General features: G+C 33.8%; 16 protein-coding genes, 1 long non-coding RNA gene and 4 other non-coding genes across 29 annotated transcripts; 11 read left to right on the forward strand and 10 right to left on the reverse strand.

The window, feature by feature from the left end:
• The first annotated feature begins 2,686 nt into the window (after positions 1–2,686).
• LOC126687119 (uncharacterized) lies at positions 2,687–11,090 on the forward strand. Of its 3 annotated transcripts, none has more exons than XM_050381506.2 (11): positions 2,687–2,861; positions 4,040–4,678; positions 5,217–5,394; positions 5,505–5,733; positions 6,128–6,267; positions 6,625–6,911; positions 7,073–7,288; positions 7,376–7,867; positions 8,633–9,298; positions 9,393–9,932; positions 10,712–11,090. In XM_050381506.2, the coding sequence occupies exons 2-11, from the start codon at positions 4,403–4,405 to the stop codon at positions 10,925–10,927; spliced, it is 3,240 nt and encodes a 1,079-aa protein (XP_050237463.1). In that variant the 5' UTR covers positions 2,687–2,861; positions 4,040–4,402; the 3' UTR covers positions 10,928–11,090. The 3 variants fall into 3 exon arrangements, with proteins under 3 accessions (XP_050237463.1, XP_050237471.1, XP_050237483.1); XM_050381514.2 differs by having other exon boundaries at positions 7,076–7,288; XM_050381526.2 differs by lacking the exon at positions 2,687–2,861 and having other exon boundaries at positions 4,472–4,562.
• A 13,496-nt stretch (positions 11,091–24,586) lies between these two features.
• On the forward strand, positions 24,587–27,074 carry LOC126681159 (zinc finger BED domain-containing protein RICESLEEPER 2-like). The gene is made up of 4 exons (XM_050376628.1): positions 24,587–26,174; positions 26,262–26,298; positions 26,368–26,418; positions 26,960–27,074. The coding sequence occupies exons 1-4, from the start codon at positions 24,587–24,589 to the stop codon at positions 27,072–27,074; spliced, it is 1,791 nt and encodes a 596-aa protein (XP_050232585.1).
• Positions 27,075–28,629: 1,555 nt separating this feature from the next.
• On the forward strand, positions 28,630–29,841 carry LOC126687174 (uncharacterized). Of its 2 annotated transcripts, none has more exons than XR_007644071.1 (2): positions 28,630–29,109; positions 29,445–29,841. It is a non-coding gene; the product is annotated as an uncharacterized LOC126687174 (long non-coding RNA). The 2 variants fall into 2 exon arrangements; XR_007644070.1 differs by having other exon boundaries at positions 29,523–29,787.
• Positions 29,842–38,988: 9,147 nt separating this feature from the next.
• LOC126664379 (FT-interacting protein 7) lies at positions 38,989–42,621 on the forward strand. The gene has a single exon (XM_050356748.2). It carries the CDS (start codon positions 39,310–39,312, stop codon positions 42,511–42,513), a length of 3,204 nt encoding a protein of 1,067 aa, XP_050212705.1. The 5' UTR covers positions 38,989–39,309; the 3' UTR covers positions 42,514–42,621.
• A 3,174-nt stretch (positions 42,622–45,795) lies between these two features.
• Positions 45,796–52,885, forward strand: LOC126665489 (uncharacterized). The gene is made up of 10 exons (XM_050358305.2): positions 45,796–45,912; positions 46,038–46,263; positions 46,360–46,564; positions 46,880–46,970; positions 47,059–47,204; positions 51,195–51,438; positions 51,526–51,630; positions 51,717–51,899; positions 51,993–52,197; positions 52,333–52,885. The coding sequence occupies exons 2-10, from the start codon at positions 46,044–46,046 to the stop codon at positions 52,815–52,817; spliced, it is 1,884 nt and encodes a 627-aa protein (XP_050214262.1). The 5' UTR covers positions 45,796–45,912; positions 46,038–46,043; the 3' UTR covers positions 52,818–52,885.
• A 1,163-nt stretch (positions 52,886–54,048) lies between these two features.
• LOC126665490 (uncharacterized) lies at positions 54,049–56,279 on the reverse strand. Its single transcript, XM_050358306.2, has 2 exons — positions 56,121–56,279; positions 54,049–55,684 (listed from the first exon to the last, which is right to left on the reverse strand). The coding sequence occupies exon 2, from the start codon at positions 55,619–55,621 to the stop codon at positions 54,242–54,244; it is 1,380 nt and encodes a 459-aa protein (XP_050214263.1). The 5' UTR covers positions 55,622–55,684; positions 56,121–56,279; the 3' UTR covers positions 54,049–54,241.
• Positions 56,280–62,058: 5,779 nt separating this feature from the next.
• LOC126665444 (syntaxin-132-like) lies at positions 62,059–68,792 on the forward strand. Its single transcript, XM_050358270.2, has 13 exons — positions 62,059–62,286; positions 63,001–63,099; positions 63,257–63,313; positions 63,660–63,708; positions 64,449–64,537; positions 64,615–64,688; positions 66,037–66,079; positions 66,176–66,236; positions 66,337–66,362; positions 66,590–66,667; positions 67,356–67,436; positions 68,203–68,268; positions 68,431–68,792. Exons 1-13 carry the CDS (start codon positions 62,269–62,271, stop codon positions 68,602–68,604), a joined length of 915 nt encoding a protein of 304 aa, XP_050214227.1. The 5' UTR covers positions 62,059–62,268; the 3' UTR covers positions 68,605–68,792.
• A 229-nt stretch (positions 68,793–69,021) lies between these two features.
• LOC126664900 (protein EMBRYO SAC DEVELOPMENT ARREST 30) lies at positions 69,022–74,670 on the reverse strand. The gene is made up of 11 exons (XM_050357516.2): positions 74,253–74,670; positions 73,962–74,161; positions 73,786–73,879; positions 73,123–73,193; positions 72,954–73,042; positions 72,610–72,853; positions 71,945–72,057; positions 71,611–71,701; positions 71,251–71,379; positions 70,110–70,663; positions 69,022–69,875 (listed from the first exon to the last, which is right to left on the reverse strand). Exons 2-11 carry the CDS (start codon positions 74,127–74,129, stop codon positions 69,428–69,430), a joined length of 2,001 nt encoding a protein of 666 aa, XP_050213473.1. The 5' UTR covers positions 74,130–74,161; positions 74,253–74,670; the 3' UTR covers positions 69,022–69,427.
• A 708-nt stretch (positions 74,671–75,378) lies between these two features.
• LOC126665430 (probable glycosyltransferase At5g03795) lies at positions 75,379–78,701 on the reverse strand. The gene is made up of 3 exons (XM_050358246.2): positions 78,221–78,701; positions 76,697–77,261; positions 75,379–76,173 (listed from the first exon to the last, which is right to left on the reverse strand). Exons 1-3 carry the CDS (start codon positions 78,534–78,536, stop codon positions 75,666–75,668), a joined length of 1,389 nt encoding a protein of 462 aa, XP_050214203.1. The 5' UTR covers positions 78,537–78,701; the 3' UTR covers positions 75,379–75,665.
• A 1,033-nt stretch (positions 78,702–79,734) lies between these two features.
• LOC126682090 (uncharacterized) lies at positions 79,735–88,298 on the forward strand. Its single transcript, XM_050377642.2, has 20 exons — positions 79,735–81,080; positions 81,370–81,573; positions 82,232–82,336; positions 82,470–82,535; positions 82,714–82,878; positions 83,337–83,411; positions 83,561–83,712; positions 84,233–84,368; positions 84,443–84,512; positions 84,611–84,738; positions 84,873–84,929; positions 85,925–86,110; positions 86,194–86,286; positions 86,411–86,496; positions 86,570–86,642; positions 86,726–86,792; positions 86,892–87,028; positions 87,253–87,344; positions 87,463–87,529; positions 87,637–88,298. Exons 1-20 carry the CDS (start codon positions 79,824–79,826, stop codon positions 87,799–87,801), a joined length of 3,381 nt encoding a protein of 1,126 aa, XP_050233599.1. The 5' UTR covers positions 79,735–79,823; the 3' UTR covers positions 87,802–88,298.
• Positions 88,299–90,822: 2,524 nt separating this feature from the next.
• LOC126664687 (ethylene-responsive transcription factor ERN1-like) lies at positions 90,823–91,991 on the forward strand. The gene has a single exon (XM_050357197.2). The coding sequence runs from the start codon at positions 90,984–90,986 to the stop codon at positions 91,821–91,823; it is 840 nt and encodes a 279-aa protein (XP_050213154.1). The 5' UTR covers positions 90,823–90,983; the 3' UTR covers positions 91,824–91,991.
• A 1,219-nt stretch (positions 91,992–93,210) lies between these two features.
• LOC126685854 (tubulin alpha-5 chain-like) lies at positions 93,211–95,690 on the reverse strand. Its single transcript, XM_050379834.2, has 5 exons — positions 95,422–95,690; positions 94,931–95,145; positions 94,632–94,831; positions 93,825–94,333; positions 93,211–93,731 (listed from the first exon to the last, which is right to left on the reverse strand). Exons 1-5 carry the CDS (start codon positions 95,532–95,534, stop codon positions 93,419–93,421), a joined length of 1,350 nt encoding a protein of 449 aa, XP_050235791.1. The 5' UTR covers positions 95,535–95,690; the 3' UTR covers positions 93,211–93,418.
• A 3,733-nt stretch (positions 95,691–99,423) lies between these two features.
• On the forward strand, positions 99,424–103,183 carry LOC126665675 (superoxide dismutase [Cu-Zn] 2). 6 transcript variants are annotated; one of them, XM_050358539.2, is made up of 7 exons: positions 99,424–99,584; positions 99,692–99,763; positions 100,093–100,188; positions 100,284–100,315; positions 100,553–100,628; positions 101,505–101,558; positions 102,973–103,183. In XM_050358539.2, exons 1-7 carry the CDS (start codon positions 99,497–99,499, stop codon positions 103,050–103,052), a joined length of 498 nt encoding a protein of 165 aa, XP_050214496.1. In that variant the 5' UTR covers positions 99,424–99,496; the 3' UTR covers positions 103,053–103,183. The 6 variants fall into 6 exon arrangements, with proteins under 6 accessions (XP_050214496.1, XP_050214495.1, XP_050214498.1 ...); XM_050358538.2 differs by having other exon boundaries at positions 99,425–99,584; positions 99,662–99,763; XM_050358544.2 differs by lacking the exon at positions 102,973–103,183 and adding an exon at positions 101,712–101,942 and having other exon boundaries at positions 99,426–99,584; positions 99,662–99,763; positions 101,495–101,558.
• A 1,511-nt stretch (positions 103,184–104,694) lies between these two features.
• On the reverse strand, positions 104,695–107,357 carry LOC126665959 (eukaryotic translation initiation factor NCBP). Its single transcript, XM_050358906.2, has 6 exons — positions 107,073–107,357; positions 106,069–106,164; positions 105,855–105,959; positions 105,654–105,731; positions 105,116–105,235; positions 104,695–105,029 (listed from the first exon to the last, which is right to left on the reverse strand). The coding sequence occupies exons 1-6, from the start codon at positions 107,223–107,225 to the stop codon at positions 104,898–104,900; spliced, it is 684 nt and encodes a 227-aa protein (XP_050214863.1). The 5' UTR covers positions 107,226–107,357; the 3' UTR covers positions 104,695–104,897.
• A 1,527-nt stretch (positions 107,358–108,884) lies between these two features.
• Positions 108,885–114,060, forward strand: LOC126664451 (5'-adenylylsulfate reductase-like 7). Its single transcript, XM_050356843.2, has 4 exons — positions 108,885–109,326; positions 111,677–111,858; positions 112,455–112,579; positions 113,316–114,060. The coding sequence occupies exons 1-4, from the start codon at positions 109,165–109,167 to the stop codon at positions 113,732–113,734; spliced, it is 888 nt and encodes a 295-aa protein (XP_050212800.1). The 5' UTR covers positions 108,885–109,164; the 3' UTR covers positions 113,735–114,060.
• Positions 114,061–115,090: 1,030 nt separating this feature from the next.
• Positions 115,091–116,669, forward strand: LOC126664889 (uncharacterized). Its single transcript, XM_050357504.2, has 2 exons — positions 115,091–115,998; positions 116,298–116,669. The coding sequence occupies exons 1-2, from the start codon at positions 115,252–115,254 to the stop codon at positions 116,412–116,414; spliced, it is 864 nt and encodes a 287-aa protein (XP_050213461.1). The 5' UTR covers positions 115,091–115,251; the 3' UTR covers positions 116,415–116,669.
• A 3,788-nt stretch (positions 116,670–120,457) lies between these two features.
• Positions 120,458–120,546, reverse strand: LOC126666426 (small nucleolar RNA SNOR75). The gene has a single exon (XR_007637927.1). It is a non-coding gene; the product is annotated as a small nucleolar RNA SNOR75 (small nucleolar RNA).
• A 49-nt stretch (positions 120,547–120,595) lies between these two features.
• LOC126666433 (small nucleolar RNA SNORD96 family) lies at positions 120,596–120,688 on the reverse strand. The gene has a single exon (XR_007637933.1). It is a non-coding gene; the product is annotated as a small nucleolar RNA SNORD96 family (small nucleolar RNA).
• Positions 120,689–120,722: 34 nt separating this feature from the next.
• On the reverse strand, positions 120,723–120,879 carry LOC126666425 (small nucleolar RNA snoR138). Its single transcript, XR_007637926.1, has one exon. It is a non-coding gene; the product is annotated as a small nucleolar RNA snoR138 (small nucleolar RNA).
• Positions 120,880–120,917: 38 nt separating this feature from the next.
• Positions 120,918–121,031, reverse strand: LOC126666414 (small nucleolar RNA U19). The gene has a single exon (XR_007637915.1). It is a non-coding gene; the product is annotated as a small nucleolar RNA U19 (small nucleolar RNA).
• Positions 121,032–124,578: 3,547 nt separating this feature from the next.
• On the reverse strand, positions 124,579–125,114 carry LOC126669373 (arabinogalactan protein 12-like). Its single transcript, XM_050362832.2, has one exon. It carries the CDS (start codon positions 125,019–125,021, stop codon positions 124,848–124,850), a length of 174 nt encoding a protein of 57 aa, XP_050218789.1. The 5' UTR covers positions 125,022–125,114; the 3' UTR covers positions 124,579–124,847.
• Positions 125,115–141,160: the final 16,046 nt, after the last annotated feature.

Consider the following 141,160-nt stretch of genomic DNA (forward strand, 5'->3'; position numbering starts at 1 on the left):
AATTTAAATTGAAAAAACAAAATTTATGTTTCAAATTAAACAAATTAACTATTTAAATTAAAATTCCAAAATACAATATAATTTTTTTGATAATTAAATACAACGTAATCTGTAATTTTATTGTTATTTAAGTCTAAATATTTCACTAAAATCATGTTTAAAATATTATAGCTTTTGTATACAACAAGGTGATGCAATGTAATACTCCCTCCGTTTCACTCTAATTGACAAAATAACTATATTTCAATAACCAAGACAAGTTAATAAATGACATAGAAAATTATTTATATATCCTTCTATTGATAATGGAGCTAATTAATGCTATTAGTATATATTAGTTAAATTTTCATTAAATACTCACCATTTTCTATAAAAGACATGGTTTTAAATGAGGGTAAAGATGGAAAATTAAAGAATAAAATTATAGTTATGTTAGTTTTGTCAATTAGAATAGGACACCAAAAACTCCATATTTTGTCAATTAGAGTGGGACGGAGGGAGTATTAGTTAAAGTTTTTAGATGCTAAAAAAATAGATACTATTTATATCAACATTATCATTTCTTGGCTTAAACTTATCTACTCAATGTCAATGAATTGGACATTTAATTGTTCTACACTTTTTCATTCGAATAAAATATCATATATAACACAATTTTTTTTAATGAATTTTAATTTTATCTGTTCAAACCATATTTTAAACGAACACAACAAATCTTTTGAGCTTATGCAAATATTATTTTCCTTTGACTTTCAATTGGAAAAAGGACAATTTAGTATTTTCCTAACTTTATATATTTCTCTAAAAAAAAACTTTATATGTAGATAACATGTTTCACGTTAATTTATATTCAATTCCAAACACATTTTGCACGACTTTTTTTTTCTTTAAAAAAAAAGAATCCACCCGTTCATTAATTTTATTTCTCAACCAAAAAAATTCTCAAATGTACAATTTTAACTTAAATGTTAGGTCGTTTTAAATCAAACTTTAATAATTATTTTATTTTAAAATAAGATTCGATGTTATTAAAAATGACAAATGGATCATTTTTACATAGATTTTTTTCTCGCCATTATCTCCACGTACATGCCACACATGTCCACATCATCACAAGTAACGGTAAAAAATTAAAAAAAATATTTTATCATTTTTAATAGTGTCAGGTACATTTTAAAAAAATTATTAAAATCTAAATTAAAAATCAAAGACACGAGGGTACATAGTATACATTTAGCCAATAAAAATACATTATCACCCTTAACAAAATTCCTAAATTTGTATATCTTTGTAATAAAAAACAGTTTAAATTTTATTTGGAACTATTGACTACCGATTCATCTCAAATTTACAAATTCAGACTTCATAACAGTAGAATACATATGAGAGATATTTCAAAAAAAAAATAAAAAAAAAATTAGTCTGATTCTAGAAAAGAAATTTCGAAATATCTTATCCCAATCTTTACAATACACACAAATTATTCTAAAATAATGAATTGTGGAATTAATTGTTAACCATTTTTAAAATTAATCAAGCTAACTATTTTATTTCATTTTCAAAATGAATTTCTTCTATTAATATGTGATAGATTATAGAAGTATTTCTCTATTTTTTAATTATATCAATTGACTTAATCAAGTAATAATATTTTTTAATTTTTTATTTAAGTAGTACGTAGTGTTTTCAGAGGCACTACAAGTTTATATTAAAAAAAAAACCTTTAGACTTTAGTGGAAGAATTGATAGTAACAAACAACACTATTATCATTTAATTGTTAAAGAAGATTGACAAATCCTTACAATTACAATAAATTTATTTTAATAATGATATAAATGTTGAAATTAGAATTATAATATATTTAATTTTTAATATAAAAAAGATGAAATATCCATTTATATTATTGTAATTGGATGTCTTATTAATAGCAAAAATGCCATCAAGTGATTGTTTTTGCGATTAACATTAAATTTCCACAATATTTGATGAAAATGTTAAAAATTTGATTGTATAATTTATAATATTTATATAAAATTGTGCATTAATTTTCTATGTAAGTTTAATAATGATTAATTTAATGAACAAATAATGAACATTTGGAATAATAAATAATCTAATCTTTTTTTTATTTTAGTACTACATTTTAAACTTTTCTATATAATTATTTGAGAAAAATAATTGTATTAAGAATTAAACTAAATTTAATTTTTAAACTGATTTAATTAATAAAATTTTAAAATAATGTAATTACTAATAAAAAAGTTAAGTTTAAAACAAAATATCAAATTATTAGTTTAGACAAAGATGACACCCGTTGGTAGCAAGTTTATGATTCACAAAATTTAAATAATTAAATGAAAAATAGTAAAAGTGATGGGCAAATTAGACATTGCCCTCTAACGTGAGATACTAGAAAGCAAACTATCCGAGAAAACGACCCAAACCAGCAACCAATTTTCTCTGTTCCTTCCGGCCCGTTTTCCGTCAGCCTATCATTTTTCCACGTGTCGCTCAGACATGCACACATGCCGTGGCCGAGGACAATCACCTAAGTACTTCAGGCCCAACTCTCGTGCACGTCAAACCTTAATATCTCCAAGGCTTTTTTCGTAATTTAAAAGTTCCCGAAATTACTTTAATACCCTTGTTTATAGAATTTTGATTTTGATTCTTTTCTCTCTTAAAATTGATGCCTCTGGTGTGTTTAAGTTTTGGGCATATTCTGAAGTTCGATTCTCTTTTGTAACAGAAAATTCAATCTCTGTCTCTTTAATAAGTCATTCAATTGTCTCTCTACCTCACTTGTGTTTATTGCCAGTTTTTATTTTTCTCTCTCAAGCTCTGTGGTTCATTTTCAGAGGTAATGTATCTGATTTTTTTTAATTTCAGTCAGTTTTTGTTTTGAACAAAGAACCGAACTTTTGATTTTATCTTTGTGAAATAAATTGTGGGTTTGATTAAGTTTCTATTTGGTTTATCATTTCTCTTGGTTTATGGAATTTAGAAATGTGCATTTTTTTCATATGTTGAGTAAGGTCTTATATGGTTAATTTGTTTCTTTAGATTTGTTGTTTTGTATATAATGTTTGTAACTTTTCTTTGTGGGTTTGATGTGAATTGTTAAATGCAGTTCTGATTGGATCTAGCTGTTGAGTATTACTTTGAGTAATGTGTTTGATTGTGATAGTGTTGGGTTGATTGATAGTTACTAGAGTGGGAATTGGCTTGTATTTTATGTGGTTTTTCAAATTCTGTATCAGTTTCATGAAATGGTTTTGGAAGAAGAAAAGTATGGAATTGGTTACTGATGTGTGCTTTTGGACATGTGGGTGTGATCAATCATTTCTATGATATTACTGGGAATTTTACTCTTTTCAATTGCACAACTAGGCCATGTTGTAAGCTTTTATAATTGTATCCTTTTATATCTGTTAAAAGGATTAAATGGACATATTTATATTGATTGCAGGAACTTTTTTTCTTTGAGATGATTTGAAACCAGAAATGTCATTAGCTATATAACGTTCCTTTGCTGATATGAAGTCCAATTAAATAAATAAATAAATAAATAAATAAGGTGCTCACTGTACTTTTATACAATGGCAAAAGCTTTTGTTGATGCATTTAACTGGGTTATCTTTAAAATTACTTTTATGCTGTTTTGTACTTGAGCAGTTTGCTGATTATGTTAGTCATGATATCCTGTCATTTAACGAACAGCTAATATTGTTTTTTTTTCCGTACTGATGAGTCTTCATACTAATGTTTAGTGTCACAAATACTATATACTCTGAGACTTCATTGAAGGGTTTTTCTTTTTGTTCTCTAATCTAGATTTTCTTAGCTGTTAACCTAAGGGTCTTCCCTCCTATTATTAATTGCATAAGAAAAGAACTGTTTATAGTATGCTTTATTGCTTTTTGGATTTGTTTCTCATAAATGTAGTAGCGGCTAATGTGACATCTATGTTTATTTCATTGCAATCATCACTTTTTCCTCAATTATTTTATTTTATTGACAGAATAGTTTCTGATGTAGGGTGTTGCTATGCTTGGTTACTGAAGAAATCTCCGTTATTGAACAAACTTTTATGGGTGCTTGTGAATGGCTTTTGGAGCTAGTTTGTGTTTGTGATGTAGGCGCTGATGATGATGGCAGTGTAGCAGTGTTTGTTATTAGTTGATGGAATTTTTATAATCTCTTCTTCGACAGATTCCATTTACAATCAATTTTAACATGAATTTACATCTCTGATATTTAGTTGAGATTCTTTGGTGGATTTCACCAATTTTTTACAAAGACCTTATGTCAGGCTTGTTATTGTGTTAAACTATATCTGGCAGTTAGAGACATAAGGAACTAGTGTGTCAAACTTAAAAATATTAGTTTATAACATTTAAAATGGAGGTGGCAATTTTACCGCAAGAACAGAAGCAAAATATTCAGACTCACACTCGAAAGGCTTTATCTGGGGGTTCTCAGAAAGATTTGTGGCGTGTTGTGCGTGAAGGATCCTTGGCTGATGTAGATTTGGCTCTGGCACTACTTAAGAAGAATGGAGGTAATATTAATTCAAGAAACATGTTTGGCTTGACTCCACTTCATATCGCAACTTGGAGGAACCACATTCCCATTGTTAGGAGGCTTCTCATAGCTGGAGCTGACCCTGATGCTAGGGTGTGCTACTTTCTCATTTCACTGTTACTATTTTCCAGTAACACAGTTACATGCTTGCACACAATGTTTGTTAGATATCCTGTTTTCCTGAACTTGATGCCCAGGTGTTGTTTGGATTAGTAATGTAGTTCTCCTCTGGACTTACCAGAAGGACTCTGATCTAATCAGTTATCCGAAGTTGAGACAAAATCGTGTCAATTGAAAGAGAAGTGAACAGTGGGTTTAATCATCTTCCTTCAAGTTGCCTCCTTTTTGCTCTCTTTAGATTTATTTAAACACAAGCATAGTGGATGTGGAGATATCTTGTAATTAGTGCTGTTCTTATGTAATGAGTTCTTCAGAATATATGTATCTTGGTAATAATTAATTATTAGGACACTAGCTGAATTTGTCATTAAGTATTTCCCATGAACATATGCCTTGTTTTCAAGCGGCTGTGTGCATCTGCTTTTTAACACTTCCGACATTCTTCCAAAATACTTTCATGCCTTCTATTTTTATCTCTTGTTGTAATCCTTAGTAATGTTTTTTTGTTCAGGATGGAGAATCTGGATGGAGTAGCCTTCACAGGGCATTTCATTTTGGTCATCTTGCAGTAGCAAGTGTCCTTCTTCAGTCTAGTGCTTCAATTACATTGGAGGACTCTAAATCTCGCACTCCTGTTGATCTCCTGTCTGGGCCTGTATTACAGGCTATTGGAGGTGGATGTGATTCAGGTTCCTTCCTACATCTATGATTTGGCATAATTGACAAGGATCCTTTTGTCCTTCAAAATGTAATGTCAATTCTTTGATGGATAACCTTAAATTTTTATTTCTGTCCTTAGTGGCCACTGAGGTATTTAGCTGGGGAAGTGGAACCAATTATCAATTGGGAACTGGAAATGCTCATTTACAAAAGCTACCTTGCAAAGTTGATGCACTTCATGGTTCTTTAATTAAACTGGTCTCTGCTGCAAAGTTCCATAGTGTAGCAATTAGTGCTCATGGGGAGGTTTACACCTGGGGTTTTGGAAGGGGGGGCCGTCTTGGCCATCCGGATTTTGATATCCACAGGTATAGTGTATTATTTTTTTAACTTTATAAATTTACTTCAACAGAATTTGTAAAATGCAACCTCACTTATGTATCTAAGTCAGTTTGAACTAGGACATTGAATGTGATCATTTGCATAATCAGCCACATCTATTGTTCTTTTGGATGCAGTACTGAAAATTCTGGACTCTTCTCTTTCTGTTTTTATCACCTTCAATTCTATGATCACAAAATATTGAGATACAGATGGAATAGATTCCAATTTTTCTTCAAGTTTTAGTGCTCAAAAAGTATAATCTCTGTATGTTCCACTGTGCTGGCGGCATTGTCACTCCATACTTTTGATCTTTTAGCTCTTTTGCTTTATAAAAATACGTGAATAAAGAATCTGGTGCATTTTTTTTGTTCTTTTCAGCGGTCAAGCTGCAGTTATCACTCCCCGTCAGTTGACATCTGGTTTAGGGTCCCGGCGGGTGAAGGCAATTGCAGCTGCTAAACACCATACTGTTCTTGCTACTGAGAGTGGGGAAGTCTTTACTTGGGGATCTAATAGAGGTAAACTAATGATTTCTTTTGGGGAATGTATGACAAGATTCTTTCCATAATTTCCATCTGATTTGAAGTACAGATTAATGCTTTCTATTCGTTCTTCACCATGTTATCTGTTCTTTGTGGATTTTAAACTGAATGTACATGTTAACTGCTAGCAGCATGGGTTAGTAGTTATTGCTTAAGTATAAAATTGTAGAGTCAGTATAAAACGATTAATGTTAATTGTATGTGCCATGGATTTATGTCCTTTAAGTATAAGATTGAAGAGGTAACAAGCGATGTTTCCTGTTCTGTTGAAATTTTCCTATCATTTACTTATGATGTGTGAAGGATTTACCTATATGATATGATGGTATGTAGAGGGTCAACTTGGCTATACTGTGGATACTCAACCCACACCTCGAAGAGTGAGTTCTCTGAGGTCAAGGATTGTTGCTGTTGCGGCAGCAAATAAACACACAGCTGCAGTTTCTGATTCTGGTGAAGTTTTCACATGGGGCTGTAATCGGGAGGGTCAACTTGGTTATGGCACTTCTAACTCCGCATCCAACTATACTCCAAGAGTTGTCGAATACTTGAAAGGCAAGACTTTTACAGGAGTTGCAGCAGCTAAATATCACACAATTGTATTAGGAGCTGATGGAGAGGTGATCTTGTCTACATTATGTATCTAATTGCTAGATTACTTCATCTTTCTTAATTTATATGTTGATTTTATGGTTATTATATATCTGGCTGAAATCAACATGATCTAGTTTCCATTAAGCTGTTAATGAGTGAAATCGTATGTATACTTTGTGAATTGTAGCAGGTATATACATGGGGTCATCGGCTTGTTACACCAAGACGTGTTATAATTGCAAGGAACCTGAAGAAAAGTGGTAGTGTGCCTTTGAAGTTTCATCGCATGGAGCGGCTTCATGTGTCATCTATAGCTGCAGGAATGGTTCACAGCTTGGCTCTAACAGACGATGGCACATTATTTTATTGGGCGTCTTCAGACCCTGACCTTAAATGCCAACAGGTTTTACCCAAAAGAACTTGGTATCTTTGTTTTGTACTCTCTTCGCAATTTAAAACTTAATCCGGTTTCCGTTTCCCCCTTCTGTAGCTATTTTCATTCGGTGGGAAAAAAGTAGTAAGCATTTCTGCGGGGAAGTACTGGAATGCTGTGGTTACGGCTGTGGGTGATGTTTATATGTGGGACGGAAAAGAAGGTAAAGATAAACGGCCAGCTGTCACAAGGTTACATGGTGTAAAAAAGGGCACTGCAATATCAGTTGGTGAAACACATCTCTTGATTCTTGGTTCTCTCTATCATCCTGTCTATCCTTCCGGCATGTCTGATTGTCCTCAGAAGCAAAACTTACAAGTTGATGATGAAGTAGAAGAGTTCAACGAAGATTTTATGTTTGATGATCCAGAATCTAATTGCATGCCTTCCACCATTCGGAAGGATGATTCTGAGCAAAGGTCTGCACCAAGCTTATTATCTCTCTGCGAAAAAGTGGCCGCAGATAGTTTAGTTGAGCCACGAAATGCCATACAGATGCTTGAAATTGCTGATACACTCGAGGCAGACAATCTGAAGAAGCATTGCGAGGTATTTTCTGTGATAAATATCATTTTGTAAGAATATGTGAGAATTTCTTATCATATTTATTGAATGATACAAATAATGATTCTGCCTAAATTGTTAGTTTAAAAATCTATCCAAATTTTTAATCCCTTAGGTTATTGCTATCATTTTTTATACCTTTCAGTTTCTTTCTCTTCTTTAAACGATTTTAGAATTTCTTACCTTTTCCCTTTCAGTCACTAGACATCATATTTCTGTATTCTGTTTTATATAATAAAGCTATGGAAGAGGGAGAATCTATGATACAAGGTTTTGTTAGGTTTATCACATAATACTCACTATTTAGCTCAGTCTTATATACATTGGATTTGTTACATAAAAAATAAAAATTTATGCCTATTTTATTGCTTATGATGTTTTCGAACCACATTAGCTATTGATCTACATAGTGCATGTACATAGATAACTCATGATTAGGTCATTACATGGCCTATGGGATTTCTCAGTTTTTGTTAATGTAAGTGAGAGATTGAGATGTTTGCAATAAATTAATCATCAAGTTACAAGAGTATGTTACATGCAGTATATTTCTTGTTGTCAATATGTTGTGAAAATTGCCTTAATGATATTTAGTTTATCATATTATATGCCATACACATTGTATTTCCACAATTGTCTCCGTCATTATGGAAAGGAACGGTGCAGGAGAACAGTGTTTTGTGGAATCTTCTATTTGATGTCCCATGCTAAGATATTTAGAACTTATTTCTCTTGAATCATTTTCTGCAGGACATTGCTATTCACAACCTTGACTACATTTTAACAGTTTCTTCCAATGCTTTTGCAAGTGCTTCACCTGAAATTCTAGCTAATCTTGAAAATCTACTAGATGTAAGGTCATCTGAACCTTGGAGTCATCGTAGGCTCCCAACTCCAACCGCTACTTTTCCTGTAATTATTAATAGTGAAGAGGAAGATAGTGAACTTGACATTCCAAGGACACGAGACAACCACAGCAAGAAGTCCACCTTCAGGGCTGGAGAACAAAGATCAGACGTGTTTCTAGAAACTGAAGATGGTATTAATATCGTCATCTCTCAAAGAGTTCGTGCATTAAGAAAGAAATTGCAGCAAATTGAGATGCTCGAAACCAAGAAGTCAAAGGGGCATATTCTCGATGACCAACAACTTGCAAAGCTTGAAACAAGGTTCGCTCTTGAAAGTTCATTGGTTGAGCTGGGTGTCCCGGTTGAGGCGGTGCAGTTAAAAACGCCAGTTGTAGTTTCATCAGATGCCAAAGGAAATAAGAAGGCGGAGGTTTCTAGAAAACAAAGGAGAAAGAGCAAACTAAAGGTAGAAGTGGAAACAGTGTCTGGGTTTACTCGAACTGAAGTTGAACCGAGCCTTGTAAAGGATTCATTAGATGTTGAGATCTCTGAGAATTCCATGAATAAGGTAATGATGATGAACTGTTAATTTGATAAACCCTTTCTATGAACTCATTTCCTTACCGATAATTGTTAAATGAAAAGTTGTTGAATTTTGATAGGGGAAAGAAACCACTATATTTGAAGAAAGTGTAGGAAACCAATCCTCGGAAGAACTTGCTATGCTTGTTCGAAAGAAAGAAAATTCCGACTCAACCAAAAGTAAAATTTCATCTCCAGCAGTATCTAAGAAGAAAAATCGCAAGGGTGGGCTTTCAATGTTTTTGAGTGGTGCTCTGGATGACTCCCCGAAAGACACTGCTCCACCTCCTCCACAAACACCTAAAAATGAGGGCCCTGCTTGGGGTGGGCGTGGGGCTAAGACCTCTAAAGAATACGCGTCACTTCGTACAATCCTGGATGAGCAGAGCAAGATTAAGCCGAGCCAACCAACAAGGAATAAAGACGATGCGGTTGATCTCTCTGATGGTAGAAGTGATGGGAAAGTTATGCTGAGTTCCTTCTTGTCTTCAAAACCAATACCTGTAGTTGCAGCACGGACTTTGGAGGCATCTGAAGCAGAAAGAAGCCCACCTCCCTGGGCTTCTGGAACTCCTCCGCTTCCTTCGCGGCCATCACTCAGAGACATCCAATTGCAGCAGGTATGACAAGTGACACTTTACTTCGATGATTCCGACTTGCAATTTTCTTTATTTTATAGTTGAATGATCAAGTGTCGGGTTCAATTAAAAAAAGATAAACCTTGGCTGCCCTAGAGTAAATGATGGGGGTAATTGACCATCACAGTTACTAAACTATCGCTTTATTTTATTTTGGTGATCAAACTTGATTTTCTTTCATTTTGTTTATGAAACTTTAATTTCATTTCAATGGAGGTTTTTAGGCCCAAAAATGCATACATACCAACCTTTTTTTGTATATTTTTGTCATGTGGCAATCGGATTTTACTTATTGTTAGCCAAAAAAACTTTAGCCAAAATGAAAATTTGCCACGTGGCAATCAGATTCTTGTTTTTTTTTCTTCCCTAAAACTTGCCAAGTGCATAATTTAGCCAAAAAACTTTCAGCTAAAATGAAAATTTGTCACGTGGCGATCACCTTTTGCTTTTTTCTTGCCCAAGAAAACTTGCTATATATGCCTAATTTGGCTTGAAAATCTCCCGTTTAAACTAAATTGAAATTTAGTAAAGAAAATTGAACAACTCAAAGTTTGGTAACCAAACTAAAATAAGGCGATAGTTGAGTAATTTTGAAAATTAATCACCTGCAAAATGATGAGTGTTACTTAATTTGATATTTTATAACACAAATAAGTTGTTTCTTTATCTTGATTCAAAAGATATTGCTCTGTATCATCAAATTCTCTTTCGTTTTGCGCAAGTGTTGCATTCATTTGTTGACATAATCTGCATAAGTGCAGAATAATTCTCATAGTCCGAAGACAAGGACGGCTGGATTCTCAATTTCAACCAGTCAGACTCAGGGCTCACCGTCAGATTCTCCAGGGATGAACCGCTGGTTTAAACCTGAGAGCAAGTCGCCCTCATCGATTCGTTCAATTCAGATCGAAGAGAAGGCTATGAAGGACTTGAAGCGGTTCTACAGCAGCGTCAAGATTGTGAAGAACTCGACTTGAATAAGAAAAGCAGAATAATTTTTTTTTCTTCTTTTTCCAGTTCACTCCATCACTGTGAATTTAAATGTACAGAATGATCTCTTTGTACATTCAAGTCTTTTAATTCTTAAGAGTAGTTGCTACCTCTCATCAGCCATTAATTTATCTTAGCACTATGAATGTACATTCTGTTCTCATTTTTTAATTCTGTAATTTTCAGAAGTTGCACAAATAAAGGTAAAACTCTTTAATAAATACATTAATCAAAGTGAAACTGTTGATATTCTGAAGTGAAATTGTATCTCTTACCACTAAATACATAAAAACCTGTTTATGTTTCATCATTGATGTAATGAAACTGCAAAGCTCCTAAATTTGGGGAGGTTTCATGCGCATTCCAATGCTATTGTGTTTGTTCAAAAAGATTTTGATAAGAATTGTGCAATTTATTTGTAAATGAATATAATAATATTTAATTCATTTAGAGATTTATTTAATAATTTTATTTTTTAAGTACTAATATATAATTGAGATAGTTTAATCAGGTCATTTTCTGGTGGGTGATCTTCCGCTGTAACGTTTTAATATACATTTTGTATCTAAAAATGTATAATACCCTTTTACAACATTTCTACAGTTTGATGCCTTTTCAAGGTGAATACTTTACTAACCTATGGATCAAAATTCTCTCAAGTTGGATTGAACATAGCTTATTATATGCATTTAATTTATACTCTTCATTATTAAATGAAAGATTCAAATTAAAAAAGTTTTGTACGTTAATAAAGAGTATAGATTGACTAAATATGATAGATCATGTTCAATTAATTTACGAGAATTCTAATCCTTAATATAATATTTTGAAAAAATATATATATTAACAGAAGATACTTTATTATTATTGTTTCCCTGTTTTTTAAGAAAACGGTTGGTGCCTTTGAAGTGTGTGCGGGCGTGCCAGAGGTTGGACCTCAAATTGAAAATTAAAAATTGATCAAGCGACTGTGATTGATTTTCAAAGGACGTAAAAAATCTAAACGGTTCGTAAAGAAAAACTCTTGAAGAACTTTAAAAATAAGAACAAACTTCTGCAATTAAAATCTAAAATTCAACACTGTAAATCAAACTACTGCTGAAATAATGTTTAAAAACAAAAGATTGAAATTGCGAAAACTGTAAAGCGTTTACAGAGGATTGCATAAAATAAAAGCTTTTGGTTGTGATAATCTCCTGAAAGTATTGAGTTTTTGTTGAATTTGGCTGGGGCTTCAAATCGTCGTCTTCTTCTCCCTTTTATAGCGTCTGTAGAAACTGCCTGATGATAACTGCCTCTTTAACTGCCCACGTCTTCACAACGCTTCCCACTTCTACAAACTGCTCCTGAAACATCGTTTTACAAAAAGCACGTGACTTCCTGGACCTTGGCCAATTGAGCTTCTGGGCTTCTTCTTCTAACGGGCTTCCGGCCTTTTAATTCTGAAATTCTCTTTTCCTCCAATTCAAAGTCAAAAACAAAACCTTTGAGAAATCTCTTGGAATCAAATCTCTTGGAATTAACTTCTGACAGTCAAATCTCTTGGAATTAACTTCTGACCGTCAAATCTCTTGGAATTTAACTTCTGATCGTCAAATCTCTTGGAATTTAACTTTTACAGTCGAATCTCTTGGAAATAACTTCTGACAGTCAAATCTCTTAGAATTAACTTCTGACCGTCAAATCTCTTGGAATTAACTTTTGACCGTCAAATCTCTTGGAATTAACTTTTGACCGTCAAATCTCTTGGAATTAACTTCTGACCGTTAAATCTCTTGGAATTTAACTTTTATAGTCGAATCTCTTGGAAATCTCTTGAAAAAATCAAATCTCTTAGAAATCTCTTGGAAAAGTCAAATCTCTTGAAAATCTCTTGGAAAAGTCAAATCTCTTAAATCTCTTGAAATTAACTTCTGACCGTCAAATCTCTTGGAATTTAACTTTTACAGTCGAATCTCTTGGAAATCTCTTGAAAAGGTCAAATCTCTTGAAATTAATTCTCCACGTAGCTTTTCTATCTTTTTAATAAAATATGGGCTTTATGGCCTTCGGGCCATATTTTAAATTTTGGCGTAAACAATGCCCCCTATATAATTGGCTTTAAAATAAAGCCATTTATATATAGTTCTTTATCCAAAATTGATTAAACATTCCACCATGATGAGTCTAAATCTAAACGCTTCACCCATTCAGCTCCGGCGTCTTCAACAGCTGCTCCAAAACCTGCAAACCGGACGGCAGTTGTTGATCATGTGTTCTCAAGACGGCGGCGGCAACAACTTTCCACGCCATCAGGTCCGTGTCATCTCGCCAGCAGATCCATTGGTTTGTCCCCGCCAGCCGCTGCGTCTCCAGCGGCTAGCCCAACCGCTGACCTTCGTCCAACCGCTCCTCATCGTCCTATTCACCATCGATTCCACGCCTCCAGCCGCGCGTCTCCAGCCGGTCCTCCGCTCCTCCAGCAGCCGCTCGCCTCCACCAGCTGATCCAGCGGCTGCCTCGTCTCCTTCAACGGATGGCATCAACCCGGTGACTGCAGCGGCTCGCCTGTCTTCCCCAACTGCGTTTTTAGCGGCCAGCAGCTTCCTTGCCAGGCTGTCACCAGCAAGTTCAGCAACTCCCTCGCCAGCAGCAGCTCACCCATCCGCTGCTCTTCCTCGCCAGCAGGTCTGTGTAGTCTCGCCAGCCGCTGCCTCTCTAGCGGCCTCGCCATCAACAGATCCATGCTAGCCTCCGGCGGCTTCCTCAGCAGCGCGATCATCTTTGCCAACAGGTTCAGTAGCGCGCTTGCCTTTGCCAGCCGCTGCATCTTCAGTTGCTCGCCTAGCCGCTCACCTGCCCTTTTTGCCAACTCTCCACACTGTATGGTAAATCCTGCCACATATTCAAGAGTTGACTGACCTTCATCTCTTGAGAACCAAGAAAAATCAAGAACTCTATAACCTCTAGGATATGGGTTATCTCTGTCAATTGTTTCAGGGTATGGCTTGTGAAACTCTGGCCTTCCCACTTGTCTTAAGCCGGGGCCATAGAGTTCTTGAACCATTTCTGTCACAACATCAATATCCACCTGGTTTTGAATCACAGGAGGTTGAAACATAGGCACTGGAGTAGCATTTCCTCTTGGCATTCCACCATAATTATTTCCCATATGGTTAAAACTTGATTCTGCTACCTCCTGAACATGATTGCCAGATGCATGCCCCCCGAGTTCGACTTGTTTTAGACTCTTCTTTTCAGATTCCTCCTTCTGAGCCCAACTCCTCTGCAGTTTTTCCACAGTATCAATCATGATCCGTGCCTTGCTTTCTGTGGAGTACTCATCAATTCTCTTGGCTTGTTTCCTAGATTCTTCTTCGAATTTCTCCTGTCTTACTTCCATTCTTTTGAAATAATCCATCATGTGAGCCATGATGCTTTAAGGAGAATCCTCAACCATTTTCTCCTTTCCTTTTTCTTCTGCAGTAACAGGTCCTACTACAGGAATGACATTTTGTGGCGCCTCTTGATTTTCATTATTTGGAGGCGCAAGTGACTTCTCAAACTGTTCAACCACTGTGTGAACTTTTCCTCCTGGCCCTGCTGTTGCAGGCGCGCTTTCCTCCTCCTGAGAGTCGGATACATCTTTCCCTAAAATACTGCGAGTCCTTGGAGCCATCTTTTGATAGTCCCACTGGGCGTGCCAAATTGTTTCCCTGTTTTTTAAGAAAACGGTTGGTGCCTTTGAAGTGTGTGCGGGCGTGCCAGAGGTTGGACCTCAAATTGAAAATTAAAAATTGATCAAGCGACTGTGATTGATTTTCAAAGGACGTAAAAAATCTAAACGGTTCGTAAAGAAAAACTCTTGAAGAACTTTAAAAATAAGAACAAACTTCTGCAATTAAAATCTAAAATTCAACACTGTAAATCAAACTACTGCTGAAATAATGTTTAAAAACAAAAGATTGAAATTGCGAAAACTGTAAAGCGTTTACAGAGGATTGCATAAAATAAAAGCTTTTGGTTGTGATAATCTCCTGAGAGTATTGAGTTTTTGTTGAATTTGGCTGGGGCTTCAAATCGTCGTCTTCTTCTCCCTTTTATAGCGTCTGTAGAAACTGCCTGATGATAACTGCCTCTTTAACTGCCCACGTCTTCACAACGCTTCCCAATTCTACAAACTGCTCCTGAAACATCGTTTTACAAAAAGCACGTGACTTCCTGGACCTTGGCCAATTGAGCTTCTGGGCTTCTTCTTCTAACGGGCTTCCGGCCTTTTAATTCTGAAATTCTCTTTTCCTCCAATTCAAAGTCAAAAACAAAACCTTTGAGAAATCTCTTGGAATCAAATCTCTTGGAATTAACTTCTGACAGTCAAATCTCTTGGAATTAACTTCTGACTGTCAAATCTCTTGGAATTTAACTTCTGATCGTCAAATCTCTTGGAATTTAACTTTTACAGTCGAATCTCTTGGAAATAACTTCTGACAGTCAAATCTCTTAGAATTAACTTCTGACCGTCAAATCTCTTGGAATTAACTTTTGACCGTCAAATCTCTTGGAATTAACTTCTGACCGTCAAATCTCTTGGAATTTAATTTTTATAGTCGAATCTCTTGGAAATCTCTTGAAAAAATCAAATCTCTTAGAAATCTCTTGGAAAAGTCAAATCTCTTGAAAATCTCTTGGAAAAGTCAAATCTCTTAAATCTCTTGAAATTAACTTCTGACCGTCAAATCTCTTGGAATTTAACTTTTACAGTCGAATCTCTTGGAAATCTCTTGAAATTAATTCTCCACGTAGCTTTTCTATCTTTTTAATAAAATATGGGCTTTATGGCCTTCGAGCCATATTTTAAATTTTGGCGTAAACAATTATAAAATTATAAATCAGATATAGTATAATAACGTAATTAAATTCTTAATATCATTTTGTTGCTGACGTTTTGCGATTTGTATGAATAACCGTAACAACAAGTGTATGAAAAATTGCGTGCGTGTCAGGAAGCGGATTTCAAATTGTAACTTGACTTCTTAAAACAAGCAATTGAGACTTGGTTAACCTTACTACAAGTACTCCAACAAATAATGCTAAGAATTTGAATAGAAAATATTGAAATTCAACCGTAAATGTGTTTACTGATTGAAAAAAAATGAAAATACAGGTGTTTGTGTAGAGAATACAGTAATTCAATCGTAAAGTTTTTTACTGATTGAAGAAAATTGAAAATACAGTGTTCGAGTGTTTTACCCTTTGGGCGTGTTTTTTGGATGATTGATCGGGGGTTAAAATCTTCCTGCTCCTTTCTTATTTATAGCCTTTAGCACTTCTGGAAACTGTCGCTCATCTTCAACTGCACACGTTCTCACAACATTTCTCCACTTCTACAAACTGCTACTGAACTGTCGCTTTACAAAAAAACACGTGATTTTTTGAGCTTCTGGCTAATTGAACTTCTGACAAAAATATCGTTAGGCTTCAAGCCATTTAAACACGGTTAAATGGCTATTCTAATTAGAGGCTTATTCTTCTGAAGATGTGCTTGGACCTTCTAAATCTTATGAAGAATTACTTCTGTTTTGAACTTCGTGGCTGTAAATTTGTAATTCAAAGCTCCAATAATAATAGAAGGGGAGAGCGGGAACGACCATCTCTACCCTAAATGAGGTCGTCTGTCGAGGAGGGGCGGCCCCTCCTTGCCCCGGTTACGCCCATCTTGTGGCTTAGATCACAAATATAGATGATGGAAAAGTTGCAAAGAGTTGAAGGACCCACATAAAAAAATAACAATAATGTGTGTTTCCAATAGGAAAGAAAGTGGGGATGACCCACAAAATAAGGACAAATAGGTCACGACCTTTGGGGCTAAAGAGGGGAACAAAGTTGAGTCAAAATTCATGTGAACAATGAGATCTTCTTCCCATCTTTTGCTTTTGTTCATTTGAAGGATACTTATGTGTAAGCATCAAAATTAAGCAAATCATTTTTTTCAAAAAATAGAAAGAAAGGAAAGATGGATTAGAAATGTCGTGGGGAAGAGAAGGTTGATCGTTTGAAAGAAAATTTTAGAAAAGTGAAATGAAAAACAGAATGATGAACAATCCAATTTGATGTGACAACCCCATGAAGAAATAAGTGTTTTTTGGGAGCATATAAAAAAAGGATTTATTATAAATAAATTGTAAAATTCAATTTTTTGTTTAGTAATTATTTTTAATCTGATAATTTAAAATAAAATAAAAAGAATAGCGATGCGAACGTTGAAATATATTATTATTATTATATCATTATTCTAGTGCATCAATAATTTTTAATTTATAAAATTATTTAGTGTTTGAATTTGTACTAATGAATTGATGAAGTTAAAGCTGATATTAAAATTACAGAACACATTAAAATTTACGATTAGTTTTGTAATTATGTAACAAAATAAATGCTATATATTTTGGTGCAATGTGGTGTTCTTAGGTGGCAATTATGCGACTTGCTTATAATGGATATAAAAAATTCTTATAGGGATATGGGAGTGTTTATCCCACACAACGGATAGCCACATCATTATTATAACAAATCAATAAATATTTGCGATAGGAAATTTTTATTTATTGCTTATTTTTTTATCATTAAACATTAGCACATGGCTAATGTCTGATTGGTTTGTTGCACGAATGACATGGTGCAACCGTTGCGTTGTATAATTATTTGGGATATGTTTATAGGAGGCTGATGTTGTCATATAATTTTGGACAATTTGCATATAAAATTTTGACTTTTTACATTTATAGAGATAAAATATACTGTTTAGAATTTGACATAAAAAAATCAAAGCTTTCATTTTTTTTTAGCATTTTCAAGTCTAAAATCGTTGTCTGGTGTTGTTTTAGTCATTAAAGACTGCCAAAACGACATCGGTGCTAGAAAATGTCAAAAGATTAGGCCTTTTTATGTCAAATTTTAAAAATTATACTTAAATCGTTATATACGTAAAAGATTGAGATTTTATATGCAAATAACGCTATAATATTTTTTATATATAGATATAGCTTATAGTTATAGAGTCATCTAGATTATTTGGATATTAATTTCTCTGGATCACCCAATTCATTCGGAATTATAGAAAAGATACTATGTCAATTATTGAAAAAAGATCACCTAGTTATGGATTTATTACGACGAGAGATCATTGTGGTAAAAGAAATGCAAAATCACAATATTTTTATGGCTTAATGTTTTAAAAAATCCCGACCTTTTATCCCCTTTTCAATCCTACCCTGACACTGAAAATTTGTCAATTTTACCCCATTTTCATTTTTTCATTTCAATTGTACCCTTAAACATAAAATTGGCATTTATTTATTTGACAAAATTTCAAAAGAATTCTTCAAAAATGGTCAATTTAATATAAAAAGTTAATTTAATGCAAAAAGGATCAATTTAGATAATTTTTCCCAAATAAAAAAAGTTCAATTTTATATTTTAGGGTACAATTGAAATGAAAAAAAATACAAAATAGGGTAAACGTGACTGATTTGCAACGTCATGGTAGGATTGAAAAGGGGATGAAAGGTCAGAATTTTTTAAGACATTAGGCTTATTTTTATTTATATGGCAATGCTAGAATTGCAAAAATAAAATAAAAATGCATAACCCGATATTTTTTTTAACAATATTTTTATTTATATGGTAATCCAATATTTTTAAAGGTGTAAATTTATTTCAATTTGATCAATTCGTTTAAAGTTTAGCTAATTTTTCAAAATCAATTTAATTATTACCTATTAATTATTATTACTATTATTATTATTATTATTATTATTATTATTATTATTATTTGACATAAAATAGATCTTCCATAATTTCATTAATATCAATCAAGCAACTACAAGTTTAAGAGTTTAAAAAAGATATACAACAATTCCTAATAATCTGATATAAAACATGCATAAGCAATTAAATGCAAAACATTATTTGTATACCAACTTATAAAATAAAACAAAATTACGCAATTGCTCAAACATGACAAGATCAAATTTTCAATAGAATAACAAACCTTTCATACAAAAGGACAAATAATAAAAGGGATAAAACAAGTCTTTAAAAAAAAACTGCATATTAAAAAAACACAGATAACAAAACAAAATTGCCTTGTCCTTAAATAATTTCATCTTTATTGCTGAAAAATTTTGATCTATATTTGATTCTTAATTTACATATAAAATGGTATCTGATATATTCTTTGTCGATGAATTTTAATTAGTTAAAACAAGAACAGACAAAATTAATTTTTGCTGTTTATTATATTTAATGCGAATAAAGCAATATAAAAAAGAGATTGCTAGTGCGAATGATAAAAATAAACCATTTGAAAAAGTAAAATGAAAGAAACTCCGACGGCTAGAGTTTTTTATTTGAAAAAAAAAAGAAATATGTGCCCAATGCAGCTTTATGTTCTTTGCCCACTTAAAATTATAAATATGTATTTTTTTTAATTTACGGAGAATAGTTGTCGATTAAGATATAACATGATTCAAATAAATTATAATATATATTTTATATTTTTCAAATGACCAAAAAAAGGCCAAAGCTTTTATAAAAGTTTTACAAAAGTCCAAATTTTTTAATTTTATTCAATTTATCCTGAATTACATGATTTCGTTTCAATTTTGTCCAACTACACAATTTTGTTTATGTGGCGCTGATGTGTGGCATGCCACGTCTGCGCCACATGGGCGCCACATGAGCAAAATTATCTAATTGGACAAAATTGAAATGAAATTATACGTTTCAGAACAAATTGAATAAAATTGAAAGGTTTGGCCTTTTTTTGTTATTTGGCCTTTTATATTTTATCTCAGTTTAACATGCCACGTAAATACAATTAACCCAAAAAATTGGATAAAATTTTAGTGAATTGACCTAATTTAAATATATTTATAACTTTCAAAATTTGAATAAATTTCCAAACATTTGAATTTTTAAAATTTTATAGCGCCATTAGAAGTAAAATTAATCTCATAGTCATAGCCATGTTATTTTTCATGTACATTTTTAATTAGTAAAAGCAGCACTATAGCAAGCCAAATTAGCTGGCCATTTTCTTAGCATGCTTCTAAGAATATTCGTTCCATATAATTTAAAACTGACACAAAAACTTTAGGGTTGCAAGTATAGATATCAAAAGGTGCAATATATTCAGCATTTCAGATTATAAATGAATTTACGTGGCTGTAAATTTGTAAGAATCGTATTGATATATACTTGGCAGTTGGCAATATATTCAGCATTTCAGATTATAAATGAATTTAAGAATTAAATCTCTGAAAGAAAGTATATATTAAAGTAATATTTATAGGTAATCTGCTGGATAAATTAAAGTAATTAAAATATGTGCACGTCTATAGTGGTATATGGAAGATATTGGAATATTTATGGTCTAATAGATATTATATGAATGTGCGCTATTGGGACACCTCCAACACTATGACACTTGTTTTCATGTTTGGCGTGCTATAGTTTAGGCGTACGGAATGTTTAGTTAAACAATGATTCACTAAAAATATATTCTCTCCGTTCCGTTTTAGATGTTTTATTGGTCATTTTAAAATATTTTATTTTAAAAGTTTTATTTTAAATTTTAAAGTAATTTTATATTAAATTTCTTTTATTATTTATTCTTCATGGGAGATACTTTATTTATCATTATATTATTTATATGTAATATTGTAGACTTGTAAATTCACCGGAAATTGATATTTGTAGCAATATTAATTAATTGGTTTATTACTTTAAACAATTTATTTTTTATTTTGTTTTATTTTATTTATAAGAATCATCATAAATTTTGATGAATCAGTTTATCTATATGATTTGTCAAAAATAATTATCTATATGAAAGTTTAAATACACGATATTCTAATATGCTACATTATAGTAATATGCAATATGATAATTTGAAAAGTATAGGGGCATGAGAATAAATTGTGCCATTTTGAATTTGTTCATAATGTCAAGGAAATAAATAAAGTTTAAATTAGAAGATGCCTTCGTCCATTTCTAAATTTTTGTATTTTTCATTTTTTATTTACTTGGTTCTTGATCTATTTTATTTTTTTAGTTAATCCTTATATTTTTCACTTTTGATTTACTTGATCTCTCGACAATCAAATTTTACAATAATGTATTTCTTAAAAAGAATAGATTAGGGACAAAGTAAATAAAAAAATGAAACTCTAAAAAAGACTAAGTAAATAACAAATTTACAAAAAATTTAGACGAAAATAAAAATACAGGGGCTAAGTAAATAAAAAGTGAAAGGTATAAGAACTAATTAAAAATCAAAATGGATCGGAGACCAGATAATAAAAAGTGAAAAATACAAAGATCTGAAAATAAAATACCAAATGTTTGAGAATTTTGTCAGTTATAACCAAACCTTTCAAAATTGTCTAGTTTAGCCAATTTTGGGATATTTAGAACCTTTTTTAACCATTTGCGAAAAAATCGAAATTTTTATCATTCGTGAATGGGCTAAACTAGCCGATTTTGATTGATATGGAATATTTGAAATATTTTTTAGCATAATCAATCAAAATCAGCTAGTTTAGTCCATTAACGAATGACAATTTTTTTGACTTTGTTCGCGAATGGCTAGAAAAGATTCTAAATATCTCAAAAATGGCTAAACTAGACAATTTTGAAAGGTTTGGTTATAACTGATAAAATTCACAAACGTTTGGTATTTTATTGAGATTAACTCATAATTATAAAACGCTAAAAATTGTAGGTATTCTGTTTCTCTATCTATGAAAAGAAAAAGAGAATGTAAATTTACATCTAATTTTTTTATTAATCCATTAATTTTGACCAGAAATATTTCTAAAAACAAATAAGATTAAATCGTGCAACTATATTCAACTTTTAATATTTGTCATCATTACACAAAATCTTCTATATCATTAAAAATTCGATTTTATGCTACATATGAATTTGTCGGTTTCATCTATCATTTAATGGCCTGGGATATGCTCATATCTCCCAGTAATATACGTATTATATTCTAGTATAAAATAGAATTAAAACGGGTGATATACAAGAAATTCTGGTGTGAAACTAGTTCGCCACGTAAAATTATAAACCATCCATTGAATACATGACACGTGATGTAATTAAAAATTATATCTAATCAATAAAGAACATCTAATTCTAATTAAAATATTACTCCCTCCGTCCTAAAACAATAGTCCACTTTTCTTATTTTTTTGTCCCAAAATAATAGTCCATTTTCCTTATAAATCACAATTTATAGTGTTTATTTTCCATATTGCCCTTATTTAAAGTGTATCATTTATTGCTATTTGCCTATAGTCATAACATTTAATAAGGATATTGATAGAAAATTTAGAGTATTAATTGTATTTCTTAAACTGTGTGAAAAAAAAAGTGGACTATTGTTTTGGGACGGATGGAGTACTAATTAATATTATATTTATTAATTGGATATAACTTTTAATTATGTCACGTGTCATACATTTAATAGATAATTCACAATTCTACATGGCAAATTAAGTTGACATAAGTAGTTTTTCGTGATATACATATAGCATGGAGTTCTTACAAGTAGGAGTGAGCAAAAACCGAACCAAATCGAAAAACCGAACCAAATTGAACCGAAAAAATGAATGGAGTGGTTAAAACGGTGAAATTGGAGTGATTTGGTTTAGAGTTTTAAAAAATACCGGTTTGTGGAGATGATTTGGTTTCAGCCTGCGGTTAACCGAACCGAACCGAAAACCGATTCACAAAACGACGTCGTTTTGAATACAGGTAAAACTTCCTAAAAACCCCCCAGCATTTGTAACCCTAACATCTACCCCCTGATATAAAAACCTAAATTTCTAACCCTAACCCTCATTTCTCTCATCAGCCGCCTCTCTCTAACCTTATCCCTCTCCTCTCTCTAAAACCTAACATCTGATCTCTCCTCCTTTCTTCTCTCTCGATGGCGATTAAACCTAAAACTAATCTCTCATCTCTGCTCTCAATCCTCTCTATCGATTGATAACCTCTCATCATCTATCAATCTGTTCATTTATCCTCTTTATTATCGATTAAAACTCTCATCATCAATCAATATGAACATCAATCTGGTTCTACTCTTCTCTGTCGATTAAACCTCTCATATTGTGTTCCTGGCTCACTGGTTTTCATCTTTGTTCCTCTGGTTCTCATCTGGGTATTTCTGGTTTGCATTCGCAGAGGTTTTGGTTCTAAATTACCTTTGAATCATGGTTGTATGTCACTGTTTTGGTGCTCAGAGGTTTAATCGATAGTAGTTTAAGGTAAATTTTTCAACTTTTCCTTATTTCTCTTTTTCATTTGAAAATAGTTTATAACTTCCCTATTCTAACAGTTTTCTTCCTTTTCTTGTTTGTTTACAGGGGGATCTGGGTATTTCTCTGCTTAAGCCTTGAATTTAAGACAAGGCTTCGGTGGAAGTTGTTAACTTTGATTGTGTTTGAGGTATTTTAACATTCTGTGACCTTCGATATTCTGACTTGGGTTCTATATTTTGATTTCTGGTTATGTTATTGATTTCTGGATCCTAATGTGATTTCTATTCTGTTTTGCATGAATAAATGACTGGATTCTCAAAAGGTTAAAGCTTTGGTGGAAGCTTGTTTCTTTGATAGAGAGGTATTCTGTTTCATACTTTGATAGAGATGTATTCTGTTCCTTTGCAGTATTTATGACCTGTTTGCTAAATTGTTGTTTATGTTCTGTGTTGCATGAATATATGGCTGGATTCTTTTAGGAAAAAAGCTTTGGTGGAAGCTTGTTTAATTTGATTGAGAGGTAATCTTTTCCTATGTGCATTGGACCTTTAATGTTTCTGTAATTTCCTTGTAATTTGTTATTGGTTATGGACTTGATTTCTGATGTTTGGTTCTCTCTATCTTGCATGAATTGTTGGTTGATTTCTATAAAAAGAAAGCTTTGGTGGAAGCTTTGACTGTGTTGTATATAAAGGTAATATGTTTTTTTGCAAGTTGCATCCATATTATTGCTTTAAGTTTTAAGTCTGGAATTTGCATACAGTATTGATCCCTTTGTTCTTTTCTTGTATAGATGGACCCTGAAATGATTGATTTAGCTGCCCTAGAAGAAGTAGCAGTTGATGGCCAATCTCATGTTGGTTCAGATGCTGCTGCTTCACCTGGACAGTCTCAATTTGGCAATGTGGAAGCCAATACTGACCCTGTTGCTGATCATGTCCCTAATGTGGAGGCAAATCCTAAAAAAGGAAGGAGACTCAACAAAGATCAGTTGTTTGGGAGCATTTTGATGCAATCAAAGATGGCAAAGGTACTATTATGCAAGCAAAGTGTTGCTACTGTGCTAGGGTATATAACTGCCATGCTAAAAAAAATGGTACCTCTACTTTGAGAAGTCATTTAATTAGATGTACTAAACACCCACACAGTGTAGAAACTAGGCAAGCTTTACTCTCTTTTCAACCTATTAATATGGAAGCTAGACCTGCTGATAATCTGTTTTCTGTTGCTACTTGGAAATTTGATCAAGAAGTAGTTAGGAAAGCAATTGCATATATGATTATAGTTGATGAGTTGCCATTCAAATTTGTTGAGAAATAGTGGTTTAGAAGAGTGATGAGTCTTGCTTGTCCTATGTTTAAAATGCCTTCTAGGTGGACTGTGAATAGGGATTGCTATGCTATGTTTGTTGATGAAAAGTTGAAACTGAAACAATTTTTTAAAACTCATAGTCAAAGAGTTAGTCTAACAAGTGATTCTTGGACTTCTAATCAAAGATTGAACTACATGTGTATTACTGCTCATTTTATTGATAATGATTGGAAGTTGCATAAAAAGATTATCTCTTTTGTTACATGCTCAAGGCATAAGGGTGAATATTTGTCTAAGTCTATGGAGACCTGTTTGCAAGAGTGGGGGCTAAAAAATATATTTTCTGTTACCTTAGACAATGCTGAGAACAATACTACTGCAATGGGGTTTTTTATTAAGAAAATGTTGACTTGGGGTAGTACACATGTTAGATGCAAGTATGCTCACATGAGATGCATTGCACATATTTTGAATCTTGTAGTGTCTGATTGTTTGAAAGAGTCTGGTTCATCTTTTCAAAAGGTTAGGGGAGCTGTTAGGTATATAAAAAACTCACCTCTCAGACTTAGCAAATTTAAAGAATGCAAAAAATCACTTGATTTTGAATGTAAGCGTTCTTTGTGTCTAGATGTGCCCACTAGGTGGAATTCAACATACTTGATGTTAGACACTGCTTGTTTGTACCAACCTGTTTTTGAGGAATATGAGGATGTGGAAGCTTCTTTTAGAATTGATTTGGGAGATGAGGTGCCTGATAAACATGATTGGGATAAGGTTAGGCAATTATGTGCGTTGTTACAATGTTTTTACAAGATGACTTTGAGAATTTCTGGTTCTCTTTATGTCACCTCTAACAACCACTTGAATGAGATTTCTGATTTGTCAACTATTTTGCAAGATTGGATTAAGTCTAGTGATTACTGTCTAAGATCAACGGCAACTAAAATGAAAGATAAATTTGATAAGTACTGGGGTGATCCTAATGTGATGAACAAGTTGATTTTCTTTGCAAATATTTTAGACCCCCGTGACAGAATTGTTTACTTGGAATATACTTTGAATCAAATGTATGGTTGTCATGCTGGAAAGTTTTTGTATACTTGTGTGATGGAGGATCTGGCTGAGTTATTCAATGACTATGAAGTCATTTATAAGAAGGAAGTAGCCACTACTGCCACTGGGGGCAATGGCCAATCAGCAGAACCTGTTGCTCAATCCTCCCAAGCTAATTCTGTGCTGAAAGAACGATTCTTACAGCAAATGTTAGAGACTAGTGGTGTGAGTGGAAGCAAAAAAAATGAGTTGGAAATGTATCTAAGTGAGGCAGTAGTTGCAAATGATGCTAGTTTTGATATTCTGCGATGGTGGAAGCTAAATTCTGAGAGGTTCCCAGTCCTCTCTAGAATGGTCCGTGATATTCTTGCAGTACCAGTCTCAACAGTTGCTTCAGAATCAGCCTCCAGCACTGGAGGAAGAGTGCTTGATGACTTTAGGGGTTGCTTGACTCCTAAAATAGTGGAGGCATTGGTCTGTACTCAAGATTGGCTAAGAGATCCATCTAAGCCAGTCTCTATTGAGGAATCACTAGAAGAGTTGGAGCAACATGAAGAAGGTACTTTTTTTAAGTTATTCATTCTTTTTTTTCATGTATTTTAGTTAAATTTGTATTAACTGTAATTTGTTTGTGTTTTTTTCTCAGGTCTTCAAGATCCATCTACTGCTCTTAATGAACAATAGTTTGTCTTCTTGAAGTCCTTTTTTATTTACTGTTTGCTTGCTTCTTTACTATCCATTTACTTATCTAGTCCTTTGGTGGTGGGAGCCTTTGCTGGTTCTGTTGGTCCTATCTTTGCATTGTTTTGCTGATTATGTCTTTGATAATTGATAATGATAGATTGACATGAGATTAGAGGTTGAGTTTTGATTTCTCTGTTTTATGAGGGCTGTGATGATGCTTCCACTGTCAATGATTTTAAATACTTTAGGTTGTAACTGTTGAGGCACTGGTTTTTAATAGTTGCCACCTTTTATGACCTTAGTGTTTTACTTGATAAATTTATAAGTCTGAGCCCTGTTACATTTAGCATTGATGAGATCAAACTTCTCCTTTTGGTTTTTGATTTCTGGTTATGTTATGTTTCTGAATTTTTCTTGTGTTAATCTATCATTAGTTATTATTATGTTTGTTAAGGCTATGATGAAGCTTCCACCATTTGAAGTCTTAAATACACTTGACCATTGATTGTGCGACATAAAATGTTGCCTTTCAAAAGAGTTGAGATGTTTTGACTTAAAAATTTGAAGTCTGAGCCTTATATTGTATTTTTTCTTTATCATGTAATGTATTTTGTTGTTACTCTTTACTGGTTTCTTTTGCTGTTCTGTTTATGTTTGCAGGAAATCTGAAATTTTGCAAATTGATTTTGGTGGAGGCATTTTTTGGTGGAAGGATTTTTTGGTGGAGGCATACTCTGAGTCTCTGACTGCAGTATCAGTATGCATTGCATTTTAAATGCATACTGATACCTAACTTAAATTTTGCAATTTTTAAATTATAAACCTTCACTTTTGGTATTTTGATTCAAAGCAGTATTTTTGAATGTCCGAATCAGTTTTTTGTATAGCCTATTTGATTGTAAAGTTTAGTAATTCTGATTTGTAATTACTATTTGGTATGTAAATTTGCAAGTTAGGCTATTTTTGGGTAAATTAATTGTAATATTATCAGTTAGGTTCTTTTTTTTACAATTTATGATGAGTTGTAAACTTGTAATATTGTTAAAGTTTTTATTTAATTATTTAAGTTTTTTTTAAGTTTTTATAAAATGTGAATTCGGTCATCGACCGAACCGAACCGTTTTAACCAAAATTTGGGTTCACCGAACCGAAATAACCGTAAACCATACTAGGGAAATTTGGTTTAGGGATTTAAAAGGTGGTTTGATTTGGATCAGAGGGTCTGGACACCGAACCGAACCGAACCGAACCGTGCTCACCCCTACTTACAAGACTTTGGTTTTCTTTGATGATGGACATATCTTCACTGTTGTTACTTGTTAAGGCATTTGTTGTTTATAGAGAAATTTTTAGGTAGACTCAGTCCACCACGTCATCCGTAAACTAAGCCTATCACATAATCATACATTATTAAAATAATGGCAATTTTATAATATTATTATTCAAATGTGTAAATAAGTAATAAACGAATTTATAAGATTGCTATTATTTTAATGACGTGTCATTTTGTGATAGGTTTTAGTTCACGGATAACGTGATGAACTGAGTCTACCTAATAATTTTTCGTTGTTTATAATCAAAAATAAGGAGGCCAGTCAAATTAATTTATGAAAATATAATTTATTTTTAAAATAAATCAAACTGAATTAAACAGTTCGGTTAATACTTTTGATTTTTCTATGTATCTGGTTAGGTTTGTATTAAAATTAACATTAACGAAAGCTTTTTTATTTGTAAAATCAAATCAAAATTTTCAAATTATTTTTAAAAAATATATTAAATCAAACCTAGTTAAACTAAGATTATCGGTTTGATTCAATTATTCAATTTAGTCTACTTATTGCACACCGTAGTGGAAGCCCATGTCTCTCTTCCTCCTACTTGTGCTTCTGTTATCTGTTTTCATTATTTTCAGTGCTATAACCTTTTCTTTTTGTATTTAATAATATTGTCAAAAGGAAACATACTGTAAAAACAGCCTTCAAAGTCACTATTGTTATTCTTTTTATAAATTATATACCTATCATATAATTCTACAGATTGTAAGTGAATTAATTAATATGGTGTAAGTTTGATTTAATCGAGATTGCAGGTTCAAACTTTATTTACATACGTATTTGTTTGAAATTAACATTTACATTCCGTAGAAAGCCTAATCAGCTCGAGTAGTAACAAATTTAAATATAAAAAAATTAAAAATATCGTCTTATAATTAAAACTCGTCCAAAACATTTTATATATTTAGTATCAAAAAAAAAAATGAATCCTATATTTATATATAAATACAAAGCCTTATAGAAGAAGACAACATGATAAACCTTCCAAAAAAACCTACCACTCTTTTCATTATTTAAATTTTACCATGACCTGTCCACCATCTGCTTTTACCTCTTTATTGTCTCTCTCTCTCACACACCTTCTTTACTTTTGATTTCTATTTATAATTTAGGTTTGATTGTTGAATCATGAGATCCTTGGAACAAGTAAAAAGGTGTGTGTTTGGAATGAAGTTTGATCCTAGATCCTTTTTTCCCCTCTCCTTCTTTACTCTTTCTAGTTCTACACTAATTAGGGTTTTATAATATCCATCTTTTTTTATAGTTTTAAAATTAAATAGATCTGAAGATTGGAGAATTCTTGTTGAGATTCAAGATCCTAATTCTCTTCTTCAATCTTATATAATTTTTTGATGTTCAAAGTAATTATTTGATAAGTGTTAAAGATCTCGGACCAGGCTTCATTCCTTACACCAAGCTTTTTCAAGTTCATGAGATACACAGATACCAGTACCACCATTATGCATACTCGAGGTATTGTCTTTTTTAACACTTATATGGAGTTTAACATATACTTTTTATGGATTAATCTAACTAAAATTAGCTTATAATATTTTGTTTATAATATATTTGTCATACTCACTTTTGTTATAATTAAGCATTTGCAGAAGCTTAATTTTAGCTGTAATTTGATGAGACATGATCAACTTCTTGAGCACAAATTAAGTTTATCAGTACTGATTTAAATATAAGTATTAAAATTATTTGATAGAAATGATCATTTCATGCTATATTTTATCCCTATTTTATTTAGATTAGTTCTTAATTTAATATTTATACATATATTAAGCTTTTTATATGATTTTCAGCAAAGAAAAAAGGAGATTTTATCTGCATATATGTGAGTATAGTTCAATCTCCAAACAAGAGATGTTTTTTTCTTACAGGTAATGGTATATGAAGAGATTCCAAGACAAACAATATAAGACATAATGCCTACTGTTCCTTGCCTTTATATATATACACTTTTTCCCCCTTCATTTTCATACCTCATATTTTACCTCAATATATATTCTAGATTAATATAAAAAATAGTTTGTGTAAATTTATGCGTTACATAAGTAGATCTCTCAAATAAAAACCCTAGCTAAGCTTAATGATTCATGTAATTATTAATTTTAATAATTCTGTTATAGTTGGGTTGTCCTTTTAGGGTTTGGGTCTTCTCTAGTGCATATCTGCAATCCATAATTTATTTATCATTTAGTTGTTTTTATGCAGTTGGTAATCACATCATACAGTCATCTTTATAAGAGTTAAAAGAAGGTATAGTGATTAGATTTGCTATATATGGTTTTAATAATATGATAGATCACATGAATTGATGTGTTTGGATAATTATATCTGTTGGATGTGAATCATATGATCAGGTTTTCAGTTATAGTGAATGTCTTGTATGTATGCTCATATTAAATTAACATGAAATATTCATTTCATTTCAGGGTATTAAACTTAGAAGGATACTGAATTATGCTAAAATTTTAAAATGGATACTCAAGTTTTTTTTTTGTTACAAAATGTATACTGAACTATACGAAGCGTTACAAAATGGATACTCTCAGCCACTTTTTGCTGACGTGACCTTTTTTCTTCATCCAATTAATGGAGAACACGTGGCTGAGAGTACTCATTTTGTAATGTTTTATATAGTTCAGTACCCACTTTATAATAAAAAATAGTTTAATACCAATTTTAAAACTTTCATATAGGCTAAGAAGTACGAAAACTTCGACAAATTGTGTTTTCCATTTCGGAAACTAAAAGTTTCCGGAAACTCATATGAAATATTTTGTGCCGTTTTGGTAATAATAAAAGTTAGATAACTGTAAACAAATTTACCCACAATTGAAAAAATTTAATCATTATCCACAATTTTTATTATCATATTACCTGTAATACATCAAATCTTTTTATTTTTATCGGGTTATATTTTAATCTTATAAAATTGGGTTAATTGCAAATTAATACACAAACTTTATCCTAATTTGCAATTACAACACGAACTTTAAAACTTGGCAAATTGGTACACCGATTTTCATTTCTTGGCGAATTGATACACCGAACTGGAAAAACACTAATATGGACATTGTCATATACAGCCACGTGTTGTTGTATGATTGGTCAGTGTACTAATTTGCCAAAAAAATGAAAGTTGGTGTATTAAATTGCCAAGTTTCAAAGTTCGTGTTGTAACTGCAAATTAGGGTAAAGTTCGTGTATTAATTTGCAATTAACCCTATAAAATTTAAAAATTTTAAATTTTGAGTGTATTTAAATGATTTAGTTTATTACTAATTATCATAAATATATAAATAAATTTAAATATACATAAACTTAAATTTATAAATATATTGCATATTATTATTATTATTATTATTATTATTATTATTATTATTATTATTATACGTTTTCCCCATGTTTTATGTCTTTTATTTAAACGCTATTTTTCCGTGTCCGTTTTGTATTTTTCTGTTATTCGTTTCCGATTCCATACTATCTCGCTTATAGGTATGTTAATTTGATTAGTTAAATTTTTATTTACCGATTATATACGTCAATGGTGTTGGAATCTAACATAGACGTGTACTATATAATTCTAAATCAATTATTGCTAAGAAAATAAGATCATTGTAGTTTTATTTAAATAATTAATAAAGTTAAAACAACTATTCAAAATAAAAGTACTTTTCATAACGATTGTTGTTTAACGGAAAAACGGTCATTTATACTCTTAAAGTTTATCTACATAATCAAGTGAACCCTTAAGGTACATAAAGGTTCAAATATGCTCCTAAACTCTTAAAAAGTGAACAATCATGTTCCGATTTTGATTTATAAATGAGATATTGGAGGCTTGGTTGTCAAAATCAAAACGCCTGATTATTCATTTTTTAAAAACGTTAGGGGCATATTTGAATCTTTCCGGAAGTTCAGGGCTTATTTGATCCTCAAGTCAAATATTAGGGATATAAATGACCTTATTTCTTTGTTTAAAATGTAATTGTTTTTATTATTTTTTAAAAACTCAACGTTTTGACTGATTCGGGATTGCTAGATTAAACCTCAATTTTGTGACTTTAGTTACTAAATCAAGTGATTGTATGAATTTAAAAAGACTTAAAAGTACTCAAAATTCTTAAACTTTTTATGGATAATGGTTTACAAATATGGCTTCTGCCTTCTATAATTAAAATTGCAATTGAAATTAAAAACAAACAAACAAATTTACATCAAGAAAATAATAGTACAATGTTTGTGAAAGATGGCTTCTAGTTTTCTCTCTCGGGAGTATTTGTATTTTTGATTTCGTGATTTTTTTTTTTTCTTTTTATTGTTGATCCTCAGCTTTATTTTATCTTCTATCTTTAGAAATTATCATTTGTGCAAACTTGGTATATATTCTATTTAGACTAATTAAACTTGTTGTGGCTTCAAAGCTTATAATTCTATTACTTTTGGCATAAATAATGCTCATAAATGAATGAATTTAAGATAAAGCATTTATATATGCTATCCTTAGCCAAAATTAAACATATAAATCCATCTATGATAAGACTAAACATTCGTTTTTTCTGACTTTGATGAATATCTAGAGAGTGAAAAATTTACAAGACATGCATTTTAACCGTCAACAATTCGCAGCTATACTACCACCCTCAAAAACTCCACATTCTCCAAAAATTCCAAAACATTCAAATTTATGCTAGATCTAAAACAATAGATTCTTTAAAAAGCGTACAACACCCTTTGGACTTAAGATTTTTAAAATATATAGATTTTAAATCCATAAAATATAAAAACAATGACTAATTATTCAAAAACCATTAATCTTTGAACTTCTTTTTAATTGCTTTAACCAAAAATATTAAATTGACCGCTTTCACTTGTAAAAAATTTAAAATAGTTCTTTATTTTTAGTCTATATTCTAGTTGGACGTTAATGATATAAAAGGTATAAATAACCCTTTTTCCTCACAAATTTATTTAATATAAATTAATTATAAATATTTTTTAAATTAAAAAACCGTTTGTTATGCTTAAATATCTTCAAACGCTTTCGATTTTGGTGTCACTTTACTCCCATCTGCTGCCATCAAACCCACCGCTTTTGGGATCCGCCAAACCAAATCTGACTCGTCTTTCATGAGGAAGACGAATCAGATCTGGCTCGTCTTCTACCATGGAAGACGAGCAGGTATTTCATGGTGGAAGACGAACAGACCTGTAGCTCCTCTTTCATGGTGGAAGACGAGCAGACTTACTGCTCGTCTTTCATAGCGGAAGACTACCCTGTCTCCTCTTCCTCTATGGAAGACAAATCGGAATTTTTTGAGTCCGAAGGTAGCTGTAAGATTGGAGAAGAGTAGCATCAGAGTTCAAGATTGACGAATTTCGATTTTTAATTTATTTAATTTGTAATAAAATTAAGAGTAAATTATGTTGAGATTCCTAAGGTAGACCATAATTAGCAGTTTGATACCTCTTATTTCAAAAGTCTATTTAATGGTCTCTCAGTTTTAATTCCGTTAACTGAGAGACCCTTCCATTAATTTGAGGGATTAAATCGTTTAACGGAACTAAACCGAGGGCTTGTAAACCCTTTTTGATACCGTTTTAATATAAAATACATATTTAGTACCGTTTTAACTAATAACCCGAAGACCGTTCCTTATCATCACTAATTGTATGTTTAAATTTAGTGAAAGATTTAGTGATGCTATTTGGATAGAATTTATCCGGATAGAATATTTTTTTATTTAATTAAAATATTATTACTAATTTAACCTCTTGTAACTTTTTATTACTATCATTAACTTTTTTTAAAATTTTACTTACTTTGGTAAGTGTTTTACATTTCTCTACACTTTATCTTTTTTCTGACTAACTACATTCAGATCAAAGTTTAGTTATCTCTAAATAAAAATTTATATTATCACAAAAGAAAATTTCAGTAACAAATTAAATGAAAATCCCTACCACTACTAAAATGGAGCTTTTAGCGACGGATTTTTCCGTCGCTAAAAAGCCCATATCCGTCGGGAATTGCTTTCCCGACGGACGTAATCCGTCGGAAAATGTGGCGTCGCTAAATACATTAGCGACGCCACAAAACAATCCGTCGCCATTTGGCGACGGATTTTTCCGTCGCCAAATGGCAAAGGTCCGTCGCTAACTTGTTGTCTGACTAGCTTTTTAATGCTGTACGAATTTTTCGCTAACTTGTTGTCTTTAGGCAACAGCTGATGTACAAACTCGCTCATTTCATTCATCAGACCGTCAGACGTTTGAAATCGGCACTTGAATTCTAAAAATTTTACGGCTGCAGACAAAGCGGAGTGTCTGTCATTCCCAGGCCATATGGGTTCTTCGGCCGCACGCATCATATCATAAAACTTCTGAGCTTCTGCATTTGGAGGCTCTTCTGTCCATACTTCGGGACCACCAGCATCAGTAACCATTCTCTGGAATGAACTGCAACCCTCGTCTTCATTACTATGCTCCCACATGTTGTCCGCTTGCAGAACATTAACAGGCACCTCGACCCTCCTATTTTCCTCACCATGGTGAGTCCAGACGTGGTAATTACTCACAAACCCGTTTGTGTAGAGATGAAACTCCACTTCGTCAACAGTTCGAAAAGCAGTGTTCCGACATTTGGGTTTAGGACAAGGGCATTTAATCTGAGCTCCGCTCATACACTCGGGGTGTTGCACAACAAAGTTCAAAAACTCTCTAACGTTACTGATGTACCCTTCAGTCAACAATCCTCTAACCAGTCTACCACTATACATCCAACTGCGATCTGAATTCATTTCTGTAGCACGTACATTTATGTGGGTTTAATACTCGGTTACAGCAAAGTCAATGTAATTGACCGCTTAAAAAGGTAGGGCCCTATCCCATTCGCAAAACTGGGTCTACTTAATACGATCACGATATATGCATAAATACGGAGAAAAATATTTGGCAGCCTTCCGGCGCAGTTCTCCAAGTGCATTATCAAATATATGCTGAATAACGCGAAATACATATTCCGTTAGGAAATAGCGTTACACAGCATATACTAGATAGCCACCGGAGAACATACGACGGAAAACTACCAAATATTTTTCTACCGCATCTACACATATATTTTTTTCCGTGATCGAATTACGTAGACACCAGTTTTACGAACTGTACACACGTACAATCCCGTGTCGTTCAATCTCTTGAGGACACGGGACGGGTTTTCTAAGGCTAGGTGAGATTTTATTCGGTGTGAATAAAATCTTTTTTAGTTTGTTTTAAGTTTATTTAGTCTACTACAATTAAATAAAATAAAAAAGAATAAACAATGGTGCTTACTTGTTGTAGAGCAGAACCGCAGCAGATAGGGGAAAGGGAAACAGACGGACCACACCAACAACAAAAGCGCACAAACCTATAATAATAGTTTCAATCAGTGTTTTATAACAATACAAATTAACTATTTGAAGATATACTATAACTATTAAAATGTTTTTTACAAAAATCCGGCAGTATTTCCCCTAAAAATGGGAATCACCCATTTTTCAGGGAAAAATCTGCAAGCAAACAATGCATTTTTAAATCAATTCAACACACCAATTCACGCTCAACCCAATAAATTTATGCTAAATAACTCAATTTCATTCTATAATCATATATTAATTATCTAAATAAACTAACTAAAACACTAAAAAATAATATAACAAATTTAAAATTAAATCAACTAAAAAGTATGATTCACCTAAACAAACTTATAAGTATATAACAATCTAAATAACTAACTTAATTATGAAATGTTACTAATAAATTTTAGATAATAAATTTTATTAATTTATTAATATAAAACAAAAGTTATTGTTTATTGAAAAATTAGTTTTTTTATAATAATACTAACGTAATTTTAATAAATTTATCGAATTTAATAAATTATAACCTTATTTTAATAATTTCAATCTATTTATTATAACTAACCTAATTGTTAATAATAATATTTAATTTGATTTAATACCAATTGAAATCAACTTTAATACTAATATAAACTAATCTAACAATTTCTAATCTAATCTAAAATAAAATAAACTAACATACTAACATAAACTAATCTAACAACATCATTTGATTTCTAATCTAAGTTTAATCAATTAATTAAAATAAACTATTTAATCAAGTAAATAAAAACAAAATAAATAACACTTACCGGAGGAGGAAATGGCAGTAGACGGAAAACGGTGGGGGACTAGAAACGGCAGCAGAACGGTGGACGGCGGAAAGAGAGACCGGAGAACGGCGGAAAGGGAGACCGGAGACCGGCGGCAAACGCTGGAAAAGGGAGCAGACCGGCGGCAGGCGCGGGAAAAGGGAGAAGACCGGCAGCAGGCGCTGGAAAATGGAGAAAACCGGCGGAAAAGGCGGGGGAAGAGAGGGAATGGCGTTAGGAACTTGAAACGGCGGGGGAACGGCGGGGAACGGCGCTGGAACGGGAGCAACGGCGGGGAACGACGCTGGAAAAGGGAGCAACGGCGGGGTTTCTTTTTTGGAGAAAAAGAATTGAAAAAAACAAAATGGGAACTGAATCGGTTTCATATTTTAGGTTGTTTTTAGCGACGGATTTGTATCCGTCGCTAAAAACAACCAATCCGTCGCTAACACGTCAACGAAACAGTGCGTTTCGTTGACGGGCCATTTTGGCGACGGATGGAACAATTCGTCGCTAAATTTAGCGACGGATTATTCCATCCGTCGCCAAACGTGGTTAAGTGAAACGGTGTGTTTCACTTAACCATAGGTTTAGCGACGGACGGAGCAATCCGTCGCTAATATGGTCGCAAAAAATGGCGGGGGACTTCCCGCCATTTAAATTAGAGGATTTAGCGACGGTTAAAATTCCGTCGCTAAATCCGTCGGGGAAAAGTAATTTAGCGACGGATTTTACGTTCGTCGGTAAAATCCGTCGCTAAATCACTGCTTTTTAGTAGCGTACAAAATGAACAATTTTTGTTGCTTAGAATACAAACAAGATGATTATAAGTCCCTTAATTATTTTATGATACAGTTGTCTCGTACAAGAAAAAAAGATTAAAGCAAATTACGTTGAAATCATTGAGATATATTATAATTAACAGTTTGTATATTTTATTTTAAAAGTTTATTTAATTATCTCTCAGTATTAATTATGTTAACTGAAAGACCCTTTCGTTAATTTAAGGGACTAAATCGTTTAACGGAACTAAAACTGAAGTATCAAATCGTTTATTAAAATTAAAAGTGAGGGACCAAACCGTTCACGAAATTAAAGGTGGAGTATCAAATCGTTTTAAAGTAAATATAACGATGGTCTAATAGTTAACGGAATTAAAACTAAAAGACCATTAAATAGACTTTTAAAACAAGAGGTATCAAACTGTTAATATAGTATACCTTAAGGACCTTAAAGTAATTTACTCAAAAAATTATAACATATCAACACTTAATAGATTTAGGCCAAATTACTAAAAAAGGATAAATTTTTGAAGAACATTTCTCAAAAATTCAAACCTTATTAATTTTATCCAATTTGTCCTGAAACACAAGTTTTTGTTTAAATAATGTCCAACTACGCGATTGTCACGACACAAATTGTTGAGTCGAGACCGGTGCTAGGGAATGGGAATGGCAGCTCCGAAAGTCGTAGCAAGCCTAAAACTATTAAAACGTTTTTGCAATTAACAATCATATAAGGATTAAACAAACGGAAGCAAATACACAACATATATATATATATACACTAGTTGATCTGTCAAAAACATGAGCTCTAACTTCTGTACCACGTACGTACTGGCATCACGATACGATATACATACTAGTGTAACTAGGTCACATCACGGACAATTATCACCGTGAAATAAAATACAACTGGTAGCCTACAAAAAGATATAAACAAAGATAACAAACATAATATATACACTGCTGTCATGGTTACGATTCCGTCAACCTACTGCAGCTCTACGGAAGATAGCACAATGATTAATAATGAAATGTTGGAGTGCGAAAATCCTTGCCCAAATATTATATCTATCTTAATCTATTCAATTCAAATTTAAAATATATATTTTTACAAATTATTGTAATTGTCATTTAATGTTTACTATTAATTAAAATAATTAAAATATTTTTCATTTATTTTTAAAAATGACTAAAATAAATTTTTCTATTCAAATAGATTCTATCCGGATAACTTTCTCCTTTATTAAAACTTGTCCCTGATCGACATAATTGTAGTAGTGTGTATAGCAACAAAGATTTAATTGATATCGTTTTTGACGAATAAGTACCCGAGGATTGTTCCTTACTATCAGTAATTGTATGATTAAATAATTTTAGTGAAGGATTTACTAAAATCTGTCCCTGATGTACATAATTATAGTAAGTGGAATTACACTCAACTCCTGACTATTTTTCTCCAGGAAGGCTTAGATTCAGTAGAGCTTTAAAGCGGTTATGCAGACCCACTTGCATGGCAAGAACCAAACAATGGCTGCTTTACAAAATAGTACTATAATGTTCCAATCAAACACGTCAGTCTTCCTTGAAATGTGAGAAAAGCTAATGTTTTGCCGGTGGTGATGACTGGTTAACGTGTCATTTTCTTTGTCAAATTTTCAAAAGAAATTGTACGACAGAACCTCCATGCAGGTCGGTGACACAAAAAAGCAATCTTTCAGAAAAGCACACTCACTCATTTGCTTGGCATTGAGTCATCAAATTCAAATACATATAAAAAGAAAAGCTTCAAATTGGTATCAAGATTAGTCGGCCAAAAAGCAAATTAAAGATGAAAAAGAAGGAATCTTCTTTGTCTCTCTAATCAAAGATAACAAAGAAAATGGGGGAAACTATTAATTATTATGAAGCAAATCAACTCATACATAAATATTATTTTTAATCTAAATTGAGATTTTGAGTTCAAATTTTATATATATACAACAATGCTAGATGTGAAAGAGATTTCTATTAACTATAGTCATCGGTTCACGATTCAACCAATGAAAACTGCTTAATTTTACAATTTAATAGTTAGTACGGTTTTTCTGATTCAATCAATATTTTTGGGTTCTTTTTTGTAATTAGGGAGGGAGAAGTGAGGTTCGAACATGTTACCAAGATGCATGTGGCTATTACCACTATACTACAGGAGCACTAGCATCAAATTTTTGGGTTCTAAGATAAATTGGATCGAATCAAACATTGCGTTTGATTCATGGTCAAACAATAGAACCTATTGATTCAGTTTGATTTTCAAAATACTATATAAAATTATCATATTTGAATCTAAATTATTCGGCATCAATATTGCTAGTATGAATGAACGATTTAAAAATAAATAAATAAAGTAACTTATATAGTCATATATCAAGATCTTGGTCTAAAAATTAAAAGAAGCCCTTACTCATCAAGTTAAGCACCTTTCATTTTCTTATCACCTTCCCATCTCTTCCATCCTTCCAATGTACATTACAACCAATTCTCCACTATTTCCCCCTACTTTTACAATTTCCCTCTTCTTTATTAACTTTCATCAAACCCTAACCTCACACACCAAAAACACAACTTAACATATAATTAAAATCCACTCATTTCTTGATCTCTTCCTTCTCTTCCAAGTAATGTGCCACAGCTCCAACATTAGCAATGTCGTCCAAGAATCAGAAACTAATAGTTGAAGTAGTCGATGCTCGCAATCTCTTACCGAAAGACGGGCACGGAACTTCAAGTCCTTACGTAACAGTCGACTTCTACGGGCAGCGAAAGCGAACACAAACCGCAATACGTGATCTTAATCCGATATGGAATGAACTTCTTGAATTTAACGTTGGAAAGCCGTCGAATGTGTTCAACGACATTCTTGAGCTTGATGTCTGTCATGATAAAACTTATGGACCAACTAGAAGGCATGTTCATCTCGGAAGAATTCGGTTGAGTTCGGCTCAGTTTGTAAGAAAAGGTGAGGAGGCTTTGATTTATTATCCTTTGGAGAAGAAGTATTTGCTTAGCTGGATACAAGGTGAAATTGGGTTAAAGATTTATTATCAAGATGAAGTCATACCGCCACCTCCTCCTCCTCCTTCACCACCACCGGAACCACCAGCAGAGGAAGCAAAGGCCTCTGATGAAAGTAAAGAGACATCGCCAGCAGAGGAAAATCCGGCGAAAGCTGAGCCATCAGAGGCTGAAAACTCTGAAAAGCCGCCGATATCAGAACCCGTAAAAGAACCACCAAAAGAAGAGCCACCAGCTGAAGCAGAGTCTACGCCACCTGCAGATACTGCACCAGCTCCTATTCAAGCTGAAAAACAACCGGAATCGGACCCACAACCATCACCACCAGAAGCCAACGGAGACTCTCAAGGGGAGCCACCTGTACAAAGTGATGGTACTGATGACATTGTGTTGGAGCCCACAGCAAATGAGTGGAGCTCAAACACGTCATCACCGGAAATAAAGGCAGCGTCAGTATCTGGATCAGCGCCAGAAGTGAAGGTAGCTGAAAACAACGCACCACAGCCAATCAGAAGACACGCATCAGGCCCAACACCAACAAATTACAGGTTAGATCCTAAAGAAAGTATTTCAATCGAACGGTCATCGTTTGATCTGGTCGAAAAGATGCACTATTTATTCGTTCGAGTAGTGAAAGCTAAAGGTCTACCCACCAATGGTAATCCGGTTGTAAAGATCGTAACCTCAGGCAATCGGGTTCTCTCTAAACCGGCTAGAAAAACCGCATTTTTCGAGTGGGATCAGACTTTCGCATTTGGCCGCGACGCACCTGATTCGTCCTCCATCCTCGAAGTCTCTGTGTGGATCCCACAAACAGCATGGGACACCACCGGACAATCTGACTTGGCAGCAGGTGCCAAATTCCTAGGCGGGATTTGCTTTGATGTCACTGAAATTCCATTGCGGGACCCACCGGACAGCCCTCTGGCCCCACAGTGGTACATGCTGGAAGGAGGTGAAGGCCACCATGGCAGAGGTGACGTCATGCTTGGCAATCTCATGCTTGCCACGTGGGTCGGAACACAAGCTGACGAGTCATTCCCTGATGCTTGGAAAACAGACACAGCAGGTAATGTTAATTCAAGAGCCAAAGTTTATCTTTCTCCTAAACTATGGTATTTAAGAGCAACTATAATAGAGGCCCAAGACATAATCCCTTTGGCCCAATTAAAAGAGTCTTCGTTTCAAATAAAAGCCCAATTAGGATTCCAAGCTCAAAAAACAAAACCTACAGTGACGAGAAATGGAAACCCGTCGTGGAATGAGGATTTGATGTTCGTCGCTGCTGAGCCCTTTAGCGACCATTTGGTTTTTACTTTAGAAAACCGGCTAGCGAAAGGACCAGTCACCCTCGGGATAGCAAGAATTCCTCTAACAGCAATCGAGCGGCGGGTTGATGACCGGAAAGTGGCGGCGAGATGGTTCAGTTTTGAAGATCCAAAGAGTGAAAAGGTAGCTTATAAAGGCAGATTACAGCTGAAATTATGTTTTGACGGTGGCTATCATGTAATGGACGAGGCGGCTAATGTGTGCAGCGATTACCGGCCGACAGCTAGGCAGCTATGGAAACCACCGGTAGGGACGGTGGAGTTGGGTATTATTGGATGTAAGAATTTGTTACCGATGAAAACAATAGACGGTAAAAATTGTACCGATAGTTATTGCGTCGCTAAATATGGCTCGAAATGGGTACGCACACGGACTGTGTGTGACAGCTTAGATCCTAAATGGAATGAGCAGTACACGTGGAAGATTTTTGATCCTTGCACTGTGTTGACTATTGGAGTGTTTGATAGCTGGGCAGTGTTTGACTCGTCATCTGACGGTGAGAAATCATCCACGCGTCCTGATTTTCGAATTGGCAAAATAAGAATACGTATATCAACGTTGGAGACTGGTAAGGTGTATAAAAGTTCATATCCGTTGAATTTGTTGACTACCAGTGGAGTCAAGAAAATGGGAGAATTACAGATTGCAATCAGATTTGTACGCACAACTCCAACGTTGGATTTCTTACACGTGTACTCCCAACCTTTGATGCCGTTGATGCATCATATACAGCCATTAGGCTTGGTCCAGCAAGAAATATTGAGAAGTGCAGCTGTCAAGATCGTAGCGAGCCACCTGTCAAGATCAGAACCGCCGCTTCAACGTGAGGTTGTGCTGTACGTGCTTGATGCGAACTCGCACACTTTCAGCATGCGAAAAGTACGTGCCAATTGGTTTAGAATAATCAACGTGATTGCTGGAGTATTAGATATCGTACGGTGGATAGATGACACACGTGTGTGGAAGAATCCAACGGCTACATTGCTTGTGCATGCATTGCTAGTGATGCTTGTGTGGTTCCCTGATTTAATTGTCCCCACGTCAGCATTTTACGTGTTTGTGATTGGTGCTTGGAATTACAGATTTAGATCAAAGGACCTAGTGCCTCATTTTGATCCTAAAATCTCATTGGCTGACACCGTTGATCGTGAGGAGCTTGATGAAGAGTTCGATGTGATACCAAGTAGTAGATCACCGGATACAGTACGAGCAAGGTATGATAAGCTACGTACAATTGGGGTACGTGTACAAAATATATTGGGAGATTTCGCAACGCAGGGTGAAAGAGTGCAAGCATTAGTGACGTGGCGTGATCCAAGGGCGACAGGGATTTTTGTCGGGTTGTGCTTTGTGGTGGCATTGATACTGTACTTGGTGCCGTCAAAAATGGTGGCGATGGCATCTGGATTCTACTATTTCCGGCATCCGATTTTTCGCGATCGAATGCCGTCACCGGCGTTGAACTTTTTGAGGAGGCTTCCTTCGCTATCTGATCGGATTATGTAGCTAGGTTGATTGGAAAAAGTAATATTTAATTTTAAATACTTGATTAGATAATTATCAGAGTGTTTTCTTTAATTACTCTTAATCTACTAGCATATGCTTGTTTGTTAATTTTCACATTAAATCATAGTTAGAGTTTTAGAAACTAATCTCATCTATTAAAAAAATTATTGCACTCAACTAATATCCCTTTTCTTTTCTTGATCTTTCAATAAAAATGAAATTATTTATAGAGACAAAAGTTTTCTTTTTCATTGATAGTCCTTTAATTTTTATCTCTCTTACAATATTCCCTAAACTTCAATTGATATCTGTATTTTTTTTATTGAGTTTATTTCGTATCTATATTTGTCTCTAAGGTTATTATAATTCCATTGTCATAAAATTTAATTATGTGACCGTAAAAAAATTAACTGGACCAACCAACATGGCATTGATAAAATAAATTGATTTAAATAAGGCTCCAGTTTGCCGTTACGTTATTAAAATTTTGATGAAAATAAAGTTTGGGTGTTAGAAATAATATTGATATATAAATTAAAAATTGATGAAACCATTACATGATGTAGTCAACAAAAATGCTGTTTATGCATCTTGAAACAGTTTATGATCTGTTACTACATGTGCAATTTTTATCAATCAATAAAAAAATCTCGAGTATTGTTAGATACATATTGACAATAGTTGACTTCTTACAATATTAAATCGGAGTTAAAAACTCGAATCAATTATCTAATTCAACAACTATTATATGGAATGTTTGACCCTCTATATATAAAAACAAAATTATATGAATGGCACCACTTGGGTGAATGATTATTATTATTATTATTATTATTATTATTATTATTATTATTATTATAATGACATGTTTAATTTTTTTTTAAAAGGGTGAATTGTAAAATAATCACGAAATTTAGCATTTTTATAATTTAAATGCGAATTTTAAAATTTGACAAAATCAGTCACCCACTTTCAGTTTTTGATAAATCGGAACATCGATTCATTTTTCGTTGAAAAAAAGGCTATTTTAGCTACCAAAAAAAGTGTATATCATAATGCATATCTCAACGTTTTTTTTCCTAAAAATAATTTAGTGTACATATGAAATTTTTTTTTTTCAAATATAAAAATCTGTGATTGATTTTATCAAATTTTAAAATTCGCTTTATAATTATAAATTAAGCTAAAATTTGTAATTTAATTTACACTTAGTTTTTTTAATATTTATAACAAATGAACAGTCAATATAGTTGTTGATGTATTTCTGTGTTGACCAACTTTATTGAAATATGATTTGGAAGAAGAGAATATCACAGCTCACAAACGCGTAATATTGCATTATCTTATTTATCTATGATCTTTGTTGAATTTAATCTAAAAAGATAAGTAGATTTCTTGCTAGTATTCTAGACAAGTCTGAAGAGTATAAGATGGAACGGAATTATGGAAGATTTTTAGTATTATCTGTTTTACGGTGAATACAAAATAATGAACTTATGTATTTTTCATTTTTTTTTTCTCCCTGAACTTTAAATGAACTAAAAAATAGCATACTCGTAAAAAAGAATTATATAATGGATAAAATTATTATATTGAATTACATTTTATTAAAGCTTGTAAAAGATGGAAATATGTAAAAAATTAAAATATGCAAAACTATATTACTAAACAATATAAAATCCAATATATATATTTGATAAACAACTTTCGAAATTAACAAATCACCGTCAAACGAATTCTTGTGACCAGTCGAAGTCCACCACCACCAGATCATACCTGCTGCACCGGACCGGTACACCACCAATCCTCTTTTTTTGTAAAAATAAAAATAAAAAGTATATTATAAATGTTTAAAAATTATAATATTAAATATAATATTACAATACTTTTATAAATAAGCTGACAAGATAGGTGTAGCATGTATATTCTTTAATATTAATAATATTATTTAAAAATTTAAATTTATAAAATTGATAATTTAACCCCCATCACATATGCACTCTATGTATTTTTATGGCTTATTCACCAAAAAATTCCAAACTTTTGCGGCTTGGGTCAATTTTAGCCAAACCTTTAAAAACCAACATATTTAGTCAAATCTTATATATTGTGTTTCGTTTTTAGCCATTTTTAAATCGAACCGAATTTTGTGCCTACATGTCATCCATGTCACTGCCAACTCAGCAAAACTTGCTGACATGGCACATTATAAATCACTAACCCAAATCTAATCAAACCAAAGACTAAATCAAACAAAAACAAATTCAATAAATCAAATCAATTCAAAAATTATTTAAAACCCATAAATATTTTAAAAAATTAATATTAATTTATTTCATTTAATAAAATGATAGGTATATTATTAATTTAAACCGACCGCCGGAAATTGCCGCCGCCAACTCAAACCAACCGCCGAAATTTTTTTCCGGCGGTCTTCTTCCCCGACCTGTTCTTCCATGGAAGAACAGAGGTTTGTTCTTCCATGGAAGAACAGCTCGAGATCTGTTCTTCCATGTTCTTCCATGGAAGAACAAACCTCTGTTCTTCCATGTTCTTCCATGGAAGAACAAACCTCTGTTCTTCCATGGAAGAACAGGTCGGGGAAGACGACCGCCGTAAAAAATTTCTGGCGGTCGCGGTCGGTTTTTTTTTTTTTTTTGCGGGCGGAAAATTGTTGTTTCGGGAGAAATTAAGGGTAATTTTTATGTTAATTTTAGTTGATTTAATTTATATTCTTTATTTAACTAAGTAAAATTTATATAGAAATTAATTAAAATTAAATTTAAAAATTTTATTAGTCGGCGTGAATTTTAATCGGAATAAAATAAAATGTTGAGATAACTAATATTTTTTTAATTAAATATATATATATATTTTAAATTGATTTGATTTGATTTAGTTGGATTTGATTTTATCTTTGATTTGGTTAGGTTTGGGTTAATGATTTGAAATGTGCCACATCAGTTAGTTTTGCTGAGTTGGCAGTGACATGGATAACATGTAGGTACAAAATCCGGTTAGATTCAAAAAAGGCTGAAAAAGAAACACAACATATAAGGTTTAACTAAATATGGTGGTTTTTAAAGATTTGGCTAAAATTGACACAAGCTGCAAAGTTTGCATTTTTTGGTGAATAAGCCTATTTTTATCCATGTTCTAGCTAAAAAATTAAAAACTGGTGCATAATTGTGGACGATATGGAACAAAAGAAACAAAAAAGTGGCCAAAAGTAAATGAATAAAAATCAATAATATAGTCATGGAAGGCATTAAACATACAAACAAAATTGACTTCAACTTTCAAATTGTATATAAGTAACCTCCTCCATCCACAGCCCATGTCGACCAACCCTTCTTACTCTTCCCCTTTATCTCTGTCTTCTTGGGTCAGACTGTAACTGTAAGTTCCCTCAAATCTTTGTTTCTTGAGCTACAAGGCAACGAAAAAATATTTGTTTGTCTGTTTTTTAGATTGAATTTGAGCATTCTGATTAAGCATTTTGTTTTCCTCTGTAATGATCACAGCATAAAATGGATAGAATTCTCATCTTCTTGATGGGGCTTGTTCTGTTATGGGGAGCTACAGCCACAGCAGAAGCAGAATACCTGAAATATAAAGATCCAAAACAGCCCTTAGGTGTTCGGATAACTGACTTGATGAAGAGGATGACATTAGAGGAAAAAATTGGCCAAATGACTCAGATTGAACGCAGTGTTGCTTCCACTCAAGTGATGAAGAACTATTTCATTGGTAAATCCATCTCATTCATCATTTTCCTTTTTCGTTATGTTCATATTTTTGCATGATTTGAAGATTAGAAGTTCTTTTATTTTGTGTTTATGGCAGGCAGTGTGTTGAGTGGAGGAGGGAGTGTGCCAGCTAAACAGGCTTCTGCAAAAACTTGGATTAAAATGGTGAATGATTTTCAAAAGGGTTCTTTATCAACCAGACTAGGAATTCCTATGATTTATGGGATTGATGCTGTTCATGGCCACAACAATGTCTTCAATGCTACTATTTTTCCTCATAATGTTGGCCTTGGAGCCACCAGGTAAGTCAAACTTGCCTCTCCTAAGTTCCTAAGCAACTTCATCTATAATACACAAAAACTTATCGAATCCTACATTTCTGCGTTCCGTTTTCATTTCTAAAAACGTTTTCGAAACTCAAAAACTCTATATTTACAAACTATTTATATAAACATGTAATTTTTGTTGTTTCGTGTTTTCCAGTTTAGCGTTTCCGATACTTCATCGATGGCTCCTAGTTTGTCTTTATTTTTATTGTTGTGTGAATGTGTTTAATGAATATGAACAAGTTGATAAAATATGCCAATATATGGTGAAACATCATTGTCATGTAATAGGGACCCTGAGCTTGTGAGGAAAATTGGAAGTGCAACTGCACTTGAAGTTAGAGCTACAGGAATTCCATATGTTTTTGCACCTTGTATTGCGGTAATTAACTATTCAATAATCCAACTACTAAGAATATTGTATAAAATAAGCTATATTATTATAAGAATTATGATTAATTAATCTACAGGTTTGTAGAGATCCAAGATGGGGTAGATGCTATGAAAGTTATAGTGAAGATCCTAAGGTTGTTCAAGCAATGACTCAGATAGTACCTGGTTTACAAGGAGACCTTCCACCTGGCTCCCCAAAGGGTGTTCCCTTTGTTGCTGGAAAGTAAGTGTTCTGTTCATTACAAGTGATGTTTTTTAAGAATAGGAATGAAGAGTGGCACAAAAATAGTAGAGGGTCTGATCCATACAATCACTAAAGTACAGGGGTGAAACATGAATTTTGCCGATCATTTATGATAGCAACTTTGCTGGACTTATGAGCCTGGTTGAAGACTTAGTGTCAGGGGTCATGTGTGACCACTATTTATACGAATACAGCAAATAAATGATGACTAATAATTACAATCTTTTTAAAACAAAAAAATAATAAATCAAAGTTGACTTTTATCAATTATTCACATCCTCACCGGATACATCTAATTCTCATCAAAGCCAGCATTGCTAGAAGTTCTGTACTGAAGACAATAATAAACATGTGGACTCCATGATTAACATGGATGTTATTGTTGGATATGGCTCATTTTAGATTTGTCCCACATTGTTTAAAAAAGGGACTTGTGATTGTTGAGCTATATACATATAGTGTAGAATTTCACATTGCTTAGGAGTGGAGGGGTGAGGACTTTCTTAGCTTATAAAAGGAAGTCTCCTCTACCCATTGAAACTCATCCCACAACAAGCCTTATCAACTCCTAAGGCTTAGTTGGTTCTCTCTCGAGTTTGTATTTTGTTACAAACAATTAGTGGAGTATTTTGGGCAGTGCCCGAGGATGTAAGCCGGTCATTTCTGGCTGAACCTCGTTAGGTTGGTGTTCTCTTTATTTTTTATTTATTAGCTAACGCTCAGGCTAGTCGAAGTTATGTATTGTGAAGTCATTTATATCGTGTGAAATTCTGTCTAACGAATTTGGTACTTAAGTGGTCCGCCTGTGACCCACCATTCTTTCCTGGGAATTTTCCGGTATAATTATTTAGCACAATATGTGACTTACTAGCGTAATCGATTGAGCTTCCGTAACAATTGGTATCGGAGTTAAGGTTCTATCCTTGGCATATCGGTTAGCTATTAAATAAAAGTTGGAGCAGAAATGTCTGGGAGCAAAAGTCTATCCATGTTGATAGCTTCTTCCTCGGGAAGAATGGCTATGTCGAATGCAAGAATTGTGGTGGGGATTTTTGATGGTACAGGACATTTCGGCATGTGGCAAAGTGAGCTTCTAGACGCTTTATTTCAGCAAGGTCTAGATGTCGCTATTGAAAAAGAGAAACCAGCAGATGTTGATGAGAGAGAATGGAGTAGCATCAATCGTTTAGCATGTGGTACCATTCGGTCATGTCTTTCCAGAGAGCAGAGATATCCTTTCTCAAAGGAAACATCTGCAAGTAGTTTGTGGAAAACATTGGAGGAGAAATTCTTGAAAAAGAACAGTCAGAATAAGCTTCACATGAAGAAAAGGCTGTTTCGGTTCACGTATCTCCCAGGTACTACTATGAATGAGCACATCACAAATTTCAACCAATTTGTAGCCGATTGGTTGAATTTGGATGTGACGTTTGATGATGAAGAATTGGCTTTGATGTTGTTGGGATCACTTCCTGAAAAGTTTGAGTTTCTTGAAACTACTCTACTTCATGGGAAGGTTGGTGTGTCTCTTAGCGAAGTTTGCGCTGCATTATATAGTTATGAATTGAGAAGAAAAGATAAGAAAGAAAACACTAGTAGTGCAGCAGAAGCTTTGATTGTTAGAGGCCGTTTGAAAAGCCAAACAATTGGGAAGGAAGGGAGATCAAAGTCCCGACCAGAGAAAGATGAATGTGCCTTTTGTCGAGAGAAAGGGCATTGGAAAAGGGATTGTCCCAAATTGAAGAATAAAGGCAAGACTGATAAAGAAAAAGTTGAGTTTTCTTTGAATATAGCTGAGTGTGACGACGAAAAATCAGATCTTTCATTGGTTGTTGTGTCATCGGTAAATACTCCTATTGAATGGCTTCTAGATTCGGGTTGTTGTCATCATATGTGTCCCAATCGGGAATTGTTTGTTGACTTCAAAGAGCTAGAAGGTGGAGTTGTTTACACAGCAAGTGGCAATCCTTGTTTGACAGAAGGAATTGGTTCAATTCACTTGAGGAACCATGATGGGTCAATAAGGATTTTGGAAGATGTTCGTTATGTGCCGAGTTTGACGAAGAAGCTCATTTCTGTAGGAGTCCTAGAATCAAAGGGCTTTGTTGTGACTGCAGTTAATGGAGTTATGAAGGTATTCTCGGGTGCACAGGTTGTCATGAAAGAAATTCGGAAGAACAATAACTTGTATTACTATCAGGGTAATGCAATTCTTGGGTCAGTTATAGTTGCTTCTAGTGATGATAATGAGCTAGAAGAAATCAGTCTTTGGCATTGGCGTTTGGGGCATGATGGTGGAAAATTCTTGACGGTTCTTGCAACTCAAGGATTATTGGAGGGACTACGTCCCTATAATTGGATATATGAAGAAGGATTTCCGAACAAGAATGATATTGGCTATAAGGCAAAGTTGGTAGCTAAAAGCTACGTTTGGACGGAAGGAATTGAGGCTATCTCTCGAGTTGTTAAACATTCTTCCATTAGAATTTTGTTGGCCTTAGTAGCACATTTGAATATGGAACTAGTTCAGTTGGACGTAAAAACAGTGTTTTTACTTGGATTCTTGGATGGGGAAATCAATTCGACGCAGCCCGATGGACTCAAGGTGGCTGGAGATGAAAATTGGATTATACAGTATACTTTGAATACTGTGGATATTGGTCTAATATTTGGGCAGGACAAGAAAGATGGTCAATATGTAGTTGGGTACAATAATTCGGACTACGTTGATAAACGGCGATCGACTACGAGCTATGTGTTTACACAAGCAAAGGCGTCGTTTAGTTGGAAGTCTACCTTGCAGTCAATAGTTGCTTTGTCTACCACGGAGGTAGAGTACATGGAAAGTGCAGAAGCTGTTAAGGAAGCAATTTGGCTTCATGGGTTGCTTGGTAAATTGGAAATTGAAGAGAATGACCAAGTTTACCATGCAAGGACGAAGCACATTGATGTTCGATATCATTTGGTGCCAGAGGTTATTGAAGAAGGTGGAGTCCTACTTCGGAAGATTTTGACCATGGAAACTCCTGCTCATATGATGACAAAGATTGTGAAAGCAGTCAAGTTCAAACATTGTTTGAATTTGATTAGTGTTCTCAATATTTGAGATTTGAATGTGGCCCGGTCCACGCGATGCGTGAGGGGGGATTGGTTGCTCTGCTCGGTCATGCTATGCGTGAGGGAGAGTGTTGAAGTAGGATCATCCCACATTGGTACTTGACTGCTACAGTTGAGAGTTGGCGCTTTTGAAGCGCAATTGAAGGTAATATTGAAGATAGTCCGAGATGGTAGAGAGAAAATTCGCCAAGGTGGAGATTTGTTGGATATGGCTCATTTTAGATTTGTCCCACATTATTTAGAAAAGGGACTTGTGATTGTTGAGCTATATACATATAGTGTAGAATCCCACATTGCTTAGGAGTGGAGGGGTGAGGACTTCCTTAACTTATAAAAGGGAGTCTCATCTACCCATTGAAACTCATCCCACAACAAGCCTTATCAACTCCTAAGGCTTAGTTGGTTCTCTCTCGAGTTTGTATTTTGTTACAAACAATTAGTGGAGTATTTTGGGCAGTGCCCGAGGATGTAAGCCGGTCATTTCTGGCTGAACCTCGTTAGGTTGGTGTTCTCTTTATTTTTTATTTATTAGCTATCGCTCAGGCTAGTCGAAGTTATGTATTGTGAAGTCATTTATATCGTGTGAAATTCTGTCTAACGAATTTGGTACTTAAGTGTTCACCATTCTTTCCTGGGAATTTTCCGGTATAATTATTTAGCACAATATGTGACTTACTAGCGTAATCGATTGAGCTTCCGTAACAGTTATTACTTTGACTTTTGCATTTTAAGATTTCGTTTCTGTTTCCGAGAACACTTTTGAAGCTCCGAAACTAGTTTCCCGTTTCAGCGTTTCCGTTATAATGTTTCCATGCTACATACTGATCATGTTAGAAAACCTGGTTTTCACAGAACAAAAGTTGCAGCTTGCGCCAAGCACTACGTTGGGGATGGAGGAACAACAGATGGGATAAATGAGAACAATACAATGATAAGCAGAGATGGTTTGCTCAGAATCCACATGCCTGGCTATTATAACTCCATCATCAAGGGAGTCTCATCTGTCATGGTCTCTTACTCCAGCTGGAATGGAGTTAAGATGCATGCTAACCGCGACATGGTCACCGGCTTTCTCAAGAATACTCTTCGCTTCCGGGTAAAACAGCGTCCTGCAAAAAATAAGATCTCATTTCCATCTTAATCAACTTCAAAGAGTTAACGTAAATGTTTTGAATCGCTTCAGGGGTTCGTTATCTCCGATTGGCAGGGTATCGACAGGATCACCTCGCCGCCACACGCTAACTACACATTTTCCATCCAAGCAGGAATTAGTGCCGGCATTGACATGGTGAATGTTTAACCTGAATTTATCTTCTTTTTTCAGGTTTCCGCGGTAAATTGTTTCTTCTGATGCTTGTTCTGACGATACTGCAGATTATGGTTCCATTCAACTACACAGAATTCATCGACGGTCTGACATACCAGGTGAAGAGTGGCATTATTCCCATGAGCCGGATTGATGATGCTGTACAAAGAATTTTGCGCGTCAAATTCGTGATGGGTCTGTTCGAGAACCCATATGCAGATGAGAGTCTGGTAAACCAACTGGGAAGTCAGGTTAGTGAAAAATAGGACAGTTCCATAATATTCCAATATAATGGGTAAATATAAACATAAGCCAACCTGAAGCCAATCTGACTTGGAAAACAGGAGCATAGAGAATTGGCTAGAGAAGCTGTCAGGAAATCACTTGTGCTACTAAAGAATGGTAAATACGCTGATAAGCCATTATTGCCCCTTCCCAAGAAAGCTACAAAAATACTTGTCGCTGGCAGCCATGCTGATAATCTCGGTTATCAGTGCGGTGGGTGGACAATCGAGTGGCAAGGACTTAGTGGCAACAATCACACAAGTGGTAAATCTCCACTGTTCACTTGTCGTAGATTTCTTAGATTATGTCAATGCTTTCGGATCCTGTATTTCATTTTATTTCATGAGCTCAACCAGTAAGCAACAATATCAAGATCTACGTGACTATTATGATGAACAGGTACCACAATACTTACAGCTATTAAGAATACTGTTGATTCAAGCACGAAAGTCGTCTACCAAAAAAACCCTGACGCAGATTTTGTCAAGTCCAACAAGTTCTCCTATGCCATTGTTGTAGTAGGTGAAACTCCATATGCAGAAACACTAGGTGACAGCATGAACCTGACGATAGCTGAACCCGGCCTAAGCACCATTCAGAATGTTTGTGGAGTTATAAAATGTGTTGTAGTCGTTGTCTCTGGCCGTCCAGTTGTAATCGAGCCATATGTCAACCAATTGGATGCTCTTGTTGCTGCTTGGCTTCCCGGAACAGAAGGTCAGGGTGTTGCTGATGTTCTATTTGGTGACTATGGTTTCACAGGCAAGCTCTCACGAACATGGTTCAAAAATGTTGATCAGCTGCCAATGAATGTTGGTGATCGACATTATGACCCTCTTTTCCCTTTCGGATTTGGCCTCACTACTGAGCCTGTCAAAGCTTAGAAGCATTTTTGTAACACGTCGCACATGCATTAGCTCAAACAAAAATTATATTTTCATTGGCTATGCAATTTGATTTGGCTAAAATGTATTCATTATCCTACCATAGAAAGGTCAAAGATGATTGTGCAGATTTCTGCGTGATCAGTAGCATAAACAAAGGTGCAATAGATTTAGCTTCGAACTCCAAAGAGCGTTTGAAACTTCAAAATTCAAATACTTTTAAGTAAATTTTAATTCACTGACAAAATGATCAAGTTCTAAATGGATATTGATGATATAAAATCATCAATATAGAAAAGCAACCAAAAGTATCTTACCAGAAAATTTGCCCAACAACTCGTCTCTATCATCCTCGTGCTCAAGCTCTCACAAACATGGTTCGAGACTGTTGATCAGCTGCCAATGAATGTTGGAGATTGACATTATGACCCTCTTTTCCCTTTCGGATTTGGCCTCACTACTGAGATTGTCAAAGCTTAGAAGCATTTTTGAGAATTCAGTAGATATAACACGTCGCACATGCAACAAACTCAAATAAAAATTATATTTGCATTGGCTACGCATTTCGATTTGGCTATTTATCAATTTCCTAGTATACAAGGTCAAATATGATTTTTGCACAGTTCAAGATAATTAGTAGCATAAACACACAAATTTAGCTTCAAACTCCCAAGCGCATTTGAAACTTCAAATACATTCAAGTAAATTATACTTCACAGACAAAACAAACAAGTTCTAAATAGATATTGATGATGAAGAATCACCAATTTGGAAAAGCAACCAAAAGTATCTTACCAGTATTTTGCCCCAACAACTAGTCTCCATCGTCCAAATGCTTAAGCTATCAAAAATTTAATGATGATAATGACAGACAACTAGAGCTAGTATCGAGATCATCATCATCAATAGCTACCATTGAAATGATTGCCCAATGCCCACTAATGTTCTGAACTAATAACTACAAATGAAATGATCAAAGTATAATGTCTAGTAATGATTTTCAGATCCACCAACTTGACACATTTCACTATTATATAAAGACATCATATCTACTTTGAAGATGAGGGTTCCTTAAATGTTACGTTGAACTAATTCGATACTTCCAAAATGCAACATCATAATTCTACACAATAAGATACTGTAATGGAGTTCGCAGTCTATTGTAACTAATCACAGCAAGGATCAACAGCACAAAATGGCTGGAGTGCAAGATGAGAAATAGTGAACCATGGAAGCAGTAATAGTTGCTTTATTGATTGCAAAAGTACTTCATTTTTGTCCATATTGAACTACAACATAGTATTTCAGTGTGCTAGAGAAAACTTTTTTATTACAGCAGGAAAGATGATCATACTCACATGAGAATATAGATTCATGGAAACGCTATATTACAACCGCATAGGGAAAGGCCTTGCATACAGTAGCTATTTGGCATCAGCTGTTTGTGCAACTTTGTCTTTCTCAGGAACCACAGAATTTGCATCCTCAGCTTCTTTCATCTGCCTCAAAATGTCCGCTTTTTTCTCAAGGAGAGGTTCAATTTTTGCATCAATTTTCTCCAATTGCTTTTTCAGATTGCCAATGCCCTTGGTCTTATCATCTTCACCCTTTTTTCTTTTCTTATCACTCTTCTCTTTACCTTCCTTTGCCTTACCTTGCTCCTCCTCCACCTCTCCTTTCCCTTCGGATTGTAATTTAATCTCTCTGGAGGCCACTTCAATCCCACTCTTCAACTCGTCGGTTTCATCTTTTGATTCCTTCTTCTCCTTTTTATCTTCCTTGTCCTTCTTTTCTTTCTTTTTCTTCTCCCCTTCGCCTTCGACTGTAATTTCTGCTCCATCCTTATCCTCGTGCTTATCCTTCTTCTTCTTCTTCTCTACTTTCGCCTTACCTTCATCACCTTCTTCTTTCTCGTCCTCTTCATCTTTGATCTTCTTATCTTTCTTCTCTCCATCCTTGTTTTTCTTCTTCTCTTTTTTTTCTTTATCTTCATCTGCATCTTCTTCATCCGCTCCATCCTTATCCTCGTGCTTCTTATCCTTCTTCTTCTTCTCTACTTTCTCTTTACCTCCATCTTCTTCTTTCTCGTCCACTTCATCTTTGAGCTTTTTATCTTTCTTCTCCCCATCCTTATTTTTCTTCTTCTCTTTGATTTCTTTACCTTTACCTTCTTCTTTCTCGTCCAATTCATCTTTGTTTTTCTTATCTTTCTTTTTCTTCTTCTCTTCTTTCTCTCCGCCTTCCTTCTCATCTTCCTCAACTACTTTCTCCTTGTCTTTCTTTTTACTTTTCTTCTCTTCTTTATGGCCATCTTCTTCCTTTCCTTTGTCCTGCTCTTTTTCGGTTTCTTTCTCCGATTTTTCATCTTCATTCTTAACCTCCTTTTCTTTCCCCTTCTTATCCTTCTTCTTCTCCTTATGCTTTTCCTCAACCTCTTCACTGTGCTTACCATTCTTTTCATCCTTCTTCTTACTCTCTCCAGCTTCATTGTCTACTTCCGACTCCTCCTCGCCCTCCTTTCCCTTCTTTTTACTCTTCTTCTTCTCCCCTTTCTCTTTCTCCTTCTTCTCATCATCCTCGTCTTCAACATCCGTCTTCTTCTGCTTCTTATCTTTCTCCTCTTTCTTCTTCGGTTTTTCCTTTTCTACCGATTTGGTCTTCAAATCAAGTTCCAGTTCAGCTTTCTCTTTTTTCTCATCCTTCGGTTCTTTATCTTTGCTCTTCACCTTCAAATGCATTTCCTCCTTTTTAACCTTTTCCTTCACTTCAACACCAGACACAGCTGATTCAGATTTGTCTCCCATCTTCTAATTTTTGACAAAAACACTTGAATTTCAAAAGTAACCCCTTGTTTAAGCTCAATTTACCTGAAACAGGCAAAACACGGAAGCCAATCACAAAGTAAGACATGTTTACATATGCAAGAACTTGAGGATAACAAACAAGAAAATGATTATCCAAAATAAATCATATGATTAACTTTTACTACATGGAACAATCGTACATCAAACAATTAAAAGACTGAGATTTTCCTATAGCATTAAGGAATAAACTATTCTATAAATCACAAGACTAACTTTGCTACATGGATCAAATTTGCTGGTTTTCTTGATATACCTAAAACTGAGGATATTTCCATATGGACTGATTTTGTCTCACTTTTGACTTTACCCAGATCAAAATTTATTAAACTTTACAAAAATAATAATGAAATAAACTATACACAATCAATCAGAGCAAGTATTGTAATATGAAACAGAGACAAAAAGAAAACCAGTAAATAGAACATGTACCGTACGGTACCTTAATTAGTTTCCAAGAATCTGAAAGAAAGTGATAGAGATTTCAAGAAAGTTTCAGTTCAGACTTTTTTCTTGTTGTTGCAGCGTATGTTTTGAAAATGAAGTCTACCTATATTTATAGTACGGCAGCTTTTCTTGATCACACGGGAACTACGTTATAAACACTGCTAGTCTGCGCCATCATAACCAGACAACGCGGTGGATCTTTTATGTTATTTATCCACTTGCTTTCCTATGCTAATTTGTTTTTTCTTTTCAATTAAACTGGAATATATTTAGTTTATTATTTATGTTAAAAACTTTACATGATTTATTTATCAATCTCAAAGTAGGAGGGGATCAATATACTTTGCTAAACAAATTATTCTTTATTTAAAAATATAATTATGTAATTGATAAATAATTTATTTTTAACCAAAAATTAACATAATATTTCATGTTTTAAAAAAAATGGACACTAATCGAAAATATCTAATTCATATTAGTTCATTCTAAGTTATTAAAATTTTCTTAAAAAAAAGTTTGAATTGAAATTATTATCACATTTTAAAAGCAATTTAAATAATCAATAAAACATTATAAATAACGAAACAATATTTGGATCGACGGATTTTAGAAGAGCAAAATTTATAAATTTCATATAATTCATCCATTGTGTAGTATAATAAAAAATTATGAAAATAAATAAATTTTTTAAACATTTCATTTAAATTCTTACGATGAAGAAATTGAATTTCATTATTTTTAAGTAATGATATTTTATTTTAAAATTTTCTCACTTTTAAAAACATTTTCAAAACTCTATGTATTTATATTTATTTTGCAGTAAAACTTAAATAATTTATGAATTTTAAAATTCATCGATCCAAATATCCTTTAAATATTGTTTAGATTTATAATTTTATTTCATCTCATATTAACAAGCTTTTTAACTTGAGGAAGGGAGTTTGATTTCTCTTAGCTCTTAAGAAAAAGAGAAAACTGGAATGGTCGTAATATAGCTATTAATTTGTCCTCAAAAGAAAGTCATTTCTCTATGTCGACTAAAATTAATTTTCTTTGCTCCTTTTTTTTAGATAAAATTTTCTTTTCCCCTTTATCTCCCACGATATTATTAAATTAATTGTTCTTCCACCTAACATGCTTTTTAGCTTTACTAGTTTTTTTTGCCACGTGCTACGCACGTTAAAGATATCTATATAACCCGTTATTTAATATCATAATTGTATATTTTTTTAATAATATATTATTATTTAAATTTTATTAGACTTGTGTTTTTTTTATTTAATTATTTTATAAAATTTTAAATTTTTTATTAGAAATGTAAAAAAATTAGAATTAAGCAATAGATTTAATTTTTGATATTGTTGTTATTAAAAAATGATAATATGATTGGAGAAAATTTATATTATTTTTCATAGTAAATAACTAATAAATATAAAAAATATCAAATCTTTAACACAAATATTATAATATGATTATTTAATATTAATGAAACTCGCCATATTCTTTTAGTATTAGGAATTTAACCATAATGATAGTTGTTGCACAATTCCTTTTAGGATTAAGAATTTAATATATAATGATAGCTACTGCGATAATTATTTTTAATATGTTTCTTTTATGGATTAGGAATGTCATTTTTCTATTTGTTAAGCACAAATATTCTTACATGTCACAATTAGGAATAAAATATGTAAAGGGTATATTTGTCCGTGAATGGAAGTGTTCCACCCACGAATACACTTTTATATTTGTTATAGATAAACGTTACTATAACAATATAATTGAACCCATTAAAATGTGCATTCAATAGTTATATGTTGACGAAATGATTAAAATTGATCAACCAGAATTTCTTATTGCGAGAGTGATTAGAGGTAAATACTACGGATTGGGATTCTCTTAAATTTATTTTCAACTTGAGAGAATTATATTTACAATCTATACTGTTTATTATAAAATGAACGTTGTATATTAATTTGATTTAAATTGTAATTCTTTGATATATACTGCTCATTTTGTAATAAACAGTTTAAATAGTAAATATGACCCTCTCAAATTCAGTGAACTTAAGGAAACCCCAATTCAAATGCTATCCGTATTGGATTTTTTCTTGATGCTACTCCTCAATTAAATGGATCATGGGCTTGGAAGAGTATTCTTATGGGCCGAGAAGTACTTAAAAAGAGTTTCCGTTGACGAGTACGATTTGGGAATTAATTTCTATATGTGACGATCGTTGGCTTCCTATTTTCTGCAAAGTAAAACGTGTAGAATGAATCAAACATTTATTTGTGTTTCATGTCTTAAAATTATCAAGAGTTCAATTCTAAGTAAAAAAATTTTAAAAAACAAATTTTAACCAATTTTCGATTAGTATACTTCAATTTTAGCCAATCGCTCATCCTTTGTAAAAAAAAATACCAACATTTTTCCGTTTGTTTGTATAATAATCATTTCGTAATTTATATTTTAATTTTGATAAATATTTTTCAAATGAAAAAGGTTAGATTTGGTTAAAATCGGAATGTATTTAATAAAATTTGCTAAAATTGATGTTTTTAAATTTTTTGATTGAAATCGACTTCACTCGAAAAGATTTTTACTTCTTCTCAAGAAGTCCTATCTTTTAAACTTACTTACTCAAGCCAAATAAGACCAACAAAGATGATTTTTCTATATATTCGTACCTTTCTAGCCGAAAAATAAGCTATGATATAAATGAGTTGAGTTGATTTGAGATCGAATATTCAAGTGTTTATAGATTCGAGTTCGAGCTAACGTGCTTATATTTTCAAATTTTCCGAATTCAAATGACATTCAAACTAAGTCGGTAAACTCGTATTCAATAAAAAAATTTAGCAAAAAAGATTATCTTATACCATTCAACTTTTGTCTACCATAATAATTATAAGATATGGAATTCTATCAATTAAAAAACACCTTTATAGATATAAAAGATTTAGGCTTAATTAAGGGTGTAAATGAACCGAGCCGAGCCGAGTTTTGTAGTGTTCATGTTCGGCTCGTTTAGCGAACAAGATGTTCATGTTCGGTTCATGTTCAGTCGAGTTTTGAACAGAGTGTTCATGTTCGGTTCGTTTAAATTTTATAGTGTTCATGTTCGGTTCGTGTTCAGCTCGTGTTCGTTCGTTTAGCCGCTAAACGAACAAGTTCGCGAACGAGCTCACGAACGAGCTCGATAAGTACTAAACGAGCTCGCGAACGAACAAGCTCGCAAACAAACTCGATAAGTACTAAACGAGCTCGTTTGTGAGCCTGCTCGTTTAGCGGATAAACGAACGAACACAAACTTTTAAACGAACAAATACGAATATGAGCTGAATAAATTAGAAACATAATCATACAAATTAATCTAAATATGAATTAGTTCGCGAATACCTAATCGAGTTTCTAAACGAGTTTGTTCGTGAACTATATACGAGCTCGTTCACGAACTTGTTTACGAACTCTTAATCGAGTTCGTTCACGAGCTTGTTCATGAACTCTTATTCGAGCTGTTCGCGAACATAAACGAGCCGAACACCACTATGTTCATGTTCGGCTCGTTTGTATTAACGAACATAAAATCAAGTTCGAACTCGGTTCGTTTAGAATACGAACGAACATGAACCGAGCTCTTAGCGAGCCGAACATCGAGCTGCTCGCGAACGGCTCGGTTCATTTACACCCCTAGGCTTAATCACCAAAAAAAACCCCATCTTTTACCCCCTTTTTAAATGCACCCTGACGTTGCAATTTTGTTAGTTGCACCCTAATTCGCACCTTTGGTTTTCAATTCCACTCTCAAGTACTAAATTGATCTCTTTTTTATTTAAAAAAAGTTAAAATAAGTCATCCATTTTTAACTTCTTATGTGGAAAAGAGTTCAGACGAGTACTTTATAAGGGTTTTTATGAATTTTTCCCGAATGAAAAAAGTCCAATTTGATTTTGAGGGTGGAATTGAAACCCAAAGGTGCAAATTAGGGTGCAACTGACAAAATTGCAACGTCAGGGTGCAACTGAAAACGGGCTAAAAGGTGAGGAATTTTTTGGTGATTAAGTCAAAGATTTAGTATATAAAAAAGTAATATCTTACTCATAAAAAACTCTTTTAGATTTGCTAGTCTCACAAATATGTTTATATATTATTTGAGATTGGTTTGAAATTAAGCTCGAGTAATTCGAACTTGATTCAAAATTAAACTTGAACGATATGATGAACTAAACGGACATATGTAGCTTTGTGGGATCCAGCCAGGTATAGTTGGACTATTTTAGTTTTGCAGAACCCAGAATGCAACTCAAGACAACTCATCAAACATGCCTTCCATCTTATTACAAAACCAGACATCTCACCCTTAACTATTCCTCATCATACTTTTTGTCTTCATGTTTTTCTCCAAAAAAAAATAAATTACACTCTAATTAAGAAATTAAATTATTTACTCACCAAAGTAAAAATATAAAATTATTCTCAATTTAGTATTTAATATTAATACTACTCAATTGGTTCTAATTAATTTGAATTCAATTTCACAATTTAAACATATTTTTTTTTCTTCTAACAACTGAGTTATAAGCTTAATTATTTATTGTGTGCGGTAAAATTGAAAAAAGTTCAAAGTTAAATTTATATGAATTATTTATGTTTGTATTTTTTTCAAAAGGAAATAGAGCATGTCTTTCTTTGTTTAATTAATATAACAAATTCATCAAAAACAATTAATATAAGAACAATTTATTTAAATTTTTAGTATTATTTTAAAATAAATATATGATTTTTAATATTAAATACATAAATAAAATAAAATGTGAGTTAAAAGTGGCTAGTGCATGTTACATATTCGCCTTTTCCTTTAGAAAATATGATGACAAAAATAACCTTACCTTGTTGGCTAATTAGGATAAGCTTTGGGGCTCCTAAACAATTCGAGTTGCTCATCAGCCATTAAGTATTTGAACCTATAAAAGCTCGATTTGAGTTTGTTTGTGAGTTTAAATGAAAGTGATCATACTCTAATTTTTGTTTATAGTATAGACGAGTCAAATACAAATTTAGTGGTGTTTGGTTCATTTATTTTATGAACAGCTTGTATATACGAACCGACGAATCGGTTCGTTTATGAGCTCGATTAAAAATTTGTGAGTTGGTTTCTATACGAGTTTAATTAAAAGTTCACAGACTCGTATATAAACTCTGTTATAAGTTTCGAGACGACTCGTATATGAGCTCAATTATTTCTTCATAGGTTGGCTTATAAATGATTAATAAATTATTCTTAAATTTAATTTATATCAGTTCTCAAATAAAATTTTAATGTATATCATTTCTCATATGAGTTCGATCATAGCCTATATACACTCATTTAACCAAAACAAACTAAATTCAAACTCGGTTGATTTAATATTAAAATAAACAAATTCGATCTCACTCGTAAATTTAAATAGATAAACACGAGGCGATCGTGAGCAATATATAAATTTTATAAAATCTAAATGAATTGAGTTTGAATTTAGTATTTAAAATTTGATATGAACTCGAGTCGACCATGAATATTTTTTTATATAACGAGCTGAACATAAACAATTTAAATTTTGGTTCGGCTCGAGTCGATTAGAGCTTAGACTCTCATAACACGGAGGTCAAAACCGTCACATTCACATACGCACTTCAAATAATAAACCTCCCTAAGAAAAGCCAGATAAAATCTATACACTGAAAACAGAATCTCTACAACTGAACTAAGGAAACAAACCCGTCCATTAGATCAACATAAAGCGGGACCTACAAACATATATCAACGGTTTCGATCCACATTATTCTACACTCGTATCTAGCCAATTACTCCCTTAAAAAAGGCAGCTCCCTTCGCGGCGTCTTCTTCCTCTTTCTTCATAATTTTCAACAGAAAAAAACATCAATTGAAATTTAATTCAATTTAAGGAGAAAAAAAAAAAACTAAACAATCTTAAGATTTTTTTATTTAAACCTTTTTCTTCAAAATTAAGACCTGGTTTTTGATTAAATTTTCCTAAAAATTTGTTTCAAAAACCAGGTCTCAAATTTATCCTTTATACATTATATAAACTAGCAAGCAATTTCATTAGGCGTATACATTTCGGTGAGCTGCATCTACAACAATGAATGACCTATTATCGGTAATTTTTTTAATTTAGTTTTGTTTTTTTGTTGTTGTTTGTTTTATTTGCCTGTCTCGATCTCATGTGTTTTTTATTTAATTTTGGAGTGTGATAGTTTTTTCTGATTGCTTATTGGATCCATTATCTCTGGAATTTAATTTGTAATTATATGTAATTGCTATTCTCTGTTTGGTTGCTGAGAAACTGCAGAATTAAGGAAAATGTATAGCACTAAGAGAATTGTTTTTGTGACCGTTAGGAATCAAACATTTAAAAAAGGAAAAAAATGTCATTGATGACAATCTCTTTTGCCTGGAGTAATTTGTATTACGAGTAGTTTATTAAGTAACGATCTCGATAAATGTTCATTTCGTTGTTCAATTTACATTTTAAAGAGTATTTAACATTAATATGTTTGTCTGACAGTCACTTGTAAGGTATATTGAGACTAAACATGTCATTGTATTTCTTGTTCTTTTTAATAATAGTAATACAAGACACCTAGAGGCAGAGGTCGGTTTGTTTATGTAGCTTGAGGGTTCTGTATACTATGGATTCGAAGAATTTGTTTAAGTAGCTTTTTATCTTTTACTTGCTAGTGGCTATAGCATCCCTTTTGTTTTTCTTGCTCTGTCAAATGTGATTACATTGTTTTGTATACGACGTTTTAAGTAATTAAGGTTGTAGCCAAGTTTTGCTGGTTTGAATGTATTGCTTTGATCAATTTTGCAGGATTCTTTTGAGATCCCTCGTGGTCAGGGTAATAGAGGTGGAGATATTGAGATGGGAATGAGTTCTGGAGATTTGGGCTTGGAAGATTTCTTTAGAAAGGTGCTCTGCCATTTTGTCTCTATGGCTTTTGTTGTACTTCTTATTTCCTGGGATTATGTGTTCTTGTATCATGAATGATGTATATAAATTATTTTCATGTTTGATGTTCATCTTAGGTGATTCTTATTTGTGATATCAACATTTGATTCTTACACAGGTTCAAGAGATTGAGAAACAAAATGAGAAGCTAGACAAGCTACTCAGAAATCTCCAGGTATGAGCTTTTTTTTCTCCTATCTTTTTATTTTTCTATCCTGTTATTCTTCAAAGCATACATTGATAGCACTGCATGCAACTAGCTCCTTTTTGCAATTTTACAGCAATGTACATATCTAAGAATTCTTGTACTACTACCGTTAACAAAATTCCAGCTGGACAAAATCATTGTCAATTCTAACCTTAGAATCTTCTTGGATGCAGTCTGTGTACTTTCATGCTGTCATTTTTTATAATGAAGATGCACTGAATTTTTGAATAACACCTTGATGACCAAAAAACAAACTGCTCAAACTTTTAAATTGTTTACCATTTTATAATTCTCTTTCCAATTTCATGTGCAGGATGCGAATGAGGAAACAAAGGCTGTTACCAAAGCTCCTGCTATGAAAGGTTATTAGTAATTTGCATTTTGTTTATAATTTTGTTAATGGGTTCCTCGTTATAATTGCAGAATGCTCTTTTTTTCGAGCTCCAACTTGCATTCAAACTCCTAATTTACAGCCCTATAAATTTTTCTATATTGGGCCAAAGCTCATTAGTAGGTTTTTTTTTTCATTTTGCAAACTCTAATTAGTTAGGCTGAGGAAATGGGTAGAGTTAACTTCTAGAGAAGTGAATTGTTTAAGTGAATTGGAGGAAAAAAAAGTTACATGCGTCAGTTACTTGAATTGCTAGACAAGCAAGTGAATTGATTTCCAGCATATTTATGGCATAGCAGGCCTCAAGTTTCGATATTCCAGTTCGAAACATAGATATTGTGCAATGATGGGGAGGTCAACTGGCACATTTTGATTGAGGATAGTTGATGTAGCAACTTATTGCAAGATATTTTTGTTTAGAGAAGTCGGGATGTTGTCTTTAATTGTGAAACATATAAATAACTCTTGTTTATGGCTAAAAGTGACATAATCAATTTATAATCGTGGCTGTAATTAGTTTAGTGTGTGTGTAGATCCATGATCTCATATTCAACTAATTGGTTTAGTTTCATTAATTATATATTCATGATCTCATATTCAACTAATTGGTTTAGTTTCATTAATTATATATTCATGTTTTCATCAGCTTAAGTTTTACATTGATTCTTATGACCCTGCAATTTTGATGTTAATTCCTGCTTTCACGTGTAGCAATCAAGAAACGGATGGACAGAGATGTTGATGAAGTTGGAAAAATTGCTCGTGCAGTGAAGTCAAAAATTGAGGAACTTGACAAAGAGGTAAAAAGCTCTATTACTTTGGCTTCATTGATATACATCCTTCTGTTGGCTTACAGCATGCTTCTTTTGGGGTCCAGAATTTAACAAATAGGCAGAAACCAGGATGTGGAAAAGGAACAGGTGTTGACAGATCAAGGACCTCCACAACTATGTAACTTCCAACTCTGCTTTCCAATAATTTTCTGTTTCACCTTGATCTACTATAGTTTTGAGACTGCTGACAAATTCGTACTTAAACTCAACTGCCATAGGGATTATGGACTATCTGATATAATTAAACATGTGATGATATTTATCATTCCCGCCGTTTGTTCCAAATTGATAGGTTGATTTTCTTTTTAGGTGTTCTAAATTATAGGTTGATTTTTACTTTTAAAAGTTAGTTAACTAGATAATATCTAAATAGTCTTAATTAAATTAGTAGTAGTCAACTAAATTAAATTGCTCATAATTTAATTACAACACTAACTAATGCATTTTAAGAATATTATGAGCTACCTATTTAATAAAGATACAATGAAATATTAAATGAGTCATCTATTTAATAAGGGTATTATATGTAGTTAGTATTCTTTTGATTGAAAGAAATAAACTTAATTTGTGTGTAAACCAAATAAGTTTACCAATTTGGGGCAGAGAAAGTACTATGTATCAATTTTTAATTTAAAAGTGAAAATGAAAATTTTAGCTTAACTTTGGCTCCTGACTCTGGTATAAAGTTCTGTAAAATGTGATTATCTTGGTGCACTTAAAACCTCCACCTTTGTGTGTTCTCAAATTTTTCATTACTGACAATATAAAAAAAAGAACATTACCCATCACTTCCAATGCTTTTATTCATGGCTTGGCTGCACCGTAAAAATTGATGGCAGATTGCAATCCCTCTTTTCCTTCATAATTGTCTTACTTACATGCTAAAAGTGCCGCTGCCTCGCCTACTGCAATTTAATGTAGAAAGATATATTATGTAATTTTCCTTTAAAAGGTGTTATAATTGCCAAAGCTGTTATATTAATGAAAACAGTAACCTCCATGATTCTATTTCAATGCTCAGTTACTCAGATTATGAAAATCCTGCTTGATACAATCAACTTTGACATTACAGTTCCATTCAGTAATCTGAAAATTTCTTTTAAAATATTTCGCAAAATATTTAGGGAAAAATGGAAAATGTACTAGAATATGATAAGAGAAGAGAACTGTAGGCTTTATATGGTTCTGGAGTTTGTATTGACAATTATCTTTGATTTGATCTGTTTATAGCCCAGTTTATTTTCTCTAGTTCTAGCTAGCTGATAGCACAATTCTTCCAGTTCTAGTTTCTATTCCTCTTCTATGCATATTTTCTAATTTGAATGTAGTTAAAAGAGGCAAAGACAGTTATCCTTTCAGTTTTGTAAATAGAAAAATTGCAGTGCAAATTTCCAAGTTGTTGACGGTAAAATTGCATCAATCAGTTTACCTGGTTCTTCTTTAATTATTATCTTATAATTTATCAGGTCCTTGAAAAAGAAGTTGAAAGACAAGATGGCTGAATTTCAGGTAGGAATCATCATATGCGTATATCTGTATGAAAATATTTACTTAACCAACTATTTTTTTGCCAAAGTTTGTCACATCATTTTGAAAATTGCACAGAAACTAAGAGAAACTATCCACCAAGAGTATCGGGAGGTTGTCGAGAGGCGTGTTTTTACAGGTTTGCACTTTTCACTGGTTCTTTATCTATGTTTTATATGTCCACACTCTGTAGTCTGTGGTTTGTTAATAATTTTCTTATGTCTTGGTATTCTTGTCAGTGACGGGCACACGGGCAGATGAAGAGGTGAAACTTTTGCACTCAAAAACATTACAAGCATTTTTATCTTTTGTTCCATGCCCTTTTCTTTCCTTTTTTCCTCTTTAATCTGCAAAAGATGATTAGAGTAGAGCTTAACTGCTGAAAATTGCAGTGTCTACCCAAACTCTGACATCTGTTGGAACTAGAGATACACATAGAGGACAGTGATTTTATTCTTTAAGCTGACCTTGTAATTGCTTGTTTATATACAGACAATTGACCAATTGATTGAAACTGGAGATAGTGAACAAATTTTCCAGAAAGCAATTCAGGAGCAAGGCCGAGGCCAGGTTTGTTAATCTATTTTAACAGAATGTTTCTTGTCCTCTCATGTTAGTTTTTGAGAACTTCTGCAGAGTAAACTTGGTCATGTCGTTTGTGCTTCGCTGAATAAGAATTGACATTGCTTTTGAACTAGCTATTTCTTTTTCTTTCTTCTTTTTTATGTTTTTTTGTTGGGCACTGTGAATGAGAGAACAAAAAGATTAGGTGGGACTTGGGAGAAGCTGGATGTACTTTCCGTTTATTTCAACCAATCAATGTTAAATGCACGTCTCCTTTTTTTGGGATTAGAATATTTCTTAAATCAACTCTTTTCTCCCAGCAATAAAATTTCAAATGACAATTTATAAGTGGTTAGGGTTCAATGCAAATTTTGTAGATATGTGTTGTCCATATCGTTTGTTGTTTTTTCTAGGTTTTCAGGAACATGTGTTTTTAGGATGGCATAGACGCATAGTTGAAGCTGTTGCATAGAAATTGCTTAAGGTTTAGCTGAAGGTCAATTACTATAGTGGTTCGTGCTTAATTTCATCTATATACTATGTTTGCAGATAATGGGTTTTCAGGAAAATATGTGTTTTTAGGATGGCATAGACGCATAGTTGAAGTTGTTGCATAGAAATTGCTTAAGGTTTAGCTGAAGGTCAATTACTATAGTGGTTCGTGCTTAATTTCATCTATATACTATGTTTGCAGATAATGGATACACTGGCAGAAATTCAAGAGCGGCATGATGCAGTTCGAGATTTGGAGAGGAAACTTCTGGATTTACAGCAGGTATTTGATCAGTACAATTTGATCTATCCGCTTTTTAATACTGAATTGTTACTTGAATTTATAATTAATGCTTGCTAATTCGATTTCTAACACGAGTTGCAGTACATGTGTATGAGTGTGTGGGTTTCAAAAAAAACTCGCCTAATTCTCATCTTTAAAAGCTCCCATCTTGCCTACAGCTCAGAACAGAACCAAACCTTGTTTAGGAGCAACTATTAAGTAGATTAGTGAGTTTAATGACATTGCAGCTAAATGGTAAAAGTTTTGAGTTTGCAATGTAGTGTTTGTAGTTTGAGGATCACGAGTGGCTAATTATGCATTTAAATTCTAGTAGGAAAGGTAACCAAGTCGATGTAACTTAGATTTGCTGAAGGATCAACATGTTTCCAAACTGTCCATTTTGTAAGATAATAGCTTGGTAGTACTCACACCTAGATGCAGTAAAATTTAGATGGGCCAAGTGGCCTATGTACTTTTATGTTTTCACTTCGTAGATACCCAACGTGGTAAGCATGTAATTGGAGATTTGCATCTTTTATAAATCTAGGAAATGAATCACTGAGAGGGTGTTTTTTTGCGAATGAATGTTCTTCAGCAAGGTTCAGGATCATAATCCTGTCAATAGTACTATCATGCTTTATGTTTTGGAAACCCATGGGAGCCTGTGCGCTGAAAATGTCAAGCATGGATTATGAAGTAGTGGTCCTCTATGAAGAGAGAATGATTTGCATTCTGTATTCTTTTTTAACTTGCTCGTCATGTGCAGATTTTCTTGGATATGGCAGTCTTAGTGGATGCTCAAGGGGAAATGCTTGACAACATAGAATCGCAGGTAATCAAACTCGATCCTAAACCAGCCAATCTTGTCTAGTGAAAGAAACTCGTATTCTTAAAGAACATCTTAAGATCTTGCATAGCTAAACAGCTGTGATGCAATAGGCAGTACTGCAAATCTCTCTAAATTTACAATTTTTTCGATTTTTGTATTGTCTAGGTCTCGAGTGCCGTAGATCATGTGCAGTCGGGGAATACAGCGCTACAAAAGGCAAAGAAGTTGCAGAGAAACTCGAGGAAATGGATGTGTATTGCTATCATTATTCTTCTTATCATCGTTGCTATAATCGTTGTTTCCGTGATCAAACCATGGAAGAGCAACAAGGGTGCTTAGCATCTTCAATATTTGTATATTGTATAAAATGAGTTATGTAACGGCTTTTAAACCTCTTTCAGTAATTTCTATTATTTTGTACTCATTTCACAAAATTCTATGGCAAACTTGGTTTGTGTTTTCCTCTATATATAATTGTGTTCATGTATTCTTTTATACACTTTATAATAAATCTAAAAGTTGTTTTATGTTCTCTACTTCTGTGCTGCTTCATTATCTTAGACAATGACTTAGATAAAAATTTCGAATTTACATATGCATAAAACTCGTCCTTTATTCAAAACAATAATAAACAAAATTCATAAGCAATTTGACAACTCAAACCTCTCTTACAAATAAATGATTTGCCAGCTCTTAGAAACATAAGCAATAATCTTCGTCAATTTCCAACGGCATTATACAATGGCATCAAAATCAGAAAACAAATAAGTAAATTCTTTGATTGATTCCCTTTCGAAGCAACTTTACACTCGGAACGAAATGTTGTTTACAAAAATCACTACTTGAAAGATCAAGCAGTATCGACTGCAAGCTGTCTAATACAATATTCTAAAGCTTCTAGACATTCCGAAAAATCTATCGTATGAAGGTATATAACAAAAGTTATCTTTTTTTCTTTCTATAACTGAAGTACTCATCAATCTACCTAGAAAGAATAAAATATGTGTATTTATTACCTTGAAAGATTAAATTGGAGCTGTAGGATAAACAATTTCTCTTGGAATGACACCTCTACTCCCAAAAATTTCCCATGAAGATGTATGCCAAAGAGTAAATACCGACTTCACGATAAAACCAAGCGATATCATTTGCACATCCACTTCTAGTCATTAGGGTCCCATTCATCATCTTGATCCATAGAAAGATTAAAACTACTCTTACCATCGCTGTCATCAGATTCTTGTGGAACCACATCATTCTCGTATTCAGACTCATTATCATCGTTTTTGCTCCCATCTACTCCCATTGAGTCGAGGAGAACAACTTGCTGTCCTTGTTGTATCCAGTCTGGGCATTCGTCTTCACCTCCGTATAAATATCGGCCATCGTTGCCTTTTACAGGAGTTTGAACCTTAGGTGATGAAATTCTACAAGAGCATTCAGGTAGGGGATGTGAAATAAATGAGGTAGGTTTCGACAAAAGTGACTGTCTGATTAGGCCATCTTCACCCAAGCTCTTGTTTAGGTGCTGCCTCACTGAAACTGTCCAATTATGCCTAGGATGATACATATTGTCACGCGTGATGTTGAAGAATTTTGCAACTAATTTCCTGTCAGAAGAACAATGAGGGTTTCAGGAGAAATTAGAAGATAAAGTAAATAAATAGTAACTATGTGCAAAATCAGTTATTTGCAAATACAACAAAATAAAATAAAGAAACTTTAGCAAATCAGGTCATTTATTATATATGTGCCAATTTTTGAAATACGAAACTTGAATCAATTTCATACTCAACACCCTTTAACCCAATCAAAAATTCATAGATGTTAAAAGTCAATTTCACCTGTCTGGTCGATATGTTCTGGAAGCAGCACTTTCATAAAGCCGTTGTCCCATGACCAAGTTTGAGAAATCAGGCCATCCACTTCCATCATTGTTAAAACCTGGAAAGAATGCATCTGCTTCCACAGACACCATGTAATCAAGAGCATCCCAGAGTAATCTGTGCGCTTGCCGCCTCAAATCCATCAGTGAAGGATCTGGTTCGGTATCAGTCTCGGCAATCCAACCATACCAACCTTCTTTCTCATGACGATAGATGGGTCTGTCTGGAGGTGGAGGAAGAGGTCGAGGACGCGGACCTGCCCTCTGCCACTCTTTTTTGAGTTGTTCCTCACTTTTGGGAGAAGGGAGTTGAAAAGAATCAGGAGGAGCAGGTGTTTCAGGACCAAACAAATCAGACAACTCTTGCTCAGTGCATATTGAAGTGCGATCTAATACGTTCGCAAACATGGCATGAAGAGGAATTAAAACACGTTGACCACCAAAAGTTTCAGAACCTGCTATATATATAGTGATATTATAAGGATAGCCCATAGCTCGGAGGAGAAGTCCAACCTGCAGAAATTTCAAAGACAACATATAATATGGGTTTCAGAAGAAATGGTAATCAAAGATGCATCACAAAATGATAAATATTTTTATCAAGAGTAAACACAGGTTATGAAAGGCATGCATCCTCTCAAAAACAACCAAAGAAAGCTACTTGCCATAGTCTCTTTGTCAACTCCGTTAAATGTTACTGTAGATTCCATAAGTAGAGATGAATAAACAGCTAGGGGAGGCCATCAAAATAATTAACTCAAGCAGCTACAGAGATTTGCATTTGAAGATTGACAGAATAAAGCCAAAGATCTTACTCAAGATACCCACACAGCTCAAAGGCCTGGCTTTTACAGCTAATTTAACACAAAAACAAAAGCCTACCTATCATATGAAGACCTCTACATCCAAATGCAGTTAGATAACAACAGGCAAGTACCTTAGTCTTCTTTTACAGGGATGGCTTAGTATTTACAGGACTCTGACTTCATTTTGCAATATAAATTTTCAAAATACGAACTCTATAAAGTACGAAAATAACCAACAAGAGAAAAATAGGATGAATGTGCAGTCAGGATCTGATAATTTAACCTGGACCATACCTCTTCTGGCATAAGAGGGCATGCTCCATTTTCTTTACGTATATATGAATCTACACTAAGCTCTTCAGAAAGAATCCCTTGCTTGATCATCTGTGCCCTTCGATATTGTATCAGTTCAGTGTGAACATCCTAGACAAACCACCAAGTAACAATATGGAGTCAGGATAATTTCAGAGAAGTAATTGAGTAGTTGAATTGTTAGTTTATGGTTAAAATTTGATTAATACTGTTGAAGTGCCAAGTTGATCCTTTTGGAAGCAAAACAAATAAACATATTAGAGTTGCATATATTTATGCATATTGCATGCCCCACAAGCAAACTCGAAAGTTAGTTTTAAACGTGACAGAAAAACCACAAACCTGGAAAAGTTCTGCGCAGCCATGATATGCCAATTTGTCCCGCACTAGACCAGGATGAAAGGCAAGAAAAGGTTGACCTCTTGCTCTTAACCTGCAGCATAATTGATAAAAGAGAAAATTCATAAACTGTTATGAAAACAGCTCCACTAACAGGTAGAATTCTACTTCCTCCTTTCAGAATATTTTACTGGAAATTAGGTGATCGTAAAATTGGCAAGCCTCCCTAAATTTCCCTATAAAAAGTAAGCATCAGAGTATCTCCATATCAACTACCAAACTTCTTTATTAAGATTCTAGCAGAATAACAAGGAGAATACAAAGAGAATAACTATACCTATCTATTATTTGGCGACCAAGCACCCGAATCTCTGAACGAAATTGAAGAGCAAGAAAAGCAACTCGGCATCTAAGCCTCTGAAACTCAGACATGCTAGGTGGAAGAATGGACTGTGAAGAAAATAACAAGCCATTAGAGAGTATGATAAAGCACTAGATATCCGGTCTCAAAGGTGGCGCAAATGCCCATACCCCAATCTCTCAAATTAGCCAATAACCATAATATTATTGCAGTTGTAAACCTCGTAAGTACCACCAAAAATATCATAGGGGCCTATCTGCCTGGCAATGGTAGTCCATTAAATCATACAAGCATAATAAATACAAGGGGAAATTGTTTCACACCTTTTAAATGGCATATTCTATCATTCTACGTGCTGATACTGTAAGTGGCCTTCACAGAAGAAAAATTGCCAGTTTTCCATTTTCCTAGGGCTTAGGGTTGCATTTTCCCTTAAGCAGTTTAAAAAAGAAAAGGAAGAAAAAAAGTTCCTTCACAAAAAATTTCTATGGTAGAGAATATCAATCGGTATTTAGGAAATCTAAATTGATTCAATTATTATTATGCATGAGAACATTTCAACTCCATAAAAACTGCACTAAGCATGAGATAGTGAGCAAGTATATCAACCCACTGTTTGACATACAAAGGTAATTAATTACCTGCAAGCATCCTCCATCAGCAAGCACTAGTCCAATAACCTTGGATTTCTTTAACTTGGGCAAAATATCCTTAATATAAAAGTTTGGAGAAGCAGAACTTTTGGGCTTAAATGTAGGGAACTCATTCCTTTTTCTTGCTGCTTTCAAATTCTCGGGAAGGCTCCTCACAATTATTATATCATTTTTAAGTGATGCAATGAACTGCTCCTCGTCATAGAGATAAGAAAAGCTCTTGAACTTGGAACTACATTGATTCAAAATAAAAAGAAAGAAGTGCTTAAGCTTTACTCGTGCTAGCATCTTAGAAATTTAAATAAAATGTTCAATTAGGAGGCATAGTATACCTAACGCCTTTTGACCGAAGAGTTTCTTGAATCTCAGGAATGACAAGGGTAGCATTTAGAAGCCTGGATATGATGACAAGATCACAGATCTAGACAATTAACAAAAAAGTTACGAACTCCCAATAGAATTTGTAGTTTAGGGAATATGCATGCATCAAATCAATCATACCGAAGATCTTATCTTGTCAAATCCACCAAAAATCTTCGCATAAATGTAACCATTGTTCTTTTCTTTTGGAGCTGTAAAAAGATAAAGCACTAACTCAGGAACATACAGATGAAAATGATAAGATCATCATCTAATAGGAAACAATAGACAAAAAAAAAACATTTTCTTGAGTTCTAGACTGGAAAATGAAGTCCTTAACTAAAGAAACAAATGGCCACAAGATCATTACTAGCACAAGCAGTTTAAAGAGCATAGAGTATACAGTTGTCCATGGTGTATCACGCATGGCATACACCACGGCCACACAACACGCTCTTTGAGGCAATATCGTATTCCTTTTATCCCAGACGCGTTCCAAACAATACAATCAGGTAAAAGACATTTTTTAATTCTTCACATCTTCCTCTGAAAATGTCCCCACCTTCGAATCATAAAACTCACAAAAACCTTTGTAAATCAATACATTAACCACATCTCACCATAATACAACCCAACAAGCTATAAAGCCAATTGTAGAACAGTTTTTTTCTTTCAAATATCATGAGGTCGTTTACACAATTGTCCAGAAAACTCATCAAGCAAATAATGTCAGACTTCAAAAGGAAACAGTAAACATAAGATAGTAAAAAAAACGACGACAGATTCGAGCAAGAACCAAATTACCAGGAAAGCTACTTCTTGGGTTGACATAAGGCTGCAATGGCTTTAAAGGCTTAACAGCACCCCATAATCTTGAATTTACATATTTTTTTGGATTCTGCAGCAACAATCACTATTAAAGAAAATTTACATTTTCAACAATGCAGAACAAGCAGCAATATACAATAAAAAAAACTGACCTGGGGAATTGATAAAGGAGTTAAACCACCCGTTTGAGGATTATAAGATAGCAAAGAAGAACTTGAAAACTTGGTAATAGAGAGATGAATAACTAAAGATCCAGTTGATAGTATTAACACTAATAAAACTATCCATTTTATCTTGGATTTGAATAACACCATCTTCATTCATATCATAACAATACTTTATTCATTCAACCCTGCATTTCCCAATTCAACAACAAAACAACAGAAACCCAATTAAAACCAAGAAAATGAAAATTGAATCAAATTAAATGCAGACATTAATACCTGGTAAAAAGCTAAAAAGATTGAAGCTTTGTTGGATGGTCAACGGATCTTTAAACACCCACAAAACAAAAAGACAAAATTAAATGAATTAACTAAGATTTGGGAGATTGGGATTTAAAATCTCGATTAATTTCTTGGTTAATGGGAATGAAAAGAAAGTTTATAGTGATGAGTGAGTGTGAAGTGTTAGATTTGGAAGACAAATCAAACTAAATTGAAAAATGACGACCAAATCTTTATTATTATATGAAAAAAATGGAGAGGATTGTATAAATTTTTTGTTTTGTTTATAATTGTGGTGTTGTTTTTATTTGTTATAGAGAAATTAGTTGTTATAAATGAAAAAGATTTATTCTTTATTTGGCAGAAGAATGAAGCTTGTGAACAGACACACGGAGTTTAGCTGCAACCAAAAAGTACTGTTTGTACAGTATGCCGCTTCCCTTTAATCTTTCTTTTTCTATCCTCATCAAGAAAAAAAAATACTTTTTGTCTTTTCTAATTTTGTAAAAAAATCGAAAGAAATTGCGAACAATTTAAACCGATGACATGACATGTAATAGACATTTTGTGAAAACGCACATCGCCTGATTCACAAATCTGCTTACAAAAATTATGAATAAATTGTCGAAATTGTTTCGTCAATTCAATATTCTTAGTTAAATGAAGCTTATAGCACCAATTTGTTTTACTAAAATTATAGTAGGTGGTGTATGACAATTATTAGTCAATAGATTTTTAGAAGATAAAAAAAATTGTTGTGTAAAATGTATTTACCATTTCATTTTGTAAATCTTGTATTACTAATTATTTTATTATAATTCTCTTTTCTAAAAGAAATTTGTTCCATATAGATAATGAATTTATGATTAAATGCTCTTTGATCAGCAATAAATTTTACTATTAAGGCCATGTTTGGTTCATGGAATAACTATTCCATGAGAAATGGAATAGCTATTCTTTACTTTACTTTTTGAGAGGAGTAGTTATTCCACAAAATCATGGAATAACAATTCCATGGAGTTACTATTTCATGAACCAAAGTGAGGAATAACTATTAAATACGGAATAGCTATTCTATTCCGGCCTATTTCATGAACCAAACATGGCCTAAAAACGACCGGAATGATTGGAACTGGTCTAGTTTTATAAAAATTTACAGAGATTTTGAGTTCAAACCTTCACAAGATCGAATAGTGTTTTGAAGGAGACCTATTTTTGAAAATTAGAAAGGACCTTAAAAGTTAAAAAGCCAAACTGTACATAACAAGATTTTGCAGGTCTCTTTCTCATTGAAGTTGCTCGTGTAAATGTGAAGTTTGTTCTTTAATTCATTTCTGTTTGTAAGCTCTACTAGTACATATGCCGGGCTGGCACCATTGATTCCTGATACTTGAAGAAAAAAACATGTGGTTATTGATTAGCAACCGCATGAACACTCGAGAGAATCCTTGCAGAACCTCGTCGAAGCCACAGCTCATACATAACCATGTAGAAGGCATCATAATCAACAGGAGGAAAACGCCACTGGAAATGCTTTCGCACCTTCAATACGTTGCTTTGTAATATCTGATATTCATCAGAACTTATTCCTTGAAGAGTCTTCTTAAGCAGCGGAATGTCTAAAGTAGCAACAACTACCGAAAAATTCTCCCAGTTTAAAATGTCTGTAAATGGAAGATCGTAATGGTTGGCGATGATGATTGGAACGCATCCGTAATATAGCGAGTCTGCAATGCGAGCTGTGTTTACTTCAAATCCTTTGACATGGAGGCAAAACTTGCTTCCCAAAAGCTCGTCAGCATAAGGTGTTTTGAGCCGGCCATAATTAACATAAATTTCAGAGTCATCTCTCCAAACTTGAAGAAGTCTCTCGCGAACAGGGGAGTTCATAGATCCCGCAAAGAATGCAAGCTTCTTCCTGGCAATACATTACTGGACAGAAGTTAGGTAAGTTCCAATACATCTACAAATAGTGGAAATCCTCTGCTTTAGCCAAGCCAACAATTAACACTTGTTATTTTTTAAGCAAAATGTTTTTTTTTTATCCGTAACTCTGAACATTTTGCCAAATATATATAGTATATACCTTAAAAAACAATTTACAGTCTGGTCCGTCAATGTTGCAAACTAAGACAATAATATCCAAATTTCAATTCAATCAAAGTTATGGAGTTCTCTTTCCTAACTGGATCAATCAAGTAAATCGAGTAAGCAATTCACGTTGGACCAGACACGTTCTGAATATATTTGTCGAAAATTATAAAATTGACAGACCAGATTGTCCAAAAACGTTTTCAGGGAAATATTTGACAAAATGGTCAAACTTATAGAATAGAAAAAAATCATTTTGTCTTATTTTTATTAGATACAAATTTCTACATGAAAACATAATTTAGATATAAAAAATCAATTAAAACTGCAAATGTATGATCCTATTTTACCTCTCTGATGAAGCAAGATTAGGAGGGTCTCCATGTCTAGGCCAAATTTGTGGGAGAGATGCATCCTTGTGAGGAATGTACCCAGAAAGGTAATAGCTTGAAGAGCAAACAACTTGAATTGCGTTGAGTTTCACCTCCTGTGCTTTGTCCATAGCTGTCCGTCCAATGGAATGACAAGCAACATAAAAATGGTCTGTTCCACCAGTCCTATTCCAGTAGGGGTATTTCTGACTTATATTAAAGATATAAGATCTGATAAAATCTTGGATACCTCCTACTCCAACTCTAGGGTCATGCCTCAGTCTTGCAATGGAGAAAGGCAGAAAGAAAAGATCTGCTTTTGTTGGATCCTTGGTGATGAAGTGACTTTTCATAAGAACCTTCTTGAAGTAACTTTCGCTAGCGTAATTGCCACCAGGCTCAAAGTTCACCGGCAAGAGCACATTTGCAAATGGATCATTTCGCCTGTGAGGATAAACATATATCTTAAAGCTCCTATTCATTTCTTTATAGTCGTCCAGAAACATACCTCTATCATGGAACACCTCATTATTCTCATAGGTTCCTGAACCATAAAAACCAACAGTTTCCACATTCCGGGGTTAAGAAACAAAAGTTTGTGCATACTAACTGAATTTCTTTAGCTTTCATATAACGCCCATAACATCAGAAGTCTTTTAAGCTCCAATCTAGACCCACCATAAGGTTCATTCCATTATAAAAGGTCCCACCATTAATCCTAGACACTCTCATTTGCGAAATAGGTGCTAATTGTATTTACTTGCTTTTGTTTTATATCCGCAGAGAAGGTCACATACATTCATCATGTAAAGCAAACACACATTGACTCAAAAATAAAATACAACAATTAAAACAAACATACATGTAAATTTCTAAATGACCTTTAGGATATCAAGGAGATTTGGGTTTATGGTTTAGATAAAAGGTTTTGGTAGACCTAAGAGACACATAGAGAATTCCATCAAATGCAGGAGAGAAAGAATTTATCCCAGCACAAAGATTGCAAGATATAATCTCATTTTAGTTTGTGATTCCCAATTTATTCTGCCATACTTCTCTTTGTAAAGTGAAATTTCTTACCATAATATACAGCTAACTCGTAAATCAGTCAGAAACTCAACATGAAATTTCATCCTAATGCTTTGCATTATGAATATAAATTACTCCAAATAAAATTCAATTCTCAAATTCCTAGTTAAATGCTACTTAACCTTGCTCACATTTCTTCTTCAATCAATCATAATTATCACAAAATTAATCCTCAAAACAATTCCCTTTGCCTCTGATCCCAATTTGGCAAGTAAACTCCACTAAATGTACAAGCTCATATTTTCTATAACAGACCAACATTCCAAGCCTCCACCCAATTCTGAAGATAACTAAATTAGATTTCAAATTCGAATTAGGAAGCAGTTTAACAGAAGAAAAAAAGTGGCAGGTACATGCAAACAAATTCTACGCAAAACATAATTAAAACAAAAAGATGATCATGAATCGGCATACCATCAGAACCCAACTGAGTTACAGAAGAGCGGCGACTAATTCTGGGCAAATTTACAAAAGGGTTTGTAAAATCATCAAAAACTGGAACTTCATTAATCTTTTCTTCACTGTTTGAAAAGTTAAGATTTAGAGAGAGAGTAGGAGCGGAAGTGGGGTAATGATAGTAGAAAATATTAGAAGTAGTGGAGATGTAAACAACAATAAACAGAGTAGTGAAGAGAGCTAAGCAAGTGGGTATGAAGAAAAATGATCTCAATGAATTGGAGAATCGTCTGTGACTGAACTGGTAAACAATTAAGGATGCTGTGTTGCTCATTTCAAGTTTAAATTTAATGTTAATGGTGAATTAGAATATACTAATCACAATTAGTCGACTGGAATCTCAAATCACAAGAAGTTTTAAAACAGCAAGAAGAAGAAGAAGAAGACCACAACTTGGAAAATGTGAAGCTATTAGGTGAACTGTGGAAATTAAATTTTGTTTGCCCAATTCAATAACGGGTCCCTAAACTTTCCTTCTTTTATCATTAGAATTTCCAACTTAAACTTTTATTTAATCTAAAATGAACTATATAAGTATATTTTTACAGTTTAATCCCGTTTTATAAAAAATAATTAAAATTGACGAAGTGTTACTCGAAGTATCAAAATATACCATAAATTAGGCTTCACATCGATAATCATACATTGAATTTTCAATTGATAGTAATTGCCAAATGATATATTAATTTGTCAATTTTTATCTAATATAAAAATATATATATCTCATTAATTTATAAATAAATAACTCTTAATTTAACTCGTTAAGCAAAATAATTTATCTCTCTAAAAAATTCTAGCTGTTTATAGCTTTTCTTTTCATTTATAACAAAACAATTTTATTATTCTATTTTATTTTTGAATTTTTATTTGACTTTTTTTTTGAAAAATATTTGTTGTCCATTATCTTTAAAAGGTTTGTGAGTTTGTAGTTGAATCAAATGCCGTGCCAATAAACTTTAATAGAGGAGAAGAGAAAATGAAATTTCAATTACAATTTTATTAAAACTTTACTAATTTGATTTGAGTTAGAAGTGATAAAGGACAATAGTTTTTTATGAAATTAAATGATTAAATATTTGTCTTGAATTAAAATTGTAATTAAATTTAAATAATTACTTTCATAAGACATAAGTGTTTGATGATGATAACTTACTTATTTCTTAATTTATTTAATGGATCTATTTTAAAAATTGCAAATAGGTCTATATTAAGTATATTTAGAGTTCCACTTTAACTACTATACTTTTCACATTAAGATCTTATGGTGAGAAATGTAAGCATATTTATAGTTGCAACAATGAACAAAAAAGTAGACACAATGTCCCAATTAGAATATTTAATAATCTATCCTAATCCCACCACTTAATAAAAAAATTAAGTACTAATCCTGTGATATTAACTTAAAACGTCACATATTACGTGGCAACAACCAATTGGACAACTGTATTTAACAAACACGCGAGAGTTACAAAAACAAAAAAACTAAAACCCCTACGCTTCTTTTCCATTTTCCCTCCCTTCTTTGGCAGCCACCACCACCACCACCTTCCGAACCTTATCCATGGCTGCCACCGCCTCCGCCGCCGATCCAATCCAACTCCAACAGCTCGCCCTTCTCCTCGGACCCGACCCGACTCACTTCGAATCGTTAATCAATAGCCTTATGTCATCTTCAAACGAACAACGCTCCAGCGCTGAGTCGCTTTTCAATTTATGTAAGCAAGTTAATCCTGACTCGCTTCTTCTTCGACTCGCTCAGATTCTCTCGTCTTCATCTCTTCCCGAGGTCCGCGCTATGTCCGCTGTTCTCCTTCGTAAGCATCTCACACGCGTGGCGAATGATGACTCATTTTTGTATCCCAAACTCACCGAGTCAACTCGTTGCGCGATTAAAAACGTGCTGTTGACGTCACTTCAGCGCGAGACGGTAAAATCTATAACTAGGAAAGTGAATGATACTGTATCGGAGCTTGCTGCGTCTGTTTTGCCTGAGGGAGGATGGCCTGAGTTGTTACCTTTTATGTTTCAATGTGTGACTGCCGGCGGGGGACAGAATTGCAATTTACAGGAATCTGCGCTTTTGATTTTTGCCAGATTGGCTCAGTTTATTGGTGAAACCCTAATTCCACATTTGAATACTCTTCATGAATTGTTTTTGAATTGTTTGAGCAGTTCTTTGAGTGCTGATGTTAGAATTGCTGCTTTGAATGCATCTGTTAGTTTTATTCAGTGTTTATCGAGTAATAATGACAGGGAGAAGTTTCAAGATTTGTTACCATTGATGATGAAGACTTTGACCGAGGCTTTGAATGGCCAACAAGAGGCGACAGCACAAGACGCGCTTGAATTGTTGATTGAATTAGCTGGGAGCGAGCCTCGGTTTTTGAGGAAGCAAATTGTTCAAGTCGTGGATTCAATGTTGCAAATTGCTGAGGCTGAAAATTTAGAAGAAGGGACTCGACATTTGGCTGTTGAGTTTGTGATTACATTAGCTGAAGCAAGGGAGAGAGCCCCCGGTATGATGAGGAAGTTTCCTCAGTTCGTGCATCGGTTATTTATGGTGTTGATGAGAATGCTGTTGGACATTGAAGATGATCCGGAGTGGCATAGTGCTGAGAGTGAGGATGAAGATGCTGGTGAGACTAGTAATTATGGGTTTGGACAGGAATGTTTGGATAGGTTATCAATTTCACTTGGTGGGAATACTGTGCTTCCTGTTGTTTCTGAGGGTTTGCAGACTTTCTTGGCTTCTCCCGAGTGGGAGAAACATCATGCTGCACTTATTGCATTGGCACAGATTGCTGAGGGTTCATCTAAGGTATAGATGTTTTACTTGGGACTTCATTAGCTACTTATTGAAGTTCTGATAAGTATACATCGAATTGTATGACAAATATTTCAAAGGCATAAAGACATACTCATATTGCATAGTACTCCATGTGATTTTACTATTTAGTGTTCCATAAATGTTGAAGGATATGACAATATGTAGGGTAATTAGTCCCTTGGCATTTTGCTATTTTAATCTACTTGGTGATTTGTGAGTCTCTGACTCTTATTCGTTGTTCTGTTATCTTGTGTTCTTATGATTTGCCTTGAATGAACAGGTGATGATTAAAAACCTCGAGCAAGTAGTTTCTATGGTCTTAAATTCATTTCAGGATCCCCATCCCCGTGTGAGGTGGGCAGCTATAAATGCAATTGGACAATTATCAACTGACTTGGGTCCAGATTTGCAAGTAAAGTATCATCACAGAGTGTTGCCTGCTTTGGCTGGTGCAATGGATGATGTTCAGAATCCTCGTGTTCAGGTTTATCCAGCAATTATATTTATATCATTGTGAATTTCTTAGTGCTGCCATACCATGAATAGCGTAAATTCTCAACAAAAAAAAAAAGAAGTTTCTACAGTCGACTCTCTGATAATTAATATACATGGTGGATTAAAAATTTATTAATTATTAGAATTATTAATTTATTGAATACTTTATAAAACGTAATATTCAAATTGGTTCCCTAAAATTTTATTAATTATTAGAATTATTAATTTATTGAGTATTAATTATCTGTATGAGAATTTACCCTAAAAGTGACATCTTCATTTACATAGATTTATTTGGAAGCTGGTGAACATTTGAGCTCTGTGAATTTCTTAGTGCTACCACACGAATAGCTTAAATATGGTTCTGAAGTTTCACTAGTTTCTATAAGAATTTACCCCTAAGAGTGACATCTTCATTTACATAGATTTATTTGGAAGTTGGCTAACATTTTAAGCTGATGGTTCATAGTAATATTCATGGAGTTGGTCGATGTGCATATATGCAGTGAAGACGTATATTTCTACAGGATGAGTTTGAAACCATAGTGGTTTAGAACTTTAAATTTGATGGGAATTGATATAAATTTTCCCGTCTCTGTAAAAATTATTGACCTCTTTGTTCTTTGATCGACCCTTACCTGGTGCAGGCACATGCTGCTTCAGCAGTGCTCAATTTCAGTGAAAACTGCACTCCAGATATTTTGGCACCATACTTGGATGGAATTATTAGCAAACTCCTTACATTAATGCAGGTATGGGCTCATTTACTCATCAATACCAAGCCTTTTATTTAAGGCCTAACAGGCCTGGGTTTCCATATGTGTTGTTGTCTTGTGATTTTTTATTTAGATTTTATATGTGTTGAGTTGTTAATTTGAAATACAGAATGGAAAGCAAATGGTGCAAGAGGGGGCTTTAACGGCTTTAGCATCAGTTGCTGATTCTTCACAGGTATGATTAACCTTGGATCTGTTATGACTTTTTTCTATCTTAACTAATATGTAGGAAATGGTACATTTGAGGCTCTTATATAGTTGCGAGATGTATCATTTTGATTCAGCTAAATCATTAGCGTTTATTGTCTGCTGTTTATAATTAAGCTTTACTCTCAAGTATTTTGTTTTAACAGGAGCAGTTTCAGAAATATTATGTTGCTGTAATGCCTTACTTGAAAACTATACTAGTGAATGCAAATGACAAATCTAATCGAATGCTTCGTGCTAAAGCTATGGAATGCATTAGTCTCGTTGGTATGGCTGTTGGAAAGGACAAATTTAGAGATGATGCCAGACAGGTAATAATATAAACATATCCACTTGATTATTTTTGTTATGGGCCTATGGCATAATGCCACATGTTTCTGTTTGTGACTTTCTATACTATGTGTCTTCCCTTTGCACATGCGCTCAGTTAATTTAGTGACTTCTCTTCATCTTCTTTTGTGCTGAACTCATGATTAAATTTTCCTAAGCTCTTCTTTTCTTCTTGATTATTGGGATGAGTCCCTTGCAATTTATTTGGTTATGAATACTAAAGTGATGGCTCATATCGTCACAAACAACTATTACAATTTTTTTAATTTGATGGATCATTAAATTTGCCTAGTCTTTTTTTCTTGATTATTGGGATGAGTCCCTTGCAATTTGTTTGGTTATGAATACTAAAGTGATGGCTCATATCGTCACAAACAACTATTGCATTTTTTTTTTAATTTGATGGATCCTAATGACCTTTTGTTCGTCATCCTTCAAGGTTATGGATGTCTTAATGTCACTGCAAGGAACTCAAATGGAAGCCGATGATCCAACTACAAGCTACATGCTACAAGTATGTTTTAAAAAAGTTATATACAAGTACTTTGATATTATCTATGACACTCCTGTTCAGTTAATTTTGTGTTGATTTAATTTAAGTTATATACTGCTGCAGTGGTATTGCAAAACTAAATGGTAAAAAAATGAATATCTGATTTGCAGGCATGGGCCAGACTGTGCAAGTGTCTTGGGCAGGATTTTCTTCCTTATATGAATGTTGTCATGCCACCTCTTATTCAGTCAGCTCAGCTTAAGCCTGATGTAACAATTACATCTGCAGATTCTGATGCTGATTTTGATGAAGAAGATGACAGGTTTGCTTTTTGTTATATTGTATGAAATCAGAAGATTATGCCTTTTAAAATGTATTAGTATAAGTTGTCTAATCTATAGAATTTTTTCCTTTAGAAATGAACCACCTCAGACAATTACAGTCACCTTTGAGATTCTTAATTGCCATTTGACAAGTTGACAGTAACAATCACAATGATGATCACTGTTTGAAAGCTCTGTTTACATGTGTTGTTAAACTCATTTATGACTTTTGTTACAACATCTTTTCTAGCGACAAATAATGTCCTTCTGCTTTTTTCATGATAATAATGCTTATGCCGAAATGTGCCCAACTTTTGTATACAAATTTAGCTGCCATATTTATCTTTGGCTCATGGGAAATGTGAACTTTCTGAAAAATGTAGGATCGTAATCCTTTTTTATCCAATGCACAGGGCACATGTATCTATTATACATTATCTTATGTTGAAGCTCTTTTTTCTTATTGCATTTACTAGATGCAGTTTATGTATTGATTTTTTAGCCCATTTTCTATTGTAGCATTGAAACAATCACACTTGGGGATAAGAGAATAGGGATCAAGACAAGTATTCTGGAGGAAAAAGCTACAGCTTGTAACATGCTTTGCTGCTACGCTGATGAGTTGAAGGAAGGATTTTTTCCATGGATCGATCAGGTTTATATTTATTTATTTATTTTGGATTTGTTTTCCTAAACTGAGTGAGTTACTTAGTAAACTAAGATTCACAGGTTGCTACTACTCTGGTGCCTCTTCTTAAATTTTATTTCCATGAAGAAGTGCGGAAGGCGGCTGTTTCAGGTGCTATTATTTTCTTTTAACTTTTTATACATATACATACTTTTTTTTACTGAATCTTTTCAAAATTCGTAATGTTGTTTTTATTATCTTGCTTATAGCTATGCCGGAGCTACTACGCTCTGCTAAACTTGCCATAGAAAAAGGTCAATCTCAAGGTCGTAATGAGTCATATTTAAAGCAATTATCTGATTATATAATACCAGCTTTGGTGGAGGCTTTGCATAAGGTTTTACTCCCCTTTTTAATTGTTCCTTTGGAGTTTATAGATTTAAATCATTTTTCGTTCTTTCTATCTGTATATGCTGAGATCATGATTGTTTTGTCTAAATGGCTATCTTTGTGTGGCAAACAATCATTCAGGAGCCGGAGGTAGAAATTTGTGCAAGCATGTTGGACTCGCTGAATGAATGCATACAGGTTCGTAATATTGGTTTATAATGTTACCCATAAACACCTAGAAGGACATGCATGTTTTTTTTTATTATTTTGATGTTTTCTGATGATCACTTCCTCAATACCATGTTACACAGTTCTAGTAGATACTTGTGTTTTCAGCTATATTAGTGAGTGGATTTCAGGTTCTTGCATACTTGTTTTTTGGCATGATAAATTGTGGCTCAGTTCTAATAAGCTCTTTTCTTTCTTATAAGAGTCGGTTAAGCAATTTTTAAAGGCACAGGTGCTGTATGTTTACTTTGACCAACTCATGTTCACACTTTATAATTTTACCATTTTTACCAGTCTGAGTTCTTTAATCTGTAATATTTCATTTTATGTTTTTTTATAATCGATTTTGTCTGTTCATGCTTTCATGTCTCATTTTTGCTGTATGTTGTTAGTCATCATCCTTTTAATTTCTTTTATTTTTCAGACATGTGCAAAGTTTTTCTTATTATTTTTCTTCAGGTTGTTTTTTCTTGGGTTAATTACATTTAAAATCACCACCTTTACACGAATTCTCAAAAATAACACGACCTTTAAAACGTGTCAATTCAGGGCATCACCTTTCATTTTTTTTTCAAAAACATGGGCACGTTTTTAGATAAAATTTTGCTGACTTGGACAGCCAATGGGAGCGCCACGTGTCATGCCACGTCAGCAAAAACGCCACTAAAAATGTGTTCATGTTGTTTTTGAAAAGAAATGAAAGGTGGTGTCCTGAATTGCCACGTTTTAAAGGTTGTGTTATTTTTGCAATTTCGTGTAAAGGTGGTGATTTTATATGTAATTAACCCTTTTTTCTTTGAGTCCATGATTTTGTGAATTTGCTTCTTTTTTGTGTAGATCTCTAATTTTAATAACTGGTCTGCAAATTGTTATGATCAAATGGATAAAATGATAAATTGCATCTTCATTGTACTCTGCTGCTTTTTCTTACGAACTGATCTTATTGTGGGTTTTGTCCCCTTTAGGTTTCTGGACCTCTTTTAGATGAAACCCAAGTAAGGTCCATTGTAGATGAGATAAAGAATGTTATCACTGGCAGCTCTGCTAGAAAACAGGAAAGAATAGAGAGGACAAAAGCAGAGGACTTTGATGCAGAAGAAGGGGAGTTACTTAAGGAAGAAAACGAGCAAGAAGAAGATCTCTTTGATCAAGTAGTAATTGTTAAAATATTTTTTTTTTTTAATTGTTAGACAATATAGTAATAGTATATGCTATATTTCTCTTCAATATTTAGGTGGGGGATCTGTTGGGCACACTAATTAAGACATTTAGGGTCTCTTTCTTGCCTCTCTTTGATGAGATTTCACCATACATAACACCTATGTTGGTAAGTAATTGCCTAATGCTTCATCTTGTTTTTTCATATGCTAACCCCATTTATGTATTTTGATCTGGCTTATATCAACAAAATCTACTTGGCTGCTCTCTTTTTGATTTAATTTATTGTACAGGGTAAGGATAAAACTGCAGAAGAGAGGAGAATCGCCATTTGCATATTTGATGATGTTGTGGAGCAATGTCGTGAAGCAGCTCTTAAGTAAGAGACATTTCCTGGTTCCTTTAATATATTCTTTCAACGTCTTTTACGTACTTATCTTTGTATATTGCAGGAACAAATATTATGAAACATACGTACCTTTCCTTTTGGAAGCCTGCAATGATGAAAGTCCAGATGTTCGCCAGGTTTGTGCTTCTTAATGCTAGTACTTTGATTCTCTTGGAAATGCCATAACTTTTTTATTTAAATATTTGCCATAACTTTTCAGGCAGCTGTATATGGGGTCGGTATTTGTGCAGAGTTTGGTGGATCTGTGTTTAAACCACTTGTTAGAGGTACTTTCAGTTTCAGTTACATATCTGGGCCTATCTATTTGACGTTGCTGTTTTCATCTGTTGTAAAGGGATATTTGTTTTTATTTTATTTTATTGCAGAGGCCCTCTCTAAGTTAAATATTGTAATAAGCGATCCTAATGCTCGTCATGTGGACAATGTATTGGCATATGACAATGCTGTTTCAGCTCTTGGAAAAATATGCCAATTTCATCGAGATAGTATAGATGCAGCACAGGTATTTTCTCCAATGTAATTACATGTTAAACATTCCTTTTCTATCTGCAGAGCGGTTTTGAATTAAATTATATATGCAACTGGGTTTCGTAAAGTCACAAATCAAAGTGTCTACAGCAAGTTGTTGGATCCCAAGAAAGATCTTCGATGCTCTAAAAGGAGAAAGATAGAGCGGATGTTTGTTATATTTATCCATTAATTTCTCATACATGTGTTGCTTGGCAGGTAGTGCCAGCCTGGTTAAGGTGCTTACCCTTGAAGAATGATTTAATCGAGGCCAAGCTTGTGCATGATCAGCTTTGCTCAATGGTTGAAAGGTAAGTGGCATTTTCTACATCTTTTACCGGGTCATTTCTTCTATCTCATCCTTTGTGCTTCATGGTTTAGTCGGCCTCTGATGTACTAATTGAAAGATAAAAATGAAACTGTTTCCAGGTCGGATGTCGAGCTTTTGGGACTGAACAATCAATATCTTCCCAAAATTGTCCTTGTTTTTGCCGAGGTATACTTGTTTCTATCAGCATTAGTTTTTTTCTTTTTTAAGTATTGGATCTGTAGAATATTCCCTTTAAATACTCTCGTTCCAATTTGTTCCAATGATCGTTATAGGTCATATGCGGAGGCAAAGACTTGGCGACAGAGCAAACTATGGGTAGAATGATTAGTTTATTGAGGCAACTTCAGCATATGTTACCGCCTGCTACCCTAGCTTCAACTTGGTCATCCTTGGAGCCGCAACAGCAACTTGCTCTGCAATCTATCTTGTCCTCTTAATCCCCCAAGAAATGTACGGATCATTGTTATATCCTCTTTGAAGCCATGTTGAGGTCCTGCATTCATGAGTACGTGATTCATCTCCTTTGAGAATAAGCTGTGTGCAGTCAGTTGTGTTCTTTTTGCATTGGCGTGCATGTCGTTGTTCTCTGAGAAGTTGTCTTTTAATGCTGGCGTGTCGCGTGTTGCGTGTTAATATCTTCCAATTCTTTATCCACCAACTGCGTCTTAAAAGAAATATCTGTGGAGGAGTTCTCTATTTGTTATGAAAGTGTCACAGTTTTGCCCAAAGATTTGTATAATACAACATGTTCGTACTGTTCCATTGTTTGATTGAAATGAACGAATTAAAGTAATCAAAATTTACACATCTACCTGGTTTTTGTTGAGATTGAGGCTTGTAAGTGAGGCTATTCTTGTAATGTTATCGGTGATTTGTATTCATCTGGATGCTAAATTTTTAATATAGTGCATAAATAGAAGAGTCATGTTTTGCATTTGGTAGCAGCGTGTTCCCTACCAATTTTCTGGGTTGATACGAATTATTTTTTCATTTCAAGTTAGCTGAAACATAATTCAGACCTTCCGTCCTTGACGTGACAGGCTAACTTAGTCGATTTTCTTGCTTGATATCTATTGGCAAAACCATATTTTGGTTTGACGTGATGGCTTAATGCTATAAAATTAAAAATATGGGGACTTATTTTGACAAATATAAGTGTAGGGATTCAGTGTCTAAAACAGTATAAGTGCATGAGTCAGATATGTGTTTTGCCACATGTATTTATCAGTTTTGGTACAGTAGTATTTTCTAATAATTCATTTTTGAGACAGCCACCATTTTGAAGGTCGGTCCTTTCAGCTACTAAAGGGCTGGAAATGAACAGATTCTTATGAAAGATTAGGATCTGCTTGACATATCAAGTTTACCTGCTACTGAGTTTTTCTAATTATATAATTTATTAAATTATTAGGTCAACATCAAATTAAAGCATCTTTTTAGCTTAAGCAAGACTTAATGCTAATTTAGTTTCTAAAATGAAAAACAATGAAAACGACAATGTCTCAATAATGACTCATTCTCAACTTTTTTTCTATTTATCTTATCATCCACTTGCTTCATACAAGACTACTTGTTTATATTTATTTTCTTAGAAATGTCTCGATGATATTTTGATTCTTAACATAATAATGCTTCTTATCATTTGTATCCCAATAACCCTTGAATCTTAAAAAAATAGTCAAGATATATCAATTAGTAGCAGCTCGGAGGTAAAAAGTTTTTTTTGTTACTACCATGAGGCGTCTTGAACGGGTCACAACTATAAGACACCACTTTTAAACCTTCCACATTCAAACTGATCCCCACTCGAACCACCTTTTTTTTAATACACAGTTTTGGTTCCAATTTTAGTCGCCCCCACTTAAAAAAATTCTAGCGCTATGTTTATTGTGTGTGTATATTTCAAAATAGGACGATTTTGTTTTATAATTTAATTACATCGGAAGAGAGAACAATAATTCGCCTTTTTAATAGGAAAAAGAAGAAGTAATCAAAAAATCTCAAAAAAAAAAGTGCTTGTTGGAGATTTTTGATAGAGATATCATACCAAAATGGCTAAACCCATCTAGAGGTCCTTATACTATATCATTTTTATTCGAAAAGCCCCTGTACTATATTTTTGTTCTTCAGGTCCCTCTACTTACATAACTTTTGATTTTTAGGTCCTTTTTTAGTTTTTTCCAGTCCCTTTATTTACAATTTTTTTGTTCTTCCAGTCCCTCAAAAGGACCTAAAAATCGGAATTTTGCCAAGTACAGGGACCTGAAGAACAAAAAAAATACTACAAGGGCTTTTTGAATAAAAATGATATAGTACAAGGGCCTCTAGATAGTTTTAGCCTAATAAAATTGATTATTTATCATTTCCATGCATACTTGTAATGCAAATAAATTAGTTCAACAAAAAAGAATAATTGAATTAAAAGAATAGGATGCAAAGAAACAAAATTGTGCTTTTACTGATGTAAGAAGAGGTTAGTACTAACACTTCGTACACGATATCATATTCCTGTCTGTCGTTTTAATGCTTGACTCGGTCTCTATAATTTTTCTCTTCAGCCAAAATTTGGACCTTAGTTTCTGACTATTTCTAGAGCTTCATTTTGGTGTCTCCAAGTGGCAACAATTTGAGCATTTTAAGATTCTCTTTTCATATGCTTGACGAACTTAATTAAAAGACAAAAATTACAAGACTTAATTAGAGTTTAGGTCAATATTACTTTTATTACAAGTTTGTTTGTGTCCATTGTCTAATCTAATCTCATTCAAATTCACATCAAGATTAAATAACCCGGTCTTCTCATCTAATGACTTTCAAGTCCACATTCATATTCCATTTCTAAAAGGAAAGGAATGTTTGTTTTACAATATTAGAAATTATAAATTCATTTCATGCAAGTTTTCTCTAAAAAAAAAAAGAACAATTATATTCCAAGTATTATAACTACATATTAAAAAAAATTGAAATTAATTTATTATACTTTTATTTTATAATTGTCGGTTAGTATCTTAATAACTTCCGGCTATATATACTTTAATTAATGTTAATATATTCTATATCAAATCGGATCCATTATGAAGATATATTACTCCATTTTAGATATTTAATTAGATTTTAATTTCTGTATATAAAAGAGATGTTTGTCTAGTACTGATGTTTTTACATTTTATGTTAATTTCCTTGAGAATTGAGAGGACCCTTTTCAAGTTTATCAATTTAATAGAAGTCACTATGGCATTAAGTTTCAATATATTGCTAAGTCATTTTGACCCATTACACACTTATGCATAATGTGATAACAAACTTGTCATTTTAGATGGAGTCAAACTTAAGGCATGCAAAACATAGAAATTCTCCAATTGAGAGGTAATTTGTCTACATTAGAAAATGCAAATTTCACTACCTTACAAAAACTAACTAACAACTCATTATATCCCTATCATATTACCACCATATTGCTAATAAAATAACCCAAAGGAGCCTTTCACCTAATTATATATTTCTCCATTGTAGACCAAACAAGAACAACTACACATTGTTTCAAATATCCAAATTTCAAATTTCTCTTCAAAAAAAAAAGAATCAAGAAACACACAGTTTCTTGTACAACAAGTTATCAATGGAAATTCAATTCCAACAGCAAAAGCAGAATAGAAGATCAAGTGTTGTTCCAATGAAGAAAACAAGCAAATTCAAGAATTCTAACAACAATAATATTAACAATAACAACAACAAATTTGTTGGTGTTAGACAAAGGCCTTCGGGAAGATGGGTGGCTGAGATCAAAGACACAACACAGAAGATTAGGATGTGGCTTGGAACTTTTGGGACAGCTGAAGAAGCTGCAAGAGCTTATGATGAAGCTGCTTGTCTTCTTCGCGGAACGAATACTCGGACCAATTTCGTAACTCATGTCTCCTTGGATTCTCCTCTTGCTTCAAGAATCAAAAATCTCCTCAACAAGAAATCGGAAAATAAACAAATAACACAAGAAACAGAAGAAGAAAACCCTCAAGTCTCTACTCCCTCAAATAGCACTAGTACTTCTAGTATTAGCACCACCACTGCCACCCCAACGTCTACCACCACCGCTTCCGCCAGCAGCAGCAGCAGCAGCACGAGCGACTATAATACTCCTACCCGATTTGATGAAGATGTATACAAGCCGGATATGAGCAACTGCCGAGAAGAATACGGATTAGGGTTTTCTCAGTCTGATCTTTCATGGACATATGAAACTGGATTTGACAAGTTTAATTCATTTACTCAAGAAGTATTAGAGTTCCCCAAGAATATGATACTGCCTGAAACAAATGACTTGGAGTTCACGGAATTTGACAGAATCAAAGTTGAAAGACAGATTTCAGCATCTTTATATGCCATAAATGGAGTTCAAGAATATATGGAAACTTTTCATGATCCTATTGAAGCTTTATGGGATCTTCCACCAATCTGTTAATTAATTATGGTTTAAATCTTGTAATTGTTTTAGCAATGATGGATGAATTTGAGGTTGACTGAGCTATGAAGGTCTTGTTTATGATCGATGAATGCAAAGTTGACTGAGCAATTATTTGTATTAAATTATATACAATTATTTTTCATTGTTTCAATTTTTCAAATACTACTTTCTTTCTTCTTGGAAGGTATTGATGTCATCAATGTTTTAATCATTAGAAAATATGTTAAGGTTCTATCTTAACTAGCCTAATTTCATATCATTATCACACATGTGCATTTAGTAACTATGAAAAATCAACTGAAGTAGTGTCAACTCGAGTTGAAACACTACCAAGCTCAAGTTCGGCTACAGTTAGAAATTTGACTCGAACTCAATCCAGTTTTAATTTTAGGGACTCGAGCTTGAATTCGTATAATAATTGAGACTCGAGTTCAACTTGACTTGACTCAATTCAATTATCTAATTATATATTTTAAAAGTAAAATTTAATATAAAATAACGGTATTATTATAAATATATATATATATATAATTATAAAGGATAAAAAGTAAATTAACTAAAATTCAATTAGGCTGGCAAGCGTATTCAGTCGAGTATTTTGATGTTTGAATTCGACTCCTTGAGTAGCTCAAATTCATGCTGGACTTGATATCAATTGAGTCGATTTTGGATATTTTTTGAGTCAATTCCAATTCTGAGTAGCTTGGGGTTGGCTCAACTCATTTAAAATTCATTGTTTTCACCTTATTACTTTAGTTCAATTTAACTGAAGCTCACCTTATAAGAAGAATTAGGTTATCAAATACCTAAAATTCAGGGTAAACTGTAAGTTCAAAAAATTTAAGAGAAAAACAGAGATTCGCTAAAACTTCAAGGGGATGATTGTTGTTTTTCCAATATGATATGCAGTTTGGGATGTCTGCACTGCAGTCCATTTCCCCAGTTTAGAGATGAAATTTAATTGTTGCTTTCAGAAGTTGAGAAAACAGGACAGATAAGGAACGATATGTCTTCGCCTTGGTGTTTATAAGATTAGGTTTTAGGTTATATATAGGGGCTTGTGAAATCAAACCAAACCGAATAACCATACTGATAAATACAGTCAAATTTGATATTATAAATAAAATTCAATTTAGGTTTTAGATTTTGTTCAATTGTGGAAGTAAAAAAAAAATTAACTTCAGTTTTGATACAAATCAAACCAAACGGACAAACTCGGTTTGGTGAATGCACAACCCAAATCATACTAGGGCTAAAAGTGGAGCTTTTCAGTCTTCATGATATAAGCTATCTTTATCCATGGATCCTGATTCACAATCAAAAGAATGCACCACTAGCAGTTTTATCTAAATGATTCACCGTAAACAGCATCGACACGAAAAAATTAAGGAAAGATTGTTATTAACATTTCAGAAAATGAAATGATGATAAAACTTAATTCAAAAACATCATTAAGTACAGAGCCAAAACATGAGAGATAATTCAGCCATGAACAACATGGATTAAATTCTTTTTACAAAGCCGTAGAAACAAACAAAAGATAGTAGTCACAAGCTAGACATACACATGTTCATGTCTCACAAACCATTACTTCAATAATCTTCTCCTTCTTCATCATCTTCGGCGCCTTCTGCACCGACTTCCTCGTAGTCCTTCTCGAGAGCTGCAAGATCTTCACGAGCTTCTGAGAACTCACCTTCTTCCATTCCTTCACCAACATACCAATGCACAAATGCTCGCTTGGCGTACATGAGATCAAATTTGTGGTCGATTCTTGAGAATACCTCAGCTACAGCTGTATTGTTGCTTATCATACAGACTGCACGTTGTACCTTAGCAAGATCACCTCCCGGTACTACAGTTGGTGGCTGGTAGTTGATACCGCACTTGAAACCAGTAGGGCACCTACAAATATGCAAAAGAAGAAAACTCCTCTCATTAGAAGCGGGGACACAACATTAATTCTCAATACATCAAGCATATGGTTTGTTGACTCACCAGTCGACAAATTGAACTGTCCTCTTTGTCTTAATGGTGGCAACTGCAGCATTGACGTCCTTTGGCACGACATCTCCACGATACATCAGACAACAAGCCATGTACTTCCCGTGCCTTGGATCACATTTTGCCATCATACTTGAGGGCTCAAACACAGCACTTGTGATTTCAGGAACAGATAGCTGCTCATGGTAAGCCTTTGCAGCTGATATTACTGGGGCATAAGAAGACAACATAAAGTGGATTCGAGGATATGGCACAAGGTTAGTTTGAAACTCTGTGACATCCACATTAATGGCACCATCAAATCTCAAGGAAGTGGTCAAAGAAGAGATGATCTGGGATATTAAGCGATTCAAGTTGGTATATGTTGGCCTCTCAATGTCCAGTGATCTCCTGCAGATATCGTAGATAGCTTCATTGTCCAGAAGGACAGCAACATCTGTATGCTCGAGGAGAGAATGGGTGGAAAGCACACTGTTGTAAGGTTCAACAACAGCAGTTGAAACCTGCAATATTGTAAACCAATTCCTTTGAGAAACTTTGACACTCACAAAGCAAGCCAAGGGATACAGGAAAAATTCAAGTAATAACCAGAGAATTTGATGTACTTTGAAGGAACGCTCATGTAAATTTCACCTCCCAAAATCATTGATTTTTTCAATTTTACACTATACATATTAGCTTTCAACATGAGAGTGATATGTCATTTGAATAAACTAATTTACTCATGGTTAAACAAGAAGCTGCTACATAAGAATACAAAAACACAAATGAAGTTATAATACTGTTAATGGCTGTATGCACCTGAGGAGAGGGAAAGATGGTGAAGCCAAGTTTTGACTTCTTTCCATAATCTACTGACAACCGTTCCAAAAGCAGTGAACCCAAGCCAGAACCAGTACCACCACCAACAGCATTGAAAACCAAAAACCCTTGCAATCCAGTGCAGTTGTCTGCCAATTTCCTCACTCGGTCGAGACATAGATCAACAATTTCCCTTCCCACTGCCATCATTCACAGAAATAAACCAATTACAGTCAGATTTAACGAACAGCAAAAATGAGCTACAGTCTTAACCAGCAAAATTGAAATCATTTCATTACCTGTATAGTGACCTCTAGCAAAATTGTTCGCAGCATCCTCCTTGCCAGAAATAAGTTGCTCAGGGTGAAAAAGCTGTCTATAAGTTCCAGTTCTAACTTCATCAATGACTGTAGGCTCTAGATCTACAAATATAGCTCTCGGAACATGCTTGCCGGAGCCAGTCTCACTGAAGAAAGTATTGAACGAATCGTGTTCGGTGCCAATTGTCGTGTCACTGCATCACAACATGAAAACAAAACCCAGTTAAATTAACATAAATTACGTATGAACAGCATAGTATAACCTAATTATTCGACGAACATAAACATAATCATAATTAAATAACCTAATTATTCTACCAAATCCAATATCCTCAATCACAAATGACTAACATTGCTTCACAAATACTAATCACATACCCAGATTTAAAATAACAAGATCTAATTAAATTAAACGAGATCTAATAATTTCGAAAAAAAAACCCAATTAAATTTAAAGATAGATCTAGTACCTGGGCATCATTCCATCGGGCTGAATTCCATGTTCAAGGCAGTAAAGTTCCCAGCAAGAATTACCGACCTGAATTCCCGCCTGACCAATGTGCATACTAATAACCTCTCTCATTTTGAATTATTTTCTTTAATTAGCCAAAAGAAAAATGAAGATATAAATGCTAGAGAAATGCCCACTTCTCCTTCTCTCTGCCAAACAGATTTTGTTTTTTCAATTTGAAATCTGATTGGGGAAGATAGAAGGGGGAGGAGGAGGGATATATCAATAGAAAAAATAGAATTAAAAGATTTTGAATTATTTATTAGGTTAAAAAATAATTTAAAAATGTTTAAAACTGCTTAATAAGGGCTAAATGCCACTTGGCGCCAACTGTATGGTGGTGTCGACATCTAGGCTTTTGCCATTGCTAGGCTGTTCGTCGGTTCCGCTGGCCCACCCTCACCCCTTCATTTGCCTGCTGTGCTCTCTGTTTTTTTTGTTTTTGATTAATACCTATTTATCAACTTGTTTCTTTTTAATCTATTTATAAACTTGATTAAGTCGATATTTCCATGACATTTTTGTATCTATGCAAATAACGTGACAGTTAAAAATTAATTATTAAGAAAGTTAATCTATTTTCTTAAAAGTAGCTCAAAAAATAATACATAGAAATATAATTTTGATTAACATAACTAATTTTAATTTTAATTTTAATTTTAATTTCAAATTTAAAAAATATGATAAGTATATATATTTGCTAGAAATATTTTAAATATTTTAATTTTTATTGATTTTTTTAACTATTAATTAAAGATGAACATAATACATCTATTAAAGTCATATTACAATATATAAAGTATAAACATCTAAATATATATCCAACAATTCAATATAAAACTATTAAATAAATACGATAAAAAATAAAAATAATAAATTGTAGACTGTTAAAACATCACGTGATGCTACAACAATAAATATAATTCAATTGGAATATAAAAATTTAATTGTAATCTCATTCGATTAGACCGTTAAATATTAAATGATTGAATTCGTGTATTTTATGTTGCAAAAATGGCTTGTAGTATTATTTGGAAGTCATTTATCCCACATTATATAAGACACTTATTTGTGTTTATATTTTTTTTTTAACTTAAATCTTCGTTGTAGGTTTTTGCAAATAAAGCTACATGCATGTCGTCTGAATTGAGCTCGCATTCTACAGTCCAGCTTATACATATTTACAATTTGATTGTGCCAAAATATTGTTTTTAAGATAGCAACTCTTTATCAGCATCATTTTATTTATAAATTATTTTGATATAATTTCTACTATTTATTCTTATTTCAATAATTTGATCTTGATAAAAGTGCATTTCCTTTTTGTCAATTTTTTTTTTTCTAAATCCACAATTTGGTAGGTAATATAAATTAAGAAATTTTCAACTAATATGTAGGGAGAAAAAAATACTCAAAGAGATATGTGAAGTAGGAGACAAAATTTAAAATGGGACCAAATGATAGATATTTTGAGAGTTAGCTTGGCATGAGTATGACAATGCAAGCTAGCTGCTCCAATAATGAAAATGACATTATTTTTACTTATAATAAGATAGAGATAAAACACCCAACTAACTCCATTTACTAAAAATAAAAATGAACCCAAGTTTTGTCTCAATGATAGCCTACACCATTTTTATGAAGGTTCTCTACTTCACTCAAAGTTTCAACTAATAATGCTCCATGATATTCTTCATGATCATTATCTATCTGTTTATTTCATGTGAATTAAAAATACTCTTAAAAGTATATTTGTATTGAAACATGATTTATTAATATTTGAATAGTAAATTAATGTTAAACTGAAAAAAAATAACTTTGTAGTTGTAAGTTTTCTAAATTAATAATATGTCATATATGATTTTATGTTTGATTTGGACTAAATTCAACAAGATCTTACTCTTTTAAATACAAGTTCAAAACCGGTCTAATATTTTTTTATTAATCAAACTCGATTTATGCATTGGATTTTTATTCGGAGGGTTTTTCTTCCGAGTGTCAATAAAATTTTATTTAGAAACTTAATATTCATCCATAACAAATGGACAAAATATGAAATCATACTCGATAATCAAATCCGGTTTAAAATGGATGAGTTTGGATGGATAAAATCGAACCAGACCAGACCGGTAACATGTCTATTAGAAACTAGCCATTTGATGTGCACATGCATGCATGTTAAAGAAATTGTTAAGTATGTTGAATGGTGGGGTGGGGTGACCAATAGTAGTGTGTGGGTAGCTAGGCTGTCTTTATAGTTCAAATCTTATCATAACTCTCCTGCCATTAAGATGTCTCATCTTTTATACCAGCTTGAGCTTGCTCCAAATTCATCTAATCTACTCTTTTATTGCTAAACCTGATTTAACACCTAACCTAAGCTTCATACATCCCAAACCACTCTTTGATTCTTTCACTTTAATACTTGTCTTTTCTTCTAACTAATTTTGTTCTTTATTAATCTCATTTGTATATTTTCTTCCTTGTGAGATATTATAAACATGTTTTTACATAGAGTAGATATTAATTTATTTATTTATTACTATTATAAGATGAATAATAATTTTATTTAATGGAAAAATAGATAAATTATGTAAGAAAATAAAGTAATGGATTTCAATAGTGTATTTAAGATATCTTTGATTGATTAAATATTATATTCAAATTTTAAAATTCAAGATCCAAACTTCTCAATTGTTTTAAAAAGATTTTTGTCATAAACAATGTTGAATTTCTGAAAAAAAAAAGAGAGGGTCATAAAACAACATTCAGGATGAGGCTACGGTAGATGAAATCTAAGCCTACGCAATTGAGTTGGCCCAAGATTCGGAATCGTCTAGATCAGAGAATACGCTTAAGAACCAAACGACATTAGGTTTGAAAAGGAATATAAATGCTGCAAATCGATATATGTCGTCCATGCAAAAAGATGCCACGTTGGGTTAGCTACTCCAAATATAAAAGAGGAAACTTTCAAAACGGATATTGACATGTCAGCAAATTTTGCCGCATTTTTAAACGAAATATGAAATTTGAGAAAAATTATTAATTCATGTATGAAAATGACGATTTTTAAACGGCATAATTAAAATAAAAAATGTGTAAAATTAGTGAACTTCTATAACATTAATTTTATATGTATTTTAAATAAACGGTATGTGTTTGTTATATTTCTATTGATTTTTTATAAAAAAATTTTTGCCAAAAATAACAATATATAAACATATAAGAAGAAAGGTAATCTCATAAAGAGGATAAATAAATTTTAAACAAAAAATTAATGGACTGCGCGGCTACTAATTGAGCTATTCTAGTACACGTTAACAAATTAAAATACTAATGCGTAAAGATTTATTAAAAAAAATAGTAACATCAACTCGTACCTGATTATTTAAATTAAAAAATAATAAAAAAATTTGTTCCATCAATTAACGACGGAGAGTAAGGAGAGTATGAATATTGATTTCTTATAACTTAACAAACTAACAATTCTTACATCAATTAAAGATGAAAGATAATTTAAATGATAAAATTACAAATATCTAATAAATTTAGTAATATTTTTATTATAGTGTAAAATACATTTTAAAAATAAAAAATAGTATAATATTAAAATTCAATTGGGTCATAAACAACCAAGTGAAATTTTATGAAAAATTGATTTTAGAGGTCACCGTACTTTTAAAAAAATACAAAATAGTGACCGAATTTCAAAATGTAACATTTTAGTTACTATACTATTTACTTATTTTAAGATAGAAGAATTTTTTTTTTTTGATTGTGTATATATATGAAATATAAGATATTATTTGTCATAAATAATCGAAATGTGATTATTATATATGTATAATTTGACCGTAGAATACTTAATAACCTTCCAAAATCACATATTTGAAAGTTTAGTTACCATTTTATTATATTTTGAAGTTCGGTCACTATTTTATAATTCTTGAAAAGTACAGTTACCCCTATAATCAATTATCCGGAGATAGGCCAAGTTGAGAAGATCTGAGGAGACACTTTCAGCAGTGGAAATGGCAACAGCAACCATTAAAGCGGTGGCTCTCATCACCGGAGACGCTCATGTTAAAGGCTCTCTTCACTTTATTCAACAACCCCACGGTCTGCTTTCTTTTCTCTTCCCTTTTTTGTTGTTGCTTTTTTTCCTCACATGGTGAATTCTGCTGCCACGTGTGCAGGGCCTACCCATGTGACTGGGAGGATTACAGGTCTATCACCTGGCCTCCATGGCTTCCATATTCATGCTCTTGGTGATACCACCAATGGCTGCATTTCAACTGGTAATTAGCTGTTCTAACTCTCTCTATGTATGTCTTTTTGCACTTCTTGATTGATTTTTGGCCCAATTCCTGCTGAATTTAAGATGGGTTTATTGAGTTTAATTAAGTTGGTTTTGATTATGGTGTTTCTTGGTTTGATCAGTCTCTTGTTCTTGTTATCTCCTTTTACAAGTATTTTCAGTTTAAAAACTTGAACTTGAAATTTATTTAAGTTTTATTTTGATTCTAGCCCCAAGCTTTACTTTTGTCTACTTAGGGTAGATTTTACTGACAGCAATTGCAATATGCGTTTAAGACGATATCTTTTAACGAACCAATTTGAACATTAGGACCTCATTACAATCCATTAAAGAAATACCATGGAGCTCCTTTCCATGAAGAGCGTCATGCAGGCGATCTGGGTAACGTTATTGCCGGTTCAGATGGTATACCCTTTTTCTTCGTTTTTCCTGTAGGTTATTTGCTAAGTTGAAGAACAACGCATAGCTCAAGTGATTCAGCTTAATTTTCTATTTTGCAGGAGTTGCTGATATTTCAATTAAGGACATGCAGGTAATCCATAGGTTACTGCACAGAGGCATTTTGTTTCTCCTGTAGGTTACAAAATTCGTTTATTTGTGTCTGAATTATGGAAATCTAGACATTAAAAAATTGCATCCCATGTGTTTAAATTTGTAACAGAACAGTTGCATTCTCGTTGCTCAGCTACCCCTTATAGTTAGTGCAATTATTGAGTTTGAAACTTTTAGTTTGTGTTACTAAAGTCTCTCTCTTGCTTTCAACTCATAGATACCACTGAGCGGGTCACATTCCATATTAGGACGGGCTGTTGTTGTGCATGCTGATCCTGATGACCTTGGGAAAGGTAACGCTTAATATTTGTTTGCATAACATCTGCAAACTATATCTGATATACATGTTTCTTGACATCTTTTAGGCGGTAGTTTGGTAGATATGTTAATTTTGACAAAGCGAAATAGGAGGATTATTAATGTTTGTTGAGTGATTCAACCTAACGATTATGAATCCTCATATTCATAATCAAGTGTTTTGACCTTTGATCTTTTATTGCTGAAGTTTCAATATCAGGTTGTGGCTCTAAATACAGTCCTACACTTTAGCCCTTTTTTCCGCAAGTTGAAGGGTGGAACTTGTGGTGTCACTTGCCGATAGGTTTTTGTTCAAGTTCATCATCTAACTGACTCATGTTGATATTAATGGATCTAATTAAATAGAAAAATAATTTACATATGTTTCGAGTATGGAGTTTAGTCATTCAATACATCCTTCATTTCGAAAACGCAACCTATGTATATGGCTAAATCATAGGATCCAAAAAAAATTCGAGGAGAGGATTTTCATTAAATTGAGATGAAGGGGAAATTTGTTACTGTTTGTTTCTTTATGTGAAAGAGGACCGGAAAGGTGATCGTGATTTGTGTAGCGTTCTTTGCACCATTATATCTTCAATAATCAGGGGTTTATCATAATAAATTGCTTGGTAACTGAATTGTTATTTTAGACTATATGAATGTAATGAATCGGAGGATTAGAGGATTCTGAAGTACTGGTTGGACTTCAACCACAATATTAAAGGGTTGTACATGCATCCGCCATTGTTCCGTTAAAGTTTCTCTGTTTAATAGTTTGTTGGGGAGACTAAGTGGACATGTTTACATTACTTGTACACTAGTTATTTTGACGGTTTTCGAACTGCATAATTACAAAAAGTAATGCACAGGTGGACATGAACTTAGCAAGACTACTGGGAATGCAGGTGCAAGAGTTGGCTGTGGTAATATATCATATTTCTCTTAATTTAAAATGTTTGTTAGTTTATCTCAGATTCTCAATAATTTTTAAAGGGTATTGAGCTGTGATAGGTATTTCAGTTTTGCTCATTTCTAAACGTAGACTCCTTACATTTTCTGACATAAATATTGGACAGGCATCATCGGACTTCAATCATCTGTTTAAGATTGCTTTTCCCGGTCAACTACTTATCTGAGATGCTTTCTCCTGGTAATGAAACAGGAGAAATTATCCCAAGTTTTGCAGACAGCTGCTACATACATTTTGTGATAATCAAATTCTGTGACATCTGAGCATAGTGTACTAATTGTCAAATTTCAGGGCTATCAAGCTTTTATCTCTATTTTACACACATCTTTAAAAGGCATTCTGATATGGCAAGATAATTCCAAATCAATGAATATTATCTGGTAAATAACCTCAGTTCTTATCAACAATAAGATCTTTCAGACTCGGGCACTGCCCCATTGCGACCCAACTGATTATAGTTTCTGCCAATCTACCAATCTACTGACATCAGACGAAACTTTTCCGACCCAATTGATTATAGTTTCTTGCTCAATATAATGTTTCCGCCAATCTACCAATATACTGTCATCAGACGAAACTTTTCCAAGTCCCCTCTGGAGTGAAGATGATCAGATTTAATTTCCCTCTAAGGCAAGGAAGAGGGATGATGTCTTCATTATCTATACTATATATAAAAGCACGGATGGGGGGCACAGGCACATTTACCTAATAACCCTTCTTAATTTATAGCTAATTAATCACTTACACAAAGGTTTTATCGTAATTCATTAATTATTAATATTAATTAATATAATAATTACTACATAATTGACCTAAACTTCTTCTATTAGAACTGAAACTTATCTGTTAGATTTAATCTTCATATAAAACTCTTCCGTATCAGCTCTTTCAAATCAGCAAATTCGAGATATATATCATTATTATCTAAATTTTGAATCTTGAAATTTGTTTGGCTTGGTGAGCCACGCTCTTATACTGGCCTTTGCTTAAGACTTCTTGCTAAGATTTTTATTATTAATTAATATACTCCCTCCGTCCCGTTTAAGAAGTCCCATATTCTATTTTGGGATGTCACATTTAAAAAGTCCCATTACTATTTTTAGAATGTTTTTCTATTGAATACCCTATTTTACCCCCTCTTTTAGTTATCTTAAAATAGGTCTATGGAAAATTTCACTATCATTAATAGGGGCAAACATGAAAAAACATGAAAATACAAAGATAATTAATGTTTTCTTAATCTGTGTGTAAAGTCAAATGGGACTTTTAAAATGGGACAGAGGGAGTAGTATTTTTCTTTGACATGATCTTTATCTAATTTTCTTGATTTTGTACGTTGTGTTGCATGCTTCAAAACTGGACCGCAGAGGAAAGGAACAATTGCTTGGAGGAGACTCCTAAGATATTTGAGTATTTGGGAAAAATCCTTCATATAATTATGGATTGATCATCTGTGATGAATCTGATGATGGGAATAAGGAGATTTAAATCTAATGTAATATTTTATTTATTTTTATTATAATTCAAACAAACAAAAATAATATATATATACAATATGTAGTAGTTTAATTTTTTAAAGAGTCTTATTTGTGACTATTCTGAAGCACATAGAATTTGCTTGCTACTGCTTCTACTAAAAGTAGTAAAACTACTAAAACTAAAATTCTTAATTAATTTAATAACATAGTTTATCAAAACTCTAAAAAATAAGAGTTCGATTAGGAATATTATTAATGTAATAGAAATCAAATCTAAACTAAAACTCATAATATAACTAGGTTAATTTTATATGTTTCGCCTACATATTTTATTATTCTATTCTCCATATAACTATTATTTTTTTTATTTGTTGCATTCAAAATACAATATCATCTTCTTTTCTAAAGTACAAAGTAAAATAAATTATTTAAAATATTTAATTACTATTTAATCATCTAAAATTCTAATTAAGATAAACTACTTATAATAAATTGCTATTTTAATTTTTTATTTATATTCTCTATAAATAATTTTTAATATTATTTGATAATTTGACGAGTCACACTACGAGTCACGTGTGAAACACGTAAAGCGACACTAGTAATGAAAAATACAACTTCATCCGACAATAATTTTGCTTGCATAAGAACAGGAGTAATTACTATTGATCTCAGATTGGATCAAAATTACTGTTTCTTTATTATTATTTTAAGGCTTAATTGCTTAAAAAAACCCCAGCTTGTATTTTTTTTCGTTTATACCCTGACCTTGTAAAAACACCATTTGTACCCAATTTTGAGTTTTTATGTTTCATCTCTACCCAAAAGTATTAAATTGTACTTTTTTCATTCGAAAAAGAGTTTTAAACAATCCTTCATTTTTAACTTATATACTAATTAGATATTAATGTTATTAACAGTATAAAAATACCATCTTCAAACAAAATTAAAAATAATAATATTTTTTTTTAATTTTTTTCAAAAGTATTTCCGATTTTTTTAAAAATTTTAATATTTTTAAAAATTACATTTTTTTAAATTTTTCAAATTTTTTTAAAAAATATTTCCGACAAAAAAATTAAAACTAATAGTAATTTTTTATTTTTTTTATTTTATAAAATTAAAAAAATTTATTAATTATTTGGATGTATTTGATTATTTTTTAAATTTAAGGATTTATTTGTATTTTTTAAAATAGAAAAAAGTATGTTTTAAACTCTTTTTCAAATGAAAAGAGTACAATTTAATGTTTTTGGGTAGGGATGAAACATAAAAACCCAAAATTGGGTACAAATGGTGTTTTTACAAGGTCAGTGTATAAACGAAGAAAAAGTGCAAGGTGGGGTTTTTTTTAAGAAATTAAGCCTTATTTTAAAGAAACTACCCCGGACATCTTTAATCCTAAGAATAATCCGTTGAAACATAACTGAAACCCGTTATAAGGAAATTATAATTACCCGATACCTAATATCACGAGAAACCAATATTTTTTCAAGAATGCAGGAAGAAAATAATAATTTTAATCTAATCTCATGGTTGCAGTAATTATTCTTCAAAATAATACCTAGTCGACATTCTAACAATATAAGCTACACAATGTAACATCCAACAGAAAATAAAATATTCCATTAGAATCAACCATTAGTACAGTCAAACTATCTTATGGTTTAACATGAAGACAACCATAGGTTGTTAAGTTGAAATCCAGAAAGGATTGCTCGACAATGTAAAGGATTTTAAATATGAAGTAGGGGCTTGAACAGAAACCCCTGCACTTCAATTCCCGATCCAGCTTAGTAATCAAGAGTTCTCTCTTACCCTCTCAACCATGTGTTCCTATACGATGAGTTGTCACGTAAAGAAGCATCATGAGGCTTGTATTCCATCATATAGTTGTGTGGAAGCTTTAAGTGCCTTTTAATTGAATCTCTTAGAGCCATCACAGCCTATTGTCAAATAAAGAAATAGGTCAATACTTTTCTCTTTTCAAATAAAAGAGGTGAATAAAAATTTGCAGTCAATACTTATTTACCTGATGATCAGATGCATTGCGATTCCAAATGCTCACGATATCCTCATTAAAACGTATGCTTAGTACTGCACCACAAATGTTATCGCCATACTCAAGTTGGTCACCTACTAAGGCAAGCACCTGCAATTGCATGTGAACATTAATGTTAAAAGACAGCTTAAGTAACTGTAAACAATAGAAAAGTCACAATTCCAATATAATTAATCAGTGAGCTTGAAAGGAAAAAAGAATAAATGCAACGGAATAAATTAAGGAATGCATCCAGCTTAAGTTGGGGGTTTATAAAGCCTAAAAACAAAAAACTGAAGAAGTCTAAATAAAATAAATTATACCAGCTGAAACCTAAAACATAAACTAAAAGTAAACGTGTCGCAATCATGATGAGTTCACTGCAATTACATACAGAGCATGAACACACATTTTTATTTCTAATAACACAGACGCCTTCATCAGGCATCCTTGAAATAAAAGAAGTCAAAAATTAGAGCAACATTATATTGTTAGACAGCAGCAAAGCTATTGAATATGGAAATATTACCAGATCTTCCCAAAAGCGTCCTGATACAACCTTTTTGAATCTTATTATCCATTTGCCACCACTGGAGTTAGCAGAATCCTGCCAGATAACAATGTCCAAACCATAACACTACTACCAATTACTGATAAATTCCCAGCAATTATAAATCAAACCTAAAAAGGGTAATCAAAAGCTATCACAAGGTTAGTTTTATGATCTAACCTCCCATAAGGGTCGGATTCCCTCCTTGAAAATATGCAGATCAGTGGGACTAGGCAAAGCAGAAGGTCGAGTCAGGTGGCAATAGCAGACCCAAAACCCTTCAACCTACATAGATGCGAAAGTTCCATAAGCAAAATGTACAACACAGTTACTATTCGGGTGAAAATTTGACTCAAACCCATATTTACACATGCTTCGTGGGAACAGTACTTACCGTACTGAACTCTACAATTTTCTTTACATTGTCCTCGTATGATGTTTGTGTTCGAACTCCTGGTGTTCGGCGAGTGTACCAAAATATGAACTTGCTCTGGTCACAGATAAACAAAGACAAATAAGCACTAACCAAAACAAGTCATCATAAATTAGAGGTGTAAAACACAAATAAGTAAGGAAAACACATTAACATTAACACAGTCATTAGTATTCAGTAAAGTGAAAACACATCTCTACTTCTTGTGTAAGGACTAAGGAGAGAAGGTAAGCTTGCTTCCAGTGGCATGACTACTCTACACAAGGAATGACAGGGTATGAAGTCAAACAGAAAGCAAACCCTGCTTTATCCATTTTCTAATCCTATAGGCGGTAAGACATAAAACTTTTCTTAAATACTATAATCTTTCTTGCACGGCACATGGTCAGGAATTTAATCCAATTGTGATTCAAATGCAACGAGGTTTTGCAAATTTTATCCGGAAAAATCAGAAGACAGAAGCATAATTTGACAACCACTTTGCGGCAGAGCCTTCAGGCGAGGCATTCAAGAGCACCAAACCTTGACATTTACAACTCTAGCTGGATAAGGAGTACACTAATTGTCTAAAAATGAAACAATGATACATTACAAACAAAACTAAATCATTTCCAATAGCTGTTACGACTGCAAACCATACTTTCTTACTTCATTTTCAAGCTCCATTTCTACCGAAGCGTACATTTTCCAGTCCCTCCGTCAACAACTAGACCCTGGGTCCAAGCTAAACTAAATTAACTGAAACTCAAGCTCAAGTTCGCTTCACCGGCCTAAACAAAACAATCTGTTTCTAACCACTCCCAAATCCATTCTACTATTCTTTACACTTTACAGAACTTCAAACCAATACATATCACCTAAGCAAACCATGGCCTAATCAAATTTAAATCAGACAATATAAAGCAGCCAACAATTTAATCCAGCAATTCAAAATACTAAAAGAAAAATTATAAATGAAAGAATACCTTGAGAGGATGCAGTCCAGCTTTGAGTTCACGAGCTTGACGTTCTTCGGTTTCTTTATCGATTATAACATCGTGCGATGATGTTGAATCAAATGCTGTCATTTGTGTATTACTGTTGCTGTTCTCTGTTTCCTTCTTCTCTGTGATCTCCATTTCTTTAGGGTTTTTCTTTTTCGATTTGAAGCTTCAAACCCTAATCGTGGAGCTCTTCAATTCAGTGTTTGGGTTTGGGAAGAGGGAACCACAACGAGAGGAAAGAGAAAGGAAATTAATCCGCTGCTTCTAGTTGATTTTCTTTGGTGCTTGTTTGGATGCAGGGATAAGCTAAACCTACACTTTCAAATAAAGATTTTATCTGCGCTATTTTAATTTTTATCTATTTTTTATTTTCTGCTAATTGACAAAACAACTCTTAACATTTTAAGTTTTAGCTTCTAACAATTTAATCTCACTGTTTAAAACAGTATAAAATAAATTATAAATTTTTTATATTTTTTCGTTTTCTATTCCAGCAATACAAAAAGTTAGAATTTTATTTATAACGTTTTTAAAACGTTAGAATTTAATTTATCAATTACATGTATTTAATATGGCTGACACGTATATAAAAAAATTTCGAAAAATAGCTTAAATTATACATTTTAAAAAATAGAAAGATTAAAATCTGTTTTGTAAAATTTTAAACAATAAATTAAATTATTAAATTTGTTTTGTTAATATTTCTTATTTTTTTATAATAAAGTAATTTATTTTGGTTGGGTGATATTGACTGGTATTAAAAAAAAAGTTAATAGCATTGTTCATCATATTGACACAAAGTATAAAAAAGATAAAACAGGACAAAAATCAATCCTTTATAAAAAAAATTAAAAAAAATGATTGAGCCAAATTGCGAATACAAAAACATATTTCTATTAAGGATGGCAATGGGGAGGGGATTCCCTGATCTCCACGGGGACCCGCCCCCTAATGAGCCGGGAAATTCCCACCAATTGTCTCCATGGGTACGGGGATGGGGGAAGATTATGCCCCATCCACGAGGATGGAGAGGGGACGGAGAGTGTAGTCCCCACCCCATGGGGATCCCCATCCCCGTCCCCATGGGGATTCGATCTAGTTTTACATAATTTATTACAATTTTCAATATATTATTTATAATTTTTAATAATTTTATTTAATTATGAGGATATTAAGTAATTGCTTTTAACGATTTTTTATTTTATTTTAATTAATAAAATTGCTGAATATTTTGGATGACTAATTAATTTTTCAGATAATTTAATTTATAATTTTTTATTATTAATAATATTGAATAAATCGTATAGTCAGCCCTCTAATAATTAATATATATGGTGGACTAAAAATTTATTAAATATAAAAATTATTAATTTATTAAATATTATATATGACGGAATGTTAAATTTGGTTCCCTAAAATTTTATTAATTATTATGATTATTAATATATTGAATATTAATTATTAGAGGGTCTACTGTATTTTTTTTCAAATATTTCATGAAAATAATAAAAATATTTAAATATTTATATTAGAATTATACGGGAGGTGGGGATTCCCATGGGGATGGGAAATCCACGGAGATGAAATGGGGATGAATTAATCCCCATCAAATAAATGGAGACAGGAATGGAGATTCTCCATAGAAGTGGGGACGGGGATGGGGATAGCTTCCCCATCCCCACCCCGCCCCGTTGCCGTCCCTAATTTCTGTCATGGTTTTGTCCCAAATAAAAAGAAAATATATTTCAAGAAATGTAGAAACAGAAAAAGGAATAAAAGCATGAATTTACATTTACAGCCCTGAGCTGGCCCAACCCAAAAATAATAAAGAAGGTTAAAGTATATCTATCCACCAGCGACCACCGGTTCCAAATCCACCACCTTTGACACCCATTTCCATTCTTCAATCCCCTAATAATTTACCTACTTCTCTTTTCCATAGTAACCAATTTTACCATTAACATCCAAAACCCAATTCAAAGATTGTTTTCTTTTTTAGTAATTATAACCCCCAATCTTTTCTAATTTGTTCTTGTTATTTGCTGACTTTCAATTTAAATTCCTTTTGGGTTTAATGGCGGTGTTGTCTATTGTGCTGCTTTATATCGGTGCTTTGTCTTCTATTGGGTTAGTTTCAGCGTCAGAATCATCTGTTTGCCCTGATCAGTCGTCTGTTTTATTGTATAATCTTTATTCCCAATGCCCCCTTGAGATCTCACCCAATCCTCCGCTTCAGGTACCGCCTTTTTGCTTTTCTCTAATTGGGTTGTCATCAATTTCATTTTTTCAGGGTTATTTGTTTTGATTTGTAATTTTTATAAAAAAAAAACTGTTTTGATCGACCCAGCTGGTTTTAATTATGGGTATTGGATGTTTAGGTTAATTTACAAGGAATTTGCTTAATTGTGATGTGGGTTTTTGAATTACCGTTGAAAATTTCGCTAATTAGAAGAAGAGTTAAGGGTTGACCTACACCAGTGTACATGTTTGATGTTATGTTATTTGGTTTTTTTTTTATATCTATGAAATTTGATGAGGAAAAATCATTAAGCTTGCTACTATAAGTGGATTTGCTTCTAGAAGCTTAGAATTTTGGTTTGGTATGAAGGGAATATATCTGTGAAAGGACTTATGGTTAATTCCCGTGGCTCCCTACATGACCAATCTATCTCGTAGATATACATTTTTGGTAATGCATTGTAGATATAGAAGTACAAGTATTCATGGGTCATGAGTTATTTTTTGATTCTTAAAGCTAAATATGACCTTTATGAATGATTTTTTTACACATTGCTACGGTCTTTGTCATGTTCTTCTAAGTTTTATGAACTAGAATGTTCATTAGAATTACTTTGTTTAAGGAAGGAAGAAGGAAAAATGAGATTTTTGTCCTGGATTATTTTGTTGCTCTTGTAAACATGATTTACATTTCTGTAACTGCTACTTGCAAATGTTATATAAGACCAGTGTTACTGAAGGATACTACTTCAGTTCATAGTGAGGATGATTTGGAATTTTAACCATTCCGAGGGTTTAGAGAATCAGAAAATGTAAACAGGTGATCACTTAGAAACACAATATTGTCCTTTGTCCTTATCATAGAGTCAGACTCTTCAATTGATGGTATGGAAAATGGAAGCAGTGATAGAATGCTTAACATGTTCAGTTTGCTACATTCCTGTAGTGAGACGAAGCTCTATTTCATAGCAATCAAGAACATGCATATGATTAATGATTTTCTCCCTTTCAGCTGTTTCTTCTTGCCAAACCTTATTTAGGTATCACAAAGTTATTAAATTCTCAGCAAATAAAGAAGTTTCTTCCCAAAGTAGTGCCTAATTTATGGATTGGAAAGTTATAGCAGGGTAAATGCTTATTTGTGACATTAGATTGGTGGTTATTGATATAAACATTGAGATGGGCCAGATGGCATAAAAGAATATTAGAACTAGGACCTCTGGGACGTAATGGTGGAATTTAATTTCCTAACAGGACCAACATATGTGGCTGTGAAGGTAAGGGATGAGAAGATGGATCATGGAACCTTGCACTTTATGCAAAATACCGTTATTGAGCTAGCTACAGTCCGCACATATTAAAAATAGTAAATAAGAAAAGAACAGTGAAAATATTGTTTAGATGCAACAATTAAAATGGGAAGGTGCTGTGCCTAATATGTTCTGTCAAATGCTCTCTAATTGAAAACAAAACTCCAATTCTTTAGCATTGATATATGGTAGTGATTGAAACATCAAATTACATGCGCATGAAATGAGTATGCTAGAGATGCTAATAAAGATGTGTGCATTTACATACAGGTAACATATGTTAATGCACACATTAATGTGATTTAAGCAGTAATAAGTACTCCCTCCGTTCTTTTTTAGTTGTCCATTTAGCCAATTTTATTTGTCTACAAATAGTTGTCTATTTAGAAATCCCATGTGATATTAGCTACTTATCTTCCAAGTTTACCCATCCCTAATAAATGACTCTATGTTTTAATTTAAAAGGCTTTTATTAACTAATAGGGCTATATTAGTATTTTTCTTTATAAATTAAGACAAAAGAAGCACTATCTTTGTATGTGCAATATTGGCTAAATGGACAACTAAAAGAGAACGGAGGGAGTAATAACTAAGACCAAATGATCATATTCAGTACTCATCAAGAGACTGAATAAAGTTTGAGCATGTTTAGAGCCTGGAGAAATGACAAGATAGTTAATAATATCTGTCCAGCTATACCATAATAGAAACCTGTACCGCATTAAGATTAAGCCTATTATTTAAATGACTTTATATTTATCTTAACTTTTACATGCTTTATGGCTATATCCTTCTTGTTATTGTCTCTTTGCTATAATATCGGCTTTGGATCTACAGTTATACATAATATCTATCCAGCTATACCATATTTTGTGGCGTACTTCAAGAACTATCTTGTTTTCACCTTTATTACTATTTTATTTCTAGTTTTGCGATTGTTTCATCACAAAATACTAGTTTTACGTTGTTTCAGTATTGAATTTTTTCTTTAATTACTGTCAATCTATTGCTTATGTATATGATTATCCTTGTTAACAGGTTGATGGGAACTTCTTGGACAAAGTGTTAGCTACAAATAAGAGGAACTCGTTTACATCTGTGCTGTTCTATGCTTCCTGGTGCCCATTTTCACACTATATTCGCCCTAAATTTGATATGCTTGGTTCCATGTTCCCTCAAATAGAACATTATGCCATTGAGGAATCAGCAGCCCTCCCAAGGTGATGCCATTAACATGCTCGTATGACATTATAGCATGATCCAGCTTAACTGTGGTAGAATTTAGTCCAATCATTTTCACTTATTACAGTTTTATCAAGTACCGCATTGTAAATTCCAGATTCTCTTTGTATATATCTCTGTGACCATATGGCAAAGCTTCAACAGTGACTCGGCTGTGTGCTTAGGATGGTATGCACGCATACATGCACTTTTGCACCGTGGCATGCACAAATAGCTGTATTCATCTCTATGTTTGATATCTGTTAGAATCATGAATTCTAGAACTTGATTATGCACCGTGATGTATGGATAAACTATATGCAAACTTTAGAGGTCATATATTACCTCTTCCTTTTGAACTGATTAGTTGGTCAGGTGCTATTCCTGGGTGGAATTTTCCTCAAATATTTAGGTTATTTCCTTTGTGCAAGGTGTGCTCTATCCCCTATCCTTTTTGGTATTTGAAATACCTTTACTATGCGCCTTAATCTTCTCAAATTATTATGGTTTTGAGGTTGCAACTGCAACAAAATATCTAGGCTTTTTTGACTGGGCTGTAATTTCTCCTGATATTAGTGTTTAATGTGTTTTGCAGTATATTCTCAAGATATGGAATTCATAGCTTGCCCACAATATTAATGGTCAACAAAACATCAAAGATGCAATATCATGGGCCAAAGAATATACAAGCCCTTGTTCAATTCTACGAAAACATAACAGGTACTTTATTTTCTATACAAAAGAATTGCATGCACCAGTAATGCTTCATCCTCGTTCCCCATGTGCAAAATCTGCTTCAATGATATATAATATCTAGTCAATGGTCTATTGTGTTGCTGCTAGTGGGTTAGACTTGGAACCTTAGCACCATAGGGCTTGATACCAGATCAGTTGGATAGAATTCATCTTGAAAAACCTGCTTCTCAAGGGATTTTTCCTACATCATGCTCCTGAAACTCGAGTTTTGGGCTTGGCATAAGTTGGTGTTTGCATCTTGACTCTAATACCGCTCACCACCATAGCACATCATCCCTAAATATACATTGTCAAAGTACCTGACATCAAACGGAAGACTGGTAGTCTGACTTTGCAAGCATCATCCCTCCTCTTTTCCCAGTGATTTTGGATGGAAGCTCTGCCGCGTGATAGCTAATCCTGATAACTAAAGAGCGACTTTGTTATACATTTGTGACTGGATATTGGGGTAGAACTTGCTTATAAAAATCAGTTTGTCAGTGATGGATTTATGTATATAACTGCAATGGGAAGTCTATACTTTTTTAACGGCAATGACAAGTCTATACTTTTTTAACTGCAATGGCAAGTTTGTTTAATTATTTAACTGCACATATAGGATTTTTCTGCATCGTGGCTGATGCCAATTTAGGTCATGAGTTAAATATGTAATTTTTTGCTATGGAAATTCTTGCTATAACCATCATGTTTGTGATTTCAGGGATCAAACCGATCGTACATTTAGCTGAAGACGAGTCAACCACCTCTGATATCATCGAAGAATCCATCATGCAACCATGGATTGGGTCTTCTTTGGAGGAGATGATGAAAAGGGAACCTTACTTAGTGTTTGCCATATTATTCCTTACTTTACGAGTACTTCTGTATATAGCTCCAAAAGTGCTATCTCATCTCAAGGCTTTCTACGGGTTATATATTCCCCATTTCAACGTAGAAATATTCGGCGAGACAAGTCAATTATTTGGCCGCATCCTGCACATGATTGATGTGAGGAGGGTTTGGACAAAGCTGCGATTGTGCAAGACTAGGAACTTCCATCAAAGTGCCAAAAATTGTCGGGTTTGGGCTTCTTCCCTAGCTTCTGTTTCGTTGGGTAAATCTTCATCATCAGCTAGATAACTACCCTAATGTGATCCGAAAAGTACAAACTTATTGTATTGTGTATTACAAGTTACAACTGTTTTGATGCTCAAGAACAGGTAGTCCCTTCTTTTCCCTCCCCCGGCTTCTCTGTGTTTCTCTGATGTTAAAATTTTATGGTAACTGGTTGATGATGATAGTGGTAATAGCTTAAGCTGTTGTCGTTTGTTTGAGTTTTCAGAGGAAGTAAAACAGGCATGTAAATTTGAGAACAAGTATTTTACTTCTTTTTTGTATATTTGTATTAATTTTCACTTAGAAGAATACTGTCACACATTAGTGGAATGTAAGCATAACTTCTACTCTCTCCTTTTTTTCCGCTTCCGTTTTCTTTTCAGTCCGATTTGTATTTAAATTTGTCTAAATTGAATTACAAAAACTGAACTTTTTATATCATCAAACTGCATTAAAATAATCTGATTTGGTTTGCTTTTGCACACTCCTATTGCCAGTCAATTAGGGTAAGAGTGCACCAGAAGCATGGTTTATACCCTTTATTTTAAGTTACCAATTTTATTAATTTAATTAACATTTGGTGCAATAGTAAGCTAAAGTGCATTATGTATTTCATAGGATACACTATGAATACTAAAATGGTAAATTTTAGTGTTTGGTTTAGATGTGAGAAGAAAGATTCCAAGGCATGGACAGTTGTATGGAACTTTCTTTTTCTTCTTTTTTCCAATTTAGTGTTCAATTTATCTCCCCAATCACTTTCATTACAAGCCAACTTTTACAAGTAAAGCAACCGACACCACTCTCATCAAAGAATCTCTCTTCATGTCTTCCTATTTACTCTAGAACTTTGCAACATACCAAAACATAATTAAGGAACACATGACATAACACACATTTTTTATGGAACACAAATTTATTTTCCCTTTCAATTTAATATAAAAATCAAATAAGATTAAATTGATAATAAAATTTATAGTTTGTTTTTTAAACTCAATTTATGTATCATATCATAATAATTTTCAACCGGCTCAGATTCAATTTGTGCATCACATTCTGATTATTTCGTTGACATGTCAGCCGAAGGGACGAAAAAAGAGCTGACAGAATTTTTTTAATCTAAAATTATAGATTTAGTTTCATTTCATATTTTGTGCAAATTCGAAGAGGAAAACCTCTATTGATTAATCAAATTTACATTATTTTAACAAAGAGTTTGAGAAAAAAATAAAATTAAGCACCTAATTACAAAAAGTTATTCCATTCTATCCATTAAATTTATATATTAATAAAAAATGAGGTATTCTCTTATGTAGGTCCAAAGTGGACCACCTCCTAATTGTCTGGTTTGGTAAGGATAAGAACTGTCATGCTCTCATATCAATCTTCCTCACCTCTGGCCTTTACCTTAACCTTTCTTTACTAAATCAAATGAAATTTCCACATAAATTAGCCACCTTCCTTTGATCAATAATTCACAATCAAAAAAATATCTACCCATTTTTTCTGATCCAATTCCACTTTCAAAACAAATTTCAAGTATGGATCTTGATGAGTGGGAAATTCTTCCTCATCATGGTGGCTTTCTTGATTACCATGAAGATGATGATCATGGTGGCAAAAAGAAAAAAAGTTTTGCATCAACCAAACATGGATCAAATCAAAGAAGTATGTTCAATATGAACTACTTTGTTTGCCCTTCTTCACCTCCAAAAAATTCTAGACCAAGTCAGCAGCTTGTTCCAGTTCCATTTCAGTTGGAACCTGCTCAAGAATTGTGTTCTGATAAAAAGCCTATTGATATAAAGGTGGTAATACCATCTATGATCATACCAGAGATCAACGGCTCTGATCAAGTTGCAGCTTCTTCAAAAGAAGCTGAAGCTGATCAGGACCCGATTTCTCAAGTTTTCTTCAAGAAAATGAAGGAAAATAAATTTGTCGACATGAAATTGGACTCTCCTGAGTCCCCTACTAAAGGGTTTGTTCATCCTCCTTCTCCTCAAATCGATGCGGCCCAGTTTAAATTTGAAGATAAAGGTGAGGTTTTGGAGATTAATAAGACTAATTCTCCAAGAATTGAGGATCAAAAAGAGAAAATTTGGGAAGGGGATGATGATGATGGTTTGAACTTATGGAAATGGAGCTTGAATGGAATTGGAGCTATTTGCTCATTTGGAGTTGCTGCTGCCACTGTTTGTATAATCATTTTTGGTAGTCAGCAGAGGAACAATCAGCAGAAACATCAGAATCAGAAGTTCAGATTCCAGATTTACACTGATGACAAGGTTTGTAGCCTCTCACTCATTTCAGTAGTTTTTGCCTAATTTTGTTTCCATGATAAAGCTTGTTTCTACCGATGAGCTACAACTCAAATGGTATAAGCGCCAGATAGCTGATCGTGGAATTCAATTTGATCGAAGAGGAGCGAGCGCTTCTCGCAGGAATTGAATCCGCGATTTTATAGTTTGCTGCCAAGCGTTTATACCATTTGAGTTATAACTCGGTGCAAATGAATCATAATTGTGTGAATTTTGATGTTTTGATGATGTTTTGAGCTAATTAGTGTTTAATAATGTTGTAACAGAGGATTAAACAAGTGGTTCATCATGCAACAAGATTCAATGAAGCAATCACAGCAGTAAGAGGAGTTCCAATTGCTAGAGCTCATATAACTTATGGAGGTTACTACGAAGGCATTTGAACCAAAAGTTGAGGTCACCTGTTATGTTTGTGGTTAAGGATCTGATATTATATTAAGTGTCTTCTTCTTCAAAGTTTTGTACATAAAGTAAATATATGTAATTATATATGAGATGGATGTTTGTGTAATAGATTCTGATGAATATGTTTGTGTAGTGGATCCTGATGAATCTCTCTATGTATTGGAGATTCCTTATGAAGACGTTGATGTATTGTTAGCACTAACTAATATTTTGTATTTGTGGGTTTCGTCCAACCTTTTCTCTGTTTATCAAGCATTAGCTTAAATTGATGAGTTTAATGAATTTTAATCTGAATTAGTAATATAATTGAGTTGAATGCTGATCAGGGGACTAATTCTTGAACTTTTGATGAAAAAAAATTCATTTCTCGACTCTAATTTTGTGTTATCTAATATTTAAACTTATAAAATGTGTCATTTTTTCCATATAAAACAGGGGGAATATTAATCTAGTTGTTGGAACGTAATGTTGGAGGGCCGTTTCAATAAATTGATTCGAGTTGTTCCTTTTAAATATTAAATTGGCATGGAAATATGAAACGTAGCTTGTGGACGACAGTTTTGCTATAAATTTCTATTTGATACGTAGTTAAGAAGCATAATCCGTAACGACCATGGCCAATTTGACTTTGTTTATGTTTCAACTTATATTCATTAAAGTTAAAATAAGTTAATACAGTCGACCCTCTAATAGTTAATATTCTATAAATTAATAATTCTAATAATTAATAAAAAATTGAGAGAACCAACTTCGTTCCACGTCGAATAATTAATAATTCTATTCTTTAATAATTAATAAAATTTAAAATATATTTTACATGAATATTAATTATTAGAGAGATATTTTAAAAAAATGTATAACAATTGATGATTTATTTGAGCCAATACTAACCTTAATTCATAAAGTGAAAGTTAAAATACCATTAAATTATGACTTTCTTATTCTTTTGAGAAATTTTAAAAAAAGTTATTAGATAAACAAATTAAAGTAAGTAAAGTATCTCTAGTATAAAAAATATTAAAAATTATTTTACTTTATGAATACAACTTCTTAATAATTATTTTTTAGTTTGATATCAATTGATATTTCTTAAATTAAATATAAAATTATTTATTTTAAATTTAGTGATTGTAAAGTGTATTTAGTTAGTTTTTTTATAATATAATATTAATATTAGGTCTATTAATGTAGATGCTTTAAAATATCTTTTATAATTTTTTTTATATAAATTCAATAAATTAATAATTCTAATAATTAATAAATTTTTGATCCACCATGTGTATTAATTATCAGAACGTCGACTGTAACTATATCCTAAACCACTAAACTTTATTTGCTTCTTTTTCTCTCAAATTTTTCTTATCGTTCTTCCATTGAATTTGTTTAGTATTATGGTCCGGTTTTCCATCAGCAGTAAGCTCATTTTATTATGTTTATTCATAATTTATAATTTATCTTTTTTTTAAATTGTCTATTTTTTTCTGCCGTTTTTTTTTCATTTTTATGTAGGATTTGGTTTATTTTTTTATGGGTAGATTTTTTTTTTATGAATATTAACTCTCCAACTCTAATAATATTTATTTATACCAACAAACTATAACTCAAATAGTACAAATATTAAGATAACATTCTGCCAAGATCGTGGGTTTAATTTCTCTCACAAGCGCTACCCCTCTTCAATTATATAAAAAAAACTCAAAAAATCTAAACATATTGATCAAATAAATGTACTCTCTCTATACAATTTTGTGTTCTCACTTCTCCCTAAAAAGATCTCTTTTTCTTCATTTTTTGGAGGGTGGGAGAAGATGATTTTTCCGGTTAGCCGGAAAATCATCCTCTCTCCACCATATTACTAATTATTATAGATCTATTTTAATTTTTGATTTGGTTCTTGTTGATTTTTTTATTGAAATAAAGTTTAAGGTCTTCTATACCTTATTTGCTTAGATTTTCTTAGATCTCACAAGAAATTTTAGTGTTTTTTAAATTTTAATTTTAAAGTCTTGTAGATCTAAGAAATTAAAATAGTATGGATCTATCTTTTTAGAGTTTAAATGAAGATGAAGATCGAAAATTGGAAATAGTAGGTTTCAACGGATCAAGCGGATTGAATGGCAAATCGGAAAAGGAAAAATACCCTCTCAACGGAATCGTTCTGTTAAAGTTAAGAGATTTATGTCTAGAATTTTCTTGTATTTTTTGCTTGTATTTTTATTGTTGCCTATTATTTTATATTTTAATTTTTGAAAAATCATATATTTGTCCTTTGTTATATAACTTTCACTCTTTGTAAGTTGCATCATCATAATAGATTTTATTTTTGAAAAAAAAACATATAAAATAAATGTATTCGTGAAAATAAAAAAGTTGAAGACAATTGTTTTCTTTATTTGCTAATGAATTAATTGTTAAGCAATACATGAACTTTACTTTAATTTGCGATTACAATACGAACTTTGAAATTTTGGCAAGTTAGTACACCGATTAACACTACAACAACACGTGGTTGAAGATTACAATGTCCAAGTTAGTGTTTTTCGAGTTCGGTGTACTAATTTGTCAAAAAATAAAAATTGGTGTTGTAATTGCCAACTTTTAAAATTCGGGTTGTAATTACAAATCATGATAAAGTTCATGTAATAATTTGCAATTAAACCTTTGCTAAATAAAAATTATAAGTTTTGTATTGTTACGAATGCTAGGTAAATATTAATTATAAAATCTAAGAATCAATTTGCTCGACTACTTGATAAGACGACATATTCTATATTTGATTTATTATTGTTCAAATATTATATAAAATTTTTATATTAATAATATTATTACTTAAGTAAAAAAAATGTATACATATTACATAATAGGTTACTTTAAGGGTTGGAGAGTGATTATTCCACAGGTGTCATAAGCCAGTTGCTTGTTATGGAAACGGAAACAAAAGATCAACTTAGAAGAAATCCTAATAGCCTACCTAAATCCCCAGGATATTTTTTAAAATTAGGGTTATAGGGGAGTGAGATGACCCGTTGATGCATCCAAACAAAACAGATTAATGGAGTGATGACCCACTTGAGATGCTGAGTTTCTTCGTTAGATTCATGTAGATGAAAAATGAGCAGTGTACAGTGTTTACTTGGCAAAATTGTTGACATGAATTTGTGATGTGAATGCTCAATATGGAAGCTAATGCTCGTTGGCATGTCCATGCGGCTTACGTAAGGTTATATACATTTTGTTCAATTTGACCTAATTCTTTCAAAAAAAAAATACATTTTAAACGAAATTGGATGAAGATAAGAAAATATAGATTATTCCGCTATGGTTTTTAAGAACATATGTTTCTTATTTAAAAATTATACAACACAACCATTGTGTCCGAAAATGAATGATGTGATGTGAAAAAATTGGATTGGAATTCTCTCAAGTTCAAATGAACTTGAGGAGGTCATGTGAACGGTGTAGATTTATTTTGACTAAAATTGTACTTTTTTAATCTACACCGTTCATCTCAATCCGAAAAAATTATAATTAAAAAATTAAAAAATTAAAAATTTCTTTATCACAAATGCTACAAACATTGTTGTGGTCTTCTTATTTACATCCACCATCCCTAACTTTTTATAACACCATGTGGTACCAATATCAATTAAGTTGCACCTTAAAAAAAACAGCATGATATATAAGTGCTACATGAATAATAAAACAGAAAAATTAAATTTACAAAATCAATAAAATATTCAAAACCCTAAAACTAAAATGCACCACTCCAGCGGCAACTCTAGATACAATCCACCACTGCCAACACCGGCAGCCACTCATCAATCACCTGATTAACAAATCTTCATAGTTGATACAAGTGGATGAGAGAATAGAATAGCAGCAGAAGACTCCATTAACACCAAAACGATAAACCCAACTCTCCATTGCCAAAAACTCCTACCTTACATACTCATCGTCCACACTCAATTCACTATCATATGTCTGAAAACTTACAAAACTAAATTGAAAGGAAAATTGGGATTTCTCTCAGACAAATGCCTCGATTGTCGTCACGATTTAAAAGAATGGATTGATCGGACTCGTCATCTATGATTTTTATCATCACTGAGAATTCCCATTATTCCAAAACAATATAAAAAATTTGAATTAGTTAAAAATGGAGCCTCAGAATAGCAGTAAGTCAGCAAGACTCAAAAGAGTCATTCAGTCCCGAAAGATGGTTAATATTAATTACTGATCTCATCATCGACATCAACCCATTTCAAAACTAATCTAAAACTTAATGAAAATATTTGAATCCATATAGGAAAGGAAATTAATTTTCTTTTACTAATAAAAAAAAAAGAAAATATCCTTACCTAAAAACCGATTCAAATTTGTTATATGCCTCTGTCTGAACCAAACGTCGTCGTTTAAGCAACCTTCTGGTTATTCGGAGGCAATAAATTGAAGAGTTTTAAAATAGAATAATTAAAAAAAATGGATGTCCAAGGCTATTTGAAGGACAATCGCTGGTTGACAGTAATTGCCTACTCGAAAAACCTTGGTATTTGATTTAACAAATTTTTGATTTCTGCCTGTTAACTAAGCCGATTGTGAAATTGAATTAGAAACACATGGCTACTCTGAAGGCATAAAATAATTAATAAACGCAGCTAAATTAGTGTTATCAAATGAACCAACAGATAAATAAAGGTAGAGACCAACTATGAGAACCTGCACTGTGGAGAAGACGGAGTGGCGCTGCAGATTGCAGAAGAAGCTGTTGTTAGGGTTTTATTCAAAGATTTGGGGATTCTAGGGTTAGGGCTCAGAGGAAGCAATTGTTCAGTTTGACTATGCATTTTACTGAAATATCCTCATTCTATAGAGCTGGAGTCGATATTAGCCGGACGACTTTAGTTTACTTGGGCTTAAGCCCAGCCTTACTTAAGAAGGAAATGTCAAAGGACTATATTTGTCATTTGCCAGCAAAAGTTTAAAAAATAAATTAGAGGAATTTAAAAAAAAAATTATAAAATTTTTCCGATTTTGAAATTTAATTTTTACTCTCTTATGTACACTATAAAAGAAGTGTTCTTGGTTAATCTCAATTCTCAAACAATACTTTTTTTAAATCTTTTCTACTTCACTTGAGGAGAACAATTTTTTTATCGAGAAGTAAAATTCTAGTTTCAGAGTATAAACTAAAACGAGGGTATATATATGAGTACGCTTTAAATTCATAACCTCACTTAAATTAAAATAACGTCTTACCAATTCAATTGTGTCATAAAGATATTTATTTGTTATCACCTGTTAACTTCTAAAATATAATTCTTTTTACATTTTCTTCATGATAATATTTATTGTATTTTTTCCTCTTTCAATTTTTATAATTTAAAACATGTTTGTAATTTTGCTTTTTCATCTTTACTGATCGTCGTTTATCTCTCTCTCTATTTTTTTTCATCTCATTACTTTTATACTGTTCTTGTTTATAAAACAACAACAAGCTGATGTCATACTTTTTATTTTTCTTCAATTTTTTAGTATTTTTCTTATCTTATTCATTTATTGCCATTTTTCAAATAAATAAACTAAACTTATCCTCTAAAAAAAACTTCACCTTTTAACCTCAATTTGTTTGCACCTTCACGTTGCAAAACCACCAATTATACCTAAATTACGACCTTTCACTTTCAATTGCACCCTCAAGCATTAAGTTGACATCTTTTTACTTAAAAATATTCAAATCAATACTTTAAATTTTAACATATATTCAATAGTGATTAATGTTGTATTTAGAACAAAAATAAAACTATTCTTTCAAAAATTATAAAACTTAACAATATTTTTTATTTAATATAAATAAATATATTTATTTTATAAAAATTCATATCCGTAACCATGAGGCATCTACTCTACAAGATTAATTAACAAAATTCTGATATTTAAATGATTTTGCCGCCACTATCCGACTCGCAAAAAAATTATAATTAGTAATTTTTTTAAATTAAATAATTACTCTAAATATAAACTAATTTTTAATTTTTTTTAAATTCAAAATTAAAACTCCGCTCGTCTTTCTCGAGACAAATCCGGAAGTCATTTTCCTCAGCTGAGAAAGACGAATAGTCTTCCTAAAAGTTGAGGAAAGCTCTGAGGACCATTTAAAATATTTATTAATATAATTAATTAATTTATATTTAATAAAATATTATTATTATTTTTTGAAAATTTAAACAAGATAGTGTTTTAATTTAAATTATAACTATGAGGATCACTTAGAATATTTATTAAATTTTGAAGTATTGGAAAAAGATTGATTTGATGTTCACATGTGTAATTGGAATCAAAATGTGTGAATTTTAATATTTGAAGGTGCAATTGAAAATGAAATGTCATAATTTGAACATATTTGATGGTTTTTCTATGTGAGAATGCAAATGAAATTGGGACTAAAAATGGGGAGTTTTAAAGGGATAAGCCAATATATTAAGCATGTCATGTTTGAAAAATTTATGTTTCAGATATACATTTAAATAATACTATTGAATAGACATGATTCAAATAACATAATCATTTTATTGGATACATGTATACCTTAATCGTGTTTGTAGGACACAACAACGTCTATATATGTCATTATACATTTATTATAATTATTAGCATACAGTAATATATGTTTTTAGAGTGTTTATTTCATGGCTTAATAGCAAAAAAAACCCAAACTTTACGACTTGTTGTAATTATATCCAAACCTTTTTATTTTTGTAATAATATACATATTGCATTATTTTGTTACTACAATAATATCCAAATTGTACTTTTTATGTGAATTTTTTTGAATTTTTTGCCATTTTTTTGGGACATTTACTATATTATTATACATCAAAACATAATAATAGCCTAATATCTTAATTTAAAGCAACAAGTTTAGCCATCAATTTGACTATAATTGCTATAAAAAATGCAATTTGGATATTATTACAACAAGAAAATGCAATTTGAATATTATTGCAAAAATTAAAAGGTTTGGATATAATTGCAGCAAGTCGTAAAGGTTTGGTTTTTTTTTACCATTAGACCTTATTTCATATATTGGTTGTGTCATGTCATATTTACAACAAGCCAATGATCATTTGCGATTTTTTTTTTAATTATTACTTATTTTTTTAATTATTAAATTTTTCATATGGTCAACGCGTCATTGGTTTTTGCACGAATAATATAGTGTAACGCTTACATGCAGTAATTTTTCATGCTAGTTTTCATAAAAGAATTGTGTATATAACAATTGTCAAACCTTGCTGGTTCAACCAGAAAAATCAGGACAGAATGTTCTTAATAGTCGTCTTTTATCAAACCTTGTTAAAATTTCATTTGACCTGTATAAATACTCGTTTGGCCTTGGATAACCCAATAAGAATTTAATGGATTTGGTAAGATTTTACATTATTTGTCCTCGCCAGTTTAACAGCCGGGTCAGATTTAACAACCGTGTTATACAAAAAAAAAAACCTGTTAAAAGACTTGCACATGTGGTTAGCCAATAAAGGACATTTTAATTGTTGAATATTGAAATGTAACCAATGAGCTATAGCTCAAATGGTATAAGCGCTAGACAGCAAATTGCTAGGTCGTGGGTTTAATTTCTCACATAAGCGCTCCCCCTCCCCAATTATAAAAAAAAAATTGAAATATAATGAATAATTTGTGTCCATTCTAATAGTGACAGCTAAATTGAGAAAACGGCTGTCACTAAATTTTAAGATTTCATATCTGGCATAATCTCAATACAGATCATTTTTTATTGAGTCTTCAACTTTTTTTATCCTTAATTGGTATCCAATAATCGATTTCAATGATCATTAATTCATTATGGAGACGAGAAGAGTTCGTATAATTATAGTCAATAAAAATTGTGAACACTAGTTGTCCCCAATCTTCTTTTTCTTGATAAAATTTGGAGGAAAAAAAAGTTATTTCAGAATTTGAAATGAAAAACAAGATTGTGATTTTTATTTTAAGGAATGACCTAGAGGAATCAATTATAATCAAACTATTGTTTTGCTGATAAGCAGGCTGAGCAGAATTAGTCTAAAAATAATAAAATCAAAGCTCAATATTTTTGCCATGAGAGAAAATAACAGAGATATATACTCAGAAACAAATCACATTAATTGTACAAAAAATACAACAAAGAATCACATCAATTGTACAAATAAAGATCAAGAAAATCAAAAAGACCAATCAAAAGTCCCTAAGATCTTCCTTCTCTTCACAATTACATCTCTTGTATACATAAATAAAAAAATGCTCTATCAAAACAGAGCCAAACCCTTAAATCATCAGGACAAGAAATAGCATCCTAAAGGTCAAGAACTCAAAAGAATGTACCCACACTTAAATTTAAAAAAAAATCCAAATTAGAATAGAAGGCCGAAAAACAAAGCAGCAAAAGAAGCGAAGACGGCCGGTACGAACAAGGCGGCGTCGGACACAGGGGAAGGAGCCGGAGCTTCAACCTGAGCTGCCACATTTTGAACGGCCATAAGAACAACCATAACGGCCACAAATAGTCTCATCTTCATTGCCTCCATTGTTGAATTTTTTCTTGAAGATGAATTTCTCAAGAAAATTAATGGATGCAGAGATTAAATTTTCAATATGAGGGCAGAAGAAGATGATACAAATAAGATTGTGGAGAGGATCATTATATATAAGGGGATTAGAGGAGACAAAAGCGGGCAGGTTGCCCGAGATGACAGTTGATGAAAGCCACATGGCACATGGGGTTTTGCCTTTTTCTTTTTTTATTATTGGACAAAAACTGGTGGGCTGCCCCTGAGCTGCCCGTTTGTTAGGACAGGGTGTCGTGCTTGATATGTTGCCATACAGCTGTAACCAACGGTTTCTTGGCCTTTCTTTAGGTTTTCCAATTTCTTAACCACCCATTTTTTATTCTTCTAATTTTAACCCTACAAAATGGCTTGTTCTGTGGTTTCCAGGCCGGGATTTGAGGGGCAAATTTGAGATTTTGAGGATAATTTTTTGAAAATTCTTGTGTACAGCATCTGTTCCCAAAGATATTTTTCTTGTGAACAGTTTATTCCCAAAGGTAAGTTGAGAATTATTTGATGGAAATGTTCAATTTGTTAATTTACTCTCATTTATCGGCTTCTTCATTTTTAAATGCCTTAAATGCACCAAAAATCACCAATTTACGCGTGTTTTACATATTTAAAATAATTTTTTAGTTTTGGCAAAAAAATGCATGAACTTTCCGATTTTTGCAATTAAAACTCCAATACCGTTTTGAATGTAAAAAGGCACCATTTTTCAAAGAAAACGCAAACGTGATCTTAATTAAAAAATTGGAAAGCTCGTGTACTTTTTTTGCCAAAATTACAAATTTATGTTAAATATGCAAAGCATGCGAAAGTTTGTGGTTTTTAATGCATTTAATCCTTTTTAAATCATATACTTTCTCCGTCCCAATTGAATTCTCCACTTTGTCATTATCATATAGTTTTAAAAAAACTCAATTATTGTTATAACTTTTTATACAAAATTTTTTACTTTTTTTACTATATTCTTAGTTAAAGTAGTCTCCACTTTCAATTTATTTGTAGCTATCAATTAATATTAGCTTATTAGTGGATTTTAAATAGAGATAATATAGAAAATTTAAATTTAAAAAATGTTAGTTTTTAAAAATAAACAAGAGTTTTAGGACAACAAAATTGTAAAAGTTAATAACTCTGTTGGACGAAAGGAGTATTAAACTATAATTTGTATTTCAATTCTTATTAACATTTATTTTTAGTTACTTGTTTGACTCTATTGTTTACTCCTACACTATTTTCATCTGTTTTAATAACATCGCGCGTCAACTGAAATTGTACGTAAACATTTAAAATTATTTCATTGAATTGTATGGCAATACATAAAAAAAATAGATGCTTATATAAAATTTAGTTGGCATGTCAAATTATTAAAATTAATGAAAACGGTGCAAAAATAACGACAAAAGCAAATATATATATTCATAAACCTTTACAATCATTAGGTAGGAACATGTATTTATGAAAATTCATGAATTTTTAAAATTTACCATCCTTTAAAATTATTTATTTGAAATTCGTCACCTTTCAAAAATTATATATTATTTTAAAATTTTATTATTTTAAAATTAACCTTGTAAGTCTATATCTTCAATTCAAACAGTAACGTAATAGAAGATAGAAAAACAATTCTTCAATTTTTTTAGAAAGCGCAACTTTTTTTTTAATAATTGGGGAGTGGGGTTTATGAGAGGAATTGGATTCGTGACTTTAACAGTTTACCGTCCAACGCTTATACTATTTGAACTACAACTTATTGTTTAGAAAGAATCTAAACTTAAAGTTCATATGTTTGTCTGAATATTTACTTTATAACTATGAACTCTAACTGCCATAGAATAAAATAATGGACTGTAAATCTCATTATTCTATTATTTTAAGTTAAGTAATAAGCTTTGCTACTATTTTTAATTTAAATTATTTTTTATTGTATTTTGTTCATTTATTTATTGGGAGTTAATACATTTAAAATAATTTTTAAGGCAAAGTTTGAAATGATAATAAAGTTACATTTGTACAAAATTACAATTTATGTAACATATAGGCCCATTTACCAGAAAACAGTCATATAAAATGATGGTAGATCCATATTCAGCATCTAAGCATTCATTTAATGGAATTGGACAAAATTTATTCACGAGCAAAAATTTTATATTTAATATTCTTTTTTTTATAGTAGGCTAAACTTCAATACATGAAGTTGTTCGCTAGATTTTCACCTTGCTCAAACCTTTGAATTTATTAATGGGTAACTTTAGGTACTGATGCTTTAACCGGTATGATTCAAGATGAGGTAAACATGATTTGAATGACGTAACCCTAATTCAAGTGACGTAACTCGAATTCAAGTAACGTTGTTCAAATTGTGAATGACGTCGCCGCCGTTCGATTAAACTAACAGTATTAATATGGGAATCCTGAGATCCAAGCGAGATTAATGTCAATTCTACTCCTAAACTAAGATTCAATCCGGAGATTGGGATAAAAAGCCTGAGCTTTGGTTTTTGATTAATGATGTGTTGATGAAAAAATAATAATACAAAACTACTGACTATTTATAGGGAACAAACCCTAATAAAGAGACCTAATTCTAATGAGATTCTATCTCCTAATTAATGAAGAAAAAACTAAATAATAAAAAGGCTAAAATAAATATAGCTCCTGTTGTGCTGAAATCCCCTATGAGCCCATTCAGCTTTTCTCACTCAGTTCTGGGGTCAGTCACTTTCTTTCCAGATCTCTGGGCCGGTGCAAACAATGCCCCCAACAAGCTTAGAGTCTCAGCTCTGGGCTTGTTATTTTCGGCCTAGAGCCTCATATGGGCTTCGCTCCATGTCATAAGGCTCATGCGGTAATATTTTCTTGACTTTTGACATTCAGTAACCGCTTTTCCCGGATATAAAATAGTCAATTTTTCCCTTTTTAGATTTACCTGAATCTTTGACTCCGAAATTCTCTCAAAACTATTGACCACTTGCCGATTTTCCAGATTCAAATCGCCTATCCTTCAACACGAATCACCACATCATCATGTCTCAACAAGAACAAGCTGCTCTCGAAGCATCAAACAAGATCGCCGAAGTCTGCTCAGCTGCCCCGTCAACTTCCTTTGAGGTAATTTCAGAACTAGATGATAACCGATTCTCCGTTGGTCCGATTCTCACCACTCCTTCAGAACTCTGTGAAACCGCAGTCCCATTCCCAGATCATGCTCCTCCTCGCTTCTCCGAACTCCACTATTCTTCCGTATGGACCGGTGAAACTTTCCGAAACTGGCCAAGTACCAATGCCGATTACAAAAGTTGGATTTTAAGACTTCACGGTTATTATGGCGATGTCTGGAAGGCTATCGGCCTGTACGATCTAATTGGGATAAGCCAAAATACCTTTCCCATCGCCAAACATTACTGCTTTGGGGCTTCCCTTTTCTGGTCAGACACCACCAACACCTTCTGTTTCAGACAGGGACCGATGTCTATCACCCTTTTAGACTTAGCCTGTATGTTCAATATCAACATAACTGGTATAAGGGTATCGCCTCTTAACTGCCAAACACTTCCAAACTTACACCTCCGTCCCGAAAAGTCGGCAAAAAGCTTCAAAAATTTCTTATCAGCGAACATCGGTCAAAATCACCTCCCTCCAACTGCTGACGAACATGTTTCTTTTCTAGCCTATTTCCTCGCCAAATTCATAATATGCCCAGCTTCCTTCCGAGTCACCCACGAGTGTCTTCGAATCGTCGTTGCCCTCGCAGAAGGCCATCCATTGAACATGGGCGAATTCATACTTGGACACCTCTACCGATGCATGCATACCATGGTAAAAAATGGCAAAGTCAAGGCACACCGATGTTCCAGTGGGCCGATGTGGATGATCCAAGCATGGCTGTTTATGTACTTCCCAGATATCGTCACACTTCCAGAACGATCGTCAGACATTTGTTTTGGATACACCATTTTTCAAGGGGTCGCCACCTTACCTCATCTTAAAGATGTCATCGCCTACTTTTTGGACACACGTGAATCGCCCAACACCTGGTGCCCGATACTTAGCTGGCGATTCCCACCCAAATGGCTTACCTACGGTTGGGAAATAACTGACGACAATGACATTGATGAAGACATTTACTCCCAATGGTGGGGAAACTGGTGCAACGCCCTAACAAGCCGCAACCTGATGATCGGCAATAACTTCAAGCACAGCGGGTCCGAAGCTTATTGTCCGAACTACCTGTCAAGGCAATTCGGCTATACCCAGGCGATTCCATGCCCGTTCTTAATAGACAGAAACGAACAAGGGCTTACTCGCTCGGCCTTACCAACTCCCAGATATGTTGGATACCTCGGCCAATTGCACGAAGCCTACTTACCTTCTCCAGATGAACTACCCATTCCTGACGGGAACCCTTCTTCAACAAATGAGTTCGAGGAGTGGTGGGAGATAGTAATCGGGATCAACTTTGGATTATCGGCAGACGAAATACTTAAACTGAATATTTTTCAACTTCCTGAAACGAAGCGAAAACGTACTCACGCCGATGTTTTTCTTTTACAGGTGCCGCAGCAGAAGAAGAGGAAAGGTAATTACGAGCATCACCTTAAAATCATTAAATTTGAGCGCTTTTACAAATTCAAGTATGACCCCACAAATCGCCCTCTTTTAAGCTTAAAAATGGAAAACCATAGAAGAGAAGCATGTCGAAAATATGTCCTTAAATGGCGGAAAGTGTGGGAGAAAAAATATCTGCATCGCCCTTACCCAATTTTCCAAAAACATATTCGCCCATCTTTTCTTTATAAAGCACCCTTAGTACCAAATTCTGAAATTATGTTAGCGAATAAATGGCTGAAGTCTCGTCCTAACAAGGTGACATTTACTGGTTATTTTGTGCCAGGTGATTGCAAAGATATCGCCGCCCTCGTTAATGAACTGAAAGTGCCTGCTGGTAAATAACGAATCCTCTTATATATTTTTATAACTCCACAAAATTCGTCTAACTTCTTTTCTTTTCAGAGGTAGAAGCCGAGATTGAAGGAGCGATTCCTTCTGAAGACGAAGAAGACGAACAACCTCTGAAGAGGAAAAGAACTGGGAAATCGCCAGCAGTACTGCAGACTGGTAGGAAACCGAAGCCACAACCAAAAAAGGCGAAATCGGCTGTCGTTCCGCCGATTATTATACCAGAGGCGAGTCCCCTGAAACCACAAGAGAAAGAACCCTCAAAGAAAAGTAGCAGCAGCAGGATATCAATAAGGATGAGTGGGGGTTCGGTGGATCGCCCAGCCGTGGCTGAATCGCCTGCTTCGGTGACTGCTGCTGCGACAGTTTCGGTTCCTGGCCCTTCAAGTCTGAAGCCAAACATCTCTCGCACCGAAGCTTTAAAGGTACATCCCTGATAATCTTTATTTATCGCTCATGACCCCTAAATCTAACGCGTACCTTTCTTGCAGACTAAACTCCTCGCCTTTGACTCCGATATTGAAAGTGACGAGGAGGGCTCCACTGAAAGCTCTTCCAACTCTGAGCCAGAAGCTGGTGACTCGGCAAATAACGTGGATCTCCACCTGAACAACATGGCGGCGATGAAAACCAAAGGAATCCAAGTGCTGGGCGATCCTGACGAGGCTGAATCCATGAAAACATCGCTGGAAGCCCTCCTTGCCGTGAAGGATGTGAGCAAGGTCACTGAATCGGCCAGGACGACAATCGCCAGGGTGGTGAAGGAGCTACCGAATTTGACGAAGCTTTATAAAGAAGCCGCCCCTGCCCGAGCTTCATATGAGAAATTGCTGGAGACCAAACGCAAACTTGATGATGAGTTTGGCTCTCTGAGGTCGAATGCTAAGAAAACGTCTGACAAACTCGCCCCTCACACCACAAAAATGGATGAACTAAGATCCAAAATTGAGGAACTGCAGGCGGAGCTTAAAGCCGAGGAAGAAATCGCCGCGCCCCTGGAGCAACAGCTGGATGAATTTATTTCCCAGGGGACGGACCTGAAGGATCGCCGAAACCAGCTGAAGAAAACACTCGCCAGTGCTGAAAAGCGTTATTCTGAGGCGGTGAAGAATTTATCTGACATCCGAAGTGTGATGGGCGATCTCTTCAGTCATTTCGGCTGATTTCTTTTTAGCATCCAATAGTCTGAACATTTTAGATCTGTAATTTTTTAAGTACAATGTTATTGATGTTATATTTTGCTTGCACTTTCAAACGTGTCGTTTCTTTTAATGAAAAAATATCGCGCTAATCGGCTAGTGTTCCGATTCAAACCCACATAGGTGCCGGTGCCAGTTGGAAAAATCGGCTGGTGTTCCGAAATTCTTATATATATAATGTAAATATAAATTACAAGGTTCCAACACCGAAGTTTGGTAAACATAAATAATTTAAATCGGCTCTGTTTCCGATTATCAATACCGTACCGTCAACCCATCGGTCAAGAGTTCGATTTCGTGAAAGTTACCCTTTTACTTCTCGAAGATACGTCTGTCAACTCCTTCCCAGCAGCTCGGGACGTATTTCTTCAAATACTGTGCGTTAATGGATCGGTCATGAACTCGACCATCTATGTCAGCGAGTATATATGCACCGTTACCCAATATTCGAACAACTTTGTATGGTCCTTCCCAGTTCGGAGACCATTTTCCTAGTCCTTCCTTTTTTGCTCCAATGGGCAAAACGACTTTCCACACGAGCTGGCCAAGTAGAAAACTCTTACTTTTGACCCGTTTGTTATAAATTCGCTCTACTCTTTTCTTCTGAGCTTCTAAGTGATCGAGTGCCAGTAATCGTTCTTCATCTAAGTCTAGAGCTTCGAGAACCATTTTGTCGTGATAATCGGCTTTTGTCAAAACGTGCTGCATCTTTCGCCTCGTAGATGCTACCGTTAACTCCATTGGTAACATGGCGTCATATCCATACACGAGTTTGAAAGGTGTTGTGCCCGTAGCCGATTTCTGGCTCGTGCGATTTGCCCAAACGGCTTCTGTCAACAACTGATGCCACTGTTTCGGGTTGTCTTCAATCATCTTCTGAATAATACCCTTTATCGCCTTGTTGGTTGCTTCAGCTTGGCCATTCGCCTGCGCGTAATACGGGGTCGAACGTATCAATTTGAAGCCCATCTCTTTTGCATAATCGGTTATTTCCCCTCCGGTGAACATAGTTCCTTGGTCTGTGGTAATAGTTTCTGGTAGACCATGTCTTAGGATAATATACTCTTTGAAGAACTTTATGACCGATTCTTGACTTGGTGATTTCAATAGGATGGCTTCAACCCATTTGGAATAGTAATCGGTTGCGACAATCACAAACGTGTGTCCTTTTGACGACGATGGGTATATTTTGCCGATTAAATCCACAGCCCATCCTCGGAACGGCCAAGGCTTTACTATCGAATGTAGCGTTTCAGCAGGAACGTGCTGTATGGGACCGCACTTTTGGCATGCCTCGCACCCTTGGGAGTATCGGATACAATCTTGCTCCATTTTGGGCCAATAGAACCCGTATTTATGGATCAGCCATCTCATTCGTGGACCAGCTTGATGCGCACCGGCGATGCCTTCGTGTACCTCGGCCATGACCAACATCGCTTCTTTTGGGCCGACGCATCTAAACAACAACCCGTCACTCCCCTTTTTGTATAACTCGTCGGCCAGGATTACATAATTGAGGGCCAAAGTTCGCAATCTTCTGTTGGACATATCTGGCGATATAAGCCAATTAATTATCTCTTTCCTCCAATCTGTGAAAAAGTCCAACTGGTACACGGAATGGGTCGCCTCGTATATCGCATCGTCTTTTGTTACCAAGTTTGGTGTATCTCGTCGGATCGCTTCATACTCATGGCAAGGCTTATAACCGCTACCGTGTTGGGCGAGATCATTCGCCTCCATATTGTCGCTTCTCTCTGTGTATTCTAACCATGTATCCGAGAAACCACCAATAAGATGCTTAGCTTTGTTGCAATATCTGATTAATAGTTATGACTCGCACTTGTATTCTCCAGCGACCTGTTTTATCACCAACAGTGAATCGCCCCAGACTTGGATCGATTTTGCCCCCAGCTCCATTAAGATCTCCAAACCTAAAATGAGAGCCTCATATTCGGCTTGGTTGTTGGTACACTTGAATGCTAAGGAACAAGACATTGTGAACCGTGCCCCCGAGGGCGAGATGATGACGATTCCTGCCCCGACACCTTTTTTCTGTTCTTGATCCGTCGAACCATAATTTCCAAGGATGCAGTTCCATGCAGCCGATTTCCTCTTTTATGTTGACTCCTGGGTGATCTGAGAGAAAATCGGCAAGGACCTGTCCTTTAACTGCTTTCTGAGGCACATAAACGAGCGTGAATTCTGACATTGCCACTGCCCACTTTCCCATCCGATTCCTGAGATACGGCCGGGAGAGAATGTATTTTATGATGTCCGTTTTTGCTAGGACATAAACCACTACTGGCAACATGTAATATCTCAACTTACAGCAAGTGAAATATAAGCAAAGGCACAGTTTTTCGATGTCCGTGTATCGTGTTTCAGTATCGGTCAAGGCTCTACTGAGATAGTAGACCGATCTTTCAACGCCTTGGTCTTCCTGTGCAAGCATACATCCCAAAGATTGGGAAGCTGCTGATATATACAGTAACAAAGGCTGATTCGGCTTTGGCGGCATCATAATCGGCGGCTTCACTAAGTATGCTTTCAGCTCGTCAAACACTTGTTGTTGTTTAGGGGTCCATACAAACTGGTCATTATCATTTCCCTTCAACAATACGCTCCAACTGCGTAATCGGCCTGCTGTGTTTGAAATAAAGCGCCTCAGGAAGTTTATTTGTCCGATCAACCGCTGTAGCTGTTTCTTGGTTTTTGGTGGTTCAGCATTGATTATCGCTTTCGCTTTATTCTTATCTACCTCTACCCCCCGCTGGTGAACCAAGAAACCCAAGAAATTCCCTGCCGATACCCCAAAGGCGCATTTTAATGGATTCATCTTCAAACCGTTGCTTCGGATCCGCTCAAAGCCTTGTTTCAGATCGGCCAGGTGAGATGCATTGCTCGGCGATTTTACGACAACGTCGTCAATATACACCTCCAGACATGCTAACCCTTCAAACATTTTGTTCATGGTCCGTTGGTAAGTTGCACCGGCGTTCTTCAAACCAAAGGGCATCACAATCCATTCATAAGCACCAATCGGCCCTGGGCATCGAAAAGCGGTTTTTGAAATATCGGCTTCGTGAATTGGCACTTGATTATATCCAGAATGAGCGTCTAGAAAACTAAGGATGTTGTGCCCGGCAGCTCCGTCGATCAGCATGTCCGCTACCGGCATCGGATATTCATCTTTGGGCGTCGCCAGATTCAGATTCCGGAAGTCGACGCATACTCGCAGTTTGCCGTTCTTTTTCATAACGGGCACTATGTTGGATAACCATTCTGTGTATTTAGCCTCCCGTATGAAGTGTGCCTCTTTAAGCCGATTGATCTCTTCTCTGATCAACTCCTCGACCTCTTTCGACATTCGTCTAGGAGGTTGCCTGAATGGACGAAAACCATCTTTCAGAGGCAACTTATGTTCGGCGATTGATTTGTCAAGACCCGGCATCTCTGCATATGACCAAGCGAAACAATCCTTATATTCCCGAAGAAGCGCAATCAACTCGTCTCTAAACGTGGCATCGAGGTTTGCGCTGATGTATATCGGTTTTGGCGACGATTCTGAGCCTAAATTAACTTCTAAGAGCGGATCTTGAACTTGGGCTGGATCGTCCCCCAACTTTCCGGTGGCTATTTTGAGATCCTCTATTCTCAAGGTACCAGTCGGGTCTTGATCTTGATCCTCGTATATGCACTCCGCGGATGACACTCCGAAACTGAGTGCTAAGTTATGAACCTTCCTTCGCAACTCTGTGTGTCGTCTATCCATCAGAATGTTGCAAGATGGTAGATCGGCCGTTGCCCCCGAGGGTAACGTCTGCAGGCCGATCCGCATTGATGAGGATCCTGGGACTTTTGATATCTCGATGACTTAAAGATTGGATGTTCCTTACTTGCTCGTCATACATCATGGCTTCTAGAATGTTGCTATCTTCGCCGAAAGGGCTCGGGTCACCCTGTACTATTTTGGCCTCTCCAGCCTCTCGCCGTAGTATCAGCATCTGATGCATGGTTGATGGGATGCACATATTGGAATGGATCCAGTCTCGGCCGAGTAGCACATTGTAATTGCTCCTGGCATTAACAACGAAGAAACCTTCTTCGGTCTCTACTCGGCCAACCTTTATCTTAAGGGTGATGTACCCTTCGGCGGGGGTCTCGCCTCCGGCGAAATCTGTCATATAAACATCGGTGGTTTCCAGCTGGGTGCGTTCTATACCGAACTTCTTGAGCATCCGGGAAGGTAAGATGTTTACTCCTGCGCTGTTGTCGATTAGAACCCTTCCAATGGCGACGCCATTTACTTCGGCTTTGATGTACAACGGCCTTATGTGCCTTGTCATTCTTGCCGGTGGTTTGCTTAGAGAAACAACTGCCGACGCGTCCGCACTATTCTCGTCCGGGATTATAACATCCCCGTCCAAAATCGACTTCTGCCCCGGCTTATTCCTAAAAGAATCCGGAAAAGTGACTACTTGGACCTCTTTTCGGTAATCATTTTTAAGAATCCATGCTTTGAGCTGCCCGTCTTGGTGAACAACGACTAACTCTTTTTTCACGGGCACCCAGGCCTTCAACTGGCCATCTGCGTGACTCAGGACTACGTCCCTGAAAGATCGCCTGTCCCTGTTGGGTGATTTTTCATCTCTTGTGTGTGTATGAGAAGGTAGCCCATTATCCTGATGTCGTTTCTTTTCCACCCAAACCTTCCTAAACTTTCGCTTTGGTGTCTCAAAGGGCTCGGTTTCGGACCGACTATGTTTGCCCTGGTTTGCTTCTAAATTGTCTTCTGTTGCCCCCAACCTTTTTTGGATCGGTCTTTTAGTCCCGGAAGGAGGTGCAGCATCGGCCAAACGATCCTTAACTGGGACTCGGCTCCCTGGTGCCGATTCGGGTCCTGCGGCGATCAGTCGCGACTCTTGTCGCATTCTCTGCATCCGCCTCTTTTGTGTCTTGGTCATACGAGGGGCCTCCTCCGTTGGCCTGAACACCCTTTTAAAAACTGAACTCCCCTTCTGTCCAGATGACATGTGCTGTTGCCATTCCTTGGCGGGGGACCTTGGTTTAAAGGTTTTTGGATTTGCTCTGGCCGATTTTCGCACGTACTTGGTCTCGGGGCGGCTCTGGCAGTGCTGACAATGTTGGCAAATAGGCTCCGATATAACTGGTTTGGTTATTCGACGTTGCCTTACTGCATTATTCACCGCTACTCTCTGTCGAGGTCGCTTAGCACTCCATTTTTCCAAAACTTTCCCGATTCCCAATACTTGGTCTAAGTTGGGCCGAATCAAGTTAATCGAGACGCATTTCGCGTCGGCCTCTCTTCTGGACGGGAACAACAATTTCCCTTCAGTTATTGCTTTCTGGACTACGTTCCTGAACACCACGCAATTATTGGTGTTGTGTCTCCATGAGTTGTGAAATTTGCAGTAGTCCTTGCCAAGTAGTTCCTCGTTTGTTGGCAACACATGACCCTCAGATAGGGAGATTTGCCCGTCTTTTAGCAAAGCATCAAATATATCGTCGGCCTTCGTCAAGTCGAACGAATATTCCTTCTGGATGACCGCCATCTTATTCTTCTTCACATATCCCGGCTTTCTTAACGCTGCGCATTCCGTTGGTTTCTTCCCGAGGAATTCGGCCATACATATCTCGTCATCGGATGAATCATCCTCGCTATCGGAGATGACGGCCACGTCTAACTGATCGCGGTAATAGGTGCCTTTCGAAGAACCTCGCCTCTGTTCCTTCTCCTGGAGTAATCGTTCGTAAACCGTAACCCTGTTGGTGAGCTCGAACAAATCCCTAAATCGATGGCCTTCGAAATGTTCCCTCATCGCGAAATTCATCCCTTTTACGACCATTGGCACGCAATCCCCCTCGGATATGTGTGTCATGCACCTCGTCCTTAAATTCCGGAAGCGGCCGATGTATTTTTCGACGGATTCGCTGGGTAGTTGCGAAATCCTCGCGAGATCGGCCAAGGTAACATCTGGTGGTGCTCTGTAAAATTCTTCGTGGAATTTTATTTCAAGGTCTTTCCACGTATCGATCGAGTTGGGCGATAGGTGGGAGTACCACGTGAACGCCACCTTGGTGAGAGAGCTGGCAAATAAACGTAGTTTCCAGAAGTCGTGGGCCCCTGCTTCTCCACATTGGGCAGAGAATCGTGCGATGTGTTCCACCGTGGATTGGCTTTTCTCTTCTCCTGAGAATAAACTGAATTCGGGCACTTTGTACCCCCTAGGGAATGGGTATAGTTTGTCGATCCAATCCGGGTATGGCTTCATGTACGACGGCCGAGGCATCGACCTGACGTCAACCCCTAATTTCTCCAGTTCATCTAGCAACTGCCCCCGATTGTATAAGTTGTTGTCTCCCATGGGGGCGTTGTCGCTACCGTAGAGATTATCCTGTGGCGATTGCAGGTTTGGGTATTGTTGCCCTGGCAACTGGTCGTTGCCTTGGTATCTTCCGGCTCCCAGGCCGGGCAGGTCATTGCCCTGGTGTCGAGTCGCTCCGGTACCAGTACCATCGCCCCCTTGGAATCGCCCTGCTCCTGAAGATGGCTGATCGCCCATTTGAAATCGTCCGGCTCCTGACGAAGAAGGATCGGTCCTAACACCTGTGTCTCCTTCTGGGCGAGTTAACAATCGTACCGATCCATAAGTGAAACCGGTTTTACTTGGTGATTGCCCTGCATCGGCCGAACTACCGAGACCGCCATTTCTTTGCGCTGTCGAGGTATAATCGGCCCTTCGGTGATTCTGATCGGTCACTGATTGTCCCGAAAAGATCTTCCCCAGATTGTCCATTGAGCTTGTCAAGTTGTTCAAATTCTTCACAATCGACTGCTGAACGACCGCCTGGTCGGCCAATATTCCTTTTAAGGCGTTGGACATCTGTTGCATCGCTCCGTCAAACATCTGCCGATTTTCCTGAGCTATTTCGTCTCTCATTATGGTAAAATCGGCCCTAGACAGCGACGGGCGAGTGGGTGGTATTTCTCGGGAAAATTCGTCGAACTCTTTCTCCACGTCATCGCCTTCCATGGATTTGTTGCTTACAGAAGTCACGTCGGGTATCGTATTCTGAACCCTTTTGTTCTGTGACTGCTTATCGCCTTTCGCCATGATGGTAATGATCTCTGGATCTGGGTGCTCTATTTCTCCGAATTTCCTTTGAAGTTTTGCTCGGCTTTGAGACCGAGTTTCCCTGTAATCGTCTGGAAAAACTCCGGTTTTTGTGCTGACCATAAACTGTCCCCAGTGGAGTCGCCAAAAGATGTTCGCTAGATTTTCACCTTGCTCAAACCTTTGAATTTATTAATGGGTAACTTTAGGTACTGATGCTTTAACCGGTATGATTCTAGATGAGGTAAACATGATTTGAATGACGTAACCCTAATTCAAGTGACGTAACTCGAATTCAAGTAACGTTGTTCAAATTGTGAATGACGTCGCCGCCGTTCGATTAAACTAACAGTATTAATCTGGGAATCCTGAGATCCAAGCGAGATTAATGTCAATTCTACTCCTAAACTAAGATTCAATCCGGAGATTGGGATAAAAAGCCTGAGCTTTGGTTTTTGATTAATGATGTGTTGATGAAAAAATAATAATACAAAACTACTGACTATTTATAGGGAACAAACCCTAATAAAGAGACCTAATTCTAATGAGATTCTATCTCCTAATTAATGAAGAAAAAACTAAATAATAAAAAGGCTAAAATAAATATAGTTCCTGTTTGGCTGAAATCCCCTATGAGCCCATTCAGCTTTTCTCACTCAGTTCTGGGGTCAGTCACTTTCTTTCCAGATCTCTGGGCCGGTGCAAACAGAAGTAAAAGTATTTACAATATAAAGATAGCAACTCCTCATCACAATGAGAGAGTGATATCAAAATCAAATGATGATACTATAAAACAGTCATCGAATAGGACTTTTTGACTATCAGATGAGCCACCCAAATATATATATATATATATATATATATATATATATATATATATATATATATATATATATATATATATATATATATATATATTAGTAACCGAAAAATTAAACTGAAACTAATTGTCACTTCAGCTCTCATCATCAATACAAAAATTTGAATTGTACTCGTTTCTTTAATGATGAGAAGATACTATAGTAACAATTTCTTCATATGTGTCTAAAATTTTGAACTACAAATCCTGTTAATTTAAAAGATAATAATGAAACCCTTTTATACTTTCAAATAAAATTATTATAGTTGACAAATGTATGTATAGTATAATAATAATTTTTCGATAATTATAACAAAATATTTTAAAAATCACCAATCTTTTAACTTTTTCAAGAGTATTTTAATTTTGTAAAATCGTCAATTCTACTCTATTTTGTATTTTCGACTTTTAATTGTACATTAAATTTTCAATTTTGGACGATTTTTTTTGTATTTAAATGATGAAATTATTCATATAACCAAAAAAAAATTATTTCCTTCTCAAAAAATACAAATATGTCCTCAATCTTTAAAATCTAACTTAAAATCATAATTTATTTTGGACTAATCAAAAAGGTTAATTACCAACGGTTCGTATAAGCGTTGGCCAACAAACTGGCAAGGTCATGGGCTCAATCTCTTCACAAACGCTCACCCTCTCTAATTATTAAAAAAATTAAATAAATTTATTAAAAATATAATTAAATTTATTAAAAATATTAGAAATCATCAAATTAATTTCATTTGGAGTCCTCATCTAAACCCCTCCCTCCGACCTGGTTCGTCTTGCTCTATAGAAGACGAACATAGGCTCGTCTTCCACTTGTCTTCCATAGAGGAAGACGAGTCAAATCTGGTTCGTCTTGAAAAAGACGAACGATTAGTCGGGGGATGGCGGTGGGTCGGAATAGGACGACGACAGAATTGGAGGCGTTTAAATATCGCATTAAATATAAAAAAATATCATTAATTTATATTAAATAAAAATTATTATTATTTGTTATCATTATTTGAATTTGTGGGAAAAAAAATCTTTTTTTATATTTATAACATTCAAAACTATTTAAAATATATGCTAAATATGAAATATTAATTTGAATTTTTTTCGAATGAAAAAGAGGTCAATTTAATATTTTAAAAAGAACAATTGAAAGTTAAAAACTTAAAATAGAGTAAACTTGATGATTTCATAAATTGGGATACAATTAATAAATTTAAAAATTGGTGTTTTTTGAGATATTTTACTGTAATTATCATAGATTTGAAATATGGATGAGACATTTTGCAACGGTCAGTATCATCCAATTTGAATCAAATAACGATTTTTTTTTTGAATATCAAATAATGAATTAATAAGGCATTGGATCAAATTATTGAAGAGTGGCTTCCCGTGATTCACTAGCAATATCTTAATATCACCGTTAGAATTTGAATACATTTATTGCACAATTATTACGATATTGCCATCATTTTAATGAGGTGTTATATTATGAATGGCTTATTCTATAGATGATGTGGTAGACTCGGTCTACCTAAAAATTTCTCTATTATTTTATAGCACTCAGAGTTAGTGATGAAGACAGATCACATGCAGTTCAATTTAAAATTTAAAATATAAAATCATAAAAAATTGATACTAAAAAATAAAAACTATTAAATTATTAAATATAAAGTACAACTAAAAATGAAAAAATAAACACTACAATATTTAGAAATTATAGCTTTCTAATTGGAAGCAATTATGTCATATGGGTCTTCATCTTCTAAGTTGTAAGATAATTTCACCATCAATATTTTTAAAGATTTCTTTTTGTAAAACATACGGGACAATTATTCATAAATTAATTTTCTATTTTATTTCACAAATATGTCTTGTTGATATTCATATCTGAAAACACTTTTTCAACTGTTGCAGACTCAATTGACAATGTTAGTACAATCGAGTAAATAAATAACTCAA

This window comes from Mercurialis annua, linkage group LG1-X (genome assembly GCF_937616625.2).
Source record: "Mercurialis annua linkage group LG1-X, ddMerAnnu1.2, whole genome shotgun sequence".
Classification (NCBI taxonomy): Eukaryota; Viridiplantae; Streptophyta; class Magnoliopsida; order Malpighiales; family Euphorbiaceae; genus Mercurialis; species Mercurialis annua.

Bases quoted from the DNA above. Each gene is read 5' to 3' on its own strand.
- LOC126687119 (XM_050381506.2), top strand. From the start codon at position 4,403: ATGGAGGTGGCAATTTTACCGCAAGAACAGAAGCAAAATATTCAGACT. The intron at 6,912-7,072 runs GTGATCTTGTCT...TGTGAATTGTAG, and splicing joins TATTAGGAGCTGATGGAGAG to CAGGTATATACATGGGGTCA. The intron at 7,289-7,375 runs GTTTTACCCAAA...CCCCTTCTGTAG, and splicing joins CTGACCTTAAATGCCAACAG to CTATTTTCATTCGGTGGGAA.
- LOC126681159 (XM_050376628.1), top strand. From the start codon at position 24,587: ATGAGTCTTGCTTGTCCTATGTTTAAAATGCCTTCTAGGTGGACTGTG. The intron at 26,175-26,261 runs GTACTTTTTTTA...TTTTTTTCTCAG, and splicing joins GTTGGAGCAACATGAAGAAG to GTCTTCAAGATCCATCTACT. The intron at 26,419-26,959 runs GTTTTGCTGATT...TTATGTTTGCAG, and splicing joins GTTGGTCCTATCTTTGCATT to GAAATCTGAAATTTTGCAAA.
- LOC126664379 (XM_050356748.2), top strand. From the start codon at position 39,310: ATGTCGTCCAAGAATCAGAAACTAATAGTTGAAGTAGTCGATGCTCGC.
- LOC126665489 (XM_050358305.2), top strand. From the start codon at position 46,044: ATGGATAGAATTCTCATCTTCTTGATGGGGCTTGTTCTGTTATGGGGA. The intron at 51,439-51,525 runs GTAAAACAGCGT...GAATCGCTTCAG, and splicing joins AGAATACTCTTCGCTTCCGG to GGGTTCGTTATCTCCGATTG. The intron at 51,900-51,992 runs GTTAGTGAAAAA...CTTGGAAAACAG, and splicing joins TAAACCAACTGGGAAGTCAG to GAGCATAGAGAATTGGCTAG.
- LOC126665490 (XM_050358306.2), bottom strand. From the start codon at position 55,621: ATGGGAGACAAATCTGAATCAGCTGTGTCTGGTGTTGAAGTGAAGGAA.
- LOC126665444 (XM_050358270.2), top strand. The intron at 64,538-64,614 runs GTAAAAAGCTCT...TTTGGGGTCCAG, and splicing joins TTGAGGAACTTGACAAAGAG to AATTTAACAAATAGGCAGAA. The intron at 66,237-66,336 runs GTTTGCACTTTT...TATTCTTGTCAG, and splicing joins CGAGAGGCGTGTTTTTACAG to TGACGGGCACACGGGCAGAT.
- LOC126664900 (XM_050357516.2), bottom strand. From the start codon at position 74,129: ATGAAGATGGTGTTATTCAAATCCAAGATAAAATGGATAGTTTTATTA. The intron at 72,058-72,609 runs GTAATTAATTAC...TTTTCTTCACAG, and splicing joins CTGATGGAGGATGCTTGCAG to TCCATTCTTCCACCTAGCAT. The intron at 70,664-71,250 runs GTATGGTCCAGG...AAATTTCTGCAG, and splicing joins GCCCTCTTATGCCAGAAGAG to GTTGGACTTCTCCTCCGAGC.
- LOC126665430 (XM_050358246.2), bottom strand. From the start codon at position 78,536: ATGAGCAACACAGCATCCTTAATTGTTTACCAGTTCAGTCACAGACGA. The intron at 77,262-78,220 runs GTATGCCGATTC...TTTATGGTTCAG, and splicing joins AACTCAGTTGGGTTCTGATG to GAACCTATGAGAATAATGAG. The intron at 76,174-76,696 runs GTAAAATAGGAT...ATGTATTGCCAG, and splicing joins AATCTTGCTTCATCAGAGAG to GAAGAAGCTTGCATTCTTTG.
- LOC126682090 (XM_050377642.2), top strand. From the start codon at position 79,824: ATGGCTGCCACCGCCTCCGCCGCCGATCCAATCCAACTCCAACAGCTC. The intron at 84,739-84,872 runs GTTTTACTCCCC...ACAATCATTCAG, and splicing joins TGGTGGAGGCTTTGCATAAG to GAGCCGGAGGTAGAAATTTG. The intron at 86,793-86,891 runs GTACTTTCAGTT...ATTTTATTGCAG, and splicing joins GTTTAAACCACTTGTTAGAG to AGGCCCTCTCTAAGTTAAAT.
- LOC126664687 (XM_050357197.2), top strand. From the start codon at position 90,984: ATGGAAATTCAATTCCAACAGCAAAAGCAGAATAGAAGATCAAGTGTT.
- LOC126685854 (XM_050379834.2), bottom strand. From the start codon at position 95,534: ATGAGAGAGGTTATTAGTATGCACATTGGTCAGGCGGGAATTCAGGTC. The intron at 94,334-94,631 runs GTGCATACAGCC...ACAATATTGCAG, and splicing joins CCATCTTTCCCTCTCCTCAG to GTTTCAACTGCTGTTGTTGA. The intron at 93,732-93,824 runs GTGAGTCAACAA...GCATATTTGTAG, and splicing joins ACAGTTCAATTTGTCGACTG to GTGCCCTACTGGTTTCAAGT.
- LOC126665675 (XM_050358538.2), top strand. From the start codon at position 99,497: ATGGCAACAGCAACCATTAAAGCGGTGGCTCTCATCACCGGAGACGCT. The intron at 99,764-100,092 runs GTAATTAGCTGT...TTTGAACATTAG, and splicing joins CAATGGCTGCATTTCAACTG to GACCTCATTACAATCCATTA. The intron at 100,316-100,552 runs GTAATCCATAGG...TTCAACTCATAG, and splicing joins TTTCAATTAAGGACATGCAG to ATACCACTGAGCGGGTCACA.
- LOC126665959 (XM_050358906.2), bottom strand. From the start codon at position 107,225: ATGGAGATCACAGAGAAGAAGGAAACAGAGAACAGCAACAGTAATACA. The intron at 105,732-105,854 runs GTTAGATCATAA...GTTATCTGGCAG, and splicing joins GAATCCGACCCTTATGGGAG to GATTCTGCTAACTCCAGTGG. The intron at 105,236-105,653 runs GTAATATTTCCA...ATGCAATTGCAG, and splicing joins GACGCTTTTGGGAAGATCTG to GTGCTTGCCTTAGTAGGTGA.
- LOC126664451 (XM_050356843.2), top strand. From the start codon at position 109,165: ATGGCGGTGTTGTCTATTGTGCTGCTTTATATCGGTGCTTTGTCTTCT. The intron at 111,859-112,454 runs GTGATGCCATTA...TGTGTTTTGCAG, and splicing joins GAATCAGCAGCCCTCCCAAG to TATATTCTCAAGATATGGAA. The intron at 112,580-113,315 runs GTACTTTATTTT...TTGTGATTTCAG, and splicing joins ATTCTACGAAAACATAACAG to GGATCAAACCGATCGTACAT.
- LOC126664889 (XM_050357504.2), top strand. From the start codon at position 115,252: ATGGATCTTGATGAGTGGGAAATTCTTCCTCATCATGGTGGCTTTCTT. The intron at 115,999-116,297 runs GTTTGTAGCCTC...ATGTTGTAACAG, and splicing joins AGATTTACACTGATGACAAG to AGGATTAAACAAGTGGTTCA.
- LOC126669373 (XM_050362832.2), bottom strand. From the start codon at position 125,021: ATGGAGGCAATGAAGATGAGACTATTTGTGGCCGTTATGGTTGTTCTT.